Genomic DNA, 144,179 nt, shown 5'->3' with positions numbered 1-144,179 from the left:
ACTTTCCTATCTTCATAAAATTCCATACCCTCAAGAGGAAGAGCACAAATATCTAAAATAGATTTAGGGATGAGGATGAGCGTGATAGCATACATGATACTGTACTCACCCTTACATCCTTAACAAAATCTAGAAAATCTTCTAGATTAATTAAGGTTTACTTCATTCTCTTTCCTTTGTCTTATCAATCAGACCAATCGCTATTAGACCTTGTAGACTAGGTCACAAACCTTAGAACCAAATATTAAACCTCATATCTTAGAATAAAACCTCTACATTGATGTTCTCTCCAACTTCTCTCTTCTCTTCTTATCCTCGCATATCAACTTATTTATCTTCTATTTTACTCTTCGTGCTTCATGCAATTGTTCATTCATTCATATATAAAAAAGGATAATTTCTTTCCTTTATACCAAATCTATAAAATAATTTCCTATGTCAACTACTGCACCTTCTTAATTAATTATAATAGGACCTCACTAAGAACACACTATACTTAGTGATAACATCAATCAGTCAATTTGTAACTTGAATAACTTTCTACACATGTAATATTTTGATGAGTGAGCTTAGCCACATCATCAACAACATGTCTTCTAGATTCATTTAAACTTTCTTCTTAGAATAACAACTCTGCGAAGAGATATATCAAGTTTAGCAGAACATGCTTCTATAACTCTATCTCAAAAAAGTCTTCACCAAAACTTGCATAACTACTTCTAGACTTAATACCATATGCTACCATTTGTATATACTAGACACTTATTAGTATCTCCCTTTAACCTTTCTTAGTGAAAATTCTCAATGATTTCACCATACCAACTTGATCTTTACCACTATTCTTTTATTAGATACCATAGAAAACTGCTATGTTGACATCAATGACAAACATAGTCATGAATGTAACATATCACCATGATAATGATCTAATCATGTTTCTACAATAATCCCCCATAGAATTATCATCTACATTCATGCTTCCAAAAAACTCCCCCTTTGGTATTGATGCCAACATAGATGAAAAACATCTAGTTCCAAGAATACCAATTGTAAAAGATTGTTATCCTTTCTTTTCAAATCCTCTTCATAAATCATTCTCCCCCATAGATATACCTCTATGTGATCTATATTAAACTAATTTTCATGCTATAATTTCTCCCTCATTGACATCAATGTCAAAGGTTTTAGCAACCATCTATATTTGCAACAATTGTCTCTAACTTCCTCAAGTATCCAAAGACACTATTCAAAACAACATCCATCAAGAGTCCTAAATAACTCTGTCCATCATAGGTACTCCCCTATTTAGTCTAGACAAATAATAGTGTTTTGTGTCACTATATTGATGCACTCTTGCATCATCTACTCTAATGTAGTTAGGGGCATAACCCCTAGCTTACCTCTCAAATACTCAAAAGTCTCTTTGGAAAGAGGCTTGGTGAAAATACCTGCAATATTCTCTTTGATGCTACATACTCCAATGTCATTTCCCTTTCTACAAATTTCTCTCTCAACATGTGATATTTTATAGAAATTTACTTAGTCTTAAAATGGAACACTAGATTCTTAGACATATTTATTGTGCTTGTGTTATCACAATTTATGACAACATGTTCACTGAATTCTATCCTTATGTCCTTCAACATCTACTTCATCCAAAAAAATTGATTACAATTATTTACTATTGCAACATATTCTACCTCTATTATACTCTATGAGATACAATCTTTCTTCTTACTTAACTAAGAAACCAATCTTCCTCCAAGAAAGATTGCTCCATCACTGGTACTCTTTTTGTCATCCAAAATGCCTACCCAATCAACATTAATATAAGCATATAAAGTGAAATCATTAAATCTGTCCATTATCTAAACTCTAGTGTTCCCTATAGATATCTAAATATCCTTCTAATTGGTACATAGTGTGCTTCTTTGGGATCGTCTTGAAATATTACAACAATTCCAACTACACTTTCTATGTCTAGCCTTGTGTGAGTCAGATATTGCAATCCTCCAATCATAGAGTTGTACTTATTGTGCTCAATAGTAGATGTCTCATCCTTTGTAGATAACTTGTGTCTAGTTACCATAGGTTTTCCAACTAGTTTACACATTTCCAAAACAAACCTTTTCATTAGATCTTTCAGATACTTAGTCTGAGAAATAATGATTCCTTCTTGCTATGAGTAACCTTTACACATTAATCTTGATTTCTTCCTTACAACTTCACCTTGTTCCTAAATACTCATTTTGTTCCTATCACATTCTTTTTTGTTGGTCTAGGGACTAATTCCCATGTCTCATTCTTCACTATCTAATCCAAATCTTCTTTCATAGCTTGCTTCCAATAGTTATTTTTACATGCCTCATTTACATTCTTTTGTTCTACTTGATATATTAGACATAGTTCTTTATTGATTCTACTTCTTTTCTTCACACCTTTATCTCTGTTGTTGATGATCTGCTCTGGTGGATGATTCTTTGTTAATACTCTTACTAGAAGTAGGATTTGATATCTCAACTCTTAGCTCTATTGTAGTTTTTGAGCTTTGTTCCTGCCTTAGCTCTCCCTCATTCAACAAATTATTGTTAGTCTCAAAGAATACTTCATCATTCATTGGTTTAATAACAACATCCTCATCATTAGAATTCTAGTCAACTATTCTTTCTTGTATCCTAAATTTCTCATCAATTCTTACATTGGCACTTTCAAACAGTCTCAGTTCTCATATTATAAAATCTATAAGATTTCCATTTCAATGAATAACCAAGAAACATACCTTCATCACTTATAGCATCAAATTTACCAACATCATTATCTCTTTTGATATAACATTTGCTACAAAAAAATCTAAAATACTTAATTGTAGGTGAGGGATCAAACCATAGTTCATAAGAGGTCTTGTTTGTTTCTTTTCTAAATTTCACTCTATTCATAGTGTATACTATTGTATTCATAGCTTCTCTTCAAAAAATCTTGGATACATCATTCATTCTCAACTAACATAGCTCTTGATGCTTCTATTACTGGCCTATTTCTTCTTTCTATAATGCCATTTTTTTCTAGGGTTCTATGAGCTAATAACTATCTTTTGATTCCATTAGTTTCAAAAAACATGTTAAACTCATTTGAAGTAAGTTATCCTCCTCCATCTGATCTTAAACATTTGATCTTCATACTTGATTCATTCTCAAGACTATTCTTGAATTTCTTGAAGTTGTCAAATGCCTAAAATTTTTCTTTAAGAAATGCAACCGCCATCATTCGAGAAAAGTCATCAACAATAATCACGAAGTACCTTTCACCATAGAATCCTTTAGTCATTGTAGGACCACTAAGATCTGTGTGTACAATCTCCAACTTTGTTATTGTAGTGAACTTCTTTCTAGGAAAACAATCTTTGTTATACTTTACCAATACACACTCCTTGCAAATTGTGTTACTAGGATTTAAAATCTTAGGAAAATCTCTAACTGCAAACATATTAGTAGTTTTCACAATGCTATCAAAGTTTATATGACAAAATATCTTATGCCATAACCAACTATCATCTACCTTTGCAACCAAACATGTCATTTTAGTGGGATTCAACTGAAATACATTACCTCTAGATCTGGTTCTTGTTCCAATTACCTTCCCATCTTTGTCTTTGATCATGCATGTCTTCTCTATGAATTGTAACTGATATCAAATATACATCGTTAATTTTAGTCTTACCATCGAGAGTTATAGATCCAATATTTTTAACATGGCAAGTTGCTTTGTTTCCAACTCTAACAATGCCTCCATCATAACTTTTGAAGTCAAAAAACTTGTTCATATCACCAAACATATGATGTGAACAACCATTATCAATTATCCAATTAGATTTCTTCTCAATTTGTGATACCAAAGCCATTTTATCTGAACTTTCTTCTTTAATAGCTACAAATCCTATTTCGTCATCACTAGCACTTATTGCTTGTTCATTAGAGTCATCTTCTTCATTTGCATACAAACAATCTCTATCTGTTCTAGGTTTGAACTTTCCTTTATACTTTTTATCTCTTTTAGGAAACTTAGATGCATAATGACACAACTCATTACAAGTCCAACATTTAAATATTTTCTTACCATATTTTTCTCTTCTTACCAGGAGGGCTACTCCTTCTCTTATCCTTTTATCCTCATCAAATTTTGGTTAATAGTTTGTCTTCCTTAATATATTGATTTCTACTTTGACTCTTTAGTTTCCCTATGGCATATGGAAAACACAAAGTCAACAATAGAATGGGTCAATGTAGTAATCTATTCAAAGACCCCTAAATTAAAAGATACAACTCCCTTATAATTGCAAGATATGAAATGACATTGTATATGTGGTTTATGGGGGGTATGCTCTTAACCTAAGAGAAGAAGAGGAAAAAACCAAGTTTCTTAAAACTTTAAACAACTTAGGCAAGAAAAGGAGAAGAGCTCACTAAGTGCACTCTACATAAAATAACAATGCTTCAAGTTGAGAAACATGTAGCAATAACTAAAATTGTAGGAAGAGAGGAAGGGACTATGGAATAGGTAATTCTTAGATTACAAACTTTAGCTGATGCTTTGATAATACCTAGATTATCAATTCTAGAAGCACTCCAATGATCAGTTTCTAACTTCCAAATGTAAAGAAATTACTAAATACATGGATCAACATACATAATAGAAGACATGTTTATTCTGAATAGATTAAAGCACACCATTCATCAAATAAAGGGAATAAAGCAAAGTTCATTCACATTCATTCGATTTTTAGCATTAACACATTCATTTCACCAATTCTTCTTAAACTAAATGAACAACAAAATCTAATATGATCTTAGAGTCTCCCACAATAATCACAACTACAGGGGTTTGCCCAAAGTTATTCTTTTTATCTTATTAACTTCTTGTAATATTACATATATAGGCCTTCTCAAATGGCTAGTTACATTATATGATTTCCTTACAGGGAATCTTTGAACATAAATACTATTAGTAGAACCAACTCTAATCATTTGCTCATTTCATAGATTTAACAAAATGCCAAGAGTGGCTACAAAAAGAAAGAGAAGAGAGAAGAATGAAAGATGTCAAATAAAATTATGTCTTCTTCAGGGTAACTAATTTAGCTTTTTATGCTTTGATAGCATTCATGACATTGTTAAACTCTTCAGCATTTGGAATGATAATATTGTCAGCCCAGACCATCCAATAGTCATGCATGTCTGTTAACTCATCCATTTGGCTAGTTTGGATTTAAACTTCTCTATTTCTCTAATGATGACCACATCTACTACTAAGACCTCTTCAATTTTAGACACTTGGAAATTCATATGGTCAACGACCTCATCAAAAAAAGTTAACAACATTGACCACATTCTCTCAATATTCCCAAGCTTACCATTGGTGGATACAAATGACTCTATGTGCAATATTTTGAAGTTGTAAAAGCATTTTGTCAGTAACTTTTTGCACCAGGTCGCATACATCTCCTAGCTTATTTGTAGACCTCGTAGAGCTTTCTATGAAAAATTATAAAGATTATTTCCAATGAAACAATGGCTTTGTGCTCATCTTGAGGATCCCATGAGTAATTACCACATTAGTCTTCATATCAATTACCACTTATAGAAGTGGTAATTTCTCTCTCATTCGATCAATTTCCTTTTGTATAATCTTCTTATGATCTAAAGTTACTTCTCTTAGCTTGTGTGTATCCAAAACCAAGTTTCCCAAATTCTCCACTAGTAGGTTACCTTGAATCTTCAATTGGTCTATTCATGCCCTTCCAACTTGCGTAAACTTCCTTCCATGTTGCAACTTTATTAGGAAGTTCTTGTTTATTCTACCTTTGGGTCAAATTGATGCAGGGATGTGCTTCCAAGTGTGGACTTGATGCATTCCACCAACTTCTCGTTTGAAGCCTTCAATACTCCTTTCTCTACTCTAAACTCTTCAAGCTTATCTTATATTTTCTTGTTGGTATATTTCCATATGTTTACCACAAAATCATGAATAGGGATACCAAGATCTAGTGTCCTAATTTGGAAATCATCTTTTGAAAGTTCATGAAATCTCCCATCCTTTTGTGGCTCAATGATTTCAATCAGCATGTGACTAGTAGAGAAATTCATAGCAAATGCCATAATTGTCTTTTCTTTCTCCATATTTTTAGATGGCTAAGAAAAGGTGGCTTGTAAAACCAAGTCCTTCAGTGCAGTAGCATTATCATATGTCCTCTTCTTTTTGTCAATAGTCTCCTTGAGCCATGACTCTATAGATAGTATATTGATAGTCGACTGCAAAGTACTGGAGTAGAACAACTTCCTTGGCATTACAAGATTTGTCTTTTCAGGGGAGGTAAATGGGAAAGTCGGTAACTTAGTTACCAAAAGGGCTAAGGTATCCCCTTGCTAGGATACATCTTGCTCCTAGCCATCCATAAGATTAGTGTCACCATCCAAATTGATGACTTGAATGGGGGAGGAAGGCTTAGTCATTGATTTTTCCTACTGCTTCCCTTTATCTTTGTCATCATGCTTTCCAACATTTCCAGTGTCTGCAAGAGAGCCACTTGTGTATGTGGGAGTAATTGCCACATTCTTCTCTAGAGGCTCATCTCCTCCATATCCAATTGATTGAGCATGAAATACAACACTTGAAGTAGTAGCAGTAGTGTTTGTTGTTGTACTGGATTGAGGTACTCTAGATGAAACTCCTCCTATGGAAGCATTACTTCCTATTCTTTTCTTCCATGCTCAAGTCCATTCAACCCATTTATCAGTTCTTTTGATGATAACTCACATTGGGACCTCCATGGTGTCAATAACTAGACTAGCATATGGGGTGGACAAAATCAAGATATTCTTCATGTTTTCATATGACGTGGGATGCATGAAGCCTCTATCATCTAGGTAGAAGCAAGGAGTTGGGTCCCAATTTCGTAGAAGTCCGCAGATTGAGATCATGCTCTTTTAGAAACAGGTACCCGTTTTAAAAAATCAGGCACCCATTTTAGGCTTGGGCACCCGATCCAAAGTTTAAAAAATGGGCACCCATTTTTCAAAAATTGAGTACCTATCTTTTAAAAAATCAAGTACCCATTTTTTTAAAAATCAGGTACCCATTTTAAATTTTCAAAAAATGGGTACCAATTTTTGAAAACATAAAAAAATTGTATTTTTTAGAAATGGGTACCCATTTTTTACTTTTAAAAAATGGGTACCTATTTCTAAAAATTTAAAATTTTGTTATTTGGGGGAGATTTGGTATGCCGATTTGACTTTTTCAAAACGGGTACCCATTTTTTGAATTTAAATAACGAGTACCCATTTCTTACAACATTAAGTGGGATTTTTTTCTCCTACCTCAGATTTTGGTTGGGATGGGCTTGGTGAGACCAAGCCTATGCCTTGACCTCTCGAAATTTGGCTAAGGCATTGAACTAACAAATTTACGGCTAGCCATAATTTTTAGGTTTTCTCGATAGAAATTTTTTATGAAACAAAAACCCATTAGAGCTCTTACTGTCTAGATTTCAGAAATATAAATTTTATAGAACTATAATTTTATTTACTATTTTTGCATTATCTTTTAATGAAAGGTGGTACCTAAATGTAAAATAGTGAAGTTCACTAAATCTTAAATAACCTTTTTATTTTATATTTTTTCTTAAATTAATTTATATGTCATTAATCTACATACAATTAATTTGAAGTTAAAAAAAAAAGAGTTTTTGAAAAAAGTGAGATTTTGATCAAATTATGTGGTCCATACACGAGAGGTTTTAAAATTTACCTTTATAGCCAATTAATAATTAATAAAAAAATTATTCAATTAAAAATTAAGGAAAAATATTGTCATCAATCTTAGGTGTATTAGGTAACTCCCTTTAAAAGGATTTGTGAAAATTCATTTATTTGTGTCAAATTATGGTGTCTATACACGAGCGTGGTATGGTCTTAAAATAGGCATTTTGAAAAAGTGGTTTTTAAAGATCCATACCAAAAAAAAATGTATCACATGGGTACACAAATAAATTACTTATTCAAAAACTAGATTCTGAACACTAAAAATTTTATTTCCGAAGTTCTTTTATATTCAATCTCTAAATGCCTCAAATTTTGACATCAATTGATAAAAAATTTCAAAACTAGGAAAAGCACTTCCACTTTTTGGCCAAAAGTGAGACCCAACTTCTTGCACTGGCCCATCTACAAGGTCAAAAACATCAACCAAATTGTTATATAATTTAATTCATCAATACTTAGCCATGACCAAAAGCTCTCTTGAGTTTGATATTTATTGAGAAACCCAGACCAATAATCTTCAATGTCTAGGACATGCCTATAGGCATATCCTATTTTCAAATGATCCTTTATGAAATCAACTAGATCATACTAAGGCCTAAGCACTTCATAATCTAGCAAGTTGATCTTTCCTTCAAAAAAATTCATCAAATTTTGGGCATTTGATTTAGAGACACAAGAATATCAGCAAACCACTATAGGAAATAAACTTTTGGCAATCTTCTTTACATTATAATAGAGATTGTTTACTTCTAGGATCTGTCGACACAACTCAACTAGAACTACTTTATCTTCTAAATACCTCAATAATTTCTTAGGGATATTTTCATAAGCTCCTATCCATAAATAGGAGAAACTCAAGAATTGTGTGTATGAACATCCAAATTGACTTATTGTCAAAATTGCCTCAGGCAAGAATCTCCTCTCTGAGCATCCTTGCAATTCATGGTATGGCCTCATTGTGAAGGCATAATTAACCATATCATACTCCTTGCAACATCTCTAAAGTTGTAGATGTGGGTAAAACTCATAAACTTTAGTATTCTCATTGTAATCTTGAATGAAAGGGAGGCCAGGCCACCTATTTTAAGTTGCTAGGGCATAAATCAAATAAGAAAACATGTAGAATTTCCATAAGCCTTTGGTTGAATTTAACAATGTTAAGAGTTCATTATAGATTATCTATGCCCAATCTATCTGCATATTTTTTGCAAAAATTCCTTTTACTAGAAAGAAATGATTCTCAAAAAACTCCAATATCTCTTCTTTACCCTTTAGCATGAGTAGACGTGTGAGGATGCCTACAATTTCTTGCTTTAGATTTGTGCCAAAAAAAGTTTTTGGCATCTTTCTCTTCTTTGAGCAAGCAATATAGCATCAGGTCTTCTGCTTGTTCTCCCAGTTGGAAGTCTTATTTTCATTGAACATGGATGCCAAAGTCATGAAATATATGTCACAATAGTGTTCCTTGACTGGGATACCAAATGTAGACTGCATCCAGGTTTTGTTGATAGACAAGAGAGTACACTAGTTAGGAAATAAAATCTGATGTATTTCTAGGTCATAATGTCCTATGCATTCTCCAACATGATTAGGTACATGTACAACCATAGGAAATCTAGTTTCCTTGACCAATCCACTATCTTTGATTTTCTAAGTGATTGGGTGATGAGGTTAAGAATTAAGCCTTCTAAGAAGATCACCCAAATCATAGAATTTGAAGGATGTGTCAGACAAATCTTTTAGTTCAATCTCTAGGTTAATAACTTTATCATAACTAGAAGCTTTGATTCTGATTTGCCAAATTATTACATAGGATGTAATAATTAGGTAAAAAAAATTGAATGTTGGTGCCACATGAATGAAATTAATTTTGGCCAATGTTCACAATAGAAATATTTGCAATTAATTATTTGAATAATGGCTATTTAAACTTAACTTTGGTTTTTCTTTTCCTTTCTTTTGGTCTATTAGTCTGCTATAGTTTTTTGGTTAGTTAGTTTTTTGTCTATCTTTTGAACTAGCCCTTGGGTTGGCTTTTGTACTTTGGTTGGGCTTTAATTGCTTATTATCAGCCTTTTGAATTGTTTTAAATTTTGGGTTTTAGGATCCCTATAAAATCTATTTTTCTTATCAAAAAGTTTCCATTATTTCACATCAAATATAACATTTCTGTGAGCTAGTGATTTCTTTACTAGAGTGATATGACTTTTCTTTAGTGTTTTATCTTTACTAGAAGTTCCCTTTTATTCATCAAAGTCTGGAATGCACAAATATTTAGTAGAACTTATACATGTGGGAGAGAGAGAAAGATACACTTATATTTTTCCACAAGTCACTTTCCCTTTATCTAGGAATACAACATGGGCAATAATCCTTTGATAGAGCATGCACTTCATTCTTCTTCTCCCTGCCAAAAGATTTTAACAATACTTCTCTTTGTATCAGGGTCAGCTTTTATCATTGACATTTTCGAAAGAATTTTTTGGGAGTTTCTGAGGAATATTCATACTTTAGGGCATCCTTGATTTACTCTTTTCACACTCTTAGCGACAATTTCCCCTTTGTTACCTTAAGGTGGAGAATACCCTTTACGACTACATTTCTTGATATGAGATCTAGTAAGCAAAATTTTTCCTTTATTTATTTATGGAGGCCTTGATGCTTTTTTTTTTATCACCTCTCAACCATTTCAAATAATTATACAATCCCTCAGTCATTGGGTTAGACTTTTATCTGAAATTCATGTGGCATCGGAAGCCAAGACTAATGGCCTCATTTCCATGAATTTGTAGTAGATCAAACATAAACTCATAATACTTGATGAATTTAGTATTATCTCTATGAAACTTTAATGAAATTCATATTTTCTTCCATCTATAACCTCACAAGCCTCTACCTTTGATAGAATCACATTTGAGACTTATTAGCAACTTTCATGGCCATGTTCCTTGGATCTACACTTGATGTGGTTTGCTTGAAGGGGAAGAGTTGTTCAAGATCTCTAAAGCAGTGGAAAATCAAATGTTAGGACCAAGGACTTGATAATGAGGTGAAAAAAAACCTACTTCTCATCAAGGAGATGCTAGAGTACAAACCAATAACTCTTGGACCACCTAAATCCTGTGCGTGTTGGATAATCAAGAAAGCCACAATAGACGAAAGTAGATGGCTTGGGAAAGATGAGAATTAGGTTACCTAAGACACACTAGGACATACTTCATGTAGACACATTCTCAATAAAAACCAAATACCTCAATCAAAAGAAAAAGGAACAACTAAAACTTGGCAACAACGTACTACTAGCAAAATCTCCTCTAGCACTTTTGCTCCTTGATAGATTAGGTGAAATGTTTAGAGTACTGAAAGTTGTCTCTATTATGTATAATTTTCTAGACTACTTAAGCTCATTTTCAACTTCTTCAAGTCTCCCAAGCAATGTTTCCTTGGTGAAATCTTTTGTACAAGATATCAACAATTGTATCATTTGAACTACTTTCTTAAATGGTGGCGTTAAGCTCTTCAATATCTTCTAGATCACCTCATCATCTTCCCTAGTTCCTCCTTGAGATCTGATACCTATAGTAATTTTTGATATTCTACCTACATATACTCTTATAGATTCATCTTCCATCATTTTAGCATCTTGAAATGCATAAATCCATCTTTTTAACCTTAATTTCTTAGAATGTTCATCTCCTTCAAAACTATTTTCCAAATCTTTCCAAATCTAATGAGAAGTATTAAGTGATTTTACCTAGTTTTACTCAAATTTAGAAAGTGCAAAGAATAGTGCTTCTCTAGCTCTCATGTTCCACATGAAAAGTTCTCTCTCATCCTTGGTACAAGTTTCCAACACACTTTCAACAATAATTGTCTTTTCTTATTTTGTCAACATCCAATATCCTAGACCCATACACAACAGATGTGTCTTCATCTTTTCCTTCCAACTATCATAATTTTTTCAATCAAACTTCAAACTATCTTTTTTGAATATTTTTTCCATAGATCTCCCAAAGTTGTTAAACTTTGTCTTCAAGGACTTGATGCGCTGATACCAATTTTTAGAAGTAATAGTCCACCAAGATAAGTAAGATGGGGGAGTGAATCAGTTATCCAATTAAAACATTTATCAACCTTAACTAATATTAACCATTCAATCAAAGTAAAAAATAACCATATCAAGATGAAAATACATAATTACACTAGATTTTTTAACTAGGGAAACCCTTGATCAAAGGGAAAACCCAGGCAAGAATGATGCCCACAAAGATATACTGATATATATTTCTTGTTAGAGGATGGACCCTATTAGGAGTCTATAAAAAAATTCAATATAGAAGAGTCCCTATTAGGAGACATTGAATCCCTATTAGGAGTTGTTCCAACCCTATTAAGACCTGTGAAAGGTAAAATGACCCACTATCCAAACAACTTCTCAAGAAAGACCACTAAACTTCACTATCTAAAGAATCTCTCAACTATTCCTTGTAGAATAATTGTTCATACTATACTTTATCCTATTTACCCTATCTTATCAATCAGATCAATCACTATTAGACCTTGTAGACCAAGTTAGAAACCTCAAATCCAAATATTAAACCTCAGATCTCAAAATAAAACATTGACAATGAAGTTCTCTCCAACTTCACTCTACTCAGCTTATCCTCACATATCAAATTGTATCTCTTCTACTCCTCCCTTTATTCTTCATGCAATTATTCACTCATTCATACATAAAAAAGGAAAATTTTCTTCCTTTATATCAAATCCATAAAAGAATTTCCTAAGTTAGCTATTACACCTTTTCAATTAATTATTATAGGACCTCATTAAGAATGTGTTATACTTAGTGATAACATCAATCAGTCACTTTGTAACTTGAATAACTTTTTTCATGTGAAATATTATGACAAGAGAGCTTAGCCATGTCACATCAACATATCTTCTAGATTCCATTAACCTTGCTTCTCAAAAACATGCTTCTGTAAACTCTATCTCAAAAATATCTTCACCCAAACTTGCATAACTACTTCTAGACTTGATACCTTATGCTTCTAAGGATAGCTGCATATACTATACACTTAGTAGTATCTCCCTTTAAGCTCTCTTAGTGAAAATTCTCAATGATCCGACTATACCAACTTGATCTTTACTATTGTTCTTCTATCAAATACCATAGAAAAATGCTATGTTGACATCAATGAAAAAAATAGTCATGAATGTAACATATCATCTTGATAATGATCTAATCAAGTTTCTACAATAATCCCCCATATAATTATAATCAGCATTCATGCTTCTAACATAATGCAATTAAAAATATTATTTGATTCTCCTTTCGTTCATATTTTCTTACAAGTATGGGACATAGCTAATCTCACCATTTGAGGAGAACCACTAGCTTCCACCACATGAAAAGTCTAGGATCCTAATTTGACCACTAAGAAATCAATACAATTCCCATTAGAATCTCTAAGTCCTACCACAACCCACATGGCCTAGGTTACCTTTTGGAGTGCCATCAAAATTGGTTTTCACCCAACTCTCCAAGGAGGTCATCCACAAAACTTCACTTCTCAACTTGAATCTAAAATTTTTCAATTAAAACTATATAGAATAGGATCAATTATATTAAAACCTTGATTCCTAACCTTTCCATCATTCCAAATGGCTATGAAGTTTTATTTAATTGATTTGATAGTCTTTTTAGGAACAATAAAATCCATAGTCTCAATATCTCTTAATTCCCTATAGATTGAAGGTAGTAGGATTCTAGAATATCCTATTATTTTCATTAGCCTCTAGACATACCCATTGGGAAAAATATTCCTTAAGACTCCCAAAGAATATATAAATTAAATTCTAAAGATTAAGAATAACATCCCACACCGCTGGAGAAAATGGACATGAGAGAAACATATCGATAACAATATGGTGATTCTTCTTACAAAGAAACAAATTTTTAACCATTTTAAATCCCCTCTTACATAGATTATCCAAAATCATAAATTTAGTTCTAAATAATAATTAAATATTGTTGTAATTATGATATATTTGTCATTAGTTACAACAGTTATTCAATTCTAAATGCTTATCGAGCTCATCACTCAGTCTACAGTTCATACCGAGCATTCAGTAGTGGTTATCAAGCAAAATAGTTCATACCATGTTGAATAGTGATCACCAAGCAAATGGGAAGTTTAGCAGTGTTTACCAAGTTCTCAGTGTTCACCAATTCATAAGTTGAAATTAGTGTTTACCGAGTGATCAAGGTGAACGAAGGACTTAGTGTTTATCAAGTGATCAAGGTAAACAATGGACTTAATGTTTCCTGAGTAAACAAGGTAAATGAAGGAATCAATGTTTACCAAGTGAAGAAGGTTATCAATGGATTGAGTTTTTACCGAGTGACACAATATTCACCAAGTCACCAATGGTTACCGAGTTCCAAGCAACTTAGAGTGATTAGTATGGATCGTGCCTCTACTCTTACCATGTGCATGATGATGCAGTGTATTATAGTGGATGTCGAGTATTAGAAGGTCACCAAGTCAGTTTGAGGAACCTGAGTTTTCTACTATCTGGCCGACTCAGTAATGTTTTGTTCACTTGTGTTTGGCCAACCTTGCTAGTGTAAATATTGGAATGGTATATATGTAATGTATTATATCATTTGTAAAATATGATAAAATATTATATATCATTGTATGGTGTTGTATTGCAATATTTTGAGAAGAGTGAAAGAAAATTAGCAATAGAACAGAGGAATACAGCAAGGTCAACATAGATGCAAAAAAGTTATATCTATCACATTAGGTGATCAATGCATAAAGGATCTTATTAGCAATCAGTTGTAACCAGATCCACTACTTCACCCTAACAAGTGAATTAGTTTGTAAATCCTTTAACAAGGTAGACTTAACAATCTTTTGTAAATCTCCTAACAGAGTGCATACTTCATTGTATGTTTGTAAATCCTCTAACAAGGTGGATCTAGCAATCCTACTTGCTCCTAATAGGGCAGATCACCAGAAGTGATCATTGTAAGCCTTAATAGGCCAACTTTATACTGCAGTATTGAAGTTTTGTGGGCATCATCCCCACCCCAATTTTACTTTCTAATTGGAAGGTTTCTGGGTCACCAAATCAATGTGTTCATGTGTTATGAATGTTTATCTTTTCATGCATACAGTAGATTAGATGAGTGAATGGTGAATATGTTATTATGTTGAATTGATTTAAAGTTTTAGAGTTACTTATTCACCCCTCCCCTCTTAGTAACCTTGTTAGTCCTAATTCTTTCCAACAATTGGTATCAGAGCATTGTGGTTCTCAGGATCAAGTTTGACAGCTTGAGCAAAGATCAAGGACAATGGAGATATTTAGACTTGACAAATCTATTGAGAATGAAAAGCTAGATCTGAAAATGGCCATGGCTCAACTCAAAGAAGCAAAGGAGCATCTTTCTTAATCTCTAAAATGAAGGAAGGAACTTGCAAGACAAATGAATGATCATCAATATGTTGAAGAAAAGATTGAAGACCTTTTACCATCAAGCAGTTCAAATGAAGCTAATGAGGCAAACAATGCAATCAAAGAACTCTTAGAGAAGAATGGATCTCTGCAAGAAGAAGTAAGAATGCTAAGAAGAGAACAAGAGATTCAGTCAACAAAGTTATGTGAAATTTTGGAACAAAGGAACATGATGCAAGATGAGATAGAAGGAAGGACCAATGAAATTCAAAATCAATCCCTTCAGTATGAGGATCTTACAGATCAACTTCCCAATGCAAATGAAGAAATCAAAATTCTCAAAGCAAAAAATGAAAGAATAAGGAATGATCTAAATGTTGAAAGACAAATCACTGAAAGCTTACAAAGTGACCTAAGATCTGAAAGAAAAATCAAAAAAAGTTTGGAAAATGACTTAAATTTTGAAAAGAAAGTCAATGAAAGGATGATAAAATCTCAAAAAGATGTGGATCAATTGAATTAGCAAAATGAGCAGAATCCTCATAGACAAAAAGGTAAAGTAGGCCTTGGATACAATGAAGAAGGTGAATCTTCCAAACAAGGTGCCCAAAAGAATCAAAGACCTACTTGCAATCACTGTGGCAAGATAGGTCATACATCTAACAGATGTTGGAGCAATGGTAAAGGAAAATTCAATGGTAAATGCTATAATTGCAATCAGCATGGTCACAAAGCCAATGAATGCAAAGAGAAACCAAAGTTTGAAGGAAAATGTCACAAATGCAAGAAACAAGGTCACAAGGCATCTAAGTGCAGATCTAAATCATTCAATCCAGCAGAACAAATTGTCAAAGCATTATTTTGTTCGGACTACAATACTTGGTGTAGATGTCACTATTGTGGAGAATATGGACACATTGGAGTAAACTGTACAATGCATCACCTAAGGAAGAAAGATACCACCATAAGATGTTATACATGTATCGAAATTGGTCATATATCCAAGAATTGCATCAAGACAACAGTGGATTCCTAAATCTACCAAACCAGAAAGTTCAAATGATGACAATGTCACTCAAGAAGTGGGTGACTCCACCATTTCTAATTAGACTCATCAAGGAGGATCAGGGACTGTATCTTCAAGCCATATCCTGAGTAGTTCCAGAATGAAGGAGTGCAAATAACAAATAAATATTTTAGATACAAGACATAGTTCACTGTGATGCATCTACCGAGCAAGGTTGGTCTCAGAATTAATCGAGCTAGGTCAAGAATATGAAAGGTTTTGTTTGTTCACCAAGTTTCAAGGTTTATCGAGTAAGTTGGTGACTATTTGAAAAACCCTAGGTCATCTCAACTAACTTCATACCTAAGCATTAATGGTATATTTTTCATCAAAAAGGTAGAATTTGATCTCATTTTTCACTGTGAATTTAGAATATATAGAGTGAAGAGATTTCCAAGAGCACGCAAGTGAGTTCAAGTGATTTGAAGTGATTTTCCAAGGAAGAATTTGTTTTACGAAATAGTTCACTCATCGAGCGGCAATGGCATCTGCGAGCACCAATAGCAGCAAGGTGAAGAGGGGCTCTAAAATGCTTGTGAAGGGAGTCGAATGGAAAGCACCTAGCTTCAAGCTTGTTCCTGCCATAGCTGAATTGCTCGACCCGCATGGAGCTCAATCGCAGATTCCACCCAAGGTACTACTTATAAATGACATTCGTACTCATTTCAAATGCACTATTCAAGAGATAGGGACACTAGATATGGATAATGCCCTAGCTGAGTTATGCATGGGTGGAACCCTTAAACCTGAGTTCAAACATTTGGAAACCAAAGGTTTAACCCATATCCCGCATTTGCCAAGAAATTTCCAAGTGAAATGGATAAGATACATTTTGAGCCATGTTCATAATGGTTAGCTGTGGTTAGAGCAACCTGATCTGATTACAAAGAAGATGATTCATAGAATCATGGGTTTACCTATGTTGAGAAAATCTAAAACCACTAAAACCCTAAGTCAGGATGAACTTTAGAAGTTAACCCTAGCTAAATGGGATGGCAAAGGACTGAAACTTAACAATGTATCAGATATAGAGCTAAGATTTGGAATTAGCGGTATTGCATACAAGCAGTATAGTTCTAGCAGATTGAATAGTGTGCCCTGTGAGGCTGTGGACTTAGCCTATAAGGTTGTGAAGAAGAACATGGAGTTTGACCTAGCAGATGTGTTGTTGAAACAACTAAATAAGAACATGGATAGTATAAGGACCTCAAAGACCAACCCCTATAAATTTGGTTCTTTGTTAGTTTGTTTATTTTTCTATGTACAAAAGTTTTTCCCTTCTAAAGGTATAGTTGTATGGAGAAAAGATGTTCCAGTTTTGTATCAGATAAATGAGTTTATTGCAAAAATGGGTGTAAATTTTGATAAGGTTATGGATAAATACTTTGAATATTTCAAGGAGAGAATGAACAACAAGTTCAGGATTCCTCCTAAACTTGTTGAAGACAATAAGGAAGATGTATGTTTCATGGTTAACTGTGACAAAGTATATATATAGGCAGTCAAACCCTGCATTGCATGGGTAAAATCACTTCCCTATGAAGTGAACATTGATGGAACTAGAGACATCATTGAGGCACTAGTAAATGAACCAGTGGATCCCAAATTGCTTGCATTCAGAACATTTGATGAGGCAAAGGTAAGAATAGAACTTGAGATCAAGCTTCCCCAGGAAATCTCCAAGGGATAGAGGAAGATAGAAAAATTGAAAATTGACACTTGACCTCTAATGCTTACCAAAGGAAAAGGTGAGGATGAAGAAGAAGAAGAATTTGAAGAAGAGGAGCCAGAAAAGGAGGCAGCGCTTGTGAAGAAGAAAGGTAGGGTAATCATTACCAAACCTCAGGCAGTATTCACAAGGAGAACAAGGAAAGGAAAAAAGGAAAGTGAAGTTGTGTTTAGAAAGCCTCCTCTCACATTTGTAGATAGGCTAAAACAACTTAGGATTGGTGCAGGAATCAACAAATTTAAAGCCTTAAAGTATGAATCCAGGACTCCTGCTGAGCAAAAGGGAATTGAAGATCTGGTAATGGAGAAGTTGGGAACTTGGAAATTCTCCCTAGACCAATTTGTCTCCCAAATTCTTGCAATATTGTTTGATAAAATAAAGGTAAGATGGGAGAACACTGAGCAAACTGTTAGAGACATTTTTGAACAGAAATTGAGAGAACTGGTACCTAGCCTGATAGATGCAAAAATCAAAAAGGCAATGAAGGATCAGGAAGGAATAATGAATATGAGATTCAATACATGTCTCATATTGTTAAAAAATATTGAACCAGTTGTTAAGAATGCAACTGATGTTTGGAATGATACTTATAAACTACATAAGCCAAGTGATGAACCTATAGAAATCAAGGATGATGACAGTAATGATGAAGAGGATGTGGATGGTAATAACTCTATCACCATGGATGTAACTGATGAAGATCTTCAGTAATTAATGAAGGAGAAGGAAGAAGAAGAAAATGAGGAAGAAGCAGTTGAGGAGGAGGATGATCCAGTTAAAATTGCAACAGCTATCATTGCGTCCCTTCCTCACTCTCCACCTAAAATTGTTAAATCTATGGAGATAGGTTCTTCGAGCAAGATTGTGAGCACCATAGAGACATCAATAACTCAAACTCCTCCAGTCACCTCTCAGCTCCAAGTATCTACAATGGAAGTATCAAGTACATCCACTGAGCTGAAGATCACTTCTTCGTCTACCGAGCATCAGGCAATATCTTCAATCACCGAGTCATCCATTGTAGTAGTCACTACATCAGGTGTATCAATTCCTCCTACAGTATGTATAGTAAGCTTTCCAATTTTCACTTCAATTTTGTCATCCCTAGCCACATTGGGTCTAATTTTTGCTCCAGTAAGCTCTTCTACTGCAAATATTCCAATTTGTACATCAGTTTTGGATATGGGAACATCAATTTTTCCCATAGTTAGCACTTCTCTCAGTCTTCATTTAGTTGGTCCTATTCCAATTTTGATAGCCAGTCTAGCCTCATCAACCATTGTCTCTATTTTCAAAGGCAAAGATGTTAGCATAGCAGAAAAACCAAAGATTCCATTAAAATTTCTACTTACAGGCAAGACAGTGGATGAGGATGTAGACTTGGATAATGAAATTGTCATTCCCAAGATAGATCTGGATACTGCTTTAGTTGATGAACTAAGACTACTTAGTTAGCGTATAAATCTAAAGGCAAAGCAGAAACAACTAACGAATGAGAGAGATAGAGAGTTTATTATTATTGAAGGAGCGAAGAATATTATTACTAAGGCTATACGTGTTGATGTTGATACTTCTCAACACATTTTGTTACAATTAGAAGAGGTGGTTAATAAATTCAATGAGGATATCTCTGGTCAAGAAAAGTTGATGGAGAAGGCCAAAAAGAAGTTTGATAATAAGGTGCTTGAGCACATTGCTCAACATATAGCAATAAAATAGGTTGAATTAACCATAGTTTTGGCCAACATTGAAAATTCTTTTAATAATGTAACATCTCTTTTTGCTAAGCTTTATGATGTTACCGAGTATACTAAGGAGATAAGAGAAAAATTGAATAAGATTGATGAGGATTTGAAGGCAAGTGCACAAAAGCTGAAGCTTGACCCTAGTTCAAGCTCATCTCATCACCTCAGGATCAAATTTTTGTCAGAGAAGCTGGCAAAGTTGCTTAGAGAAGAAGGAAGGATTTGGTCTACACTGCTAGATATCCAGAACATGATTCTTCCTATCATGGACACAATGCAGAAACATATTGCATACTCCAAAACATTGATCCATGACAACAATTTCTCTGTTGCAGACCATGTGATTGGACTTTTTGTAGAAGTTCAAGTAGCTCTATCTGTAGACACCTAAAAACCTTTAGAAAATAAAGTATTTTTATTTTCTGAAAAAGTCCTGATGACATCATCATTTATTAATTAATTAATTATTTAATTAATTAATTAATTTTTATGCCATTAAATCCTTTTATCTTAATTAAAAATATTTAATTAAGGAATCCCTCCCAAAAATGTTTAAATCTTATTTAAACATTATTTCCTTATTTATTAATTATTTAATTAATAAATTGACCAAAAATCCTAAAATAAATAAAAAAATTTTTTTTTTTCCCAAAAGTTGGCCAATTTCCTTATGACCAATAACCTCTTCCAAAATCTTCTAATCCTTCTTTAATTTTAATTAAAGGCTAATCCCATCATTTCCTACCCCTAATCCCAACTCAAAATATTTAATTAAGATTAAATATTAATCCTCATGTTTATTAAAAAAGTTTTAATAAATATCTCCTCAACCCAAACCCTTGAAATAAATAAAACTTTATTTATTTCTTAAAAATCTAATTTATCCTCATCCTAAGAAGTTCTAGACTCTTCTAGAAAGTCTTCATCCTCATCCTAGGAAATTCTAGACTATTCTAGAAAGTCTTTATCCTCCTCCAAAATCTAGACTCTTCTAGAAGATGTCTTTAAACCTAATCCTAATCCCATCCTAACCTTGTCACATTCCCTAAACATGGGTTAAGACTTACTAACCCAAGCCAAAGTTAACAAATATCTCCTCCTTCACCCACCCTCATTAAATGCCATCCACTTGCCTATCCCTAAGCTAATCCTAAACCATCCTAATCCATCCTCTAATCATTTGCACAAGCCTAAGCAAGCTTAAAACCTTCCTAATCAAGTCCAAGTCGAATTTGCTCTCATCACCCTCAAAATATCTCAACCATAAAACTTTATGAAGTCCACTAGGCCATAAATGACTCTTACAAGCCCTTTTATTGCTCTTACAAGTCATTATGAGGGTCTTTATGAAGATTTTATCTCTTGAGCCTCCTTTGTTGACTCATCCTTCCCCTTTCCTCCATCCTCTCACCATGTGACATGTGTCACTCCTTGATTGGTTGTAAGGAAGCACAATCCATGTGCTCTCCTCTCATGCAATCTGAGCCTTCTATAAGCTTTTTCCCATCCTTGCATCTTAGCCCTCAATCCCTCAAGCCTCTTGCCTATAAATTGGATCCTTCCCCTTTACAAAATAACACAATCCATGAAGTAAAGTTATAATGCTATTTTGAGAGCCAAATCCATACTAAAGCCATCTATCCACACCAAAAATCCACAATCATCCATTGAAGCCTTTGGAAGCAATATTGAGCATACATCCTATCTATTTAGACAAAGCTACTCAACAAGAGAGCTTCTCATTGAGAGAGCCCATTAATGGCTCATATTTTCAATTGAGAGCTCATCTTAGTCTATCTTGAAGTTTATGAATTTTGTTTAGTTTGTAGAAGCTTTATTTAAATTTGGTTTCTATTAGCATACTAACATTGCTCATATACACTATCCACATGAAAAATCTTGCAATTCTCAAGGTACATTCTGAGTTTATCTCACATTTTGGTGTCTCTATGTAAATACATTATTTTATTCTTTGGCATTATTGTCAAAAAGGGGGAGAAAGAGATACACAGAAAGAGATATTGGTGAGATAAATGTACAAAAGGGACAAAGAGATACTGTGAATAAAAGTCATATAACTCATAATACCTTATGTATATTGTATGGGGGAGTTATATGTAAGGAAGCCATGTATATTCAGCAGAATCATATGTCACTATGTCAGATGTTGTATATAAGTTTTGGCTCATAAGTGTTTTTATCATTAATGCCAAAGGGGGAGATTGTTGGAATTATGATATATTTGTCATTAGTTACAACACTTATTTGATTCTGAATGCTTTCCGAGCTCATCACTCAGTCTACGGTACATACCGAGCGTTCAGTAGTGGTTACCAAGTAGAACAGTTCATACCATGCTGAACAATGGTCACCGAGCAAATGGGAAGTTCAACAGTGTTTACCAAGTTCTCCGTGTTCACCGAGTCATCAATTGCAATCAATGTTTACCGAGTGATCAAGGTAAATGAAGGACTTAGTGTTTATTGAGTGATCAAGGTAAACGAAGGACTTAGTGTTTACCGAGTAAACAAGGTAAATGAAGGAATCAGTGTTTACCAAGTGAAGAAGGTTATCAATGGATTCAATTTTTATCGAGTGACACAATATTCATCAAGTCACCAATAGTTACCAAGTTCCAAGCTACTTAGAGTGATTAGTATGGACCGTGCCTCTACTCTTACCGAGTGCATGATGATGTAGTGTATTGTAGTGGATGTTGAGTATCATAAGGTCACCGAGTCAGTTTGAGGAACTCGAGTTTTCTACTATTTGGCCAACTCAGTAATGTTTTGTTCACTTGTGTTTGGTCAACCTTTCCAGTGTAAATATTGGAATGGTATATATGTAATGTATTATATCATTTGTAAAATATGATAAAATCTTGTATATCATTGTATGGTGTTTTATTGCAATATTTTGAGAAGAGTGAAAGCGAATCAACATCAGAATAGAGGAATACAACAAGGTCAACATAGATGCAGAAAAGGTATATCTATCACATCAAGTGATCAGTGCATAAAGTGATCAGTGCATAAAGGATCTTATCAGCAATCAGTTGTAACCAGATCCACTGCTTCATCCTAATAGGTGAATTAGTTTGTAAATCCTTTAACAAGGTAGAGTTAACAGTCTTTTGTAAATCTCCTAACAGAGTGCATACTTCATTGTATGTTTGTAAATCCTCTAACAAGGTGGATCTAACAATCCTACTTGCTCCTAATAGGGCAGATCACTAGAAGTGATCATTGTAAGCCTTAACAAGCCAACATTATACTGCAGTATTGAAGTTTTGTGGGCATCATCCCCACCCCAGTTTTACTTTCTAATTGGAAGGTTTCTGGGTCACCAAATCAGTGTGTTCATGTGTTATGAATGTTTATCTTTTCATGCATATAGTAGATTAGATGAATGAATGGTGAACATGTTATTATGCTAAATTGATTGAAAGTTTTAGAGATACTGATTCACCCTTCCCCTTTCAGTAACCTTGTTAGTCCTGATTATTTCCAACAATTAAAATGCCTATCTTAGGAATCAATCCTTAGTACAACATGAGACCTAAAAAGGATGATCAAATCTTGAAAGGAAGTTCATGATGACAAAAGAAATAGAGTAACCTCCATTTGGGTTAGGGAATCGAATTGGAGAATTAAACATCTCCATATCAACCCTCCAAATATTTTTAAAACCTTTTTGAGTTTCTAGCATACTAGAATTTATAGAAGGTAGGTTGACCCACTTACCATTGATTTAATAGTCTAAAACATGTCAGTGTAAATATTTTTATAGTTGTTAATTATGTGTTTGTTTTAAGAAATATCCACCAAGGGAATTTCTTTCACTGAATCATCTTCCCAAAATCATATTCTATTGGCATTCTCTAGTTTCCATCTGGCATCAGCCCTAGCAAAAAGTTTAGTATCTAGCACATTAATCTTGTATAGGAACCATTATGCACATTAGGGGAGACCAAGAAAACAACAATAAAATGAGAATTGTACAGGTATTTCTTTTCTAAATGTGACTACATTCCCTTTTCTCACCATACATCCTCCATTTTTTACTTTAGTAGTAATGTTTCATTTGGGACTTTAATAGGTTTGATCCCAACACCTTCCATATTCCTTGGTGTATGGATTTGGTCCCAAGAAATAAGAGGTAATGTCTTTGTCTCCTTAGTTTTGGCCAAACAATATTTTTTTAATTCTTTATAGAAACTGAACAAATTTACTAGGAATTTTTAATAGGCTCCAAGTATAAGTGGATAGATTCTAAAGACAAATTTTATGAAGAATAACTTTTCCATCTTGGATTAGTAGATTTCCTTTCTAACTTGCTTGGTTACCAATACATTTCTCTAGAAATATTTTCTAAAAGGTTTCAAGGGGCTTAATATAAAGTGGAAGGCCAAGAAAAGAAATTGGCAAAGAAGAAATAGAGAAACTTAAAATTACATAGATCTTAGTCTTCCTTTCTTCTAATGTATTGATAAAATATAAGGAATTTTTATCTCAATTCACTAGTTGGCTAGTAACACTACAATAAGAGTTTGGAGAAGCCTTAATATTATGAATCTCCCTACCCAAAGATTCTCCTAACTAAAAATATTTGAAAATCAACTAGGATAAGAATTGACCTAGATATATAGCTATGATAGAAAACAAAATGGGTGAAATTAGGTCACCTTGTCTTGACCCCTATGAATGTTTGAAAAGTTTGGAAGAAGCACCTTTCACAATCATAGTAGTGAAAGTTATAGAAATAAGTTTATTGATCAATAGAGTGGGTATGGATCCAAAACAAAAAGTAGAAAGAACCTTGACATGGGGAGTGTGAGTAAACTTAATCAATAATATTACAATCAATAATACTTAGAGTTGCACATGGAAGCAACATACAAAAAATGTTCGCAAGGTGAGACACTAGATTTTTACTCTTAGTGTAGTTAATTGAAAACACATTTATACAAAAATCTTGGCAATTGGTAGCCACACTAATGTAATAATTAAAAGAAGTTTCTCAACATGCCCACCTATGAGGCCTTTTGGGTTTCAGCCATGTATAATCAAATTACAAGGTTAGAGTCCAAACTCGCATCTTATCCTACTTCTAAAAATCGCATATCATCCTCTTCTTTGTCCTACTCTATACTACCCATGACTATCTCTAACCAAGATTCTTATATAGCCAACTAAGCAATAAGTTGACTAGTCAAGCATTTAATTACACTATAGGTCCAACCTAGGAAGAATAAACCAAAGCTAGCACTGAATGAAACATACGACAATGTGCACCCAAAGGCAGATCCACACATGTCCTAGGATTCAACTCCTAACTTTGTAACACATCATCTTAACATAAGAAACCACACCAAAAGAATCAACACACCTTGCTAGAAGGAAATGCACCAAAACAAAGACCACAAAGAATGGTTCATAACTTAAGAAACAAAAATGATCAAAGAGGTTTCCACTCTGATTGTTTTCTCAAATTATGAACCATAACATAACTTGTATCATAACTTGATGATAGAAATGTACTCTGATTGTAGCAAAGAGATTTCCACTCAACTTTTCTATGAAAGGTAACAATATATGTTTCTTTCCAACCACCTAAATATTATATTGATTCAATCTACCATTATACATATCTTGTCTATCATACTGCCAAGGTCTACCCAAAAGAATATGACAACAATCCATAGGCATAATATTGCACAATAATTTCAAATTTTAAATTTGACAAGGCATTATTCCTTTAGAAGTAATTTATGCTCCTTTTGGATCTAAGAAACATGGTAAGGATTAGGATGTCTCAACCTTTGCAAATGTAATTTGTTAACCAACTCCTTAGATGCCAAATTATCAAAACTCCCACTATCAATGATTACCTTCCAACATTTTCCATCTATCTTACATGTGGTTTTCAATAAACTTCATCTCAGAATAGGTTCTTCATTAGTTTCTTCATTCCACAACACTCTTCTTACCATCAAGTTTTCACCTTTCTTAGTTTTATTATATGTTTCATCAACTTCCTCACAAGAAAAAATATTTCTTATATTACCACTAGGTTTCTTTCAAGAATTAGTGCATTCAAAAGCTATGTGACCTTATTCTCTACATTTGTAACAAGAACCCTTGAACCAAGATCTTTCTTACATTTTTCCATTATTGCTATTCCTAGAGTAACTACTGTAGTTTCCTCTAGAGTAATTACCTCTTTCACGAGTAGGTTCATCCTTCCATCCTTTATCTTGCACTATATTATTAGATTTACTATTCTCTCCATAAGTTTTGCCTCTACTTCATTGAAATCTGCCACCTCTTCCTCTCTATCTCTAATCATGTTTCTTTTTCAATATTTCTTCATCCTTCAAAGGAAGTTGATATGCTTCCTCCATAGTATCCATCTTAACATAGCTAATCTCATCTTGAATTGAAATGCTTAGGCCATTTAGGTGTTTAGCCACCTTTTCCACTTCATCATCCATATGTCCAAATCTAATATCTAATTTGTAGAAATCCTTATTATATTCCTTCACACTCATGTCTTACTACCTTAAATTTTGCATCTTCCTCAAAAAGCTAACCTAGTAATCTATAGGAAGAAACTTCTTCTTCATCTTTCTAAGAATTTTCACCCATGTCTTGATCTTTTCCTTCCCTCTCTTATGTCTATCAGCTTGCAAATAATCTCACCAAAGAGATGCATGACCTTTAAACTTTCTAATTGGCTTAACCTTCTTATTATCAGTATTACCTTCATACTCAAAAAAATTTTCCATTTCTAAGATCTAGTCCAATACTACATTAGTCTCAAGCCTTCCATCATAGTAAGCAACTTAAATAGTAGGTCTAGCATTCACTCTAGAAAAAAATCTTAGAAGCCTTTCTTCATCTTGTTCAACTTTAGGTTCAAGATTAGGGTTAGGTGTTTCCTCTTCCTCATTACTAATATCTTTAAGATGTACTCCTCTTCTCAGCTTTGCCCCCACAACTTCAAGTGTAGTTTTAATTTTCCTCAACATTTCCTCTACCATGAACCATCTTGACAAGAGTACCTACAAGATCATAACCTTCTACAAGTTATAGGTAAGATCTCAAATCTGCCACTCTGCAACCAATCCCATAAGGTTCCCCATGATCTAATCCATAAGAAAGAAAGAACTTTGATACTACATGATGCAAGGAGGGTGAGAAAACTTAAAGAATAAGCTTACAAATAACCTTTCTTAGAGTTACACATGGAAGAAACATATAAAACAATGTTTGTAAGGTGAGATAACAGACTTTTACTTGGGTTTAATTCATAATAAACATATTTGAATACAAAGCTTTGAAATTGGAAGCCACATTGATTCAATAATTACAAGAAGTCAGTCAACATGCTTGGATATGAGGCCTTCTAGGTTTTGGCCATGTACAATGAAATTAAAAAATTAGAATCCAAACTCGCATCTTATCATGGTACTCAACATACATTATCATTCTCTACTCCATCCTACTCTATACTACCCCTAACTATCTCTAACCAAGATTCTTATATAGCTAGCTAAGCCACAAGTTAGCTAGTCAAGCATTTAATTAAATTATAGGTCCAACTTAGGAAGAATAAACCAAATCCAACATTGAAAAATACATAAGATGATGCACACTTGAAGGAAAATCCAAAAGTGTCCTAGGAGTCATTTCCTAACTTTGTAACATGTCACATTAACATTTAGAAACTGCACCAAGAGAATCAACACGCCTCACTAGAAGGAAGCACCCTAAAATAGATACCACAAAGAATGGTTCATAACTTGAGAAATATAAATGATCAAATCTTGTAGTCTTAGGAGGAGGATCAAGGATAGGTCCTCATCAACATATTAACTATGCATAACAAGAAACCAAATCTAGAAATAGGTACTTCAAGAACAACACACTAGTAGAGAGAACAAGATATATTTGTGGTTGATGCAAGATTTCTCAAAGACCCAAGATGCTCCTACATCAAACCTTTAATAGGAAAGTTGAGTCCACTCTATCATATTACTTAGAGAGGTTCAAGTTCATAAGAAACCCATTTTTTAAAAAAACTAACCAATAAATTAATGTTTTCATGCGCTACAATAGTAGAGTCATTTTTTCTTCCAAACAAAAAGACATTCTACTAGAAGGATATCAACCCATGAAAATATATAAAGTGAGTATTTTGGAAATGATCTTGATTAAGGGATTTCATAAACCAATAGGTCTAAAATGATCAAGAGAGTTAACACTAATTATCTTAGGGATTGGCACCAAGAAGGTACAATGAATCTCTTTTAGTAGGCTTTTAGAGCTATAGAACTCCTTAACACTATTTTGAGACATACCTACTAATGATATCCTATATTTTATGGAAAATAGCCATGGGGAAACCATTTGAATGAGGCACCTATTACCCCTCAAAAGAGGTTACTATATTCTAGATTCCCTATGATGAAGACATCACCTCTAGAAGTCTATTCTGACTATCAGTCACAAGCTAAGGAATATAATAAACCAAAATTTCCTGATCTTGAAGATACAATTGAGAGTATGAATATACAAAGCCAAATAAATATCTCACCGTCTCAATAGTGCTAATATCATCTTCATTAACACTTCTAGTGAGAGGTTTGATATAAATGACCATGGTCGTAGCCATGTGCTTAAGAGTAGTAACATAGAAAAATTAATTATTTTTACACCCTTCCTTCAAATAAAAATGGTATCATCATCTTTATTATCACTTCTAGTGAGAGTTTTGGTGTGAATGATCATGTTGAAAGCCATGTGCTTAAGAGTAGTAACATAGAAAAATTAAGTATTTTTACACCCTTCCTTCAAACCAAAATTTATGGACCTCTACTTCTAAAAAATTTCCTCCCTAGAAATGATGTTCTGATATCTCAAAAGGTAACCATCCAATCAGATTTTTTCCTAGCATTATTTCACCTTTGTTTGAATGGTAGCTTTGGTGTTGAAGATATCCCTAAAGGTATCTATGTTCTATTTTCTAACACTCTTCATAACATTGTTGGAGTTTTGGACCACCATAAACATGGTCATAACATACACACTTCTATTCCACAGTGTTTTGAACATACCTTTAAAGTTTTGATGCATAATCTAGATTGTTGCAAATCTAAAAGGAAAGTTTTTCTTTCTAGACTAGAATCAATAGAGAAAATAAAAGGTAAATTGTTAGGACCAACCTTGGAGAAAGAGGAAAGACAAAATAAATACCTCTTTGGTCATGCAAAATTAGAACCTAATCCAGCTTGACTTGAATCATCTCATCTCTAATCCTACTATTAGACCAAGTGTATTTGGTTCCTCTTAGCTCCAAATTCATCAAATCCTCTTGACTAATAAAATCCATCAAATCCTATCTATCATTGTTCTTATTTGTAATTCCTCATGACTTTTTCCTTCATTTATAGAAGAGTGTTGAAGTCCCCTATTGTAAACCAACTAAGGTCTTTGAAAGATTACCTTGATTCTGAAAGACTGATGAAAATTATTTTCTTGAGAGATTTATTGTTAGGAGCATAAATAGTTGAGATGAACCAATAAAAAATATTCCTTATATGATATAATTTAATAGTAATTATGTTACAATTGGAAATAAGAGGAATGTAATAATAGTATTCTGATCCCAAAAACTATAATTCCTCCCAAAGCTCCTTCAACATTACTACCCACCACACCAAAAAAATTAAACACTTTAATCTTCTACACTCTTTCTTTTACCAATTTTATTTTCTAGATCATCATAATATCTTATTTATGGTCCCTCCCAAAATTTGTTATAATTTCATGTTTATGAGGGCTATTATATTATCTTTATTTCTGGGGGTGAAATCCTAGATGGTTGTCTCCTTCCCATTCTCTATGTTTCACATACTTTCCATTTCACAAATCATATTTGCAAATCTTCTTCCTTGTGAGAACTTTGGAGATTTTATTTCAACTTTAAATATTCCCCTTGTAGGCATTCACAAAGATGAGAGGAAAATGCATTTATCCTTTTTCTTTATGTTCTTAGGCTTTGGACAACTCATATCCCTTTTTTTGAATTTATTTTCTTTTAGCATAGTCTTCTAGTTACTCATGGAAAAATTATCCTTTGGAAGGGAAGACTTAACAAAGTTTGTCTCCTCCAGATCCATAGATAAGCTTTAACATTATCTCTATTTTGTCAGGAAGGTTGGTAAGCTGATGGGCATTAAATAACATGCTAGGATAAAGAAACCAAGATTTGGATGCAATCATGGGGTCAATGGAAAAAACTAGACCTGAATCAAGAGGCAAGGCCCTTCAAAACATGTTCATTCCAAAACTCTAAGGGGGGACTTGGGAATCTAACCCACATAGGTATCATATGAATAAAGTGTCATCAAAATTCATCTTGTGTCCACTTTCTTAAAGGCTAGAGAGTTCCTACCAAAAATGTAGGGTCCTCCATACAAAAGAAAATCAATATCCACCTTATTAAAAAAGTTAAATCATAAAAATAATAAAAATTCATCTTGGGTGCCCTTTCGCAAAGGCTAGAGAGTTCCTACCAAACATCCAAAATCTTGCATATAACGAAAAAATCAATATCCACCTTGTAAAAAAAGGTTAAATGATAAAAATCCCCTTGGGAGGGTGTAAATATCCACTTGTCCCTTAAGTTTCCATTTACCCATTTACCCTTAACCATTGAATGGACTACCTCAATATTGGGTCTAAGATGTAGAAAGTTTTCAACCAATGTAATGTGCATAGGAAAAATAGAATGTTAGACTAATGTATCCTAAAAAAAGATTTCAAAAAAAAATCTATCAACTTTGCAAGTAATAGGTAGAAAAGAGGACTTCCCACAAGGTCTAACTCTGAAAAGGGATGACCACTTGAGCTTAGGAGTGCCATACCCACCTAGAATGCTACCTTCATTACGACCACATGATTCAACATTCATGGGATCCCCAATCTCCATAGGGAAAGATTTATTTTATTGTAATGCATTGGAATCATCCTCTTTAGCTTGACCATTAGAGTTGTCTTTCTTTCCCTCCTTTGAGGCACTCCCATTAACAAAGTTATCTATAGTCCGTAGCCTACCAATAGAAGAACTTTTCATTCTCTAATATCATCCTCTTATTTTTGCACCTTTTGCACTTACCTTTTTCTATAATAAAGGATAATCCACTGCTAGCGAATAGGTGATTATACTTTGACATGCATTCCCTATGTATTGAGGCACATCTATGACGTATTCATCCATTATCATTTGATCATATAATCATGTCTTTCTTATTTGTGCTATCTATTGAGATTGTAGATCTTGGAATTACATTTATTGCATTCGGAATATTCTTGAACATTTAAATGGAAACAATCTTGGATTTTCAAGTTATTTATATAAAAACTTAAGGCTACTAAGTCTATATAAAGAATAGATTAAATAACTTAGGGAACATACAACACAATGAATGTGGACAGAGATGATATTGTAAATGATCCAATATAATCATCTATAAGAACATGTTGCAATCCTTGGTACATGTACATCATTAGAGTGAAAATATGAGGTTTGATAGAATTTGAGAGCTAGGATATGTGTAGAAAATAATCTATTTGTGATAATGGAATAAAGGTTGAAATCTATAAGTCAAACATTAAGGGAGCACGGAGTCAATTTTGAATACATATGCAAAATTATTATATGAAGAGATAATGACTAAATTTTTCTAATATATTGATAATTATGTCTAATATTTAATTGTCTCCTCATTATAGAAATGTTTACAATATATATATATATATACATATATATATACATATGTATATATATGTATATATATATATATATGTAGATATATGTATATATATATATATATATACATACATATATATATATATACATATATATACATACATACATATATATATATACATATACATATATATACATACATATGTATATGTATATATATATATATGTATGTATGTATATATATGTATATATATATAGACACACACACACACACACACACACACACACACACAAAATATCCTAAATATCAACATCTTCTCTCTACTATAGAGTAATCGAATTTAGTGATTTATATATATTACATTTTGGGGACTGCATTAACAATGTTAAAATAAATAGATTGGTCATGGACTCTAATGTGTAGTACTATTGAATGTTGGCCAACTAAATTTTAATTTCTTTGCATAACTTAATTAAAATTCTTGAGTAATTATATTTGATAAGTGTATATTTCATTATGCATTATATAATTTTCTTTTATGAATAGTCATTTTCTATTAATAAGTAATATACTAGTTACAATTCACAAAAAGAGGTTGTGGGATACAAGATCACCCGGTGAGAATTCACATGGTCGAAGTCAAAATCAACAACTAATCATTGAAAAAAAATCTTTTAGCAACCCCTCAGGCTGCCAAAGCAATGCCAGCTAAGTGGGGTAGTTCATCACAATCATAAAAACCCTAGTCATCCCTAGGATTGGCAGGTAGGTTGGAAATAGTCCAGCTATTAGCAACATCATCAGGTGCCTGATCACCATTCATTGTACTAGCTCACAGGGGTGAAATAGCCAACTCTAGGAGAAAAGGCCATTTTCCAAAAACCACAAAAGGAGCACTAGGAGGGGAAGCCACTAGACTTGGGGACCAATTGGAGCTACAACGTGGTGGAGAAGCTAAGCGGTGACACCAACCACCATCGCCACCACAAGGATATGTTTTAATTAATAATAGCAAAAAATGAATAGTAATTATTAATTAATAAAAATAAATAAATATTGACTAGTATTCTTTTAATATCTTATTAATTTAGGGCCCATTTGTTTTTTGGCATAGGAATAGAAAATCGAAATAGGAATGGAAATGGGAAATGGGAATGGAAAAGAGCAATCCCATTCTTGTTTGGTTCATCTAGTATTTAATTGAGAATATGTCACTCCCTTGTTTAGATTGGAATTGAATTTTTTTACTCAATTTGGGGTCCCTTGGTCACCAAAGTGTTGACCACTACAATGGTGCCAAAATTGTTTACATGTGAAGAAGATTCGTTCACCCCTGCCACTATTACTTCTGTGCATTTCTCTCCATATAGGTAGACAACCATGTTTCTCATTCCACTTTTTTTTGCAATGTTGGCCAATGCAAATAAAAGAAACACAAAAAAGATCTTGTTGGAAGCCATTGAAACAAGTAGGGAGATCGAGATCATGTGTTTTTTATGAATAATGTGTAGTTATAAATAGGAGATAACGGGTCTAAAGATGTTTTAGAGGGTGGTAAGACCTAACTAGAAGTTAACGCACCTAATAATGACAGTGGTGGGTACTGTTAATGCAGCCCTCAAATATCATAGAGCTTCCATGGGTACTACAATCTCCAAACAAAGAACAAGAAGACCCTCCAAACAAGCAGACACCAAGTACAGAAGGAATGCAAAAGGTCATCAAGCAAACAATAGATGTGATGCTTGCATTCTCAAGTCAGATATTTGCATAAAAAATTGACCAGCATATTACAGTATTGGAATATGTATACACAAGTTAGGGTAAAAGAAAAAACTACTCCAGAAAATTGTGGTTTATTTTCAGGGTTTGTAGGAGACATACCACAATAAACTCTCCTTAGATGTCTAGAGCATAAACACTCATCCACAACCTTGGCGGGAATAGTGAAAATGTTGCATCTAGAGCATAAACCCTCCTCCACAACCTCGGCGGGAATAGTGAAATCGATATGTTGAGGATGAGCACTAAAATGAATAATAGTGGACTCCAAATAATCGTAAAATTTTGAAAAATATTATGTTGAATACGAATGGGCCATTCCAATAACAACTTTTTTTTGGAATGGACATATCCATGTTTTCGGGGTAAATTTGGAATAGAATTCCATATTCCCTAATTTGATTTGGTAGACCAAATAGAGAATATTAAATCAATTCTAATTTTCCTATTCCTATTCTAGCAAACAAATGGGCCCTTAGTATTTTGACCATACCAAATTGGTTTTTGGAATGATAACTTTATTTATAGAATCTTAAAGATATAACTAAAATATTTTGTGTATCATAATAAAAATCAAATTTTAACGTAAATGTCTTGAAATTGAGATAAATGTCTTGAAATGAAAGATTAAGGATTAAGTGAAGAAAAAGGAGAGAATATGATCTTATCTGAAGTCTTGAATGGCATTTGACTTGAAAACCAGATAAAATAAAAACATAATTGTATTTTCTTTGAAGCCGGTTCTGCTCACTAAAACAGAAACGATATCTTATCTAGCGGGTCGTTCAAGTTCCACTATCCTCCGCTCTCATCGGTTCCTCCTCATCGATATTCCACTATTCTTATCGTAACCATAAGTAACATCAAAAGCAAAATGCCATGTCCCAAACTGCATCCTGCGAAGCTACCTTCCAATGTATGAAACGCATCAAAGTTGGAAAACTATTGAAACACAACAAAAGGAGAAAACTGTTTCTACTATATTGCCATGTTTGCTGAAACGAGAAAGCAAAATGGCGTACATGGAGTAAAAAATGTGAGACAATTAAGCATCTGGACATGATTTCCTGAAACTTACTTTCTAACTAACATTCTTCATTTGATTACCACTTCGAGCTAAACAGTAGCCTTGGTTTTATTTAATTAAAGAGAAATATAACATGCGTATTTCATATTAAACTATAGTAGTATATGAATCTGAGTGAAATACAGAACCGTCTCAACATCTGATTTAATTAGCATCTATTATGATAAATATGAAGATGTTTACAAAGTGTTTTCTCAATAAGTGTGTCAAATAATTATTGTATTTTATGAAAATTGCTAATCTGTAAGTATAGTTTTTATTTCATTTTCAGATATCAATTTCTTTCTATATTTCAATTATTTGATATTGTATATCACAAAATATTGAACAATTAATAAATAATATTAATAAATTGAAAAATAGTGGCTCATTTATTTTGAAATTTATAACCTGAATTCAAACTAATAAATCTTTAGTAGTACTTTTATTAAACAAAAATAAGATTTGGAAGAATTCAAAAAAAGCTTTTAGAAATCAAAGACGGTCAATTCAATAGGCAAATGACACTATAGAATAGCTAGAAAAATGCAACCCAAATATAGGGAATCAGATCTTGAATGAGTTCAAAATTTTCAGTAGTTGTTCATATTTCTAGATATCATTACTTAATATTTATAACACTATGATGGGAGTTTTACCTTTATTATTTCTACAAATCATAGATGAATAGCTAGGAATAGGACTTGTACCAATGTCATAGTGCATTGCCAAATGTTCTTTTTGTCTTTGTTTCTCATGCTCCCTCTAGTAGAATTTTGATTACCTTTTGAGAGAGCTCAAATAGGTTGATCTTGTTCAACCAGAGTTGCACGGAAGCTAGTTCTTGCCATAGATTGTAGAAGAAGATCCATGAATCATGCTTGTCTACAAATTTTCTAGGAATAAGTATAGTTGAACTAGAAAGTTGGGTCAAGTCTCTATTTGACATTTCAAGTTTCAACTTCTCCAACTATATTTAAGAGCTTGTTGAAGGCATGGAAGAAGGTCCAAAGAAAGATCCAAAGTATTGGTGCTTTGAAAAATGAGGATCTACATCTCTATATCTGTCCAATTGAGCTTGGAACACAATAGAAAACCCCCTACGTTGCTACAAGGTTTTTCTTTAAAAATATCTAATAAAATAAAGGCGTTAAGATCTTTAATGAAGAAGTCATCTAATAAAATAAAGACATTAAGATCTTTAATGATATTCTTTAGAATGGAATGGTAAATGAAGATGCTTTGAGTGAAACTCGCATACTTATACTACAGTGCTAATGGAATGGAAAAAAAACAAACAAAAAAAGCCTCAATCCATCATTGCTTGCTTACTATTAGCATGATTAATATTAGCGAACACATTATTCTATTCCTTATAGCTTAAAAGGCTATTGACTTCCTGATACTATTCATGATACTATATGTTCCTTTTTAAATTTTAACTGAAGCTCTTTATTTAAGAAGATAACTTAATACCATGGATTTCTATTTCAATTTAATTGAAGCTCTCTATTTTATAAGAATGGAAAGATTCTATGGTGATTTAGTTCCTAAAAGAAAGGAGTTCAATCCAAATGTGTTTGAATTTGCAACTAAATTCATTAGTACAAATCAACTTCTAGGGATTAATTTTGCAACTATGAATAGCTACCCTGACTCATTGTAGCCATCCTTCATACGCTCAATCTAATAGTTTTGCTAACATGGTATTGTTTCTTCAAAATTGACCTAGTGTTTTCCATTTTCAACTATGTTTAGGATGGCTTGTTTAGATGCGAATGTACAACTCTTAGTTTTTTGAGGAAATGAATGAATGTACATAGAAAAGATGCAATCAAAGTGCTCAAAAAACCAATAATGTTTGTTGAATTTGAAAAATCTTATAAAGGCCTAGGGTATAGCATTTCTAAGACTATTTAAGAGAATATTCACAAGGCTGCAAACAATGAATAACAAAAAACATTTACAATGTTGCAAACAATAAAAGGGTTAGTGGAGGTGGGTTATTCTAGCAATTGGTAGTAAAAAGGATGAAACACTTGCAAATGAGTATGAGATAGTCCTATCTTGAAGTCCATCAACAACATTCCTTATTTCTTTTCAATCCCAACCCTTGATCTCTATTTTTTCCATATTGAATTCGACCAATAGTATATTTGGAACACCAAAGTTAGAAAAAGCTATGAGAAGACACTGAAGAACATGATACTCTATCTTTAGAAGACACTTTCAATCTAAATGTAAGGAAAATTTGAAGACATGAAGAGGGAGAAGTCTCTCACTAAGGGAAGTTAGTTAAAAATAAGAAGCCCAAAAAGAATGTCTAAATAAGATTTAGACGTTACCTTTCATGAGGGATCATGAACGTATATTTTATTTAATCAAGAGGACGTATTTTATGGCATATTTCTAACATACTAAAAATTGCAAGGGAATGTTGTTTGAAAAGGTCACCATGTAATGTACAATCAATGTTACCCTTTTGCCTTTACAAGGAGCATAACAAAATGTGGTGGCATATAGGCTAGGCAGACTTGTTGCAATAAGCGCAATCCATAGAGTTGATATGAATAGAAGTATCAAACAATTAGATAGATCCTTGAACTCAAGCTCATATTGAGTTATTAGGATGTTGGAAAGCTACCTTCCATGTTACATGAACTTAATCCTAGAGTTTGCAAAGAGAATTTTGGAATCCATGTTAGACTCAACTTTACAGTTAAAAGGTTATTACAAATGTGTAGTGTGTGAAGTTGGCTGAGATTATGGAAGTAAGAAGGTGAAAAATCACCACCTAACTAGCTGGAACTTATAGGTAAAGGCTAGCTGATCTAGAAGGCTAGAAATGTTGAGGGGGATTGAACCATCTAATGTATTGTTTCTTAGATCAAGCATATATAGAGATAAGAGTTGAGCTAAGGAAGGGGGGCACCCTTAAATACTAAGAAAAGAATTAAGCTTGGAAAAAAAACTCAACTTTGACTATTTAACACTTTTGGTCTAGGAATTAAGCTTAGTATGTGATATTTATGTCATTCCATGGAAGAAGGTATTTTACCTATTAATGCATTGTTGGGTATTTTACCTATTAATGCATTGCTACTCAGGTAGAGCTCTATTGGGTAATGAAGGTTAGTAATGGATGGAATGTTACCCTTGAGTTGATAATTACTTAAATCAATACTTTGGAGGTTTGGAAATGCAGTCAACAACAATGCGGGAATGGGACCATCTAAATTATTATGGGAAAGATCAATATAGACTTAAGGGAAAAACTTCCCACTAAACCTAGTTTATGAAAAATTGAGAGAAGTTATTGAAGCTGAGATTGAGGTATTTTAGATTAAACAAATGGGGGAAGAACATCCCCAACTAAATTAATTAGAGACCCCCCATCAATTGAACATCAAAGGAATTGTGAAGATCAAGGAAAATGGCCTAAAGTGTGTGAGGATCGAATTGATTACATTCCACTCACAATAGTACCACTACTCCCATATTTTGGATGGGACTAGTAGCCAATGTAATTAAAGTAAATGCTTAACTTTTCAAAATTCTTTATTTCCATTTTCATTGCATGCAAAATAGAGAATATATGGTGTACACACTGCTTTATGAATGCATGATCCACTTAAAAAATATTGAACCAAGAACAATTACTCTTAGAATCACCAATTTTAGACCTTGTTGAGTCTTTTGATTAATATTTAAAATTATATTATTATTCACATTAAATAATATAAAGAACCATGAAGCCAGAAAATAAATTAATTTCATTGGGCCACACATGTTGTCTTAAAAAAAGCCTATAATAAGAATACTATCAAGTCACTATACATGCTTCTGCAATCTAGTAAATGATAAAAGATCAATATGTGGAAATTATTAATGTTTTTGATAATCTAAAAAGTTGTGATTACACAAGGGCATCTTTCACAAAACCTAAGAAATTGCATGAACTTGATATATCATTTTCTTCAGAGAAATCATTTCAGCTCATGAAAAAGGAACAACATCAAGAAAATGTTCTACTGTACAATTTTTATGGGCAAAAGCCCTATCATCCAAAAGTGAATAGTCTTGAACATTGCCACTCAGATGGAAAAAAACCAAACATACAATTTTCAAAATCAAAGTCCTATTATCTAAAGCTAAACATGCATGAACATTATCACTCAAATGGAAAAGAAAACGCACAATTTTCATGATAAGAATCCCATTGTATAAAATACATGTCACTAATGATGAAGACCCTAAAAGTACTTGTGAGAAGTTTGTTAGTCCAGTAAATTTGATTTTGTAAATTTAGTTTGATATGAAAGGTAAGGAGCTGTGTCCTATATTACCAATTTACTCCTTAAAACATTGTTGTTTTGCTCTTCCTTACTAAGAAATTTGTCTTCTCATTCCACAAATCATTGTTGGAGTACATTGATTTACTCTAACAATATAAAGCCTCTATACTCAAAACCATGCTTTTTCCACAACTTTCTCCACAATGAATTCTAGTGTAATGAAGCCAGCAACACATATATGCACTTCCATGAAAATGTAATTGATTTCACAATTAAAGTATTCATTAGTTTATGCTTCCAAGCATCTTATTTGGTTCAATCATACCAAACCATAAATTCTACATCTCCTTTGAATGCATGCAAATATGCTCTACACTTGTCAATCAAACTGATCACTAGATGTGATAGAATTACCTAATAATTTGTCAACATTACATATCTTTTTTTTATTCATTCCATCCAATTCTACCAACTACCTATCAAAAGACTACCAATCTCCTACACAAGCCAATAAAAAGTAGATAGTTTTTTATTCAGTTAATTAGCGAGCACCTTTATGCATCCAATCTTTGTAATTCATATTAATTAAATAAAAACTAAGGTTTAATTGGAAAAAATAAAAATTAATCACACTTTAAGGCAGACCCCTTAGTAATAGTTCTCTAGATTTGGTAGGAACTAATGAACATGAGGCCTCTATGTGTGTTTTGAATATCTATTTGACTAAATGCCACAATAACATGCAAACTCACCTACAATTTATCAAAAGAATCTTCCAATTTTTGAAATTTGACTTTGTAGGGTTTTGCTATAAGGGCTAACTAAGTTTACATCGCAACAACATTTTTTAATGCATCTTGACTATATATATAATGAAGAAAAAATAAAATTTCAAAGAAAAAAAAAATTAATAAAAGTCTATATGATATGAATTTCTATTCATTTCTTTTATGTGGTTAAGAGTGTTGGGATAAAAAGCCCAAAAGCCATATGTCTTTTCATTCTCCCTCTTGACTCTTCATATTCATAGAGTTCTATATAATGATTGTGTGAAACTCATTTAATGTAGTAGCTTATTAATACAAGTAATTCCTTGTTGGGGTGTGAACATAAGTAAGTTTTGTTGAAGCACAATAAATACATGTGTTGTGTGTTTCATCTATTTTGTTTCAACTTCTTTTATATTTATTATATCTACAATTAGTATCGAATCCTGGTGAGGTTGAGCAAAGATGGAAGAAGATGAAGTTGATTTTGTTAAATGTAAAAGTAAGAAAGGAACTTTATGTACCCTAGTGGGATGGTTGGAGAAAAGAGGAGAATTCACTTGAAGACTAGATGAAAGATGGAATTATTTCTCTTCGCAATGTTGATGCATCTATGAAATTTATTTAGAACAATAGTTAGCCTCGTAAAATAAGTTTCCAACTTATTTTTCCTATGTTGAAGGTAGAGAAAGATTATGGTTTTATGAACAATTAAGGTTCAAAAGATTTTTCATTAGAGTCCCAAGTCAGAACTGATGTGAAGTTTGTCTCTCAAGTTGAGAAGAATGAAGCTTGCAAACATGTGGCCAAGCATAGGCTACTAGGGGAGGCCCCAAGGAGAGGCCTATATATTGACTGAGAAGGTCAAGAGGTGCAAGTTGTTGCTCATCCTAGAGAAGTGGAGGCAATATCAATTTTATCTTCTAAAGATAGAAGAGCTCAAAGTGAGCCAAGTGAAGGATCTCACAAGCTATTGGTAAGTGATAGGTTTGATTCTCTTTCACATGTAGAAGATGATAAGTTTGACAAGAAAATAGAAAGATGTTCTGTGCTATATGACACATCAAATTGGGATTACAATAATCGAATTTGTAACTTGGTGCAAGGGAAAATGAATAGATGCCCAAGCAAACATGAATTGGGCAGGATTGTTATTGAGACACTCAATTGGCTTGAAGAAGTGATAAAGTTAGGGTCAAGGATGGGAGCAATAAAAGTGGAGAACTATAAGAATGGAACCATGTTGTCCCAACACTACATCATTATGACATGTGCCCTTAAGTCGATGGAGAGCCTACTACCCCTGGAAAGAAATTGACAAAATTGTGGTGTTGTGGATTAGAATTGTTCTCAAAATCAGCCCATTCAAAACCAAAAATGTTCATATGGACCTATGGATTCTGGTTACAATAGTGGTTTCTTGTCTACCACCAAGCTCGCCATATTTGTGAAGTTTCCAATTGAAATAGATCACTGGTTTCAGCATTTGGCACTCACCCTATAGAATGATGAAGTTTCGACTCAACACACTAATGAAATCCCTATTGCAGATCAAGGGTATGGGATTAGTGCTCCCTCCCACCATGTTGATTTAGTCCACTCACAAAAAATTTATGCCATAATAGATGAAGATGCACAAAAATTTTCCATGATGGAAAAGCCTATGGTGAATTTCCCACAACCAAATAGTAGTTGTAATGGAAGTGTTTTTGATTCATTATTTCTACCTATGAATAGTTTAATACAAGATGGTTTAATACCCATGGACTTGGGTGGCTCAAGAGGAAGTCACAAGATGAGGCAATTAATCTACACCTATGTTAATGATTTGGGGAATTCAATTAATCTTAGCAATGAATGGAATTGGAATGATGCATAACAATGATGAAAATTATGTGAGGTTTACGCTGCATTATAGAGAAGATATTTATAATTCTGATGTAACTTGGAGAAGACTCATTTGTAATGTGTTGGAACAATGTTTGGCAACATTGAGGTCTTCTCTAGGCCTTGCTATTTTCTGAGATGTTGAATAGGAAGCAAGGAATGTCATGATGCATGGTTGCACTAGTTGGATTTCATGTAGTGCCTACCACTAGGCTGCATTTTGCTATCATTTTTGAACTCTTATAGAGCTAGTCTCATGTTGATGCTTATCAGCATTGTTTTGAGACTATCAGATATTGTGCTATGGATATAGTTTATTATGTGATGACATCACTTAGACTTTATATTCCATGTATGTATGATGACTATTCAAGTGATTTCAGTTATTAATGATGATTAGACAGATGGTTTATTATCATATGTGTTTTCTTATGGATACTTACCCCATACTTGCATGTGTATGGTGTGTGTGTTTGTTCTTATGTATGGCGTGTCTAATGTGGTTAAGGGAGGGAGTCATAGTCACCTGCTAGTTGGGATCTACATGATGCACCACTTCCTGCCATTGCCTATTTAGCTTAGTATATATTGTGCTTGTACATGCATAGTTTTTATGCAAGATTGCAGGTATCGGGTATTGACTTCCCTGAATTGTTAGGATGAGCGTACCCTATCACATTATCTCAATGATAAGAGAGGGGAGATAAATTCTCAAGTTCAAATCCCAACCCTTTAAGCCATTTGTCCTAATTGAAAATTAGGACAAGTATCTGTGTTGAGTACCCTCCGAATACATTGGGTAACGTAATTTGCGATATTAACCCTTGGTTTGATTTTATATGTATTTTGGCTATGATGGATTTTTTTATTTTATTTTATGAGTTTTTGGAGTATTTTCTATTAATTAAGCCTAATTAAAAGATTTAATTAATGGTTTAATTTAATGGAAAATTAATATGATATTTTAATATTTATTTTATTTAATTAATTGGAAAATTAATTAAATAAAATAATTAAATTTGAACATAAAACTTATAAGTTTAAATTTGGAATGTGACAATATTTATTTTAATAATAATATATTTAGAGTTCATTTTTAAATAAATGACTAAATAATATTATTATTAAAGCTAATAAATATTTTAGAAATTAAGTTTTGAAAATGAAATGTAAAAGTGGAAAGGATATTAAAATTATTTAAAGATTCTAGATTTCATGTGATTAAAATATAAATATATTTACTTTTAAATAAGTAGAATTATTAAAGTTAGTGCATAAGATTTAATAATAAATAAATTAAATTGAAAAGGGTAAAGTAAATATTATATTAATTAATGTGCATTATTTTAATATTTGCTCACATAGGAGTTTGCAAATTCTCGAGAGTTGTCATGTAGACAACATAGGAGTTTGCACTCTAAGTATGCACTAGTTGTCTACACTTAGGAGTTAGCATTTTATTTGAGCACATGGTGTCTACAACCTTATGACTCATCTAGAAGGTCGGAGAAGACTCATGCTTGGTTGTCATGCTTATCTTCTAGTTCCTTCTAGAGACATTCTAGATGCATCTTAGAGGCCTTTAAATAGAGGCTCTCCTAGTGTGTTTGGACAAGCTAAAATGGAAGCTTCAAGCTTACATGCATTTCAGAAGCTCATATGCTTCTACATGCTCATATCTTTCTACATGCTTCTATGCTTCTTCAAGCACTTCTAGTCACGTGAGAATTTCAGTTGGTTTGGATCTTGGAGGAATTGCATATGAGAAGAAGGAAGGGACTTTCTATGGAGTTTCAAGGCATGAAAAATTAGCATCAGTGTCTAGGTGCACTCGTGATAATCACATATTCTATTTGCACTCTTTCTCTTCCTGTCTTCATCATGTCTATTATATGTGTCTGAAACTTCTCTAAGATTGAATTTGTAATTTGAAATTGGAATCTAGATATGTATTTATTTGGTTGCAAAAGAAATCAATAGAGAACTCATTAGAAAACCCTAGCTTCAATTTAAGAAAGAAATTAAATCTGAATCGGGTTTGGGTTCAAATTTATATTGTGAAATTAGATAGACAAGATTTGAAATTAAAATAGAAATTCTAAGTTGAAAATTTGAATGGTTAGATGTAATCTTTCTATCAAATTATATTTTCAGATGCGTACAGACAAACCTATTAGATGGATGAATGGCTAAATTTAGAGAACAATTACCATTTAGGAGAAATTCTTAATTCATCACAAACTGCCTTGTCGCTGCCCCTTGGATAGACCCAAACTCAGTCATTACTAACTTTTTATCGTGATCAAATTTATCCGATCGCTCTAGTCAGAATTGGCACAACTTGGCTCTCTCCAACATATTTCAATTTCAGCCTGATCTAATAGTTCATTAGAGAGATATGGCCCTCATACTGGGACTATTTTATTCAAGGACAGATATTTCTCCATTTTCCATAACCAAGAGTTCTTTATGCTTAAACTTCACAAAAATAATATATCAAAGCATGGAATGAATTAAAAATTTTATTGAAATCTTCCCTTAGTAGAATCTTATTTTTATGCATTAGTTTTATATGATTTATTAACTAATCTAATTTAATTAAGATTAGTTAATAGTAGAAGAAGTATAATTAATCTATTTATCAACCAACATAGGAGGTATTTAGTTGAGATATTAATATTCAAAATTTATTATAATTTTTTATTAGTAAAGTATTAATTTGAACATTGATGGAATGATACATAGTTGACTCTTAATGAACGAAACTATTATCAGCTGATAATCATGTAGTTATTGACATAGCTACTAGTTAATTTAATCATAGAATTGATTAGATTTAATTGATAATAGAGTTTTAATTATTTTATCAAGGAAATATTAGTATTCATTGAAAGAATGACGAATATGGTCATTATAGATTTATTAATAAGATTCTCAATATAGCTTGTTATTAAATATTAACAAGTTATTATTATTGAACTATGAATATGAATATTTGTGTACTAGATTATAGTTGACTTTTAACTTACAAAATTATAGTTAGTTATTAGTCAACTGATATTAATTGGAACGTTGCAATAGATATGTAATTATTAATTAAATTAATTATAATTAATTAGATTTAATTAATAATTAAGTTATGTCATAAAGTTTTAATTGATATGCTAATATCTATTCCTCTAGCAAAGTTGTAAGTATGTATATCAAAGTTGACAAGTTGTACTCTCATGACTTGAATAATGACCTTAGATATTTTAATAGTGAGACATAGTAATATTTAATTGAGAACTAATAGAATGTTAATAGGTCATGGATGGTGTACCTATGTTAATTGATTGATTAAATGGATCATTTTAATAAAGTTATAATCTTCTTATTCGAAGACTAGTAATTGGCTCTCTTATAATGATCCTTGATTTATGTTAAAAGTTGAAGTAACATTAAGAAGAGTCATTCAAATTGTAACATTGATCTTAGCAAAATAAAGTGAATGATTTTATTAAGTGTCAAATGATTTAATATTTATCCTTCAGTTATTCTTAGAATATTATTTTAACGATGGAAAGAATAATGCTATCGGGGAAACAAATGGGTTGACTTGTAGGTCAAATGATTACTCTTAGAATACTTGAAACAAAAACTGGAAACCTCTACACTTAATTCAACTATGTGATTTTAGTAAACCAAAACATGTGTTTGCATTGTGTTTTCTCTATGCTATTTGTTTTGAGTTTTTGGGTTGACTAGTGTTGACCAATCTTAGGTTGTTACCAGAGGCTTGGGGGTTATGTGAATGTGATGGCATGTTGATTTTATTTGGTCTCGATCTTTATAAACCCAACCATGATAATGTGATCGTATGCTGTATGAAATATTTGTATTTACTAATTGTTATTGACTTTCAGTCTTCATGTGTGAAGCTAAGTTATATGTGTCTGAGACACTTGACCTAATCATTTTTGTGTCATCAATTAGTTATCCTTGGATTAATTTATAGTCACCATGATGGGATTGAAATGTTGATTTATTTCTTGATGATGTCATGTTGTGACATGTTTTGACTCAACCATTTTAGAGTCTTCGATCAGTATGATTTTGAGATATTCTTGGTTGCTTGTTGAGAACCAATGGATGTTGTGATTTATTTTGAGATATATTTTGGTTATTAAGAATCAATGGATACTTATGATTATCAGTGATGCCTTCAGTTGCCAATAGAGAGCTATTGTGGTCATGATTTTCTATGGATGTTTTTCAGATGCTCATGGAGATTTGATGATTCTTATCATGGAGATTTGATGATTCTTATTGTGGATATTTGATGCTTTTATCATGGTTATTTGATGATTCTTTTTATGGATTATCTTTTTGTATTTCTTTCCAGTCGCTTGTATAATACTGGGGTGATTTTATGATTCCATGAGCTTAGGATAGGTTATCTACTTGTAGTGCCTGGAAGTGGCTTGCAATGGGGGCCGGGGCCCTAAGTGGCTGCTAGGGTAACTCATTGTAAGTTTAGTTAATAATTGATAACATTTACACACTAAATGGAGATTAAATGAACCTAAAAAGATAATTGTTTTAGTTCTCACCCATGCCTTGAGTGCTTGTACAAACTAGGATGGGAGTACAGAGAAGGCATGGTTGCGACCTTGCAATCCATAGTATGCCTCGTCAGTATGAAAGGATACTAGTGGCTGCATGAGGATCAGTATGGACCCATAGAGTTTAGCTAACTGCCAAAGTAACTTGTACATGATATATGTGATGACACTTTCCTTCTTGCATAGTAGGTTTCCTACATGTCTTTGTGTGCCTCTAGGAATTAGATGTTGATTTATGTGTTTGAACTTTTGAGTTAGTATACTTTTAGGATTCTTGAACTTAGGGAGTATTTATTCTTTTGATTTGATAGCCTATTTGGGACTTGAGATTATCTCCTCAGCACGGTGGGAGTGGATGACTTAGGTTCCACGCGGTCGGGTGGTAGTTTTTTTTTCACTCTTATCATTTGAGATCCGTCCATAGACACCGTGGCTAGAGCATCCTTGGTTGGTATTTATCTTCATTCTATTTTTGGATCATTATGATAGATGATATACCTTATGATGGATGTATTTACTGGTATGTTTCTTACATTGATGATTTGCATATGTTAGATGATTTTATCTTATGCTTTACTTTGCATGTTAGATTACTTTCTGTATATGATGTAGTATGATTTAAGAGTGACATTTCTACTATATTAATATCGATGATCTCTTCAGTGCTTTAGGATGTTACGCATGGTGGGATGGCTAGGATCCACGATGGTCTAATGATGCTATTTACGGTTGGGAGGAACCGTGCACTTAGTTATGTTTTGTGATATATGGTTATCTTTTATGATTGATGTTTATTCTTTCAAGCCTTTCATACCTTGTGACATGTATAGTGGATGATTGAGCAATCTAAAATGTAATTACAAAAAAGGACACTTGTAATATTGTTTAAGAACATTGGATGTAACATTGCTAAGGATGTGATGTTAGATGAATAGTTAATTTAGATGTGATACAACGTTAAGGGATCTTTAAAGAATGTAACTTGTTATGTATGTTATGTTTACTTTCATTTGATTTGTTTCTATTTCTTTTGTTACTATGTAAAAGTTGTGAATGGTTTATCTTTCATGTTTTAAAAAAAAAAAATGGTTTGGCAAACTTAGTGAAGTTCTTTGGATCCCTTGGCGAGGCATTACATTTGGTATCAAAGCTTGAGTTTCAACATTGGAAGCTCTAGGTATATTGGAATGTCGCTAGTTGCTAACTAGTTGAATAAAATGAAAACTTTGAACTATCATGTGTATCTCTTTCAAATTGAAAACTTGAAACTAGGTGAACTAAAATGGAACTTAAACTGTTACTTGCATATTTTTCATACTTCAACACTTAGCTTTCAACATTGAAAATTCTAACCTAAACATGGGCAAAACTGAAAATTGAAACTCATTCTAATTGCAAAACATGTATCTTTCATATATGATTTAAGGCAGTATGCCCTTGAGTATCTTTGCAAGAATTAAGTTTCTCTTGTTTAGAATATGTTAGGGGATCTATTTTTGTAGTTGTTAAAAATTATGAATGTTGGATCGATATGGTTTTCAGTTTATCATTAAACCAGAATCATATTGCTCTAAGTGTGTTGTAGTGTCACTAGTGGAATCATGTTTTCTTATAGGGGAAAGGGTTTAATGGGACCTAAATAGTGAGTATCTTTGTTTTTCATTCTTGTAGGCTTCCAGGAGTAAGCCTAATTCTAGGGGGGTGGATGTAGTGCCTGCCCCTAGGCCGCATTTTGGTATCATTGTCGAACTCTTATAGAGCTAGTCTCATGTTGATGGTTAGCAGCATTGTTTTGAGACTATAAGATATTGTGCTATGGATTCTATTTATTATGTGATGACATCACTTAGACTTTATATTTCATGTATGTATGATGACTATTCAAGTGATTTCAGTTATTAATGATGATTAGATAGATGGTTTATTATCATATGTGTTTTCTTATGGATACTTACCCCATACTTGCATGTGTATGGTGTGCATGTTTTTTCTTATGTATGGTGTGTCTGATGTGGTTAAGGGAAGGAGTCGTAGTCACCTACTAGTCGAGATCTACATGATGCACCACTTCCTGCCATTGCTTGTTTAGCTTAGTATATATTGTGCTTGTACATGCATGGTTTTTATGCAGGATTGTAGGTACTGGGTATCAACTTCTCCGAATTGTCAGGATGAGCGTACCCTATCACATTATCTCAATGATAAGAGAGGGGAGATAAATTCTCAAGTTCAAATCCCAACCCTTTAAGCCATTTGTCCTAATTGAAAATTAGGACAAGTATCTGTGCTGAGTACCCTCCGAATACATTGGATAACGTAATTCACGATATTAACCCTTGGTTTGATTTTGTATGTATTTTGGCTATGATAGATTTTTGTATTAAATTATTTTTTGAGTTTTTGGAGTATTTTCTATTGATTAAGCCTAATTAAAAGATTTAATTAATGGTTTAATTTAATAGAAAATTAATATGATATTTTAATATTTATTTTATTTAATTAATTGAGAAAATAATTAAATAAAATAATTAAATTTGAAGATAAAACTTATAAGTTTAAATTTGGAATGTGACAATATTTATTTTAATAATAATATATTAAGAGTTCATTTTTAAATAAATGACTAAATAATATTATTATTAAACTTAATAAATATTTTAGAAATTAAGTTTTGGAAATGAAATATAAAAGTGGAAAAGATATTAAAATTATTAAAAGATTCTAGATTTCATGTGATTAAAATATAAATATATTTACTTTTAAATAAGTGGAATTATTAAAGTTAGTGCATAAGATTTAATAATAAATAAATTAAATTGAAAAGAATAAAGTAAATATTATATTAATTAATGTGCATTATTTTAATATTTTCTCACATAGGAGTTTGCAAATTCTCGAGAGTTATCATGTAGACAACATAGGAGTTTGCACTCTAAGTATGCACTAGTTTTCTACACTTAGAAGTTAGCATTTTATTTGAGCACATGGTGTCGACAACCTTATGACTCATCTAGAAGGGTTAAGAAGACTCATGCTTGGTTGTCATGCTTATCTTCTAGTTCCTTCTAGAGACATTCTAGATGCATCTTAGAGGCCTTTAAATAGAGGCTCTCCTAGTGTGGTTGGACAAGGTAAAATGGAAGCTTCAAGCTTACATGCATCTGAGAAGCTCATATGCTTCTACATGCTCATATGTTTCTACATGCTTCTATGCTTCTTCAAGAACTTCTAGTCACGTGAGAATTTTGGTTGGCTTGGATCTTGGAGGAATTGCGTATGAGAAGAAGGAAGGGACTTTCTATGGACTTCTGAGGCATAGCAAATTAGCATCAGTGTCTAGGTGCACTCGTGATAATCACATATTCTATTTGCACTCTTTCTTTTCCTATCTTCATCATGTCTGTTATATGTGTCTAAAACTTCTCTATGATTGAATCTGTAATTTGAAATTGGAATCTAGATATTTATTTATTTTGTTGCAAAAGAAATCAATAGAGAACTCATTAGAAAACCCTAGCTTAAATTTAAGAAAGAAATTAGATCTGAATCGGGTTTGGGTTCGAATTTATATTGTGAAATTAAAATAGAAATTTTAAGTTGAAAATTTGAATGGTTAGATGTAATCTTTCTATCAAATTATATTTTCAGATGCGTACAGACAAACCTATTAGATGGATGAATGGGTAAATTTTGAGAACAATTACTTTTTAGGAGAAATTCTTAATTCATCACAAACTACCCTGTTGCTTTCCCTTGGATAGACCCGAACTCAGTCATTCATAACTTTTTATTGTGATCAAATTTATTTGATCGCTCTCGTCAGAATTGGTGCAACTTGACCCTCTCCAACATATTTAAATTTCAGCCCGATCCAACAGTTCATTAGGAAGATATGGCCCTCGTACTGAGACTATTTTATTCAAGGACAGATATTTCTCCGTTTCCCATAACCAAGAGTTATTTATGCTTAAACTTCACAAAAAGAATATATCAAAGCATGGAGTGAATTAAAGATATTATTACAATCTTCCCTTAGTAGAATCTTATTTTTATGCATTATTTTTATATGATTTATTAACTAATCTAATTTAATTAAGATTAGTTAATAGTAGAAGAAATATAATTAATCTATTTATCAACCAACATAGGAGGTATTTAGTTGAGATATTAATATTAAGAATTTATTATAATTTTTTATTAGTAAAGTAATAATTTGAACATTGATGGAATGATACATAGTTGAATCTTAATGAACGAAACTATTATCAGCTAATAATCATATAGTTATTGACATAGCTACTAGTTAATTTAATCGTAGAATTAATTAGATTTAATTGATAATAGAGTTTTAATTATTTTATCAAGGGAATATTACTATTCATTGAAAGGATGACGAATGTGGTTATTATAGATTTATTAATAAGAATTCCAATATAGCTTGTTATTAAATATTAACAAGTTATTATTATTGAACTATGAATATGAATATTTGTGTACTAGATTATAGTTGACTTTTAACTTACAAAATTATAGTTAGTTATTAGTCAACTGATATTAATTGGAACGTTGTCATAAATATGTAATTATTAATTAAATTAATTAGAGTTAATTAAATTTAATTAATAATTAAGTTATGTAATAAGGTTTTAATTGATATCCTAATATCGATTCCTCTAGCAAAGTTGTGATGTATATCAAAGTTGGCAAGTCGTACTCTCATGACTTGAATAATGACATTGGATATTTTAATAGTGAGACTTAGTAAAGTTTAATTGAAAACTAATAGAATGTTAATAGGTCATGGATGGTGTACCTATGTTAATTGATTGATTAAATGGATCATTTTAATAAAGTTATAATCTTCTTATTCAAAGACTAGTAATTGGCTCTTTTATAATGATCCTTGATTTATGTTAAAAGTTGAAGTAACATTAAGAAGAGTCATTCAATTTGTAACATTGATCTTAGCAAAATAAAGTGAATGATTTTATTAAGTGTCAAATGATTTAATATTTATCCTTCAGTTATTCTTAGAATATTATTTTAATGATGGAAAGAATAATGCTATTAGGGAAACAAATGGGTTGACTTGTACGTCAAATGATTACTCTTAGAATACTTGAAACAAAAATTGGAAACCTCTACACTTAATACAACTATGTGATTTTAGTAAACCAAAACATGTGTTTGCATTGTGTTTTCTCTATGCTATCTATTTTGAGTTTTTGGGTTGACTAGTGTTGACCAGTCTTAGGTTGTTACCAAAGGCTTGAGGGTTATGTGAATGTGATGGCATATTGATTTTATTTGGTCTCGATCTTTATAAACCCAACCGTGATAATTTGATCGTATGCTCTATGAAATATTTGTATTTACTGATTGTTATTGACTTTTAGTCTTCATGTGTGAAGCTAAGTTATATGTGTCTGAAACACTTGACCTAATCATTTTTGAGTCATCGATTAGTTATCCTTGGATTACTTTCTAGTCACCATGATGGGACTGAAATGTTGATTTATTTCTTGATGATCTCATGTTATGACATGTTTTGACTCAACTATTTTTAAGTCTTCGATCAATATGATTTTGAGATTTTCTTGGTTGCTTGTTGAGAACCAATGGATGTTGTGATTTATTTTGAGATATATTTTGGTTATTAAGAACCAATGGATACTTATGATTATCAGTGATGCCTTCAGTTGCCAATAGAGAGTTGTTGTTGTCATGATTTTCTATGGATGTTTTTTAGATGCTCGTGGAGATTTGATGATTCTTATTGTGGATATTTGATGCTTTTATCATGGTTATTTGATGATTCTTTTTATGGATTATCTTTTTGTATTTCTTTCCAGTTGCTTGTATAGGATTGGGGTGATTTTATGATTCCATGAGCTTAGAGTAGGTTATCTACTTGTAGTGCCTGGAAGTGGCTTGCAATGGGGGTCGGGGCCCTAAGTGGTTGGCAGGGTAAATCATTGTAAGTTTGGTTAATAAGTGATAACAATAACACACTAAATGGGGATTAAATGAACCTTAAAAGATAATTGTTTTGGTTCTCACCCATGCCTTGAGTGCTTGTACAGACTAGGATGGGAGTAGAGAACGCATGGTTGCGACCTTGCATTCCATAGTATGCCTCGTCAGTATGAGAGGATACTAGTGGCCGCATGAGGATTAGTATGGACCCATGGAGTTTAGCTAACTACCAAGGTAACTTGTACATGATATATGCGATGACACTTTCCTGCTTGCATAGTAAGTGTCCTACATGTCTTTGTGTGCCTCTTGGAATTAGATGTTGATTTATGTGTTTGAACTTTTGAGTTAGTATACTTTTAGGATTCTTGGACTTAGGGAGTATTTATGCTTTTGAGTTGATAGCCTATTTGGGATTGAGATTATCTCCTCAGCATGGTGGGAGTGGACCACTTAGGTTCCACGCGGTCGGGTGGTAATTTTTTTTTTCACTCTTATCATTTGAGATCCGTCCATAGACACCGTGGCTAGAGCATCCTTGGTTGGTATTTATCTTCATTCTATTCTTGGATCATTATGATAGATGATATACCCTATGATGGATGTATTTACTGGTATGTTTCTTACATTGATATGAGATATTCTTGGTTTCTTATTGAGAACCAATGGATATTGTGATTTATTTTGAGATATATTTTAGTTATTGAGAACCAATGGATAGTTATGATTATCAGTGACCCCTTTAGTTGACAATAGAGAGCTATTGTGGTCATGATTTTCTATGGATTTTTTTTAGATGCTCATGGAGATTTGATGATTCTTATCATGGAGATTGTATGATTCTTATTGTGGATATTTGATGTTTTTATCATGGTTATTTGATTATTCTTTTTATGAATTATCTTTTGGTATTTCTTTCTAGTCACTAGTATAGGACTGGGGTGATTTTATGATTCCATGAGCTTAGGGTAGGTTATCTACTTGTAGTGTCAAAAAGTGGCTTGCAATGGGGGCCAGGGCCCTAAGTGGCTGCCAGGGTAACTCATTGTAAGTTTGGTTAATAAGTGATAAAATTTACACACTAAATGGAGATTAAATGAAGCTAAAAAGATAATTGTTTCGGTTCTTGCGCATGCCTCGAGTGCTTGTACAGACTAGGATTGGAGTAGAGAGAATGCATGGTTGCGACCTTGCATTCCATAGTATGTCTCGTCAGTATGAGAGGATACTAGTGGTCACATGAGGATTAGAATGGACCCATGGAGTTTAGCTAATTGCCAAGGTAACTTGTACATGATATATGCGATGATACTTTCTCGCTTGCATAGTAGGTTTCCTACATGTCTTTGTGTGCCTCTGGGATTTAGATGTCGATTTATGTGTTGAAACCTTTGAGTTAGTATACTTTTAGGATTCTTGGACTTAGGGTGTATTTATGCTTTTGATTTGATAGCCTATTTGGGACTGGAGATTATCTCCTCAGCACGGTGGGAGTGGACCACTTAGGTTCCACGCGGTCGGGTGGTAGTTTTTTTTTCACTATTATCATTTGAGATCCGTCTATAGACACCGTGGCTAGAGCATCCTTGGTTGCTATTTATCTTCATTCTGTTGTTGGATCATTATGATAGATGATATACCCTATGATGGATGTATTTACTGGTATGTTTCTTACATTGATGATTTGCATATGTTAGATGATGTTATCTTATGCTTTACTTTGCATGTTAGATTACTTTCTGTAAATGATGTAGTATGATTTAGGAGTGACATTCCTACTATATTAATACCGATGATCTCTTTGATGCTTCGGGATGTTACGCACAGAGGGATGGCTAGGATCCACGATGGTCTAATGATGCTATTTATGGTTGGGAGGAACTGTGCACTTAGTTAGTTATGTTTTGTGATATATGGTTATCTTTTATAATGGATGTTTATTCTTTCAAACCTTTCATACCTTGTGACATGTACAGTGGATGATTGAGCAATCTAAAATGTAATTGTACAAAAAAGGACACTTGTAATATAGTTTAAGAACATTGGATGTAACATTGCTAAGGATGTGATGTTAGATGAATAGTTAATTTAGATGTGATGCAACGTTAAGGGATCTTTAAAGAATGTAACTTGTTATGTATGTTATGTTTACTTTCATTTGATTTGTTGCTATTTCTTTTGTTACTATGTAAAAGTTGTAAATGGTTTATCTTTGATATTTTAAGAAAAAAAATTTGTTTGGCAAACTTAGTGAAATTCTTTGGATCCCTTGGTGGGGCATTACACTTCACAAGGGAGATTGATGGGATATGAAGCCCAACAATCACATCCTTTCATTCTCCCGCTTGACAATTCATATTTGTAGAGTTCTATATAATGGCTGTATGTAGCCCATGTAATATATTGATTAATTAATACAAGTCATTCCCTATTGGAGTGTGGATATGGGAAAATTTTGTCGAACCATGATAAATACGTATGTTGTGTCTTTCATCTTCTTTGATTCAACTTCTTTCCTCATTATTACTTTCCTAAAATATTTTTATACTAATCATCTTAAGCTATTAAAAAATTCATGCACAATAATATTTCTTGCATGAGAAAATTAAAATTAAAATCAATTATATTGTAATGTACATGATAATGAAAAGAAGAAATTAATAAATTTAATTCAGTTACTTTATTAGCCTCATTGTGGCCTTCAACTTGTATTTCGTTGGCACAATATTGTTTTAACATCTTTGGTAAACCATTTCTTGACATCATGGATGATCATGTAATTGAAAATTTTGCACAAACATTACCTACCAACGGTTTAATTACATATTATAGTGAGCTCATTCTTTCTTTGTGCCTTGTAACTTCAACCTTCAATTTTTGTGGCAATTTGTGCTTGAAACTTAAGCTCGACCTACAGAGGAAATTGATACATAATTTAGAGAATTTCTTATATGTTGTGGCTTCATTTTATTACAATTGTTATTGATAGAATTTATAAACTCAACTTTCAATCATGATGGTTTAGTCTGAAAATATCATTCATAATAAACTTGTAAATTATTTTTATTTTATTTTCATCATAACAAACCATCTATAGAGCATTCATGGATAATTAATGTACTTGTTTTTTATTGTTTTGATATAAAATTTTGTAATTTTTTAATTTTGAAATAAAATAAAAGAATTACTTAGTCAAAGCTTCTAGTTTGAATAACAAGTCATAAAGATATCAATGACCTGCCATTTTTTTATATTGTAGAGTTGTCTTGATTTACCTAGTAATATACCACTAAGTTTGATAGAACTCAAACTAAAAAAAAAATTATATTTACACTACAATTTATATAAATTCATTTCCTTTATTTCCTTAGGGTTTTAATAAAATAGAAGGGCTAGTTAGTCAAAGCTTCTAGTTTGAACGACCTATGTGTGAAAATGAAGAAAATCAATGGTCAGTATTAAATTAATCCCTACATGTCAACACAAAACAAAAAAGTAACTAATCGTCTCCAAAACGGCATACGAATTTGAATACATAAGGCCCTGTTTGGTTACGAGAATATCGGGCGCGGAATAGGGTTTTTAGCGCCAAAATCGGGTTATGGAAGAAAACGGTGGCGTTTGGTTCATCAAACGCATAACCCGGTTTCGGGTTTCGTCTGCCAATTTCGCTCAAAAATTGGAAGAAATTTCTTCCAAGAAATAGGTGGAAGTTGAAATGAAAACCAGGTTTTGGGTTTTTATGAATGCGTTTGAATAAATCGTCGGGTCCGCCGAATCCGCCTTAGGTTTTTGGAATAACATATTGGGTTTTTTGGAAGACGACGGTTGTATTTTTTTCGTGCTCTGTTGTGCGAAGGCGAGGGTTTTTGGTTTGCTACGTTTGTTGGGCTTGTGGGTTTTCTGTGGCCGTGGTTTGCGAGGGTTTCTGGTTTGTGGGTTTTCTGTGGCCGTGGTTTCCTGTGGCCGTGGCATGTGGCTGTGGCATTTTCTGCGATTTCTCTTCTCCACTTTGAACAGCGGCGGCGGTAAATGGTTCTCCTCTCACACCCACCTTTGCATACTGGATTTTTTTAAGTTTTTTTGGTTCATTCAAACGTAACTGTTTGTTTCCAATCTGTTTTTAAAATAGTCAATATATGTGGTAACTGTTTGTTTCAAATCTGTTTTTAAAATAGTCAATATGTGCTCACTAATAAATTTGAGTATATTGTTGTGAGAGATCAATACCAGTGAAATGAAAAATTAAACTTTGTAACAGTTTCTGGGTGTTTGTTTTAAATCTGTTTAGCAAAATAGTCAATATGTGCTCACTAATAAATTCCACTATAGTGCTGTGAGAGATCAATACCAGTGAAATGAACAACCAAACTTTGTAACAATTTCTTGCCAGTAATGAGTTCTAGTATGTTGTTGTGAGAGATTATTGAAATACCATTAAATAGAGCCAAGTCATAAACTTGTGCTCACTAATAAATTCCAGTATAGTGCTGTGAGAGATCAATACCAGTGAAATGAATAACTAAACTTTTTAATTGTTTCTTGCTAGTAATGAGTTCTAGTATACTGCTGTGAGAGATGAATGCAATACCATTAAATAGAGTCAAGTCATAAACTATGTATGGATCAACTATGTATAGATCAATGTCAATCATGGCTTTTATCTATACATAATCAATATGTGCTCAATATGTGCTTAATAATGAATTCTAGCGTGTGCTCATGTGATTACCTGTATATATCATAGTGCCAATCAAGCAAAACATGGCAATCATGGCTTTTATCTATACATAGTTGACCTATACATAGTTTATCATGGTTCAAATCTGTTTAGCAAAACAGTCCAATATATGCTGTAACAATTTTTTTAGAATCTGTTTGACAAAATAGTCAATATATGCTCACTAATGACTTTCAGTATAGTGTTGTGAGAGATCAATACCAGTGAAATGAACAACTAAACTTTGTAACAGTTTCTTGCCAGTAATGAGTTCTAGTGTACTGCTGTGAGAGATGAATGCAATACCATTAAATAGAGCCAAATCATAAACTATGTATAGATCAATGGCAATCATCGCTTTTATCTATACATAATCAATATGTGCTCAATATGTGCTCAATAATGAATTCCAGTATGTGATCATGTGATTACCTGTATATATTATAGTGCCAATCATAATAGCAAAACATGGCAATCATGCTTTTATCTATACATAGTTGACCTATACATAGTTTATCATGGTTCAAATCTGTTTAGCAAAATAGTCCAATGAGTTCCAGTATAGTGATGTGAGAGATCAATGCAATACCATTAATCAAAGTGAATCATGCCAATGAAATGAACAACTAAACTATGGATATATCAAGTATGTATTGATCCATGCAAAATCATTCAACATACTTATGAGGTCATAAACTATGTATAGATAAAAGCCATGATTTCAAACTATGTATAGATCAATGCAGAAAGAAACTCTATTCCTATTGCCAACTATGTTACTTTTCATCTTCTAAAAGACGAGCCTCAGTTTTAGCGGACCCGACGATTTATTAAAACACATTCATAAAAGCCCAAATTCAAGTTATAGTTTGTACATGTGTATTTGTACATACATACATGTGTGTGTATGTACGTACACACATACATACTTGTGTGTGTATGTACATGCATGCATACATACATGTGTGTGTCTACGTACATGCATGCATACATGTGTGTGTGTGTGTGTACGTACATACATGCATACATACATACATACATTCATGTGTGTGTGTTTACATACACACATACATACATGTGTGTGTACGTACGTACATGCATACATACATGTGTGTGTGTGTACGTACATACATGCATACGTACATGTGTGTGCACATACATATATACATACATGTGTGTATACATATAGACAAATGGAATCAATATTATGCTTTCATTGGTATAGATAGATTACATGGAGTATAATGACACATTGTAATTTGTTCTTTATGGGCTTATGATCCTTGGTAGTTGGTACTCCTTGTTGTATTTGAATAAATAATTGACTTCTTAATGCAATGAGGCTAGCAAATAATCATGTTGTATCTCGATAGGTGATAGTTGATATTTCATAACTGATAGTGTTTAAATTGTCCACATTTTAGGTCACTAATGGATCCTATGGAGAGTATAGAGGTCCAAGGAAGCATAGTTAGGAAGACCACATACACCCGCATTCTCACAATTCTTTTTGCTTTTGTTGGCATAGCCAAAGTACTGGTAGCCCAAGAAGGTAGTCAAATGGGTAAACGAATAAGAAAAGGAAATTTCTTTTGTAGAGACATTATTCATACGAATGAGGTGGATTGTCATGATCAGATTCGGATGAGTAGGGCAGCCTTCTTTTCTCTAGCTCGTATTCTGAGGCTGAAAGGAAGCTTGAGAGATATGATCCACTTGAAGTTAGAGGAACAACTAGTGATGTTCCTCCACACCCTTGGGCACAATCTAAGGAACCGCAAGATTGCCCATAACTTTGGGCACTCAGGAGAGATAGTCAGTCGGTACTTCCACAAGGTTTTGATGGCTATCTTAGCCCTTCACAGAAATTAATTCATACCACCTAGTCCAGGCACTCCTCCTGAAATTAGTGGGAAGGATCATTTTGAACCATTCTTCAAGGTAAATCACACATTATTACAAGTTTATTGTCTAGAATGTTGTCCTTATCTTATTATTACTTGAGCATACATTTGATCAGTGTATCATATCCCACAGGATTGCATTGGAGCCATCAACGGTACCCATATTCCAGTGCGAGTTGATGTCGACATACAGGGTAAATATCATGATAGAAAAGGGAACCTATTGCAAAATGTTATGGGTGTCTGCTCCTTTGATTGTAAGTTTCAGTATTGCCTTGCTGGTTGGGAAGGCTCTGCTGCAGATAGCCGTGTTCTAGCCTTAGCTCTATCCAGATCAGATCCACTTGTAGTTCCCCCTGGTAAGCCAAATCACATTTTAATATACTCAAGGTTATGCTAAATGGTTCAAGTATTGACAATATACTTTCTTTATATAGGAAAATATTATCTCGTGGATGCTGGATATCCAAATGCACCTGGATTTCTCGCTCCTTATCGGTGTACACGCTACCACTTGAAAGAGTGGTCAAGAGAAAACCCAATAAACTCTGCACATGAGTTGTTCAACCATCGACACTCCTCTCTTAGAAATGTAGTAGAACGTACATTTGGTATTCTGAAGCAGCATTTTCCAATCTTAAGACATGCAACATCTTATGATATCATGACACAATCCTATATTGTTTTAGCATGTTGCATACTTCACAATTTCATTACGATAGAGGATGGCCTTCCATCGGAAGAAGCTATTGAAGAGGAAGATGATCGTGATGGGATAGAGGTGCCACTACTTGAGACATATGGGTTGTCTCAGGAGGATAGAAATGAGTGGGCCCAATTTCGAGAAGATATAGCAAATAGGATGTGGGAAGATTATAGATCTCGAGAATAAATGATTTATTAGAAGGCAATGTGCTTTATATGATTAAATTGATGTATGAATATACAATGATGGTGTTTGATTTCGTTATTTTGATATCAATCTTTGCTACATTCTAATTAAATAAAAAGAACATTAACTTTCAATTTCACACCTACATTATGTACAAAAATTGTTGATCATATCTGCAATACACAATTCAACTTGAAATATAGATTAAATTGATTTAAATGCAAGAAAGCACAATTATTATACATCTTTGCATTGAGAAAGTACAATAACATGCTTCATAATGGGGCTCATGACTATTTACTTGCCATTGATATTACCATTTTGTCTTACTGGTAGTTTTTTTGATGTTGATGTGTTATCATCAATTATTGCTTAAAATGTGTATCATCTTCAGTTAAATTCTTTCAAGTTTATTAAATGTTAGCCTCATTGCATTAGGATGTATTAAAAAATGATATTTAAATTTTATCATCTTCAATTTTAAATGAAATACAGAAAGGAGTACCAAATGATGAAGATCATAAGCCCACTAGTAAGAAGAGAACAACGAATTCGTTGAAAATCCTATTTTTCTGATGTTACTGCTTGTTGCATTCTATTTAAATTTAAAGAGCAATAACTTTCAATTTCAGTCATATGATTACTTTAAATCGTAATACGTTTACCTATTCAATATGTTAGCCTTGTTCCATTATGACGTATTACAAATTGATAGTTAAAGATTTTCTATTTCAAATTTAAATGAAATACAGGAAGGAGTACACAATGGCATATACCAAGCTCATGATGAGCATGGACGGATCTGATCATGTGAAACAGATGTGTTCTCCCATTACTTTGAGTGATATAGATGGATCCCTCGCTGTGAGCAACAAATATTCTTCTTCAAAGAAGAAAATGTGGACAAAATCGATGGAATGCAAGTTTTTAGACTTGCTCCTTGAACAAGTCCATCTCGGACGGAAAGGTGAAGGTGGGTTTAAAAAAGAGGCATGGACTGCGATAGAGAGGACATTCAATTCAACGATGAACTCGAATCTGTCACGATATCATTTTAAGAATAAGCTAAAAACATGGAAAGTAGGATATAAAGTAATGAAGGACTTGAGAAATACAAGTGGGTTAGCTTGGAATGAAGAAACTCAAACTGTGGATGCTAAGGATTCAGTGTGGGATGACCTTTTGAAGGTAGGATCATCTTTGTACTCTTTTCATTGAAGAAATTTTTCCTTCTTATTTTAATAATGAAAAACTTACAACCTAATCCATCTATTAATGCTTATATGTAGAGGAGAGAATTCAAAAATGCAAAAATGTATAAGAGGTCACCTTTCCAATATTTCAATGAGTTGGCTGTAATTGTTGGTAATGACATTGCTGAAGGGTTCGCATCTACAACACCCCTTAATGCTGAAGAAGGGCACCCTATGAACGATGCATTTAATGTGCTTGATGAGGATGATACCAATTGTGGTACACCTCTTGACAGCCAACCAGATATTGATGAAGAGTTATATCATTCCAATCAGTCGAGTGCAAGTGCTAGAGGGACTCCTCCACCATCATCATCAAGGAGGGGAAAGAGGAAGAAGACATCTTTGGCTGCATCATTGGATGTGATATGCAAAACTATGAAGGAACTAAAAGATGGCCTCATTAAGCCTCAGATTGTAAAAGTGGATAAATCTGAAGATGATAATATTTTGACTACTGCATATATTGCTCTCAAAGCTGTCCCTGAACTGAGTCGAGAAATTTTCATGAAAGCACATGATACCTTCGTGCTTCAATGTGAAAGAGCCAAAGGGTTCTTGATGATGGATGAGGTGGAGAGAGTGGAGTGGATTGCAATGACATTTGGTACCATTTAGCTATTTCAGCTACTGACTGGATTGCAATGACTTATGCTGCATGATTACTCTATTCAATGGTTTTGCATTAATCTCTAATAGCACTAAACTAAAACTATATTAATCTCACATCACTATATTGGAACTCATTATTGAGCACATTTTGACTATTTAATTAGTGATCTCTCACAGCACTATACTGGAAGTCATTAGTGAGCATATATTTACTATTTTGTTAAATAGATTCTAAACAAATTGTTACAGCATGTATTGGACTGTTTTGCTAAACAGATTTGAACCATGATAAATTATGTATAGATAAAACCCATGATTGTCATTGATCTTCCATATATCCATACATAGTTTATGTGTTGGCTGTGTTTAATGGTATTGCATTGATTTGTACATAGTTTATGACATCATAAGTATGTTGAATGATTTTGCATGGATCTATACATACTTGATATATCCATAGTTTAGTTGTTCATTTCATTGGCATGATTCACTTTGATTAATGGTATTGCATTGATCTCTCACAGCACTATACTGGAAGTCATTAGTGAGCATATATTTACTATTTTGTTAAACAAATTCTAAACAAACTGTTACAGCATGTATTGGACTGTTTTGCTAAACAGATTTGAACCATGATAAATTATGTATATGTCAACTATGTATAGATAAAAGCCATGATTGTCATTGATCTTCCATGTATCCATACATAGTTTATGAGTTGGCTGCATTTAATGGTATTGCATTGATTTGTACATAGTTTATGACGTCATAAGTATGTTGAGTGATTTTCCATGGATCTATACATACTTGATATATCCATAGTTTAGTTGTTCATTTCATTGGCATGATTCACTTTGATTAATGGTATTGCATTGATCTCTCACAGCACTATACTGGAAGTCATTAGTGAGCATATATTTACTATTTTGTTAAACAAATTCTAAACAAACTGTTACAGCATGTATTGGACTATTTTGCTAAACAGATTTGAACCATGATAAATTATGTATATGTCAACTATGTATAGATAAAAGCCATTATTGTCATTGATCTTCCATGTATCCATACATAGTTTATGAGTTGGCTGCGTTTAATGGTATTGCATTGATTTGTACATAGTTTATGATGTCATAAGTATGTTGAGTGATTTTGCATGGATCTATACATACTTGATATATCCATAGTTTAGTTGTTCATTTTATTGGCATGATTCACTTTGATTAATGGTATTGCATTGATCTCTCACAATACTATACTGGGAGTCATTAGTGAGCATATATTTACTATTTTGTTAAATAGATTCTAAACAAACTGTTACAACATGTATTGGATTTTTTTGCTAAACAGATTTGGACCATGATAAACTATGTATATGTCAACTATGTATAGATAGAAGCCATGATTTCCATTGATCTTCCATGTATCCATACATAGTTTATGAGTTGACTGCATTTAATGGTATTGCATTGATCTGTACATAGTTTATGACATCATAAGTATGTTGAATGATTTTACATGGATCTATACATACTTGATATATCCATAGTTTAGTTGTTCATTTCATTGGCATGATTCACTTTGATTAATGGTATTGCATTGATCTCTCACAACACTATACTGGAAGTCATTAGTGAGCATATATTTACTATTTTGTTAAATAGATTCGAAACAAACTGTTACAGCATATATTGGACTATTTTGCTAAACAGATTTGAACCATGATAAACTATGTATAGGTCAATTATGTATAGATAAAAGCATAATTGCCATGTTTTGCTATTATGATTGGCATTATGATATATACAAGTAATCACGTGAGCACATACTGGAATTCATTATTGAGTACATATTGACTATTTTGCTAAACAGATTTGACACAAACAGCCACACAATGTTACAAAGTTTAATTGTTCATTTCACTGGTATTGATCTCTCATAGCACCATACTAGAATTTATTAGTGAACACATATTGACTATTTTGCTAAATAGATTTGAAACAAATAGTTACCACATCTATTGACTATGCTAAGCAAATAGCAGATAGAAATAGAACCATGATAAACTATGTATAGGTCAGCTATGTATAGATAAAAGCTAGTGATATACTTGTAAATTTCATTATTGAGCACATATTGAGCACATATTAATTATGTCTAGATAACAGCCATGATTGCCATTGATCTATACATAGCTTATGAATTGGCTCTATTTATATGGTATTGCATTCATCTCTCACAGCACTATACTAGAACTCATTACTGGCAAGAAACTGTTACAAATTTTAGTTGTCCATTTCAGTGGTATTGATCTGTCACAGCACTATATTGGAATTCATTAGTGAGCACATATTGACTATTTTGCTAAAAAGATTTGAAACAAACAATATGTATGTACACACATGTATGTATGTACGTACATATGTATGTATTATGTGCATATGTATGTACACACATGTATGTACGCATGTATACATACTTGATCTATGCATTGCATTGATCTCTCACAACACTATACTGGAACTCATTACTGAGCACATTTTTACTATTTTGCTAAGCATGTATGTATGTATATGCGTATGTATGTATGTACACACATGTATGTACGTATGCATGTATGTATGTGCATATGTATGTACACACATGTATGTACATATGTATACAAACTTGATCTATGCATAGTTTAGTCATCCATTTTATTGACATGATTGGCATTGGTCAATACGCAGGATAGTTGTTCATTTCATTGGCATTCGCACGATTGGCCTGTGAAGTCATTCCAGATGGTTAATTGGCTTTGTGTAATGGTATTGCATTGATCTGTCACAACACTATATTGGAAATCATTACTGAGCACTTTTTTTCTATTTTGCTAAGCATGTATGTATGTATGTGTGTATGTATGTGCGTATGTATGTATGTAGGTGCGTATGTATGTACACATGTATGTACATGTGTATGTATGTATGTATGTGCGTATATATGTATGTCTGTGCATATGTATGTTCACGCATGTATGTACGTATGTATACATACTTGATATATGCATAGTTTAGTCATTCATTTCATTGACATGATTGGCATTGGTCAGTACATAGTTTAGTTGTTCATTTCATTGGCATTCACACGATTGGCATGTGAAATAATTCCAGAGGGTTAGTTGGCTTTGTTTAATGGTATTGCATTGATCTCTCACAACACGTAGTTTATGATCTCGTAAACGTTTGGTATAGTTGTTCATTGCATTGTTAATTAGAGTTATATTTGAACCATACATACGTGGAATACACAAGGAGTGGCAAATGATGAATGCTCAATTGTAGAACTTGAAAGCATATAGAAATGTGATTTGCTAGATGATTGTATAGTTCATGATTCTGTCCTATGTTATATCTATAGTCCTAATTTTCTTGCATATGTTTTTATTTTTTTGTCTTTTTGTCCCTATTTGATTTCCTATGTATTTTTTCGTTGACAAGATTATCAAACGTATTGAGGATTTTTGGTAGATGATTGTACAGTCATGATTATGTCCCATGTTATATGTATATTCCTAATTTGCTTGGATATTTTTTAAATTTCTTATTTTTTTTTCCACAGTTTGGTTTCCTATGTACGTGCTTCTTGACAAGATTGTCAACAGTATTGATAAAGTGTCTTTCTCTTGTATTTTTTTATTGCTCTTGATTTGCTAATATTGCAAGACCACACATGCTGATAAAAAATGAGCTATCGGATGATTGTTTACTGTGTTTGTAAACGATCAATATTTCTGATGCCACTCCTTGGTGTATTCCATTAAAAAAAAATCAGGTTTTAATTTTTCAAGCATGTTTAGTTCATATATGCAGGATTGACCATCTAACAACACAAACAGTAATGGGAAGATTGAGCAGCATGAGAGGGTTGCCGTCGAATGTGGGGCATAAGGGCATACATCGTGGATTTCTCAGTGTTTTCGTATGTAACGGTGTGTCGTCGAATGTGGGGCATAAAGGCATACATCGTGTATTTCTTAGTGTTTTCGTGTTTAATGGTGTGTTTTCACACCACCATCAAATCATGGATATTGTTCTATCAAGTTAGCAAGTTTTCATATTGTAGTAATTATGTGAAATTCATTATTAGAATTTCATGATGTTAAAATATGATTTATATGATTAATGATTTTCATGATCTTTTTTTTTTAAATTGCATGTAAAATCTATGTTGCCAAAATTCCACATTTTTTAAGAGCAATTATTAACAAAGCATCATTTTTCTTGTTAAAGTTCTCATCAAATGTTTAATGTATGTGAATGTAAAATGGTATATTTTTTCCTATATAATATTTCACGTAAAATTTAGTTGCATATTTTGTTGAATAATTAACTAACTTAATAAATTTATTAAAAGGGAGAGATACATTGAGGGGCAGAGAGTGCGGGATAAGAAGGGGGGACGGAGGGATAGAGGGAGAGAGTGAGAGAGAGAGAGAGGAGCTTGTGTGTTCCTGCATCTGTAGAAAGGTGTCTGTTGATGTGTGTTTTATGACTCACCAAACAGTAGAACGAAATACTGAAATATCTTATCCTCTCTTGAATATATATCTGTCTATGACCTCATCAAGATCTTCAAATGTCTCCTCCCCAATTGAAAGTATTTTCCAAGTCGAAGATAGCTAGCAAAATACTTTTGGTATTTTCCTCCCTCCACAATATCCTTGTGTGCATAAACTCCATTAAAAATGTTCAGTGTTAGAATCAAGTGAGTAGGCCCTTTCAAGCATGGATGGATAATACTCTCCCCTGGCTCTTTATCTGTTAGGAACTTAATGGTTTCATTCTCTTGTTCACTTCATGAAATGGAATCCTCTTCCACAAAATATGGATCCTTAACCTCCTTATCCTTATCCTATGCACCCTGATAGTTATCATTCTTTAGTGAACTCTCTTTGCAAGTTAACTCAACTAGGTACTTCACTTTTGTCATAGTTTTCACCCAACAGGTAAGGATGCTGCCTTCTGCAATTTTTTCTAAAGGATCTATATCTAGATCATTAGAAAGCTCCTCTTTCAATATTATTCATGTCAATCTTGATTCCAGATCACAAATTATACAATGATTTTGGACTCTGCGGGGACAATTTTTTCCATTAACAGGGTCTCTTCATTTTCTCCAGTCAACAGATAAAATTCCTCATCCTGGGATGGCTCTTTATATGGCGATCTCAAATCCTGAAATCCATGTAACAATTCACTCTTTATGTCAGCAAGGGTTTCCTGCTTTTTATTGGATGTCCATTGCTCCACACTTCTAGCATATTCATCAATATCAAGGGCATTTAACAGATCAGGATATTTTTGACATGCTCAACAACCATTTCTTGTGTTTCCTCATCCATATCATCTATATCATGTCCAGCTTCTTCACAATATATGTCCTTAGCCATTTTCTTGGCAAATTCATATGACTTTGGATGAATTCTAGTATCATCCAATGGATCCATAACATGGTTTTTGGATGCTGCTTGTCCATTCCCTCTAACCCTTAAAAAAACCAATAGCATTTATAAAGACAAGTGGCTTCATAGCCTCTACAGTTGGTTGTTGTAACTATTACCTACTCAACAGCTTCATACTTTTCATCTGGAGTAAGGAAATGTTCCAGTGAATGAAGCTTCAATGATAATATTTCTTTGCCAAGACTATATAATGTTGCAACCATGGCCAATGGATTCTGAAGATACCGACCAAGAGCCACAACACGCCTCACAATCCCTCTCTGTGTCGGCAACTAGTCTTAAGAGATGCGAGAATTCTCATATAGTGTAGGCAATAATTCATCTGCATAAAACAACATTTATTGTGTCCAATCCTTCTGCCAAATCACGTGGATGAACACAAACACAGGGAGGGATAGAGAGAGGACACAAACACACATATTTAGTGGCTAAGTCACAAGGTTCAAGTTTCAATTCGAGTTCGACAATTATGAAGTTCAGATGAACTTGACAATAAATTCAATTCGACGATAAATTTGTCTTACACAATTTTTCAAAAATATATAATATATATGATCACAATTTCCAACAATGGGACAAAAAATAACTTCGTACAAATGATTGCATGTATGATTATTTTTTACTTTTCTTTGCTAATAAATAGAATTAAAATAAAAAATAATAATCATTTTATTTATTATTGACTAACAAAATAAAATTGTGAATATTCAAGAATAAATAATAATAATAATGTAGTCTAATTATAAATAAATTAAATCATAAATATTAATACTTTACTCATTCTAATCCTTGTGTTTCACTAATTAAATAAGATTAAAAAAATTTACATCAAATTCCAATTCCAATTAGAAAATGAACAACCAAACGCAACAAAAAGATATTCCTAGTCATATTCTGTTCCAATTCCAATTTCTAAATTGGCAACCAAACGCAGAATATGGATTTGAAAATTCATCTTCCGTGTCAACCAAACGGTCCAACTATCTTCCTAAAATACATAACCAGGTTTTCGAAAACCTGATTATCAGATAACCTGGTTATGAGGAAAATTCATCTTCCCCAACCAAACGGAGCCTAACTGTGGAAGAAATTATCGGTATGTTATTGCCCCACCCTTAAATGGGTCGTCATGATGCATTGCATACCCTCTCAACCTTTGGCTGCAAGACAATCTTATCGTTAAAAACCCTCTCTACATTTTGAGTTAGTAAAGACACACAAGTCCGAACATGGGAATTTTGGCACGCATGAAAATAAGCACAATATTAATGCTTGTTCTTCTTTCCATTGCAATTGGTTTTCTGGCGCATGTATCGCCTCGATATAACCTCCCAAATCCTTCAAACAAGAATAGCGTCCTTACAAATTTGAGTCAGTCGGCTGCTTCCACCTGCGCCAGCTCTCCGTGCCCTCCCCCACCTCCAGCACCACACAAAAAACTCGTTTCATCAAATGATAATGCAGTTCTAAAAATGGAGAAATTAACTGTTTCTAGCTTATCCTATGGCGATTCTCCATGCCCTCCACCACCACCAACATTGCTATACAAACAAGTTGCCTTGTCAGACAATAATAATAATAATGTGCTCACAAAAATGGAGCATTCAGCTGATTCTAGTCAACTCCTCTCCTATGGCTCCTCTCCATGCCCTCCGCCACCACCACCTCGATCACAACTACTCAAAAAAGTCGGTGCTGCTTTAGATATTCAGCGTAACGACATCTACTGAAACCCGTTTTTCTTTCCTCGTGTATTCTTGTCCCTAAACCAGTTGTTTTCTATGATTCTGTCCTACAATAAAACATTGACTACAATGCATCCGTGCCTAACAAAGCAACCACCTGTCGGTTGGTTATATCCTCTCTAGATAAATCTTATCCATAGATAGTAGTCGCACAACACAAAGACAACTATTTGTTTTCTGCAATCCCTTGCTTTTATCATTTCATAGTCCTTCACATTCATTTTCATTATTGTTGCATTGGTTTGAGTAAATCATTTTAACAATTTAAATGTTGGACTCATCGATATTGTATAGAACTAATGGACACGTGACAAGCGCCATATAAAAGATTGCAAGTTAATAAAGAGCTACAATTAATGTGTTGAAGTCAAAAATGTAAGTGAGCTAATGGGGCTTTAAAGTAATTTTTTTAATATTGCATGGGACGACGTAAAAGGAGAATGATATATAGTCTTCTCGAGAAGTTATATGAATAAATACCATTTATCAAGATCATTTTTTTAATGATTGACATTTTAATTAAGAAATAATTAATAGAATATTATAATAAATGGAAAATAACTTTATTAGATGGTAATGCATATTAATGTTTAATAATAATATGTTGTAAGAAAGAGGGTTATCATTTAAATTCATATCTTTAACATAATTTTCAATTATCTATATGTTTGTATAACATAGAACTGGATGTTTAATTCATGCATTACTAAATTGTAAATGAATATAATGATAAGTGAAAAAATATTGATTCTTTTATGTTGCAAGCTTAGGTATATCTTTTGGATGAATTAGAAATAAATAAGATTGTGTTCTAAAATTTACTTTGTATGTAAGGCTAGTTATTAGTCCTCGCAGTCATTAGTGGAAAACAAAAAGCATTCTCCTAATAGTATGGTCATTTCATTATTAGGTATTAAAATGAATTTTAAATTTTAAAATTCTTTTTTTCTTATTGGCACAACTAGTTTTTCCCGATTGTCTTTTTATTTTCCTATTCAAAAAATTTGAGAGGCAAAAAGGGTTTGAGGAGTAGCAATGTCAAGGGACATGTTGTTCCCCTATGCATGAGTGTAACTAAGCAATAGTTGTATAGGGTAGATGGCATCAAAGTTTAGGGAAGTGATATAGTTATATATATTTTGTTTCATTTCAATATTCCTTTGTTGTTTGTAAGTGGGGTTTGGATAAATATTTGGCATCACTACAATTTACCACCATAGGAAGCTAAATCACTTGCCATTGATAACAATGAAGTAGATTTACTACCATATTCTCCAACTTTAGGAAGCTACATTGCTTATGGTTGATACTAAAAGTATGCATATTTTGGTAGAGGTATAATCCCCTCTTTTTAAATTAGTTTTAAAATGTCTGATAGATTGCCTTAAGTCTTATAACTATCATTATTTATATTGTTATCTTACAAATCAATTTTTTTTTTCCATCTTTGACCTCTATATTTTCATTATGCAAAATCAATTTCTCTCCTCAAAGCCATTTATATTTGCATTTTGAGAATTGATATTTTCTAGTTTGTTGTATTTGAAAGCTCCACTCAGTTCTAAAACTAGCAACATTTTTTAGCTTTATTGGTTGTGGACTCTGCTTTTTGAAAAAAATGGGACCTCTGATCTAGTTATTTTTTGCTGGAATCTTGTTGAAAACTCCTATGAACTTTCTATTCATACTTATTGTGTGTACATTAAACCTTCCTACAGCCACATCATGTTGGGTATTCTATATAAACAAAATTATACAAATTAAAATTATGTATGAGCTAGCAGTTTAATCTTGAATGTAATTGATCCAAAGCTATGATAAAGGCATTTTGACTTCCATTATTCTACCCTTACTTTTTAAATTTATGGCATTGATAGATTTAGATATATTTTGATTTAGAGATAGCATTTTATCTATATTCTACACAAAGAGAGTAAATTGGTCACATTTCTCCACTTCTTCTATTATTTATTAATTGAGAAATTAATAATTTCTTTCAAGGCATATGTTTCCACAAATAGCCACCTGAAAGGATGGACTAGCCATCAATTATATATTATAAAAAATTATCATGACAATTGTTTTCATAACATACAAACTCTTTTCTTTAGGAGTTTCTTTGCATTCTAAGTTAGGATGTCAATATGGAAGTTAATATTGAAGGAGTCCATAAATGCAACCATCAAAAACATGGTCACAATTATCGTCTTTACTAATATATTCTAAGACAATATTTTGTTTGGCTTTCTTGACATAGGGAGAAACATCATATTCTTATAAGTAATAAGTATGTAGGATAAAACTCTCTCTCTCTCTCTCTCTCTCTCTCTCTCTCTCTCTCTCACACACACACACACACACACACACACACACACACACACACACACACACACACACACACACACACACACACAATTGAAAGTATAATATGAGCTTGTTGATATTATAAATTAATGGGATTAGACTTCATAGAATGTTTCTTGATTCAATTGTGTTACTATTCTTTGCATCAACATTTCAAATCACACTCAGTGATCCATCATCAAGATGAAAAAAGATAGAGAACATGTGGATAGATATTTGACTTAAAGTTATCTCATTTTCATTGAGCCCATTATCACATTAAAATCATCATATCAACATGATATTTCTATAGTCCATCAATAAAATGCATTTTCTAGGATTTTATTGTGCTAACTATTTTTTGCATCACAAATAATAGTATTCTTCATACTTTTACAACTTTCCTTATGTGTTGTAATAAATATATAGAAATAAATAAATAAATCACCTAATTAATCATCCCAACTAGTTCAACATACTTATTGTACACTAGCTTGTGATTGTCAGGTTATCTTACTTGTCATTTTCTTAAAAATGACATGATTTAAATAAATAAAAGTATACAATATAAATAAATATAAATTAAAAGTTTGAAAATATAAAAAATGTTTAATAAAAATTAATATTAAAAATCGAGGACATGTTTGAAGCTTTCTAATTAACACATGTATTTAGTAATGGTAGTAGGTTTAAATATTATTTTTATTTTTATCAGATAAAAGAGTTTTAGAATAGTATGGATGGTAGAAATTGGTTAAGCTATGAATGATGAATAACTTAAAATGTGCATACAAGAGCCAGAGAAAAATAAAATAATGTAATGCATAAAAAGAAATTAACAAGTGTAATATAAATAGTATTTAATTTTACATTAGAAGAATATATAGATAGCTCAAGAAAGAATATTTTTCATGTGTAGTTTTTATATGTTATCTTCATTAAAAATGACACATGGTAAGAAAATCTACTATCAAGATTAAGTGTTATAAAGTAGTATTTCTGAAAAAAAAAAAAAAGTATAATAAGACCCTTTAAGTGTCACTTAAAAGTGGTTACAAATAATATACTAGGTCTTAGAAACTATGCATGATAATGTTTCCAATTATAACAAAAAGTCTAGAAAAATTAGGGCAAGGAACAAAATCCCATGGTTAAAGGCTTCATTCCAAAAGAGATAAAATAATGCAAAGATACAAAAGTGTACTTGACAATATGAAGATCTTTAAGAACACCTAATATTTGAATTCCACTTAAGTTTTGATAAATATAAGGTTCAATCTTAAAATATAATTAAGTTTAGTTCATGTTCAATAAATGAAACAAAGGATAGCACATAAGACTCTGAATATTACATGGTAATATTTTGGTTGGATAAATGCTCTTTACTATGCTAGAATATTCCTTTATATTAGTATTATTATTAGTGTCCAATGTGGACATATATATTTTTTAATGTTACAAAAACTAAAATACTTGTTGTTGTATTATAGTTAATGAAATTAGAATAAATATGTAATATATAGATAGTTAGAAAAGACTAAAAGTTAAACTAATTCAAATATTTAAACTCTAAAAAAAATTATTTATGTTATAAAGATACTAATTAATATGTCATTATTTATTATTATAGTTAATATAATTAGAATGAATATGTAATAGATATACTTCGAATACACTATTAAATCTATAAAACTTCAACTAACTATATTAACCAAGTTCTAACCCAAAAAAATTGAAATGTTGTAAAAGTACTAATTAATTTATCATTGCATATTCTTGGGAGGGATGGATACCCCCTCCACCTCCCCTCCCACTAAGGATAGCTGATACTATGAACTATCATACTACTATTATGTTGGAATGTGGTGTTGTTCCTGACGACTGTGCTTCTTTGGACCACAAACCCCTAGGCAGTCCCACAATAAGGGTGGCCCCAAAGTCAAACTGGTTGGGGGATATTGTTAGATCCAAGAATCCTATAGATTATGGTACAAAACCCATGTTCTCCTCAGGACCCACTAGATCTTTGATTTCTTTGCCTAATTCTATGGTGGATTTAATTTCCTTAGGGTTTCCCCTATGCCTTGCTAAAAAGTTTGTCTCTTTCTAACCTATAATAGATATAATCAAAAAATGGTGCTTGAAAAAGTGGAAACTAATAGATTCTATATCAACCTCTACAATGGTTAGGGCCCTCTTCTTGTTTAGTTTCATGACTGAAAAGGACTAGGATTCAATCATGGTTGGATCTTGGAACTTTGGTAAGCACCGCTTGATGTTGGTGAACTAGAAACTGGCTTTTAACCTAGAGAGTGAATTTTATAGATCCTCCCTAGTTTGGATAAGCTTTCCTGGGCTCCTATTGGAACTATGGAATGAGTGTAGTTTCAGATGGATTGGCAGCTCCTTTGGGAAGTTCATAAAAATGGACTAGATGACTAGTTCAAAGACTAAACTAGGTTTCCCTAGGATCTTTGTGAATGTGGTAATGAATAAACTCCTACCAACCATGGTGGACCTAAAGTGTAAATGGGGAACTTGGTCACAACCATTGGTTTATGAGAATGCTACTCTTTTCTACTAAAAATGTAATAGCTTTAGCCACCATTTTGTGGAGTGCTTCAAAAGTGAGAAACTCAAGAAGAAGGTCTCATGCCCAAGTGTGGAGGTGGTTGAAAGTTCAAAAATAGCTGAAACGTTTGTTGTACCCAAAACCCAAGAAAACACAAAATTGATAGGTTCCACCAAAACTTGTGTGGGGGATCCTTAGTGAGATGAAATCCCTTGCATTGATGAGAGTACCAAAACCCCACCTATGAAAGCGAAGGATGTAGTGCAAGGTGAGGGAATGACTGATTTGATGGATGTTGTTTCTCATGAAGAGGGGGAGATTGTTGACATGTAGATCCTAGAAAAGCCACATTTGGGTGATGGTTTGCTAAACAAATAAATGGTTGTTGAGAGGGTTGTGAGCTACTACAACCCACCCCTCGACTTGGAGGTCATAAATGAAATCCTTGTGGTTTCCCTTCTAGGTATTATTGAAGTCTTTTACCCTGCTTATGAGGGCTTGAGCCTTGATTTCCTTAGAAATGAAATTGAATGGATGGTCCCAAAGAGAAATATCATAGGAGGGATAGGGAAGATGTTGGATCAATAGTAAGGATTAGGAGACCTTTGATCGAGAACATCCATCAAAAGAAACAGAAAAGGATATTGCACAGGGGAAATAAAAAACATAGAAGGAAACCCAAAACTATAAAAGATGAAGATCATATCATAGAATGTGAGAGGCCTAAATAACTCTAGGGAGCAATATGAAATCAAATAGAAGATCATTGAACTTAATGTTAATATGATTCTTTTGCAGGAAGTGAAAATGACTAAGCAAGTCTTTTTAAGAGTGGTTAATTATATTTGGCTAGGTGCTAAATATACCCATAGTGATGCTAATAGTGCTTCTGGTGGCATTGTAATGATGTGGAATCTTGACAAAGTTTTGGGTGTAGATATCTCCATCAGCACCCATTTTTTTGCCACAAATTTCACCACGCAAACTAGTAGCTAGACTATTTTTTATTTCTATGCCCCAAACAATCGTAATGGTAGGCTTGTTGTCTAGAATGAGGCTACCACTATGGCTTATTCCATGAGACAAGGAAATATTTTTGTATGGGCAACTTTAACACCTCATTGTACACTTTACAAAAATTGGAGGGATTGGAGGATTGCTTGAGAAGAAATGATATGATAGATATTGATCTCTAGGGTTCTTCCTTCACTTGGTCGAATAATAGACTAGGGCAAAAATTGATTCAAGTTAGGATTGCCAAGGCTCCAATTTCTTCTAGATAGGACATTATCCAACACACCTTGCTAAAGGTGTATCTAAGGACTATTTTGGATCATTCCATGTTGCTTCTCTCCTAGACACAAATTTCAACTAAATGAAGGTCTTTTAGGTATGAGATCACATGACACTAGTATAATGAATTTACATACTATATTGCATAGTGGCGGAAGGATCTAGTGGAAGGCAAAACCATGTTTGTTATTTCTAGAAAACTTGATAGAATCTGAAAGGAGGTGGGAGAATGGAGAAAATCCTAATTTGAGAATTTATCCAAAGAAAAGAAGGTTACTGAAAAGAAGTTGGAAGCTCTCCAAAATCAACTTACACAAAGAAATGCATAGATTTAGTAGCAATAGGAGGAGAGGAAGTGTAGAGACAAATGGAAAACCCTTTTGAATAGGGAGGAAAACTTCTACAAACATAGCTCTAGGGTCGAATAGTTGAAGGAGCGAGATAAAAACATTGTATTCTTTCATAGATAAGCCTCAAGTCTCTATCAACATGTTGATGGATGATAATGACCATGAGATCACTAAAATCAAACAATAAGAATACAAGGTTAATTCCTATTTATAGGAAATGTATAACACTATGGCTGCCTAGGTTTTAATAGCAACTTACAAAGTAATATCCTGAGCTCATTTCAATTGGTGATTAATGATCATATGAATGAGAAAATGGTGTGCAAGTTCAAAGAAGAGGAAGTCAAAAGGGTTGTTTTTAGTATGGATCAGTATAAAGCCCCCAATCCTAATGGGTTTCCTCCTACTTTCTTCTAAGAATTCTAGCATATTGTTAAGTATGATGTTATACATGCTCCTCATGAATTTTTTAGGATGGGAAAGCTTCTAAAGAAACTTAATCAAACTTTCATTGTTCTCATCCCTAAGACTAAAGACCCTCAAAGGCTGGAAGACTTCAAACCCATCAACCTTTGTGTAATGAACCCTTTTTGGGGGATCCATCATTTATTTACGACTTTCCTTTTATTTACATTCTTTGGCCATATTTTCCAATTGCTTATAGAAATGGGTGATTTTTTTCTCATGATTTATCTTGATAGATATGCGAATATAATTGATATCGCTTATAGTGATGAGGGATGTTTCTGCTTTTTCTTTGTAAACTTACAACCATGGTGTTCTTCCTGATTTTGAACTTGATATATATCTAGCCAATTTATGCCAATGACAATTTGCTCAAATTATTAAACCATTAAGGATGTAAAGGGGAATAAGAAATAATTGATGATTGAAAGAATGAATTTGATATCCATTATATATCTTGCCATATCAAAGAGGTTGCATCTCTTGAATGTCTAAGGGACATATCCTTTCATAATATATTATATTAATTTAATAGTTATATTATATAATTATATATGTTTAAGCTTAGTTATAAAAATTAATATAATAAGATATATTATATTAATAGTTATATTAAAATTAATATATCAACTATATTTGTATTATATTGTATTAATATAGTATTACTATATTAAAATATAGATCATAATGATAAAATCATTATTTTTGTATTAGATTATTATTTAATTTGTATTTTCATATTACCATTACAATATGATATAATATGATATTATTACATGATTATAATATTATATTACTTGTAAAATACTATTATTTTAATATTAATATTAATATATAATCCTTATTTATTATTTAAGTTATATGTTAAAGTGGGGACATTACAATCCTCCCCTCTCGAATTTGCTTGCCCTCAAGTAAAATCTTTAATACACAAGCTTTGTTATAGATACACACATATTTGCATACGAAAGACCTAGAAGGTTTATAAAACATACATCTTTAATGAATAAAAACATGAAGCAGACAAGATGTAGACAGATGAAGGCATGAAGAAAACACGATGAAGACACATCATACATAACCTTGATTAGATCTTAAAATTAACAATGCGCAATGACTATACTTCTTCATTAGGCTTATGAATCCTACAACCACAAAATAAGCATCAGTATAACCACAATCCATACTAAGCCCAAGAGCGGAACTTTGGCCCCCTTGGCCCCGGTGGCAGGTGTTAGGCATCCACACGAGGTGGTCTACTTAGTGGATTGCTTTTTTGGCTAGAAAGGTTCTTGTGAAAAGGAGCCATTACTATCTTTCCCTTAACTAGCACTACAATAGGGTGTCCTAACTGCTCTCTCTTGATTACAGACTCCATAGGAAAGTTGGTAGGGTGCCCTTACTATCTTCCCCTTAACTAGTACTACAATAGGGTGTTCTCCCCTAATTGTAGACTCCATAGGAAAGTGCTAGGGTTCCCTTACTATCTTCCCCTTAACTAGTACTGCAATAGGGTATCATAGTAGCTATTTCCTGATTGTAGACTCCATAGGAAGGATAGATGCCCTTATAGTCTTTCCCTTAACTAGTACTATGTAATAAGGTGTCTTAACAGACCTCCCTTAATTGCAGACTCCATAGGAAAGTTAAATATGGCCTTTTCCTTAACTAGTACTACAATAAGGTGTGTTAATAGACCTTCATTAATTGCAAACTCCATAGGAAAGTTAAATATGGCCTTTCCCTTAACTAGTGCTACAATAAGGTGTCTTAACAGACCTTTCTTAATTACAGACTCCATAAGAAAGTTAAATATGGCCTTTCCCTTAACTAGTACTATAATAAGGTGTCTTAACAGACCTCCCTTAATTGTAGACTCCATAAGAAAGTTAAATACAGTAGGGTTTCTATATAGTCTTTCCCTTAACTAGTACTATAATAAGGTGTCCTATAGACCTTCCTTGATTGTAGACTCCATAGGAAAGCTACTTGAAATCCCTAAATCATTTCTCAAATAATCAATTTTACACCTTTATGATTACATTAATTAAGGAAACTTACAATTTCATATTTTACTATGGTTGAACTCCGTCGAAGCTTCCTCTGAATCTTAATCTCTCTCTTGTACGAATAAGCCCTACATGATGTTTTTACAAAGAAGAATGCTTAAGTCCATATTTGAATGCTTGTATGAATATTACTATTTACAGTTGTCACTCTTGTCCAACTTAACCAGACTACTGAACTCCTTATGTTCAAAAGATCACAAAATAACTTGGAATCCAATTCACATTAGAAGTTCTTCGCTTAATCCTCAGTAAATGCCATGCAAAGCAGCTAGAAATGGTAAGAATTTTATCTATATTTCCCATGTGGCCTCCAACTATAGCTTTGGATGTTGTCTATTATCTTTGATGTTTTGTGCCTGCAATTTATGTATAATCTCTCTATGATGTGACAATTTCTTGGTGGAACATTTTTAGTTGTTGGTGATAATGGAGACAGTTACCTTGTCATACTCATTCAACATTGTTTGTATGTTAGTCTATATCAATGCCACATATATGTTATTGATGTAGGTGTCTTCAAATCCTTACTCTTAAAATGTTGTAAATCATAGTCAAAATTCTTTTAAATACTTCTTTACAGTATCATTGTTTGTTCTATGTTGGAACCATTCCAATCACGTTGACTCCATATGATATAACTAATATTTTCCCTTTTTAATTTGATTGCACTTGTTACTGAATCGCTTTTGATAACTTTTTTATTTACATCACCATTCGTTCAATGTATCATTACCGTCTGTCGTATGAACACTGACTAGATGTTAGAATCTGATAAGATTAATTACCCAAAAAACTAGTGCAAAGAGTAAATATCTAAACTATGAATGCAAATGAGACAAAATCAAAATAGCATCATAGAGTTAGTCTCCAAGAGAGTAATGCAAATGCTGGAAGAAAAATAGCATTAAGAGGGTACAAAAATAAGAGATCCAAATACAAGCCAGGTAGCATGCTTATATAGGCTAGGAAGAGGGAGGAGGTGGCAACACCAACCAATGAGGAGCAACCATCTATCGGACTAAAGATAGCAAAGTATCTTCCCAAGATAGCTAATGGATGCTCACATGTAGGAAGGTGACACCTCATAACCATTCACCTAATAAGACATGCTTTATAAATCTAAGCGAGATTATTAAAAGTGTAGGAAAAACCTAAAAAAATAGGAAAAATAAAATACTACACTAACACCCCCCCATAAGCGAAGCTTAGGTGGATGCTAACCTAGCAAAGCTATGAAAGTAGAAAAATGGGTCCTGGCAACAAGGCCTGATCAGGTACCTAATACAAGAAAAAGAACTAGATGAAGGAAACTAAGCCTCCAATCTAGGAAATGTCCCAAAGAGAGGAACAAAAAAGAGCATGAAGCATTTTTGAAGCATGAAGCTGCAAACACTGTCAGAAGAAACTGCTGGAACCCTCATTGAAATAGTGCATGACCAGGTAGAGAAGACAAAGTCTGAAGATCTGATCAATCGAAGAGGTGACCTCCAAAGGTAGGAATGAATGAGTTTCTATATAGTAGATAAACCATCTCACCGAAATGCATAGGTGCCTAGCAACTGCATCCGCCTAGTACATAGGAACAAAAACTGAAGACGTAGATCACTCAACCAAACCAAGGAAGCAAAAGAGTCAACAGGTGAACCCCCCCCCCCCCCCCCCCCCCCCATAATGTTGAATGGGGAGAGGGGTGACAGGAACACTAAAATGCAATGCCAAAAACATCTGCAAGAAGAAGAATCAGGAACACCAATAGTGCAATAGAAGTACAAGCACAAGATAAAGGGTGGTGTAACTGACACACTACATGGGCTAATGTCGTGGAAGAAAAATTCACTTGACAAAGATGGATGAGCACAAAATGGCAAAACATCATGACCCCCCATTGCACTTTATAACTGAGTGTGAGTACAAACAAACACAAGGTGTACAAGATCTTAGATATGCAAAAGCAGGCACTTTATCTCAATGCGTTTACAAAAAAAATAATGCAACAGAAGAGAAGCATACAATGCTCAGAAGTCAAAAAGAAGAGTGAGCCAAAAGAACAGAAGAAGAGATTCCAGGATCTGTAGAATCCAAGTAATTCGCCAGAGTGCAAAAGTGAAAAACTTGAAGGAGAAAGAACCTGGAGCAAAATCTGGATAAAAGACCTCTACAACTGAATAACTCACAGAACCATCTTTCCAACGATATCTGGCGAGCCTAGAAAAGAGTCTGAATCAGCGAGATATGGCTCTCGGAAGATAAAATAGAACATCTGGCTTTGACTGCCAAAATAGGCAACCAGACTGTAGCAAAAATCAAAAAACTTGTACATCATCTCCGTCTTAGAACCAGCTTTCCAACGCATTTTTCGGATCGAAAAAATACGTCTGTATGCTCAAGTTACGAAAGAAAAACCGACAGGGCCTCCTCATGAAGAGCATATGTTAAAAGTGAAACTTGCACACAATAATCAAGGAAAAAATAGCACCACTGCGATCTACTCAAAATATCATGCACTTTCAAAAAAAGAATCGCCTCGATACGAGGTTGTATGAGAAAGTTATGATCATCCGAAGTTTCAAAAACGAGAACTGTGCGCAATCACGGCTGAGAATTTGCAATTTCTGAAGAATTCATGTATGAAAATCAAAAAACAACTCCACTAATGGATAGAGCACTAAAAAAATAGCTAAGTTCATAACAAGAATCATCAAAATCGGAGTCCATATGAGCAAGAATGAGACATTTGAAAAATGCGTTCAAATCTGCGACTGGCAACGGAGAGGAGTATGGTTGTAGCTTTGCATGCTCGATTCTGCAAAATATACAGCTTGCATGCAAAATCTAAAAGATACCCAGATGGTTTTTCAAGGCTGCGAACAAAATCTAGAAAGTGTTTTTCTTGCTGATGTACAGAAGATGTTTCTGTAGTGTAAGTCAAATGCCTTTAACAGTAAAAAATGGCTCCAAAAATTAAAAAATGACCCCAGCAACCAGAATATGACATGAAAATGCTAGATCAGCTTCCTAAGTCCATCAATGGCATGCTGGAACCTACAATACTGATTGAAAACTCCAAATATGCAAGTTGGTTGTCAGATTTGAGATTGAAACCACAGAGAAAAATCGTTTTTGTCAAAACTTTTCTGATTCTCAGGATCATCCAAAGATGCAAGAGAAGAGCATACTTCATTTTTCAAAAAACTACAATAAAGTTTATTCCCCCCCCTCAAATCTCTCAAATAAGGAAACTAAAATCTACTCTTGCACATAGAAAAACTCTGATACCATGTTAGAATCTGATAAGATTAATAACTCAGAAAACTAGTGCAAAGAGTAAATATCTAAACTATGAATGCAAATGATACAAAATCAAAATAGCATCATAGAGTTAGTCTCCAAGAGAGTAATGCAAATGTTGGAAGCAAAATAGCATTAAGAGGGTACAAAAACAAGAGATCCAAATACAAGTCAGGTAGCATGCTTATATAGGCTAGGAAGAGGGAGGAGGTGGCAACACTAACCAATGAGGAGCAACCATCTATTGGACTAAAGATAGCAAAGTATCTTCTCAAGATAGCTAATGGATGCTCACATGTAGGAAGGTGACACCTCACAACCATTCACCTAATAAGACATGCTTTATTAACCTAAGCGAGATTATTAAAAGTGTAGGAAAAACCTAGCAAAATAGGAAAAATAAAAAACTACACTAACACTAGAAACCCACGATTCAATGCATCATTTACTCTGATTGTTGGTGCCATTTTTGGAGATTTTTATGTCCTTATTGTTGCTATAGCATATTGCTTTGTTGGTAGGTACATCTTTATTCGGTGACTCTTCTAGTATTTTCTACATTAATTACTTTCTTTGGGTATGTATTCAGACCACTGTGCATGTTTCTTATCTTATTTATTTGGCCGTTGATGCTTCTTGCTATTGTGTTGTCTTAAATCAAAGCTCTGTATTATCTCTAATCCATACTTATCTCTAGCCTTTACAGATTTCATGACACCATGTATTTTGATTCATATAGATACTATGTTTATGTTTTGTCTGTTGCAGAATCTAGCTGATTAGTAAAAAGATATGGGATGTTGTCATGAATTTTTTTAGGCTCATTATTCTCCATCTTCTTTAAATTTTTTTTGTCTTTATCATCCTTCTCTGGTTGAGTTCTGCTAGGTATCCTCCAAAGCATTACCTCTTTTCAACTGATACTGGCATTCTTTGTAGTACTTATCCTGAAAAAATATATACTTGCTCTTTACTTAGACCTCTGGCCATACCCAACAATCATAAATTTCCAAGGGATATAGTCTGGCCACTATTTTGAATACTAAACAAATACTTTGGTGCTCCATATAGTGTTACAGCTGCAATATTCCCACGTACTAGAGTCAAATCAATAGACATGTTCTCAATATTAAAAGTATTGAAAACTACATTGATATTATTTTGCACCAAGTTCTTTCCTCTAAATATTTGTAGTGTCTATTAGTTGGATCTTTATTATATGGCCTAGATGATGATCAAAGTATGGACTTGCTACAATTATACTCCACTGATGTTCCACCGATTTTCCAGTGTCCAAAGCACCAGCAGAAATATATGATTCAACCTTTTCTGAAAGATAGATGTCGTTGAATTATGATAACTGAATCTTGAAGTTCCATTGGTTATATGTTTCTCTGTTTACTTTTCAGATTCAAACCACTTCATTCTCTTTTACTGATTGTTTCTGAAAAGACAGGTTGTTGTGTTTTGTTATCACACATATCCCCTTGATGCCACTAATATGCAATCAAATTCTCATTCATGGGATGCTTTCCATAGCTTTAAACACGACTGTGTAAATCTAGAATCCGTAATCTTCAAGCATATGCTCATGGCAACCAATCCTCCATCCTTTATTATTAGCGGCTGTACAAAAGGATTTGGCTCAATTCTTATTAATTCATATTTGATCTTCATTATGCAATTCTAATGATTTTATCTAAAGAATATGATATGGGAGCAATTTTTTGTGCACGTTATTATTTATTTGTCACTAGTGATAATTGACTTGGGACCATATATATTTCCTCCTATCATTGTGTTGATATCCCTTTTTGATCTGCACCTGATCCACTTGCCACTAAAACTTCTCTATTTAGTGGTTGTTGTTTCTTTTATTTATAACATATTTGTTGCTTAATGATTCATATGGTTGGACTATCAACCATACGTGTCTACCTCTCTAGATGGTTCCTTCGATGATAGTTCTTGGTCATTCTTTTGTTGAGACAAATGTTAATGTGCAGAGTCGATCTGTGGAGTCCTCTTTCTGATGACCGAGTGTAATATGATATTTTGTTTTATTTGGTTATACCAAATCAACACTTTAGATTGAGTTCATAAGATTCTCTATGCTATCTAGATGATAAATGTAATTGTCATTTCAAATTTTTAGTGTGTATTTTCTGTAATTTCTATCATTTCTGTGTAATATCCAGATTTGATTATTTGGGCGTGATTCTGTTTTCCATACTCCAACGCTTCCAAGTTGGCACATGTAGTTTGAATGCTGATGAATGTAATATGATTTGGCTTAAATCTTGATCGCTACATTTGCTCAAATAATTGAAAGGCTTCCCTTTTAATTTCACAGGTTCGCAGGAAATTCTGCTCTAATACCAATTATAATGAACCCTTTTTGGGGGGTCCATCATTTATTTACAACTTTTCTTTTATTTACATTCTTTGGCCATATTTTCCAATTGCTTATAGAAATGGGTGGTTTGCTGCTCCTAATTTATCTTGATAGATATGCAAATATAATTGATATCGCTTATAGTGATGAGGGATGTTTCTGCTTTGTCTTTGTAAACTTACAACCATGGTGTTCTTCCTGATTTTGAACTTGATATATATCCAACCAGTTTATGCCAATGATAATTTGTTCAAATTGTTAAACCATTAAGGATATAAAGGGGAATAAGAAATAATTGATGATTGAAAGAACGAATTTGATATCCATTATATATCTTGCCATATCAAAGAGGTTGCATCTCTTGAATGTCTAAGGGACATATCCTTTCATAATATATTATATTAATTTAATAGTTATATTATATAATTATATATTTTTAAGCTTAGTTATAACAATTAATATAATAAGATATATTATATTAATAGTTATATGGGTCAGTGCAAGAACTTGGGTATCACTTTTGGTCAAAAAGTGGAAATGTTTTTCCTATTTTTGAAATATTTTGTCAATTGTTGCCAAAATTTGAGCCATTTAGAGATTAAATATATAAAAAACTTCAGAAATAAAAATTGTAGTGCTTGGAATCTTCTTTTTGAATATGTAATTTATTTGTATACCCATATGATGGATTATTTTTTTGAAATGGATCTTCAAAAACCACTTTTTCAAAATGCCTATTTGAGGACCATACCATGCTCGTGTATGGACACCATAATTTGACACAAATGAATGAATTTTTGTGAATCCTTTTAAATACAGTTATCTGACACACCAAAGACTGATGAGAATATTTTTCTTGAATTTTTTAATGAATATTTTTTTTTATTAATTTTTAATTAGCTATAAAGAAAAAATTTAAACTTCTCGTGTACGGACACCATAATTTGATCAAAATTTCACTTTTTTCAATTTTTTTATTTAAAACTTCAATAGAACTGAATGTAGATTGATGACATATAAATTAATTTAAGAAAAATTATAAAATAAAAAAGTTATTAAAGTTTTAGTGAGTGTTTTTATTTTACATTTAGGTACCACCTTTGATTAAAAAATAATACAAAAATAGTAAAAAAAATCATAACACTATAAATTTTTTATTTTTGGAATTAGAACAATGAGAGCTCTAATGGGTTTTTGTTTTGTAAAAAAATTTGATCGGCAAGATCCTCTAAAAATTATGGCAAGGCATGAATTTGTCAGTTCAATGCCTTAGCCAAATCTTGAGAGGCCAAGACATAGGCTTGGTCTCACCAAGCCTGTCCCAAACCAAAATCCGAGGCAAGAAAAAAAATCCCGCCTCATGTTGTAAGAAACAGGCACTCGTTATTTGAATTTGAAAAAATGAGTACCCATTTTGAAAAGCTAAAAGCGGCATGTAAAATCTACCGAAAACTTAAAAAATTGAATTTTTAAGAAACAGGTACCCATTTTTTAAAAATAAAAAATGGGTACCCGTTTCTTAAAAATTCAAATTTTTAATTTTTTGAAAAATGGGTATCTATTTTTTGAAAAGAAAAAATGGGTACCTGATTTTAAAAAATAACATGTGCTCATTTTTTAAATTTAGGGTCGGGCACCCAAGCCAAAAACAGGTGCTCGTTTTTAAAAATTAGGTACCCATTTCTAAGAGGTCACAATTCCACAGATTTGACTTCCACAAAATTGTGACCCAACTTTGTGCATTCACCCATATTACAATTAATATATCAACTATATTTGTATTATATTGTATTAATATAGTATTACTATATTAAAATATATCATAATGATAATATCATTATTTTTGTATTAGATTATTATTTAATTTTTATTTTCATATTACCATTATAATATGATATAATATGATATTATTACATGATTATAATATTATATTACTTGTAAAACATTATTATTTTAATGTTAATATTAATATATAGTCCTTATTATTATTTAAGTTATATGTTAAAGTGGGGACATTGCACTTTGTAAAAAAGTTTATAAGGTTCTTTCTAAGGTCATGATGAATCGCATCAAGCCCCTCCTAGAAAAATTCATTAGCCCATATTAGAATGGCTTTGTTCTTGGGAGGAAGATTCTTAATGCGGTTATAACCACCCATGAGGTAATACGCACTATGGAAAGGTCTAAGAACCAAGGTATGGCACTTAAACTAGATATTTTCAAAGCCTATGATAAGGTCAAGCATGATTTTCTCTTTGCTATTCTGGCCAAACTCATCTTTAATGAGAAGGTTAATAGTATTATGAAAAAATTGGTTACCTCTATTAATTTCTTGGTGCTCATTAATGGATACCCTAGAAATTTATTCTCTTCTTGCCAATGTCTTCCTCAAGGTGACCCCCTATCTCCCTAACTTTTTATTATTGTAGTGAAAGTTGTAAGCAGAAATTTAATTTTTTTGACTAACTCTTATAGAATTAAGGGCATTGAACCTGCCTCTCAGTGCCCTCCACAAATCATCCAACATTATGTGGATGATACTTTCTTATTTAGCATCTCCTCCATCCATGAACCCAGAGAATTGAAAGACACCCTAAATTAGTATGCACTTATCTCTGGCCAATGCATAAATTATTAGAAAAGAAAAGTTTTTTTCTTTAACAGTATTGCCAATTTGAGAGAAAAGATGATAGGTATTCTTGGTTGTCAGGAGGCATCCCTCATAGATACTTATCTTCGTCTATGAATTACAATAAAGGAAGTCCATAACCAATATTTGAATGGTCTAGTTGAATGCTTCCAAAAAAACATGGAAGGTTGGAAAGGAAAAATCTTGAGTAATGCCAGGAAACTCTAGCTTCTCTCCACCTTCCTATAGGGCATCTTAGTGTATTTCCTGTACATTTTCAAAATCTCAGGTAGATTAAAAGATATTATTCATAAAATCCAGTAGAATTTCTTATGGTTTGACACTGAAGATAAGTCTACAACGAATTTTGTTAGCTGAGAGAAAATATATTAACTAAAATCTCTTGGAGGTCTTAATATCAGAGGAATAAGACACTTGAATAAGGCCCTATTAACCAAAATTGGCTAGAAATTGGTGAACTCCTAAGGTAGTTGGTGTAACATTATAAAGGCTAAATATCTTAGAAGATTGTCTCCCCACCAATTCCCTTGGGCACATGCTATACCCCAAGGCTCCAAGATCTAGAACAATGTGGTTAACACTTGAACGATCCTAAAATGGGTGTCACTAGATTATGGGGAATGGTAATTTTATTGAATTCTAGGAAGATCAATTAAGTCATGATAACCCCCTCGTGCATACTAAGTTCTTACCTCTATATTAGATTTGTACTAGATTGCATGACCCTTAGACTTGAAACTTTATCACTACTAATAGATAATGTATTACTTTCTAGAACCTTTGGCGAATAGAGTTGCAGCTTGCTTAGGAGCTATAGGACCTTCTCCATACATATAGGATTTCCCTCACACCGATTAAGGACTCCTTACTATGGAAACTCACACCCTCATGGGATTTCACAGTAAATTTTTCTTATCTCTATTGTATTGGGGGGGGGAGTGGCCCAAGCTAATTAGAGAAAACCCTGGCAATGTTGGATCCTACCAAAGATATTTGGTGGATGTCTTTGCATGGGTCGATCCTCACTATTGATAACTTCTAGTGTAGAGGATGTCAACTTGCTAACCACTACATTTTATATCTCCAAGATGCAAAATATATTCCACACCTACTTATCCACTACCACTTTTCCATGGATGTTTGGAGGGAATTCCTTTCCTTATGTAAGGTCAAGTGGTGTTCACTGGGATGGTTTGGTTTCTCACCCATACCTCATAAACTTATGGTTGATTGTCCCACCATATATTACTTGGAAAATTTAGAAGGAGAGAAGAAATAGCATTTTTAGGGAACAAGCCACTTCCAGTTTGGGGGTTGCCTAGTAGATTATTAGGCTCCTAAAAGAATGTAGCAGAATCTAGAATTGGAAGCCCCCCTACCCCCAAACCCCTCAAGTGGACTAGATATGAAATGGGCATCTGCTTGCAATATTGACTCAATTGTGGCACAATTTGATAGTTCAAAAGTCTTGGCTAGAAAGAAGATAATGTGGCACCTACCCCCCTCCCCCTCCCCAAGTCTTGGTTCCAACTAAATTTTGATGGTTTGACCATGATGGGAAACAAATAGTGGGTGGTGTCATTCATAACAATATGGGAAATTATATGGTGGTCACCTAAACTAGAAACTACATAGAAGGTTGTAATAATGAAGTTGAAGCATTGACACTCCTATAAGGGTTGAGAACTACAAGAGCTTGGGGAATCAATAAGATTTCCATTTAGGGAAACTCTATGCTAATCATTAAGGCTACCAAGGGTGAAGGTTGGTGCAACTAGTCAATTAAAGTCATAATAGATTAAATACAAAGGTTGATGGAAGATTACCATGAGATTCACGTGGCTCACTTAAATTAGGAAGGGAATAGGGTGGCAGATGAGTTGGCAGATGAATAGGAGGATGTTAGATTGCTACCATCATCAATGAAAGTTGCAATAGAAAGAGAGCATACCTTCAATAATGCCATATGTATAATCAAAATAGGTGGAAGGCCACTTTTCCCTATTGGCATGAGGACAAGGTGCTCCATAAAGGGATTGTTTGGAAAGATTGTATAATGATATGCATTATTGTTTCAACTTTTGTGAGTGTTGATTACTACCAAAAAAGCATGCAGAGGGTGGATTTACCAAGATATAGAGAATGGTCTACGAATGATCAAAATGAAAAGTTGTTGAATTCTCGCACAAACTACAACTAGTGATAGCCATTTTTGGATGGAAATAGATCGCACACACATGCTATGGAGTGGGATTTTTTTTCAAAAAAACCTTGCAGAATTATGATGGATATGCACTCCCTTTTCATTTTAATAATTGAGGATTTTCATTTTATATTCAGTAACTGCTAAACCTACAACAAGGGTATGTCATTGGAAGAATTGGTGGTTGAAATAAGAGATAGCATGGGCACTAGTGATCATATTGAATCAGTGGGTATGGAGGAATGTATCCATAGGAGTGAGGTGGTGATGGTTTACTTATAGCAGGGAAGCCTTTTACCATATATGGAGGGCATGGTGAAGCACAAGGTCAATGTCTCGATCCAGTTCTTCCAAACTTGGAAGGATAGAAAGGTGACTGTCAATGGAATGCGATTTGAAATCAATGCAATTATCTAGTATATTACCCTAGAGGATTGCTTTCAGGTACTCTAGTATTACCACTTCCCTATTCTGAATAATTTCAAGAATCTAAACCACCTTTCCTTCCAATTTCTATTATTTCACTTGCTGGAAGATTGTATTTATAATCCTAGGAGGGAAAATAAGGAGGGAAAAATTTTCTACCTTATCCATTAGGGGCTTATCAACAAACTATATGTCTAGCATCTAGCCAAAAACTTGCTACTCTTGGTTAACCCTCTAGCCTCTATCACCCCCAAAGTCTTCTTGGACCCTATCCCTAGCCCTGACCACAAGAAATTCAAGAAAATCCCTAGCCCCAAGGTCAAAATTTACCTTGATCTTAAAATTAGCCTCATAGAGTTAGATTCAAATACTAGGAAGGGTATGTAGAGTGCTATGAGAACTAGTAAATATCTCTAGTTGGGAAAATTTGTGTCTCAGCCAAGCATGATTCCACCTCTAATTCTTCTGAAAGTGATGTCAAATCTATGAGAAAGAAGAGACTGCCTCAGGATAGCAAGCTTGGCCCCAACCGTCTTATCCCTTTCCATATCTCAGACACACTTGAGGCTACCTCAGCAAGAAGTGGGGGGGAAGATATCACATCCCCAAGGAAAGAAACCACCAAAGATGTTGGGAATAAAGTCAAGCATAGCCACAATATGGTGCATAGCCATAATAAGGAAAGACTAGAATGGCTTGAGTGGCCTATGAGAGACTTGGCATACAATCAAGTTGGTATTTGCCAAAGACTCAAAACTTTGGTTGAGTTTTCCACCAAGGTCATGCATTACATATCAACAACCCTCTACTTTCATAGGTGAATAAAGAGGAGAAGGACTTGGGAAAAGCTATTGAGTCAACTTGACCATCTATGGGTTTTTGGTGAAGGACTATCTAAAATCCATCTTGGACAAGTTGATTAAGGTGGAGGGGGTGGATGCAGATAAGGACGTTCCTAAGAAAATAAAGGAGGACAAACATGGGCAAGAAAAGTGCAACTAGCCCTAGATTTGGTGTTTATTTTTATTGTTTTTATTCTCATACCTATGAACTTGGTACTGCACAGGATTTTACATTTTATGCTTATGTCGATTAATGGGACTAATAGCAGTGATTTGTTTAGGTTTTGTTCATCTATTTTACAATTTTTTTTGCATATTAGTTTAAGGACTGATAGTACTATTAATTATGCTATGCGTATATCTTTTTTTTTGAAGTTTAAAGTTGGCATAGGTTAGATTACTAGGAAGTAACCTATGACTGATTTTTCAGCCTTTTTGTACTTTTGGGTCAGCCCCTATCTTTTTGGTTGCTATCTAATTTTTCAAAAACTAAATTAAAAAAAAATGTAAACAATTGGTTAAAAAAATTACTTTTCTCAATTCTATATGTAATTAAAACATTTTAAAAATTAACTACTATTTATAGATTTAATACTCAAATTTGAATTAAATTAAAGAAAATTTAGAATCCTTTCATAAAGTGTGATTCTCTAAAAATTAAGAGTTCAATTTCTATTATACCTTCCAGTAAAAGAAAAATTAAGTTAATTATATTTGTATATTTTTTCATAGCATACAATTCAATAAAATTGAGCAAAGGTTGACATGAGTGGAGATAACTAAGTTTAATTGAAAAATCTCTATTATGTTAGTGTTCTTCTTTGCCTCAATTATTTTCACTAACATTAATTATTTCAAGTGACTAAACTAATTGTTTTACCTTTTCATTTAAATAAATTAAAACCTTCAAATAAGAATGCCAATCAGTTAATAAAAAACAAAAGATATTCAATTAAGGTAAGAAGCTTTCAATAATAAGTACAAGCTAAAGAATCCTTTAAATTTGAATAAATTTATATTTTAGTGTAGGTAGATTAACCATCTCACTACTAATCCATGAATATAATTACAAATTTATCTTTTGTTTAAGTGCTTTCCTTTATGTCATTATTATCTTCAGCTTGAATATTAGGATGAGGTAAGAATCTTATCAAAATACTAGTGCATTCTTCATTTATTTGTTTTTTTCTCAGAATGTTGTGCTACTAAATAAGTTTTTATGAGCTCAATTTTGAGCTTTTTTCGAGTAAATTAAGTGAAAATGTAGAAAATGAGGTAAAAAGTTAATTAAAATGTGTATATGTCTATATTTATAAATAATTTCCGGAAATTTTTCCAACCTACTTTGAAATAGGGTTCCTATAAGACCAAATGAATTGCACCAATCACAATTGATAGAAATCATTTTTACTAGTATATTTAATCAACTAAAAATATATAAAATTTAGAAATATTGAAATGAGATTGAAATACTTAATCATAATTGGTTGATGGGTGCAAAATTAATCAACTAATTGATACATAAGGGTTGCTAGAAATGATCATGTTGGAACATTCCAGAGGGTTTTGGATTGAATCTTTCCATTCAAGTGTAGACTGTGTTTTAAAATATGTCACTTAGTTTCTCAATGTGGATTGCAAAGGGTTAAAAATAAGAAGTTTTCCTCTTGGTGGAAGGGTTCTTCTATTGAAACTACACTATTTATAAGAAAAAATAAGATTCTGCAAAGGTTAATGGTGTTTTTCCTAATCCTATTTCTGATGTTAGTCTATTATTATCACCTTAAATGCTGTTATTTCTCTTGTTGGTCATCATGTTGTTGGTTCCTCTATTGGAACTCATCTTGCTTCTAATTAGGATGGTCTTTTGAACATTGTTTGTTCTTATAGTTTTGGGACTTTCAAAGCTTGTTATGTTCAGTCTTCACTTTCTAGTCCTACCTAGAATGCACTTGTTGGCCCTTTTTTTGGTTCTATTACAATTTTTTGTTTTACTATTAGTTCAACTAAAGTATCTATTGGTGTTATTGGTTCTTTTCTAGCTATCTCTTCTACTTTCACAATTGATTCTAGGATTGCTAGTTCTATCAGTAAATCTATGGCTACTACTATTGGCCCTATTACATCTTATGTTGTTGTTGGTACTACTATTGGAGCTATTTTTGCTGATGGTCCACTTGTAGTTGGTTCTTCTTCTATTATCTTTGGGTCTCAAGACTTGGTTTCCTGATATTGGAAGAAGAAGGCATCTTTGGTGGAGGAGGGGTCAACCCCTACAATTCGAAAACATCATAAAAAGAACCTTTACAATTTGACATGACATCATGTTCATAGAAAATGGGAGGTAAAGGAAAATCCTAATCTTTTATGTGTTTCATTCAGATTGTGGGAAGAATGAGCTTCATATGTTGTACCTTCTTTGTTGCTAGTTTCTTTTTGTTTGATATATGGGGTGTCAGACTCCCTCCAAAACCTGTTGTTTGTTGGGGATGTGTTCTATTTATATCCCCCTTCTTTGTTTTTGTCCTATCTTGTCTGTATCCTATTTCTTTTGGTAAACCTTATTGAATATCTTTGATGAGGGTTTCATATCCCTTTTTCTAGAACCTTTTTTGATCAAGGTTTCAGGATCCCTTAGAAAAAAAAATTCTTAATAAAAAATAAGAATAATTTTTAAATAATACAATAAAATTATCATAAGAAGAGACCGAAAGCATCAAAGTTCTTAGCTATAGCTAGAGAGGTACGAAGAAAAATAGATGTATACAAATATAAATATAAAGAAAGAATGAGAGGAGATATATAGAGAGAGTTAGAAGAAATGGAAACAAAATGTAAAATGTAAATAACACTGATTCTTGTAAATCGGTCAAAATATCAAAGTATGATCGATGCATTCAAATATTAGATTTACATATCACATTTTGAATTTTATTCATATGGGTAAAATAATTCTCAACTCAGTTTCTTGGATTTAAGGAACATATTGGTTATAAAACAACCATAAAAAACATATCGATTCTCATATAACCAATGATCATTACAAAATGCTCTTAAGGAATGAACATACAAACATATGCAATCAATTTTAAGAACATGAGTCGATCAATGTAATAATGATGATAACATCTCATAGTAGTATGGAAATATATATATATATATATATATATATAGACATATACATACATGCATACATACATACATACATACATACATACATACATACATACATATATATATATATATATATATATATATATATATATATATATATATGTATGTATGTATGTATGTATGTATGTATGTATATGTATGTATGTATGTATGTATGCATGTATGTATATGTCTATATATATATATATATATATATATATATATGTATATGTATATGTATATGTATATGTATATGTATATATATATACATATATAAATATATATATATATATATGTATATATGTATATGTATATGTATATGTATATGTATATGTATATGTATATGTATATATATATATATATATACATATACATATACATATACATATATACATATATATATATATATGTATATATGTATATATATATATATATGTATATATATATATATATATGTATATATGTATATGTATATGTATATGTGTATGTATGTATGTATGTATGTATGTATGTATGGACCATCAAATAATCCAATATGATATGTCTATCCCTAAGTCAAGCCTAGGCTACCCATGCATACAAAATACATATATCAAAGATCTGACATAAAAAACACTTTGTTTAGTGATGTAGCCCAAACCCTTCAAAATAATAAGTCAAAAAATTACACAATATAGAAGTTTAGAATGCAAAATTCTTCATTAAAATTTTCTAACTCTACTTTGCCTCAAAATAACTACTTATTACAATTTTTATAGTTACCATAGTTGGTCAATTTTTGGGAAAAAATAGATTTTTCCATTTGTGGTAATTTTCAAAATCCCTCCTACAAATCCTTATTTTTCCAAGAAAAGCCCCCAACTAAGGCAAGATGAATTGCCAACTACTCTATGAAATCAAGAATATGATTTCATATTTATTACAAAAATAACTTTGTAAAAAATTGGAAAAAGAACAAAACCCAATTTTGGAGGGCATGCTGATATTTCAGGCTCTCGAAAAATCTTGAAATTTCTATATATCGAGCTAAGCTCTATTGAAAATCCAAATAACTCCTCCTCGCGTAATTGCCTAAAAATTTTCAGCCAAAACTGAGATATGAGTTAAAAGTTATGACTCCTAGAAGTTGATGCATCATTCTCCCCTTCTTAAAATAAACACAGCTCCTGCAAGTGGTTGTCTATGAATTGTTGCAAATTTATCAGATCTAACTGCATTACTACCAACTCAGATAGACATGTAGTCTCTATTTTAGGCAACCCGTCCCACTGTATTATGTATCTATTATGTTGGCCATGCCTTGTGGAGGTAGTCTGCTTATCAAGAATTTTGGTAATCTTTTCCTTCTTCTTATGGGGAAGGCGGTGTTGCCAATCCACTCTCTAGATGTCATCTACACTTGGACCATCTCCATGGAATGTGTATAAATCATAAATACTAAAAATAGGGGAGATATCAAGATTTACCTGGTAAGCTAACCTCATAAGCATTATCATTAATCTTTTTGATGATTTTTCAAGGCCCAATCTTTTTATACTTCAATTTATCACATGTGCCTGTAGGAAATCATTCACGCCTCAAGTAAACCATCATCAAGTCAATAGCAATAAATATTTATTGTCTCTAAGTAGCATTTGGAGCAATCTTGTAACTCACTTTACTTACTTATAACTTTTGTTTGACTTCTTGTTGGAGCTAGTGAAGGCATTGAACAAAGGGAACTCCGTCATCACTAATTTTGTCTCCTAATGGAAGTGACACAAGATCTAGAACACCTTGAGGGTTTCAACCATAGACAATTTGAAATGGAGATTTTCTAGTGGATCTATTTACAAAACTGTTTTAGGCAAATTAGGTATGGGGCAATGCTGAGTCCCACTATTTAGGTTTCTCAACCACAATGTAGCGTAATGGATTTCCTAAAATTTGATTAACTACCTTTTTTTTCCATCAATTTTAAGATGATAGGCATACTAAAGAGTAAATTTGTTCCTAATTTCCTCTAGAGAGTCCTCCAAAACTAACTCAAGAACTTAGTGTCTCTATAAAATGTAATGGTCTTTGGAAGGCCATGTAAATGAACAACTTCTGAGAAGAATAGTTGTGCTACTCTAGTTGCATCAGTAGTCTTTTTACAAGCAATAAAGTGGACTATTTTTGAAAATCATTCAACAACCAAAAAATAGAATCATTACATTGCTGAGTGTGTGCAAGACCTAATACAAAATTCATACTCAAATCAGTCCATGGTTTGGTGGGTATTGGTAAAGGCATGCATAATCTTGTATTTTGTGAATGTCCTTTACCCGCTTGACAAATTTTGCACCTTGCCACATATTTAGTGATGTCCCTCTTTATCTTGGGCCAATAATACTTATCTTCAACCAAGTTTATTGTTTTGTCCTTTCCAAAGTGTCCAGTTAGTCCACCACTATGAAATTCCTTGATAATGTTTACACACATGGATCCATTTGATATACACAATTGTTTACGGGCTTAAAGAGGTGACCATCTTGGAAAAAATAGTCACCTTTCACATGATCCAACTTACTAGAAGATGAAGCCTTTAGTTGTTCTACAATATCCCAAAAATCATCATTAGTTTCATACAAGGCCTTAATAGCAACAAAATCAGTGAACTTAGTTTCTATTGTGGTTAACAGTCTAGAACACTTGCTCAAGACATCAACAACCTGATTTTTTTCCAGACTTATGTTTTAGGACAAAGATATATCCCTATAAGAAAGATACCTAGTTGGCATGTTGACTACTGCTTTTCTGTATTGAGATATTTTAGAGCAATGTGATTAGTAAATAACACAATCTCATGTTAGACCATATAAGGCCTCCAATTTCTTAATGCTTCAATAACTACATAAAACTCTAGATCATAGGTAGAATAATTCTTTCTTACTTCATTCAATTTCTTGCTAAAGAAGGACATGGGCTTACCTACTTGGCTAAGAATAGTGCATATCCTATAATGTAAACTGTCAAACCCTACTTCGAAAACTTTGTCAAAATTTGGAAGTGTCAATATAGGAGCTTTGGTTACCTTTTCCTTCAAGAATTTAAAACTCTCTTCAGCATCTTTTGTCCATGTGAACTCCCTTCCTTTAGTATAGTCTTTTATGGGTGCTATAATACTACTAAAAATTTAGATAAATTTTGGTAGAAAGTTTCCAACCCATGTAAACTTTGTACTCTTTTTATACTAGAAGGACTGGGCCATTCCATAATTGCTTTTATCTTTTTTGGATACATTTGAATACAAACTTGAGAAATGACAAAGTCTAGAAAGGTCAAACTCATTTATATGAACCTACACTTCTTCAAGTTTACAAAGAGCTTCTCCTTCCCTTAGATACTCTAGATGATCCTCAGGTGTTGTAAGTGTTCTTCTTTGCTTCTACTATAGATTAGAATATGAGAAAAGTAAATTACAACAAACTTACCAATGTAAGGTCGCAACATTGTATTCATCAACAACATAAATGTGCTAGGTGCATTTGAAAGTCCAAAAGGCATAACCATCCATTCATACAAACCATCCCTTGTCTTAAATGTCATCTTCCATTCATCTCCCTCTTAAATGCAGATCTAGTGGTATCCACTTTGGAGTTCAATCTTGCTAAAGTACTTAGGCCCCACTAATTCATCCATCATGTCTTCTACCCAAGGAATAGGAAACCAATAATTATTTGTAATCTTATTGATTTCTCTGCTATCAGTGCACATCCTCTACATGCAATCCTTCTTTGTAGTCAACAATGCAAGTACTACACATGGACTCATGCTTTCCTTCACCAGACCTTTTTGTATTAGTTTTGTCACTTGTTTATTTAACTATGAAAGTTGTGTTCCATTCAACCAATAGATTGCTTGATTAGGTAGAATTTCTCTAGGAATAAAATCAATATGATTATGAATATCTCTTTTGGCTAGGAGACCATCAAGTAGTTCATTAGGAAAAACATTAGGAAACTTCTCCAACACCGTCATTGCCTTGGATGACACAATTTTTTTTTTCTTCTCCTCTTTTTAGTACAAGTGCATAACAACAACATGTTACTTTCATTTTGCAGACAACATGGTTTCATTCTTCTTTTCATCCTTAAGAGCCAATGGGATCACTTTAGAGCCATCCTTCCAAAATGTGTAAGTATTTTTCTCCCCATCATGTATGACCTTCCTATCATACTACCATGGCCTTCCCAACAACATATGGAAAGTTTCCATAGGGATAACATCACACCATATTTTGAATCCTTATAAAAAATTTCTATGTTAAATCTGACTAAACATATTTTATCAATTGTTACTTTATTTACTTTCTTAAACCATGCACTACAATAAGGATGAGGATGCTTCTCACATTGTAAATTTTATTTCTCTATGATTTCTCTAGATACCATATTCTCATGACTACTCCCATCAATAATAACTTGACATACCTTTCCACCAAAAGTGCATCTAATTCTGAAAATGTTGACCTCTAGAGCCACGAATCATCAAAGATCTTTGCATGACCTTCATCTTTTCTTGGAATGATAATTGATCTCCTCATCATGAAGGTTTCTCCCATGTCTAGTGAAACTTCTTCTTCCTCCTCTTCTGGCTGAACCAAGTTCACTTGAGGCTGTCTTCCTTGATTTATTTCAGGCATACTATAATTTGAGCATTCAAATGCTCTATGTCCTTATTCTCCACATCTAAGATAGGTAAATGGCCTCTTTTGGTTTTCCCATCCTCTTGTGCTACCATAACCTCATCCTTGTTGAAATCCCCTTCCTCTTTCATGTTTTGTAGGATCTTGTCTGGAATCTATATTTCTTTCAAATCCTTGGGAGGATTTTCCTCAACCGTAATTAGAACCTACTCAAAATGGTGTTGAGGGAACCCTTCTTCCTCCTCTATTCCTTTGATTGTACTGTCGATGCCATTTTTCTTTAGCCTTTAGGGCTAGTTGTTAGGCCTCTTCCATATTGCTAATATGATGCATGCTCAACTCATCTTGGATAGAAAATTTTAGGCCATTTGTGTACCTAGAAGCATATGCTCTATTCTCATGGTTAACATATAGAACTTAGTTATGTACTCTTCTATAGGGAACAAATTTTGCTTCAAATTCTAGAACTTATGAAAGAGGGTTTGTGAATAATCCAAGGATAAGAACTTTTCTTGAACCTTTTTCTCCATCTTGCTCCACATTTTGATCTTTTCCTTTTATTTTCTAGTTCATTCCTTCTAGAGGTGATTGCACCATATCATTGCATGTCCTTTAATTTTTTGCATGCAAATTTCATCTTCTTTTCCTCCACCATAGGCTTCCATTTAAAAAAATTCCCCATCTCATTTAGCTAGTCTATCAATTCTTCTGGCTTAAAATTACCAGCATAATTTGAAACTTCAATCTTCATGCCGTCACTTTTACCTTCTAAATCCTAAAGCACTCTATCTTCATAGCTTAACTCTTCCAAGTGTCCTTCTTAATTTTGATTAGCACCTCTTCCATTTCCTTCTTCATCTGATTCATTCTCTCCTTGTATTATTGATATTCCTTGATTATTTATTTGCTCATTCAGTCGTTCAATCTACCTCTACATATCCAACATAAATCTTCACATTGGAGTGACACCTCCTCTTCCTCTTCCTCTTCCTCTTCCTCTTCCTCTTCCTCTCCCAACCATCTTCCTACTCTAATACCAAATGATGTAGCCCAAACCCTTCAAAACAATAACTCAGAAAATTACACAACACAGAAGTTCAGAATGTCATTTTCTTCATTAAACTTTTCCAACTCTACTCTCCCCCCATGATGAAAGAAAATAACTACTTATTACAATTTTGAAAATTACCATAGTTGGCATATTTTCAAGACAAATAGATTTTTCCATTTTTTGTAATTTTCAAAACCCATCCTACAAATCTTGATTTCTTCCAAGAAAAGCCCCCAACTAAGGCAAGATGATTTGTCAACTAATCTATGGAATCAAGAATATGATTTTGGATTTATGATTACAGGTTTATTAGAAACTATTTAATTGTATGTATATACCAATATATGTAAGGAAACTCAGGTGTGGAAACAACTTCCTACACTAATCTCATAAGGAAAGTATGATGCAAATCCTATTAAAAATCTTCTACACTTACAGATTCAATATCATGTAAAAAACAATATTGTAGTCAAACATGCATACAGAAAATAGATAGAGAAAGGAACACGTAACACAAGGATTTTTTGGTAGGGAAAAACCTTTTGGTAAAACAACCCCACCCCTTCAGAACCTACACAATGTATTATCTTCAACATGAGGTTACAATACACTTGCAATGCAAGTTCAACATCAACAACAGAAGACTCCAGTAGCTACTCGCAGTACCAAAATTACAACTTTTTCACATCACATCTCTTCACAACCCTAAAAATTCTTATAACATGCGCTTCATTTTAGGGCTACTCCCAAAGGTAAACCATATTAGGGTTTTACCATTCTTCAAGAAAATAGGAACCCTGAACCCCACTATTGAGGTAGAGTGTACAGTACTCAAATATCTTAGTTGCCACATGTCTTCACCTGTCATTGAATATTCCTAACATAGCTCTTACGTTTCATAGGAATCCATCATAACTGTTTTAGTCATGATCTCCTTACACACAATTCAAGATGTCGACACATTAACATTATTTGCAAGAAATACATTTTACAAAACAAATAATAAGAATAGGAATTATACAAGGTTGAGAAACCTTATTCCTAACATTCTCCCACTTGTCAAACACCTTGCAAGAGCAACAGGAACTAACCGCTATAGGCCGAAAGGACCATAGACTCCGAACACCATCTGAACTTCTCAGTGCCCACTAGTTTCGTTAATGCATCTGCAACATTCTTCACACTATCTACCTTTTCCAAATTTACCTTTCCATCTTCCACCATATCTCTCACAAAGTGATACTACACATCAATGTGCTTCGTTCTGGCATGGAAAGTTGGATTCTTTGCAAGGCAAATAACACTCTGACTGCCACACCAAATAGTAATCTATTCTACATCAACACCAACATCATAACACAATCTCTTAAGCCAAATGGCTTCCTTACAAGCATGAGTAGCAGCCATGTACTCAGCTTCTATAGTGGACAAAGCAACCACAGGTTGTCACTTACTCATCCAACTGATGGCACCACCAAACATAGTGAACACATAAGCACTGGTGGATCTCTTGTGGTCAATATCACCTGCCCAATCTAAATCCACAAACCCATGAATACAAACTAAATGCAGAGATCCAGAAGAGTTACCATGATAACATATGGAGTAATTTGATGTACCCCTCAAATATCTAAATACTCGCTTAATTGAATCCCAATGTATCCATCCAGGATTAGCCATAAATCAACTCAGGACTCCCACTGCTTGGGCAATGTTTGGTCTAGTACAGGCCATAGCATACATAAGAATGCCAACTGCACTAGCATAAGGTACTCTACTCATGTCCTCCACCTCACTAGGAGATTTTGGACAATCATCTACAGATAACTTTGTTCCCATGGGAATAGGAACACATAGTGGTCTACAATCTGCCATGCTAAACCTGTCCAACACAGACTTCACATACTTACTTTGACTCAACCAAAGTTTTTTGTTAGACTTGTCTCTACTAATTTCCATACCCAATATGTACCTAGCTGCCCCAAGATCTTTCATCTCAAACTATGCTGACAACTGGGATTTAAAATTAGAAATCATACCCTTACCCTTCCCAAACAGCAACATATCATCAACATATAATGCAACAATAAGAAGGCAATCATTTTCAATTCTGAAATAAACACAATGATCTGATTTCGATCTTACAAATCCAATTAACAACACAAAGGCATCAAACTTAAGGTACCACATCCTAGGAGATTGCTTCAAACCATATAGAGATTTCTTTAATCTACAAACTAGGGATTCTTTACCTTTAACAATGTAGTGCTCAGGCTGTGACATATAAATCTCTTCCTCCAAATCACCATGAAGGAAAGTTGTCTTCACATCCATCTATTCTATCTCTAAATCATATGATGCAGCAAGAGATAACATAAATCTAATGGATGTCAACTTTGCAACAGGAGAGAATATTTCACCATAATCTATTCCCTCTACCTGTGAATACCCCTTTGCAACCAATCTAGCGTTGTACCTTTCAACACTGCCATCTGCACATAATTTCTTCTTGAACACCCATTTACAGGCAATGGATTTTCTCCCTTTAGGCAAAGGCACAAGGTCCCATGTTTTTTTTTTCTCTAATGAAGCCATCTCATCATCCATAGCCTCAATCCAGGAACTTGCATCTTCCATGCCCAAAGCCTCTTTCAAAGATCTAGGCTCATCAGTGTTAGTAATCAAAGCAAAAGCACAACTAGAATCTAACATAGAATAACCAAACCTTTATGGTTGCTTTCTTTCTCTCGTAGATCTCCTCAAGGGCTGAGGTTGAGGTTGTTCTTCCTCTTCTTTTGAACTATCAGAGCTGCAAGAGCTCTCCTCATCATTAGACCCAACATGGTCTCTCCGTTCAATCTTCTCAGGGGTAGGAGGCAACTGAACAACATCTTTTTACTTTTCTTTTTCATCTAGTTTTAGCACAATAGGAGAAAATGTTAGCTCTTTAAAAATAACATTTCTACTATACAACACCTTACTAGTCACAGGATCCCAAAGCTTGTATCCTTTCACACCAGCACTGTACCCAATGAAAATACATTTAACAACTTTGTTTTCCAACTTAGATCTTTTCTCCATTAGAACATGTGCATAAGCTTCACAACCAAAAACATGAATATGTCTAATTGAAGGCTTCTTACCAGATCACACCTCCATGGGTGTCTTACCAACAAGGGCTGATGTAGGAGATCTGTTAACCAGATAGCAAGTGGTGGCCACAGCTTCGGCCCAAAACCTTTGTTCTAAACCAGCTCCACTAAGCATACTCCTATCCTTCTCCATCAATGTCCTGTTCAAATGGTGGAGATGAAGTGATAGCTACTCTCTTCTTTGAAATAGAAGAACTATTACACTAAGAAATGTGTGCATCAAGCTAAAACAAAGTACCTCTCCTAGTACCCTTAGCAAGCACCATAGCTCCTCTCATCATCTTACATCCATCTTTAGAAAAAACAACTTGCACACCTACATCATTCAGCATACTTACAGATAATAGGTTGCGTGCCAAACCTAGAATGTGCATAACTCCATTGATTCCCTTTACTCATCCATCAGGAAATTTGATAGTGACCCTTCTGCGTCCAACTATTGTTAGGTGAGAATCATCACCCAAGTATACCTTTCCACCATCGAACTCTTCATATCTTGAGAACCAATTTTGATGAGAGGTCATGTGAAAAGATGCACCTGATCCAACCAACCACACATCATCAGATGCATGGGCTACTAAAGCTACGATGAATGCATCGCCATCTTCTTGAGATTTTTCAGAACTAGAATCTGAGGCTTTCTTCTTCTTCTTAGGCTCTTTATAGTCTTTATGGAAGTGCCTAGTCTTATCACAGTTCCAACATTTTGCCTTGGACTTATTGGAAGTCTTTGACTTCCCACGGGATTTGGATCTACCCTTATTGTCAGACTTATTGTCATTTTTCTTCCCTCTTTCCGTGGATCTCCCACGAACAGCAAGGGCTTCCTTTTCCGAAACAGAAGCCTTTCTTCGCATCTCCTCTGATAGCAGTGAAGACACCACATCATCCATTTTGAAGGTGACTAATGTGCTTCTGAGAGCCATCACAAGATGGTCCCATGAATCCGGTAAAGAACACAAAAGTGTGTAGCAATGATCCTCCTCCTCTAACTTGACACCAGCTGATGTCAACTATGCAGCCAGGAGATTAAATGCATTTAAATGATCCGTTAAGGATCCACCTTCCTCCATTCATAGAGAATACAACTTCTTCCTCAAGAACAACTTGTTCACCAAATATTTGGCCTAATACATGGCCCCAAGTCTCTCCCACAAACTATATGTGGTTTTCTCATCTAGAACATTCAGAAGGACTGCATCAGTTAAACAGAGTCTTATGAGACCCTTAGCTTTATGATCTTTGATATCCCAATCTTCTTGAGCTATAGTTGCTGGTCTTGTAGTGCTTGTAGTCACTTCCCATAGGTCACGATCTTCCAACATGTCTTCCATCTTGAGTTTCCACAACTCAAAATTAGTGCCATTAAATTTCTCCACCTCCATTCTTCCATATGATGAACTCACCATCTCAATATGCAAATAAGATTCAGGATGCTCTACACAAGACTCCCATTCAACTTGAGATTAGCTCAAAAAACCCTACCCAACAACTAGGATCAAAAGTTGATCAAGCTCTGATACCACTTGTAAGGAAACTCAGGTGTGGAAACAGCTTCCTACACTAATCTCATAAGGAAAGTATGATGCAAATCCTATTAAAAATCTTCTACACTTACAGATTCAATATCATGTAAACAACAATATTGCAGCCAAACATGCATACAGAAAATAGATAGAGAAAGGAACACATAACACAAGAATTTTCCAGTGGGGAAAAACCTTTCAGTAAAACAACCCCACCCCTTCAGAACCTGTACAATGTATTATCTTCAACACGAGGTTACAATACACTTGCAATGCAAGTTCAACATCAACAATAGAAGGCTCCAGTAGCTACTCGCAGTACCAACAATACACCTTCTTCGCATCGCATCTCTTGGCAAACCTAAAAATGCTTATAACATGTGCTTCATTTGAGGGCTACTCCCACAGGTAAACCGTATTATGGTTTTACCATTCTCACAGAAAATAGGAACCCCGAACCCCACTATTGAGGTAGAGTGTATAGTACTCAAATATCTTAGTTGCCACATGTCTTCACCTGTCATTGAATCTTCCTAACATAGCTCTTACGTGTCATAGGAATCCGTCATGACCATTTTAGTCATGATCTCCTTACACACAATTCAAGATGTTGACACATCAACATTATTTGCAAGAAATACATTTTACAAAACAAATAATAAGAATAGGAATCATACAAGGTTGAGACACCTTATTCCTAACAATATATGCATATAATAATTATATAAATATATTAATTGTATGCATCTTGTGATTTTTAATGCACTATGGATTTAGATATAGCTCTTGGTGTTTTTGTATTTTCACAATGAAGATATTGATGAAGATAGACTTATCATTTCTTAGGTTTTGTGATAATAGTATCTATATTAAAAATTAAATAGTACAATCTAATTGGTACATGATTTTAACACCTTTGAGGACTAAAGGACTATGAGAAACCTTATAATCTATCTTATTGTTACACCTTAATTTAAAGGCATGTATGTAGTTATAAATAGATCTATTGATAATTTACGTCAAAGACTCATTTACATTGTATATGGGTATGTGCAGGATCATGGTGTGCCAAAAAGTGGCAATGTGAAAAAAATAGAGTTTGAAGACATCTAAAAGCGCTTCAAAATTCGCTCTGACTTTTTTCACCTATCCAGGTACCAAACCTAGAAAGTAAGGCCCAAGCCTTATTGGATATCCGATTTGAGATTGGATATTAGGTCTCATATCGGATATCAGATCTCATATCGGATATCTGATATCGGCGACATAAAAATTGGAGGAAAAGGCGCAAAAATTAGAGGGAAAAACAAATTTGTAAGTGATATAACTAATTTGAGTTATGAAATATGTAAAGATATAATATATAATCTATAAATATATAACATAATAACATAACTATTATATATAAAATAATATATAATCTATATATTATATAATAATATAATATTATATTATATATATGTATATATATAATGTAATGTAAAGATATAATATATAATCTATTAATATATAATAATATATTATGTTATTATTATTATTATCACATATAAATTATAATCTATAAAATATTATTATTATTATTATCATATGTAATTATAACATATAATATATTATGTTATTATTATTATAATCTATAAATTATATATATATATATGATTGTTATACTATATTATTATTATTTTTACTATATTATTTCTAGTGGAGTCATTTATATGGGTCAAAAGGGCTCACAGGATGACCTATGACCCCTTTCGACACATTCCATGACGACATATGTCCCTAATGATCCTACAACCCCTAGGGACATATTAGAATAGTTTATATGGGTCAAAGGGGGTCATAGGATGACCTATGAACACTTTCGACATATTACAAGATGATGTTTGGCCCTAGGGGTCCTAGGACTCTTAGGGACATATTAGAATCATTCATATGGGTCGAAGGGGGTCATAACGTGACCAATGACAAATGTTGACACATTTCACGATGACATATGTCCTTAGGGGTCCTAAGACCCCTAGGGACATATTACAAAAATTCATATGGGTCGAAGGGGATCATAGGGTAACATATGACCCCCTTCAACACATTCCATGACGACATATGTCCTTAAGGGTCCTAAGACCCCCAGGGACATATTAGAATCTTTCATATGGTTTGAAGGGGGTCATAGGGTGAACTATTACTTCCTTCGACACATTACATGATGAAACCTAGGGGTCTTAGGACACCTAGGCACATATTAGAATGCTTCATATGGGTCAAAAGGGGTCATAGGTTGACCTATGACCCATTTTGACCCATTAGATCATGATGTATGCCTCTAAGGGTCCTAGGACCCCTAGAGACATATTAAAATCATTATTATGAGTCAAAGGGGCTCATAGGGTGACCTATGAACCCCTTCGACCTATTAGATAACGACATATATATTAGAATCGTTCTTATGGGTCAAAGGGGGTCATAGGTTGACTTATGACCCTCTTCGACACATTACATGATGACATATGTCCCTAGGGGTCCTAGGACACCTAGGGACATATTAGAATGCTTCATATGGGTCAAGCGGTGTCATAGGTTGACCTATGACACCCTTCGACCCATTAAATGATGACATATATAGCTAGGGGTCCTAGGACCCCTAGGGAAATATTACAATTGTTCTTATGGGTCAAAGGGGGTCATAGGTTGACCTATAATGCCCTCTGACCATTACATGATGACATATGTCCCTAGAGGTCCTAGGAACCCTAGGGACATATTAGAATGTTTCATATGCGTCATTAAATGATAAAATATATCTTTAGGGGTCCTACGAGCCCTAGGGACATATTAAAATCTTCGACCCATTACATGATGACATATGTCCCCAGGGGTCCTAGGATCCCTAGGGACATATTAAAATCATTCATATGGGTTAAAGGGGATCATAGATAGAGTTATGACCGCGTTCGACCCATTACATCATGACATATGTCCCCAGGGGTCCTATGATCCCTTGAAACATATTAGAATCATTCATATGGGTCAAAGGGGTTCATAGGTTTACCAATGACTCCCTTTGAACCATTAAATAACAACATATGTCCCTACCGGTCCTAGGAACCCTAGGGACATTAGAACTGTTCTTATGGATCAACGGGGGTCATAGGTTGGCCTATGAACCCTTTCAACCAATTAAATGATAACATTTGTCCCTAGGAGTGCTAGGACCCCTAAGGACATATTAGAATTGTTCTTATGGGTCAAAGGGGGTCATAGGATGACCTATAACCCCCTTCAACCTATTACATAATGACATATGTCCCTAGGGGTCCTAAGACCCCTAGGGACATATTAGAATCCTTCTAATTGGTCAAAGGGGATCATAGGGTGACCTATGAACCCCTTCGACCCATTACCTAACGACATATGTCCATAGGGGTCCTAGCACCCCTAGGGACATATTAGAATGCTTCGTATGGGTCAAAGTGGGTCATAATTTGACATATGACCCCCTTCAACCCAACAAATGATGACATATCTCCCTAAGAGTCCTAAGATCCCTAGGGACATATTAGAATCATTTTTATGGCTCAAAGGGCGTCACAAGTTAACCTCTGACCCCCTTCGACATATTACATTACGACGTATGTCTCTAGGGGTCCTAGGACCCCTAGCAACATATTAGATTTGTTCATATGGATTAAATGGGGTCATAGGTTGACCTATGACCCCCTTTGACCCATTAAATGATGACATATGTCCCTAGGGGTCCTAGGAGCCCCAGGGACATATTAGAATCATTCTTATGAGTCAAAGGGGGTCATAGGTTGACCTATGACCCCCTTTGACCAATTGCATGATGACAAATTTCCCTAGGGGTCCTAGGACCACTAGAAAAATCTTAGAATTGTTCATGACCCATTACATGATAACATATGTCACTAGGGGTCCTTGGACCCCTAGGGACATATTAGAATCTTTCATATGGGTCTTAGGGGGTCATAGGTTGACCTATGACCCCCTTCAACCCATTATATGATGACATATGTCCCTAGGAGTCCTAGGACCTGTAGGGACATATTAGAATTGTTAATATGGATCCTTCGACCCATTAAATGATGACATATTTTTTTAGGGGTCTTACGACCCGTAGGGACATATTAGAATCGTTTGTATGGGTCAAAGGGAGTCATAGGTTGACGTATGACCACCTTCGACACATTACATGATAACATATGTCCATAAGGGTCCTCGGACCCTTAGGGACATATTAGAATGCTTCATATGGGTCAAATAGGGTCATATAATGACCTACGACCCCCTTTTGCCCATTAAATGACAAGATATGTCCCTAGGGGTCCTAGGACCCCTAGGGACATATTAGAATTGTTCTTATGGGTAAAAGGGGGTCATAGGGTGACCTATTACCCCCTTCTAACCATTACATCACAATATATGTCCTTAGGGATCCTAGGACCCCTAGGGACATATTAGAATGCTTCATATGGGTCAAAGGAGGTCATAGGTTGACTTATGACCCCCTTCGACCCATTAAATGATGACATAAGGACATATTAAAATTGTTCTTATGGGTCAAAGGGGGTTATAGGTTGACTTATGACCCGCTTCGACCAATTACATGACGACATATGTCCCTTCGGGTCCTAGGACCCCCAGGAAGATATTAGAATCGTTCTTATGGGTCAAAGGGGGTCATAGGGTGACCTATAACCCCCATCAATGCATTAAATGACCACATATGTCCCTAGGGGTCCTAGGACACCTAGAGACATATTAGAATGCTTCATATGGATCAAAGGGTGTCATAGATTGACCTATGACCCCCTTTGATCCATTAAATAATGACATATATCCCTAAGGGTCCTAGGACCCCTAGGGACAAATTAGAATCATTCCTATAGGTCAAATTAGGACCTATTACATGATGACATATGTCCTTAGGACCCCTCGGGACATATCGAAATCATTCTTATGGGTGAAAGGGTGTTATAGGGTGATGTATGACCCCATTAAATGATGGCATATGTCCCTAGGTGTCCTAAGACTCCTAGGGACATTATGGGTCAAAGGGGATCATAGGTTGACCTATGACCCTCTTCGACCCATTAAATATTGACATATATCCCTAAGGGTCCTAGGACCCCTAGGGACATATTAGAATCATTCTTATGGGTCAAATGGGGTCATAGGTTGACCTATGATCCCCTTTGACCCATTACATGACGACATATGTCCCTAGGGGTCCTAAGACCCCAAGGGACATATTAGAATCCTTTTAATAAGTCAAAAGGTGTCATAGGGTGACCTATGACCCCCTTCGACTCATTACATAATGACATATGTCCATAGGGGTCCTAGGACCCCTAGGGACATATTAGAATGCTTCATATGCGTCAAAGGGGGTCATAGGTTGATCTATGACCTCGTTCAACCTATTAAATGATGACATATATTCCTAAGGGTCCTGGGAACCCTAGGGACATATTAGAATCATTCTTATGGCTCAAAGGGGGTCATATGTTAACCTATGACACCCTTCGACATATTATATGATCAAATATGTCCCTAGGGGTCCTAGGACCCTTAGGAACATATTAGATTCATTCATATGGGTCAAAGGGGGTCATAGGTTGACCTATGACCCCCTTTGACCCATTACATGACAAAAAATGTCCCTAGGGGTCCTAGTACTCATAGGGACATATTAGAATCATAATTGTTGGTCAAAGGAGGTCATAGGTTGACTTATGACGAACTGTGACATGTTACATGATGACATATGTCCCTAGGGGTCGTAGGACACTTAGGGACATATTAGAATGCTTCATATGGGTCAAAAGGTGTCATAGGTTGACCTATGACCCACTTCAACCCATTAAATGATGACATATATAGCTAGGGGTCCTATGACCCCTAGGGACGTATTACAATCGTTGTTGTGGGTCAAAGGGGGTCATAGGTTGACCTATAACCCCCTCTGACCCATTACATGATGACATATGTCCCTAGGGGTCCTAAGAACCCTAGGGACATATTAGAATGCTTCATGTGGGTCAAAAGGGGTCATAGGTTGATCTATAACCTCCTTTGTCCCATTAAATGATGACATATCTCCCTAAGGGTCCTATGACCCCTAGGGACATATTAGAATCATTCTTATGGCTCAAAGGGGTCCATATGTTAACCTATGACAGCCTTCGACATATTACATGATGACATATGTCCCTAGGGGTCCTAGGTCCTCTAGGAACATATTAGATTCATTCATATGGGTCAAAGGGGGTTATAGGTTGACCTATGACCCCCTTCAACCCATTACATGACGACATATGTCCCTAGGGGTCCTAGGACCCCTAGGGACATATTAGAATCATTCTTATGGGTCAAAAGAGGTCATAGGTTGACTTATCACCCATTTCGACACATTACATGATGACATGTCTCTAGGGGTCCTAGGACACCCACAAAAATATTAGAATGCTTCATATGGGTCAAAGGGTGTCATAGGTTGACCTATGACCCCGTTCGACCCATTAAATGATGACATATATAGCTATCAGTCCTAAGACCTCTAGGGACATATTACAATCGTTCTTATGGGTCAAAGGGGGTCATAGTTTGACCTATAACCCCATCTGACCCATTACATGATGACATATGTCCCTAGGGGTCCTAAGACCCCTAGGGACATATTAGAATGTTTAATATTGGTCAAAGGTGGTCATAAGTTGACCTATGACCCCCTTCAACCCATTAAAAGATAACATATATCCCTAAGGTTCGTAGGATCCTTAGGGACATATTAAAATCTTTGACCCATTAGATGACGACATATGTCCCTAGGGGTTCTAGAATCCCTCAGGACATATTAGAATAATTCATATGGGATAAAAGGGGTCATAGGTTGACCTATGACCCTGTTCTACCCATTATATGATGACATATTTCCTAGGGGTCCTAAGATCCCTAAGGACATATGAGAATGGTATATAATGGTCAAAGGGGTCCCTAGGGGTCCTAGGTACTTATTAGAATCATTTTTATGGGTCAAAGTGGGTCATAGTTTGATCTATGACCCCCTTGGACACATTAAATGACGACATATGTCCCTAGGGGTCCTAGAACCCCTAGGGACATATTAGAATAGTTCTTATGGGTCAAAGGGGCTAATAGGGTGACCTATGACCCCCTTCGACCCATTACATGATGACATATGTCCTAGCGATATATTAGAATTGTTCTTATGGGTGTAAGGGGGTCATAGGTTGACTTATGACCCACTTTGACACATTACATGATGACATATGTCTCTAAGAGTCCTAAGACCCTTAGGTACATATTAGAATTCTTTATATGGGTGAAAGGTTGTCATAGGTTGACCTATGACCTCCTTTAACCCATTAAATGATGACATATGTACATAGCGGTCCTAGGACCCCTAGGGACATAATAGAATATTTCTTATGAGTCAAAGGGGGTCATAGGTTGTCCTATGACCCCCTTTGACCCTTTAAATGATGACATATGTCCCTAGCGGTCCTAGGACCCCTAAAGACATATTAGAATCATTCTTATGGGTTCAAGGGGGTCATAGGTTGAACTATGACCCCTATGACCCCCTTCGACAGATTATATGATGACATATGTCCCTAGGTGTCCTAGGACCCCTAGGGACATATTAGAATTGTTCATATGGATAAAATGGGGTCATAGTTTGACCTATGACCCCCTTCGACCCATTACATAACGACATATGTCCCTAGGGGTCCTAGGATCCCTAGGGACATATTAGAATCGTTCATATGGGTCAAAGTAGCTCATAGTTTGATTTATTACCCTTTCGAGCCATAAGAATGATTGTAATATCTATCTAGGGGTCTTAGGACCCCTAAGAACATATGTCATCATTTAATAGGTCAAAGAAGGATCATAAGTACCCCTATGGGCCCTTTTCACCCATAAGAATGATTCTAATATGTCCCTAGGGTTCTTAGGACCCCTTAGGGACATATGTCATCATGTAATGGGTTGAAGGGGGTCATAGGTCAACTTATGACCCCCTTAGACCAATAAGAATGATTCTTATATGTCCCTAGGGGTCTTAGGAACCCTAGGGACATATGTCGTCATGTAATTGGTCGAAGGGGGTGATAGGTCAACCTATGATGCCCTTTGACCCATATGAATGATTCTAATATGTCCCTTGGGGTCCTAGGACCCCTAGCTATATATGTCATCATTTAAGGGGTCGAACAAGATCATAGGTCAACCTATGACACTGTTTGACCCATATGGAGCATTCTAATATGTCCTTAGGTGTCCTAGGACCCCTAGGGACATATGTCATCATGTAATGTGTCGAAGAGGGTCATAAGTCATCCTATGACCCCCTGGACCCATAAGAATGATTCTAATATGTCCCTAGGGGTCGTAGGACCCCTAGGGACATATGTCATCATCTAATTGGTTGAAGGGGGTCATAGATCAACCTATGACCCCCTTTGACCATAAGAACGATTGTAATATGTTCCTAGGGGTCTTAGGATCCCTACGAACATATGTCATCATTTATTAGGTCAAAGGGGACCATAGGTCAACCTATGACCCCATTTGACCTATAAGAATGATTGCATATGTCCTTAGGTGTCCTAAGACCCCTAGGTACATATGTCATAATTTAATGGGTCGAAGAGCATCATAGGTAAACCTATGACACCCTTTGATCCATATGATGCATTCTTATATATTTCAAGGGGTCTTAGGACCCCTAGGGACATATGTCATCATGTAATGTGTCGAAGTGGGTCAATTGTCAACCTATGACCCCCTGTGACCTATAAGAATGATTTTAATATGTTCCTAGAGTTTTGAGGACCCACGGGGACATATGCCATCATGTAATATGTCGATGCAGGTCATAGGTCAACCTATGACCACCTTTGACCCATAAGAATCATTCTAATATGTCCCTAGGGGTCCTAGGACCTCTAGGGACATATTAGAATGATTCTTATGGGTCAAAGGTAGGGACATATGTCAATATGTAATGGGTTGAAGGGGATCATAACTCAACCTATGACCCCTTTCGACTCATATGAATGATTCTAATATGGCCCTAGGCATGTTAAGACCCCTAGGGACATATGTCGTCATGTAATGGGTCGAAGGGGGTCATAAGTCAACCTATGATGCCCTTTGACCCATATGAATGATTCTGATATGTCTCTACGGGTCCTAGGACCCCTAGGGACATATGTTATCATTTAATGGGTCGAAGGGGGTCATATGTCAACCTTTGACCCCCTTTGACCCATAAGAACGATTCTAATATGTCTCTAGGGGTCCTAGGACCCCTTTGGACATATGTTGTCACGTAATGTGTCGAAGGGGGTCATAGGTCAACCTATCACCCTCTTTGACCCATAAGAAGCATTCTAAAATGTCCCTAAGGGGTCGTATGACTCCTAGGTACATATATCATCATGTAATGGGTCAAAGGGGGTCATAGGTTGACCTATAAGAACTATTCTAATGTCCCTAGGTTTTCGAGGACCCTTAGGGACATATGTTATCATGTAATGGGTTGAAGCGGGTCATAAGTCAACTTATGACCACCTTTGACCGATAAGAATAATTTTAATATTTCATCATGTAATACGTTGAAGGGGTTCATAGGTTAACCTATGACCCCCTTTGTCCCATAAGAATGATTCTCATATGTTCCTAGGGGTCCTACGACCCCTAGGGACAAATGTTGTCATTTAATGTGTCGAAGGGGATCATAGGTCAACCTATGACCCCCTTCGACCCATATGAATGATTCTAATATGTCCCTATGGGTCCTAGGACCCATAGGGATATATGTCCTCATGTAATGTGTTGAAGGGGGTTGTAGATCAACCTATGACACCCTTTGACCCATAAGAACGATTCTCACATGTCCTTAGGGGGCCTAGGGACATATGTCGTCATGTAATGGGTCAAATGGGGTCATAGGGTCCTAAGAACCCTAGGGACATATGTCATCATTTAATGGGTTGAAAGGGAGTCATAGGTGAACCTATGACCTCTTGTGACCCAAATGAACAATTTTAATATGTCCCTAAGGTTCCTAGGAGCCCTTGTGACATATGTCATCATTTAATAGATCGAATGGGGTCATAGGTCAACCTATGACTCCCTTTTACCCATATGAACAATTCTAATATGTCCCTAGGTGTCCTATAACGCGCAGGGACATATGTCATCACGTAATAGTTCAAAGGGGTTCATAGGTTGACCTATGACCCCATTTGACCCATAAGAATGATTCTAATATGTCCCTAGGGGTCCTAGGACCACTAGGGACATATGTCGTCATGTAATGTGTTAAAGGGTTTCATAGGTCACCCTATTACCCCTTTTGACCCATAAGAATGATTCTAATATGTCCCTAGGGGTCTTAGGACCCCTAGGGACATATGTCATCATGTAAAAAGTTAGAGTGGGTCATAGGTCAACCTATAACTCCCTTTGACCCATAAGAACAATTCTAATATGTCCCTAGGGTTCCTAGGACCACTTTGGACATATGTCATTATGTAATTTGTCGAAAGGGGTCATAGGTTAACCTATGACCCCCTTTGATCCATAAGAAGCATTCTAATATGTCCCTCAAGGTCCTAGGACTCCCAGGGACATATGTCATCATGTAATGGGTGAAAGGGGGTCATAGGTCAACCTATGACCCCCTTTGACCCATATGAACAATTCTAATATGTCCCTAAGTGTCCTATGACCCGTAGGGACATATGTCATTATGTAATGGGTCAAAGGGGGTCATAGGTTGACCTATGACCTTGTTTGACCCATAAGAATGATTCTAATATGTACCTAGGGGTCCTAGGACCCCTAGGGACATATGTTGTCATGTAATGGGTTGAAGGGTATCATAGGTCACCCTATGACCACCTTTGACCCATTAGGACCCCTAGGGACATATGTCGTCATGTAATGGGTTGAAGGGTATCATAGGTCACCCTATGACCACCTTTGCCCCATAAGAACGATTCTAATTTTTCTCTAAGGGTTCTAGGACCTCTAGGGACATATGTCATCATGTAATTCATTGAAGGGGGTCATAGGTCAACCTATGATCCCCTTTGACCTATTACAATGATTTTCATATGTCCCTAGGGGTCGTAGGGACATATGTCATCATGTAATAGTTCAAGGGCGTCATTGGTCAACCTATGACCCCCTTTGACCCATATGAACAATTCTAATATGTCCCTAGCGGTCCTAGGACCCCTAGGGACATATGTCACCATTTAATGGGTCGAAGGGGATCATAGATCAACCTATGACCCACTTTGACCCATATGAACGATTCTAATATGTCCTTAGGGGACCTAGGACCCCTAGCGACATATGTCGTCATGTAATGTGTCAAAGGAGGTCATAGGTCAACCTATGACCTCGTTTGACCCATAATAATGATTCTCATATGTCCTTAGGGGACCTCAGGACATATGTCATCATGTAATAGGTCAAAGGGGGTCATAGGTCAACCTATGACCCCCTTTGACCCATATGAACAATTCTAATATGTCCTTAGGCGTCCTAGGATCCCTAGGGACATATATCGTCATTTAATGTGTCGATGGCCTATGACCCCCTTTGATCCATATGAACAATTCTAATATGTCCCTAGGGGTTCTAGGACCCCTAGGGACATATGTCATCATTTAATGGGTCGAAGGGGTTCGTAGGTCAACCTATGATCTCCTTTGATCCATATGAACAATTCAAATATGTCCCTAGGGGTCCTAGGACCCCTAGAGACATATGTCATTGTTTAATCGGCTGAAGGGGGTCCTAGTTCACCCTATGACCCCCTTTGACCCATATGAACGATTCTAATATGTCCCTAGGGGTCCTAGGACCCCTAGGGACAAATGTCTTCATGTAATGGGTCGGAAGATGTCATAGGTCAACCTATGACCCCCTTTGACCCATATGAACAATTCTAATATGTCCCTAGGGGTCCCAAGACCCCTAGAGACATATGTCATCATGTAATGTGTCGAAGGGGGTCATAGGTCAACCTATGACCCTCTCCGACCTAGAAGAATGATTCTGATATGTCCCTAAGGGTCCTAGGACCTCTAGGGACATATGTCATTATGTAATGTGTCGAAGGGGATCATAAGTCAACCTATGATCCCCTTCGACCGATATGAATGATTCTGATATGTCCCTAGGGATGCTAGGACCCCTAGGGAAATATGTCATCATGTAATGGGTCAAAGGGGGTCATAGGTCAACCTATGACACCCTTTGACCCATATGGACAATTCTAATATGTCCCTAGGGGTCCTAAGACACTTAGGAACATATGTCATCATTTAATGGGTCAAAGAGGGTCATAGATCAACCTATGACCCCGTTTGACCCATAAGAATGATTCTAATATGTCCCTATGGGTCCTAGACCCTTAGGAACATATGTCATCATTTAATGGGTTGAATGACCTATGACCCCCTTTGACTCATATATATTAATAATATACATATATATTAATAACATATATATATATATTATATATATATAGTTATTATATTTAGTAAAAATAATAATATAAATTATATTTATATATTATAATGAGAATAACATAATATATTATTATATATTAATATATTATATGTTATATCTTTACATTACGTTATATATATATATATATATACATATATATATTATAATACATATTTACATAGTAATATAACAAAAATAATTTGTAAATCATGAGCTATAAAATATTATGTTATAATATATAATATATATTACATTATTATATATATTAATAACATATATATATATATATATATAAGGTTATTATATTTAATAAAAATATTACATTATTATATATATATAAATAACATACTTATATATATATATATATATATATATATATTACATTATTATATTTAGTAAAAATAATAATAATATAAATTATATTTATAGATTATAATGAGAATAACATAATATATTATATGTTATATCTTTACATTACCTTATTCTATATATATAATATATTATAATACATATTTACATAGTAATATAACAAAAATAATTTATAAATCATAAGCTATAAGTCTTAAATCCGGTTTCCCCTCCAAAATGGGTTGGAATTTCAAATTTCTCACCAAAATTCATCTAGCCATATCGGATATCCGATTTGAAATTTAATATATGATTTCAAATCCGATATCCGATTAGGCTTGATATTTACCAAGCCTACCCGATCAACCCAAAAGACGTGTTTGAAGAGGGATTTAGTGATACTCAAACTTCGGGTAGTCGTCTGACAATGTTATTTTGATTGAAATGGAATGAAACGAAAAGGGTTTTTTAATATCACTCTCAAGATTCCATCAATATAATTTCTATCAAATTCTGAGATCAATAAGTATATATTAGTTAATTATCAATGAAAATTATTGTAAAGTGCTGATTGACATACTTATTGAAAAATAGCTAGCATTTTCAAACGGTATAACATTTTTTAAATCTAAAAGTTGTGTCACATTCTATTCTTCGCCTAGTATTAACAAAAGAAAAAAAGAACAAAAAAAAAAAAAAGTTGGTAAAATTTTCTATTAGTTAAGGTGGTCAGACATGGGACTTTCTTTTTTTTCGAAAAAGTTTTGGTAGAAAATTCATATTTAATTATTTATTTGGAATAAAAACACAAAAAAATATGCGTCACATCCGGGCATGAGTCTACTTTTTATATCTATAATTATATTAAAAAAATATTATAATTTGATTTTGATTAAGGTGGTCAGACATACACCTACTTTTTATTTTTGCCCTGAAATTTTTGTAGTACTGCATTAAAATTCAAACTTTTGACCAATCAATTATTTTTTTCTCCTAATAAGGCCTAGTAGTTTAGAAACTACATTCAATTTCCTATAGATTATTTTCTTACAAATTTTTGATATAAAGTCCATAAGCACTTTAAAATTATGTATCAAGTTGATATAAGCCTGATTTTCTGATTTTTCATTGCCACTTAAGGCCATAGTTTGGTACACCATGATCCTGCACATACCCATATGTACTATGTTATTCTACTTGAAAATTGAATAGGTGAAGAAAAATAACATGATTTTTCATTTTTTTATAAAGGTGGGATTATACCATATATGAAATGTTAGTTCTATGGTTTTCATGCTAGAAGGATGTGATGGTTAAGGTGTATGGGTACAATCTCAATATTAAAGAGCATTTAGTGAATGTGATTATGCATTCCGTGAAAGTAAAGAGGCTTTTTAAGGACCAAGAATCCTCTAGAGTTAAGTTCTATTTTTATTCAATCATTTAACTTTGGGGTGACTAATCATTGGTGACTAGTTATTTTGTCACTTATTTAGTAGTTTTTATTTAGCTAAAAGGAAATATATTCACTTATTTAGTCAATTTTATTTGGTAAATCTTGTGATTTTACCCAATGAGAAAATTAGTCACTTGTTTAGTCTCCTATAGTTGTAAATTACAAATAAATATTAAAACGTAATCAATTTTAGTCACATGACTAAACATTTTAGTGCTGTGTGTTGGAAATGATTGAAAAAGATCATGAGGGAGATTGTTGGAAATGACTGAAGAGATTATACATAAAAAGCAATGGAACTGGTAAAGAATGTTCTTAATCAATTTTTTGTCATTGATGTCAAACTTGCTACTTGTAGGAATGGCAATTGCTTTAGTGATCCAAATACTATCAATTGGTTGATTGACAAGGAGGAAGCAATCAATAAGATGTAACTAGAGTACCTAGAGAAAGGTTGAAGTTATGATATTGTAATGAAATACAAGGATCAACTAAGCCATTGATGAAAAAGTGTATTGATGACATACTCTAAGACATAGAGAATGGGCACATTGAAACATATCAAAGATGTAAGGTTTTAGCTAAGTCATTTGTAAAGTCTAACTAAGTTCATAAAAGAAAGAGAGCTAAGTAAGCAAGTAAGTGTCGAACAGATTCTTAGATGAAGCTGAGCAGAAAACAAGTGCAGAGTAAATATCAAGTGCTGAGTAGAAAACAAGTGCCGAGTAAATATCAAGTACCAAACAGAAAACAAGTGCCGAGTAAATATCAAGTGCTGAACAGAAAACAAGTGTCAAGTAAATATCAAGTGCCGAGCAGAAAATAAGTGCCGAGTAAACATCAAGTGTCGAGCATGAAATAGGTGCCGAGTAAAGATATAGATGCCGAGTAGGATACAAGTGCCTAGTAACACAGAACAAGCTGAGTATCAATAAACCAATAATGCTGAGTCATTGCATTATTTTAAAATCGAAGATTCACTAGATCTGAGCTGACAAGGCTGTTACCTAGAAGTTTGTAAACTAGATAGAAGATATGATCGATGAGCTGGTGGCACAGAAAACCATGTAAAAAGGTTTTTAGCAAAAACAACTGGATACTAGACAAGGTTTCTAGATGCAGAAAAAAAATGGGGTAGATACATTGTATCCTACCTAATCCATTCAAACCCTAAAATTGAAGAGGGAGAATTGAGTAGGAAAGATATTTCAGATTTCTATTTAAGAAGTCATAAGGTCACGAAGCAGAAGTGTGGTGGTGAAAAAGTATGAAATCATGAGCTGCTAAAGAAAAGTGCTAAGGAGTAAGAGAACAAAGAATACTCTGCTTCATTGAATGACCACATATATGATTGCATTGGTTTGATGAGTAAAGAAGACTCAAGGAAACAAAGTTTGAGAGGAAGACAAGCTAATAGAACTAAAGTGATTAAAAGCCAAGCAAAGGATTGAATTGAAGTGGGATCTATAATCTGCAAGTTATGTTGTAAGTTGAATCAGATCAAAGCTATTGTTGTTACTTTCTAGAAATTGTAACGGTTAAGATAAAACCTATGGACTTAGGTTGGTTTAATAGCCATGATGTAAATCCTTTAACAGGGTGACATTCCAAGTGAATGTTCCAAAGTCCTTTAACTAGGCCCATTCCTAACACTTTGGTGAAATCTTCTAACAAGGTCACATTTAACAATGTGTTGTACCCTTTAACAGGGCAGACCATCAGAAGTGGTTAAAATCAATTGCGTAGTTATTTTGTGGGTATCATCCCCACCCCAGTTTTACCTTCTTATTCCTGGAGGGTTTCTGGGTTATCAAATTCTTAGTGTTATGGTGTGATGCATGTTTACTTTTCTTAGTTGTTTCAATATTTAAATTGTATGCATGATAAGTTCAATTATGCACCACTAAGGATTTGTAGAGAAAATAGAAAAAGTTTTATTATGAAATTTGGACCTTGAATAACTGATACACACTCCCTCCCCCCCTCAGTTATTCTAAAGAATTATAACAATTGGTATCAGAGCCTCGGTTGTTGATTTAGTTTAAAAGACCAGAAGCAGAAAAGATCAAAAGAGAGAAGCTCCCAAGCTCAACAAAGACAACTTTGTTGCTTGGCAAAGCTTGATGAAGCTACATCTTAGATCCATAGGAGATTATGCCCAAAACTCAATTGATATTGAACATGCTGATCTAACTGGTGCTCCTACTACAGAAGATTTAAAAAAAAAATAGGAACACAATCAAACAATGCTAGAAATTGCTTCTACACTCAACTATGTTGAATTTGATGATATCAAAGGATGTGACACTACATTCAAAAAGTGGAAAGCCATGTCTGACATTTATGGAGGAGATCAAAATTTTCAAAGAGGAAACAGAGAAAGTCTCAGAGGAAAGTTTGATGATATGAAAATGGAAGAAGGTGAGAATGTTGTTCAGTATGCTGCTAGAATAAAGGAAGTGGTAAGTGCAATAAGATGCTTGAATGGTCAATTAGATGATGATATTGTTAATAGTAAGTTTTTAAGAACCTTGCTCCCTATCTATGCTATTAGAGTATCAGCTAAACAAGAGCTAAGATGTGTGTCCGGAAAGAATCTAAGTTGTGAAGGCATAGTAGGTAGACTCACTTGATTTGAGTTATCTAACTTTGATAACTACAGACCTGAGAATGTTGAATCTACTTTCAAAGCCAAGCTATCATTAAAAGATGCTGATCAGGTGAAATCAAAGAAAGAAAGAAGAAAGATGAAATATGTATCCAGTGACAGTAGCACTGATGAGGAAGATGTGGAACAAATGGAAGCACTACTAGCTAGAAGATTTCACAAAGGCAAAGGAAGATTCAAAGGTAAGATGCCTATCATTTTTTTTAATTGCAATGAAGTAGGACATATTGCTGCAAGGTGTACACAGAAAAAAGAATACAAGGAAGGCAACAAGTACAAAAATAGAAGAGAAGATGATAAGAGAGATTACAAAGACAAAGGCAAGAAGTGCTATATTGCTGAAGAGGATTCTAATGATAATGATGATGAAGTTATTTATGTGGCCATGAAGGACCAATCTGATGAAGAAGAGCCAACAACACTAGTAACATGCATGAACAATAATGATAAATGGATCATAGATAGCGGATGCTCACATCACATGATAGGAGACAAAAGTAAGTTTGTTAACTTTACTCAGTATGATGGAAATTGTAATAGATTTGGTAATGATGCTCCATGTCAAGTCAAAGAAAAAGGTACCATTAAGCTTACAGAACAAATTTCATGTGATAATGCATATTATGTTGAAGGACTAAACTATAATTTGCTAAGTGTCTCACAGTTAGGCAATGTAGGTTACAAAGTAGAATCTGGAATTTAAAATAGCAAAAATCTATGATACTGATGATAGACTGATAGGAAGAGGAGATCAAACAAGAAGTAATATATTTTATCTTGATCTAGAAAATACCTCTTGTCTCGTTGCAAAATTTGATGATTTGTGGGTATGGCATAGAAGGCTATGTCATGTCAACTTTGATAATTTGGTCAATATTAGTAAAATGAAGAAAGTCAAAGGTTTACCTAAACTGAAGAAACCTGACAATATCATGTGCAAACAATGTCAGCTAGGAAAGATGACCAAGTCAAGTTTTAAAAGTAAAAACTATACATCTAAAGAAGTACTTGAGTTAGTCCATACTGACTTATGTGGTCCAATGGAAGTACAAAGCTACAAAAAAGACAAATATATAAGGGTAAGTGCACAAAGTTGTGGTGCCAAAAGGGGGGTATAAGTGGACACCTTTTTCCTAAAATCAGCAAATTCTGAACTTCAACAAGAATTTGAAGATAGTTACGCTCAAAATTTTAAGATATGACAAAAACAAAAGTCGTAGTCCTTTGAATCTAGTTTCTAAACTACTAATTTTTTTCAAAATGGTTTAGTTTTAGGTCCTCAAAAAAGGGGGCCACAGAAAGTGGTACTGTTTATTCCAAAAAAACATAACATAGTACAAAGTGTGGCCCCCCTAAAATTTTAACTTTTTTTTTGAAATTCTTTAATCGCTCTGGTCAAAAGTTACCTAACACTATGTAGTTTATCCCAGATTTTTTAGGTAATTTTATAATGTGTATTTTTTTTTTAATGAATTTTTAAATTAGACCCATCCCAAAAATGTGAAATATCTGTGTGCTCCCCCTAGAAATGATTGAAAACTAATCTAAAATCAAAACTTCTTTTTTTCAAAGTGTGTAGAATGGAGTCTAGTTTCTAAAAAACTAAGTTTTTGCAAAATTCGATGAATGAGCTAAAATCTATAGCCCAATTAGTACATGGTGGTTTTTGACAAAAAATGAACATACATTCAAAAGAAATTATAGATGAAAGACTTAAAATAGTTCAAATTAAAAATAAATTATATGGTTAGATAGCTAACACAGAGACCTATAATGTTATGTAACCTGATCTTATCGATAGCCAACCACGAAGAATCTTGAAGGGGAGCACACAAGAAAAATCAATCATTTTTTGTATGTTTGCTGGAAAACGCGTCTCAGACTTGTTTATAAACTCCAAACCTTTGCGTTGGATCTCCAAGGCAAAACCAAGCCTTAGGCTTGGTTTTAATGCAAAGCTTTGAATAGCGCGTGCACCCTATAGCGCGCACACCCTATTAAAATGCTATTGAATTCGAGGTAGTGTGCACGCACTATTGAGACCTAAATTGCAAATCAAAACCAAGAGAGAGCTGGGGGGGTGGGGCAAGGGAATGGCTATTTGTGTGTGTGAGAGAGATAGAGAGAAAGTAGGGGATGGGAGAGGGGAGAGAGGAAGTGAGAAAGAGTAGGGGTGGCAGAGAAAGTATATGATAGGAGATAGAGGAAATGTGAGAGAGTAGGGGTGGCAAAGAGAGTACGGGATGGGAGAGAGAGGAAGTGTGAGAGAGAGTACAAGTTGGGAGAGAGAGATTGAGAGTAGGGGATGGGGGAGAGAGAGAGTAGGTGGTGGGAGACGGAGTGGGAAAGGAAGAGCGAGAGAGAGGAGGATGGGAGTGCATGTGTGTGAAAGAGAGAGAGTAGGGAATGGGAGAGGGGGAAGATAGAGTAGCTTGAGAGAGAGTAGGGGATAGAAGAGAGAGTAGGGGATGGAAGAGAGAGTAGGCGATGGGAGAGGGAGTGGGAGAGGGAGAGCGAGAGGGGGGATGGAAATGTGTGTAAGAGAGAAAGAGAGAGTGTGTGAAAATGTGAGAGAGGGTAGGGGGTAGCAGAGAGAGAGTAGAGAGGGAGAGAGAGTGAGAGAGAGAGAGAGAGAGAGAGTGAGAGAGAGTGAGAGTAGGCAGTGGGAGAGGGAGAGCAAGTGAGAGAAAAAGTAGAGGATGGGAGAGGAGAGAGGGGGGATGGGTGTGTGTGAAAGAGAGAGAGTAGGGAATGAGAGAGGGGAGAGAGAGATAGAGAGAGTAGGGGATGGGATAGAAAGAGAGTAGGCAATGGCAGAGGGAGTGGGAGAGGGAGAGAGAGGGTGGATGGAGGAGAAAGAGATTAGGCAATGGTAGAGGGAGTGGGAGAGGGAGAGAGAGGGGGGATGGAAGTGTGTGTAAGAGAGAAAGTAGGGGATGGGAGAGAGTGTGAGAGAGAGTAGGGGTGGCAAAGAGAGAGAGTGAGAGTAGGGGATGGGAGAGAGAGGGAGAGAGAGAGAGAGAGATAGTAGGCGATGGGAGAGGGAGTGGGAGGGAGAGGGAGAGGGGGAATGGAAGTGTGTAAGAGAGATAGAGTTGGGGATGGGAGAGAGTAGGCAATGGGAGAGGGAGTGAGAGAGAGAGGGGGGGGGGGAATGGGAATGTGTGTAAGAGAGATAGAGTAGGGGATGGGAGAGAGTGTGAGAGTTTGAGAGAGATTAGGGGGCGGTAGAGAGAGCTTGTACAGGATGGGGATGAGAGAGAGAGAGTGTGAGAGAGAGTAGGGGATGGAAGAGAGAGAGTGAGATTAGGGGATGGGAGAGAGAAAGTAAAGAGGGAAAGAGAGTACTTGAGAGAGAGAGAGATAGTAGGTGGTGCAAGAGGGAGTGGGAGAGGGAGAGAGAGGGGGGATGGGAGTGTATGTGAGAAATCTAGAGAGTAGGGGATGGGAGAGGATAGAGAGATCTATGAAAGAGAGAGAGTAGGGGATGGGAGAGGGGAGAGAGAGAGTAGGGGATGGGGGAGAGGGAGTGGGAGAGGGAGAGAGAGAGGGGGGGAATGGGAATGTGTGTAAGAGAGACAGAGTAGGGGATGGGAGAGAGTGTGAGAGTGTGAGAGAGAGTAGGTGGTGGCAGAGAGAGCTCGTATGGGATGGGAGAGAGAGAGTGAGATTAGGGGATGGGAGTGTGTGAGAGAGTAGGGGATGAGAGAGAGAGAGAGTGAGAGTAAGGGATGGGATGGGAGAGAGAGAGAGAGTAGAGAGGGAGAGAGAACTTGAGAGAGAGAGATCTAGTAGGCGGTAGGAGAGGGAAAGGGAGAGAGATAGGGGGGATGGGAGTGTGCGTGATAGATGTAGAGAGTAGGGGATGGGAGAGAAGAGAGTGGGGGGATAAGAGTGTTTATGTCTGTGAAAGAGAGAGAGTAGGGAATGGGAGAGAGTGTGAGAGTGTGAGAGAGAGTAGGGGGTGGCAGAGAGAGAGTACGAGATGGGAGAGACAGAGTGAAAGGATGGGAGAGATAGAGTGAAAGGATGGGAGAGAGTGAGAGAGAGAGTAGGGGGTGGCAGAGGGAGAGAGAGAGTATGGGATGGGAGAGACAGAGTGAAAGAATGGGAGAGAGTGTGAGAGAGAGTAGGGGATGGGAGAGAGTGTGAGAGAGAGTTGGGAATGGGAGAGAGAGAGTAAGAGTAGGGGATGGGAGAGAGAGAGTAGAGAGGGAGAGAGAGAACTTGAGAGAGAGAAATAGTAGGTGACCTGGGAGAGGGAGTGGGAGAGGAGGAGAGAGAGGGATGGGAGTGCCTATGACAAATCTAGAGAGTAGGGGATGGGAGAGAAGAGAGAGGGGGGATGGGAGTGTGAGTGTGTGTGTGTGTGTCTGTGAAAGAGAGAGAGTAGGGGATAGGAGAGAGTGTGAGAGTGTGAGAGAGAGTAGAGGTTGGAAAAGAGAGAGTACGAGATGGGAGAGACAGAGTGAAAGGATGGGAGAGAGTGTGAGAGAGAGTAGGGGATGGGAGAGAGTGTGAGAGAGAGTTGGGAATGGGAGAGAAAGAGAGTAAGAGTAGGGGATGGGAGAGAGAGAGTAGAGAGGGAGAGAGAGAACTTGAGAGAGAGAAATATTAGGTGACCTGGGAGAGGGAGTGGGAGAGGAGGAGAGAGAGGGATGGGAGTGCCTGTGAAAAATCTAGAGAGTAGGGGATGGGAGAGAAGAGAGAGGGGGGATGGGAGTGTGAGTGTGTGTGTGTGTGTGTCTGTGAAAGAGAGAGAGTAGGGGATAGGAGAGAGTGTGAGAGTGTGAGAGAGAGTAGGGGGTAGCAAAGAGAGAGTACGAGATGGGAGAGACAGAGTGAAAGGATGGGAAAGAGTGTGAGAGAGAGTAGGAGGTGACAGAGAGAGAGAGAGAGAGTACGAGATGAGAGAGATAGAGTGAAAGGATGAGAGAGAGTGTCAGAGAGAGTAGGGGATGGGAGAGAGTGTGAGAGAGAGTTGGGGATTGGAGAGAGAGAGAGAGTAAGAGTAGGGGGTGGGAGAGACAGAGAGAGTAGAGAGGGAGAGAGAGAACTTGAGAGAGAGAGAGAGATAGTAGGTGGTGGGAGAGGGAGTGGGAGAGGAGGAGAGAGAGGGATGGGAGTGCGTGTGAGTGATCTAGAGAGTAAGGGATGGGAGAGGGGAGAGAGAGAGGGGGATGGGAGTGTGTATCTGCAAAAGAGAGAGTTTAGGGGATGGGAGAGGGGAGAGAGAGTAGCGGATGGGAGTGTGTGTAAGAGAGAGTAGGGGATGGGAGAGAGTGTGAGAGAGAGTAGGAGGTGGCAGAGAGAGAGAGAGAGAGTAAGAAGTGGGAGAGGGAGGATGGGAGTGTGTGTGAGAGATCTAAAGAGTAAAGGATGGGAGAGGGGAGAGAGAGTAGGAATAGAGAGAGAGTAGGGAGAGAGAGAGAGTAGGGAGGGTGGAGAGTGATGTGTTCTAATATAGTGCCTACGCGCTATAGTGCGTACATGCTATAGTGTGTACGCACTATGTGAAACACCTAAAAATGGTCAAAAAGCAACTTTGGGGCCCATTTCATTCATTCTTTGCTTTAGTTATGTTCTACACTCTGTTATCCCAACAGAAATCGCGGGTTTCAACACAGCAAACATTCTTTCAAAGTGGCAAACACTATTTCAAGCTAACAAACACTATTTCAAGGTGGAAAACACTTTTGGAAGCTAACAAACACCAAATTCAATCATTGGATACATGATTTGAAGACTTTTTGAATATTCCTTGTATAGAAAAGGCTAGTGCAATCTATTTTAAATATTGTTTGTCGATATATAGATACAAATTTGATTATAATTTGACATGTTGTTTAATATATAGTGAATTCATTGAAATTTGTATGTTTCAATGAAATGTTATTTCGAAATGGTTAGAAATTTGTCAAGTCATTTTATATATATATTGTGTATTCATTCAAATAATTATAATTTTTATATGTATTTGAATAATTTTTAATTTACACATTTTAAGTAATTCAAATGTTTGAATAATTTGACATGTAGAAATCATCATCATGCCAAGGAAGAAACCAAAAAATCAAACAAATGAAGATAGGGAGAGAGATTTGGCAATTAAAAGAGATAAAATGAAATTACTACATGAGAAAAGATAATTGCAAAGCAATAATGAAGAATTGACTTTCGAAGAGGATCAAGAACCACCGGTACCAAGAAACAAAGAGGAAGAATTGGAAAGACAAAGAGAACGAATGAGACTGTTACGCTCAAGAAGACAATTGAATTGTGAAGCTACACCATCTTCTAATGTTGGAGTCATATCGTCTGCTACACCATCTCCCAATGTTGAAGTCATATCGTCCTCTCATGTTGAACAGACACCGATTTGTAGATACGACGATATACACACTCCATCATGTCATGCTGAAGGCACAACATCAACACATCAAGTAGGTGATATTCCATCTTTTGCATCTTATTGCCAAGGCACATCATCTTCAGTTCAAGGTACGCAATACACTCAACCTTATGTTGATGTTCAAAATGTTGAGAGAATTGAAGAGATTATAACACCTTCTAGAATTCATTTTAGAAGACCAAAATATTTGATTGATATTGATAGTAACATTTTGAAATCAATGCCTGACAAGATTAGCAAGCGTACTTGTCAAAGAAAAGTTAATCGTATGTGGAGATTATTTTTTGATGAATTAAATATTACAGGTCAATGCCAATTATTTGTTGAAATGATGAGGAATTTAAAATTTAGGCCTATCATGAAGATTCTTGGGCTAAGAACGATGGATGATTCAAATGAAAAAAACATTGTAAAGAATCTAATGAATGCTTATGAAAAAGTGGGTTCTAAATCACGCAACAAAGATAGTAATATCGCAAGATGAGTACTTACATCGACAATAGTAAGTAGCCAAATGAAGAAAGCTCGACTCATGAGAAAGACAAGAAAAACATTAAAAATTGGTAGAGGTACTCTAAGGAGATCCATGCTAAGGCGTGAGAGATTGGAAGATCCAACAAAAAATGAGTTATGGACATTTAGCGGTAGACTACCGCGAAAGGATAAAAAAATTAGTGAAGCCTTGAAATCATTGATCGAAGATTTTTGGAAAAATAACACACGTGTTTCCCCTAATCAAAGAGATGTTGTAAGAAGGAGGATTGGTAGCCAAAATCGCAAGCCACATGCAAAACATTTTTTGGACACAACTCAGACACAATTTTTTGCAAAATTTATTGGTATGTATCCTCAAATTCGAATAAGTCAAAGATTTTTTAAGATTTTTTGAGATAGTCCAATATTTGGTCTATATCTCTTTCAAACATTTAGATTATCCTCTCTTTCTTTCCTCTTCTATTCCTTTAGTGCAACCTTCTCCGCAACTCATTTTCCCCTCTCTATAGCATATAAGATCTCATTTCTTGCAATCTTTTCCTCTCTCCCATCTTTCCTATCCCTGATCTTCTCCTTCATGTAAAGTGCATTAGCCTCAAATAACTTCTTAGTATCTCTTGTTCCTTAAAATTTTGTATCCTTTTCTTTGGTAGCTATAGGAATCTACTGGGTAAACCACTATGTTGTTTTCTGTCTAGTGGCATGTAACGTATAAAATCATCATCTCCATCATACTCATTTTGGGCTTGGGTATCAAAAAATTGTTAACTATTTATTTCATCATGGTTGCCACCATTTTCAAAGCATTAGATGACGTCCTTGGGGTCAACATGTGGTGGGGATGGAATTAAAAGGGAAACATTTTCATCCCCACAAGTATTTGGTTACCCAAGGTTTGTGACAACCTCCTACAACCAATCTGGTTGTGAATCTTGCATTAGCAAGATTAATCTAATATCAATGTTTGTTGTATTCTCAAGGTTTTATCTCCTATAATAGTCCACTGGCTAGTTCAAGTTTTCTGGTTGGGTATATTTAGGTGCAATTGTACCTAGTCCCTTCATATTTTGTCCATAACTCCTCAACAAAGTGTTAATTGGTTCATCTAATAAGCCATTGATTTTTAGGAAGGATTCAATAGTGATTTCCTCCCCCTCGCTTTAAAACTCATCAATATTTGCATCATCGATAGTAGTTGTTTCTTGCAACTCATCTCTTACACTTTCTCAATTTTGCCTCTTCTAGGCTTGTTCCAACTAGCCCTTGCCAGGCCTAAACTATTGGGTGATTAAAATACCCTTTTACTCACTCTAAAATATACTCCAAAACCAACTACACTTGTTTTGTAAAATATCACTCAAAACTGGCTATTTCAGTTTGCCAACTAGGCCTAGTTTGAGGCCATTTACAAAGCAACTCACAATCCCTTGACTTTTGGAACTCCCATGACCCAAAAAAGTCTTAAGAAATGACTCAAATGCAATGATTCTTTTATTTTTTTGGTCTCATGATCAACTTTACAATGGTTTTTACAAAACCCTCCTTTCTAGCCCCTTTACCCTAGGGCTTTCTAGAACTCTTACTTTGCAACGTCTCTAGAACCCCAAAATTGTTCAACCACCTTCACTTTGGTTATATTAGATGACTTCAAACATAAAATGCAACTCTTGTTTGGAGAAAACACTAAATCCACCTCGGGAGCAATCACATACCCCTTTTTATGCACTCAAATTTTAGGGAAAACTATGCAAATACTTCTTAAATGGTTTCAACACTCAACTTTTCAGATGGAAATGGTTATTATAGACTAAAACCAACAAGAAAAATCCCAAACTCGAGGTTTCTCAACACTCAACAATCAAATTTCAAAACTATTACCAGCACTTACTACTAGGACAATTTCTAGTTTTAATGGTCAAACTCCCAAACCATACAAAGGACCCCTCACTATTTTTGCATTTTTAAACACTCTTTTTGGAGACCTACAATAACCTCTCTCACTTTTTGGAGATCACACTCTGTTTTCATTTTACGACACCATCTCGGGTGATGCTGAAACTTGCAATGTCGGCTAGTACAAAGTTGCCAACTGCCAAATCTCTCTCACCTTTTCTCGTGGGATCAAACTGTCTACTCCGTTAGCTCTATGTGGTCGGGTAAACCCTATCCCCAACCTCATCCTATCCCATTTAGTGCTCAAACATTCTCAGGCATGCCAATCCAGAATGTCCCCAAGGGTCACTAAATGCCATAGGGCTGCGATCTTAGACGGGGCATATCTCGGAGCTCGTGCAAGGTATGGATGTGATTCTAGTTCCTAAAGGACTGTGTTGCGAAGACCTACAATAACCACTCTCACTTTTTGGTGATCGTATTCCATTTTTTTTTTACAACGCCATCTTGGGTGATGCTGAAACTTGCAGTGTGGGCCAGTTCAAAGTTGCCAGCTACCAAATCTCTCTCACCTTTCGTCGTGGGATCAAACTGTTTGCTCCGTTAGCTTCGGGTGGCCGGGTAAACCTATCCCCAACCTCGTCCTATCCCCTTCAGTGCTCGAACGTTCTCAGGCACGCCAATCCGAAATGTCCCCAAGGGTCACTAAATACCATAGGGCTGCGATCTTTGACGGGGCATATCTCAGAGCTTGCATGAGGTATGGATGCGATTCTAGTTCCTATAGGACTGTGTTGCGAAGACCTGCAATAACCTCTCTCACTTTTTGGAGATCACACTTCATTTTTTTTTTACAATGCCATCTCGGGTGATGCTGAAACTTGCAGTGTGGGCTAGTACAAAGTTGCCAACTGCCAAATCTCTCTCACCTTTCGTCGTGGGATCGAACTGTCTGCTCCGTTAGCTTCGGGTGGCTGGGTAAACCCTATCCCCAACCTCATCCTATCCCCTTCAGTGCTCGAACGTTCTCAGGCACGCCAATCCGAAATGTCCCCAAGGGTCACTAAATGCCATAGGGTTGCGATCTTTGACGGGGCATATCTCCGAGCTTGTGCGAGGTATGGATGCGATTCTAGTTCCTACAGGACTGTGTTGAGGAGAACTACAATAACCTCTCTCGCTTTTTGGAGATCACATTCTATTTTCATTTTACAACGCCATCTCGGGTGATGCTGAAACTTGCAGTGTGGGCCAGTTCAAAGTTGCCAACTGCCAAATCTCTCTCACCTTTCATCGTGGGATCGAACTGTCTACTCCGTTAGCTCCGGGTGGTAGGGTAAACCCTATCCCCAACTTCATCCTATCCCCTTTAGTGCTTGAACATTCTTAGGCATGCCAATCCGGAATGTCCCTAAGGGTCACTAAATGCCATAGGGCTGCAATCTTTGACGGGGCATTCTCAAAGCTTGTGCGAGGTATGGATGCAATTCTAGTTCCTACAGGACCGTGTTGCAGAGACCTACAATAACCTCTCTTTCTTTTTGAAGATCACATTCTATTTTCATTTTACAACGCCATCTCGGGTGATGCTGAAGCTTGTAGTGTAGGCCACTTCAAAGTTGCCAACTGCCAAATCTCTCTCACCTTTCGTCTTGGGATCAAACTGTCTACTTCGTTAGCTCCGGGTGGCCAGGTAAAACCTATCCCCAACCTTTTCTTGTCCCCTTTAGTGCTTGAATGTTCTCAGGAACTCCAATCCGAAATGTCCCCAAGGGTCACTAAATGCCATAGGGCTGCAATCTTTGACGGGGCATATCTTGAAGCTTGTGCAAGGTATGGATGCGATTCTAGTTCCTATAGGACCATGTTGTGGAGACCTACAATAACCTCTCTCTCTTTTTGGAGATCACATTCTGTTTTCATTTTACAACACCATCTCGGGTGATGCTGAAACTTGTAGTGTGGGCCAGTTCAAAGTTGCCAACTGCCAAATCTCTCTCACCTTTCGTCATGGGATCGAACTGTCTACTCCGTTAGCTCCGAGTGGCTGGGTAAACCCTATCACCAACCTCATCCTATCCCCTTTAGTGCTCGAACATTCTCAGGCATGCCAATCCAAAATGTCCCCAAGGGTCACTAAATGCCCTAGGGCTATGATCTTTGACGAGACATATCTCGGAGCTCATGTGAGGAATGGATGTGATTCTAGTTTCTACAGGACCGTGTTGCGGAGACCTACAATAACCTCTCTCACTTTTTGGAGATCACATTCTGTTTTCATTTTACAACACCATCTCGGGTGATGCTGAAACTTGTAGTGTTGGCCAGTACAAAGTTGCCAACTGCCAAATCTCTCTCATCTTTCGTCGTGGGATCAAACTGTCTACTCCATTAGCTCTGGGTGGCTGGGTAAAACCTATCCCCAACCTTGTCTTGTCCCCTTCAATGCTTGAATGTTCTCAGGCATGCTGAACCAGAATGTCCCTAAGGGTCACTAAATGCCACAGGGCTGCGATCTTTGACGGGGCATATCTCGGAGCTCGTGCTAGATATGGATGAGATTCCAATTCTTACAGGACTGTGTTGTAGAGACATACAATAACCTCTCTCACTTTTTGGAGATCACATTCCATTTTCATTCTACAATGCCATCTCGGGTGATGCTAAAACTTGTGGTGTTGGCCAGTACAAAGTTGCCAACTGCCAAATCTCTCTCATCTTTCATCGTGGGATCAAACTATCTGCTCCATTAGCTCCGAGTGGCCGAGTAAACCTTATCCCCAACCTCTTCCTATCCCCTTCAGTGCTTGAACATTCTCAGGCACGCTGAACCAGAATGTCCCTAAGGGTCACTAAATGCCACAGGGCTGTGATCTTTGACGGGGCATATCTCGGAGCTTGTGCGAGGTATGGATGCGATTTTAATTCCTACAGGACCGTGTTGAGGAGACCTAAAATAACCTCTCTCACTTTTAGGAGATCACACTTCATTTTTTTTTTACAATGCCATCTCGGGTGATGCTGAAACTTGCAGTGTGGGCCAGTACAAAGTTGCCAACTGCCAAATCTCTCTCACCTTTCGTCGTGGGATCGAACTGTCTGCTCCGTTAGCTCTGGGTGGTCGGGTAAACCCTATCCCCAACCTTTTCCTATCCCCTTCAGTGCTCGAACGTTCTCAGGCACGCCAATCCGAAATGTCCCCAAGGGTCACTAAATGCCATAGGGTTGCGATCTTTGATGGGGCATATCTCGGAGCTTGTACGAGGTATGGATGCGATTCTAGTTCCTACAATACCATGTTGCAGAGATGTACAATAACTTCTCTCACTTTTTGGAGATCACATTCTGTTTTCATTTTACAACGCCATCTTGGGTGATGCTGAAACTTGTAGTATGGGCCAGTTCAAAGTTGCCAACTGCCAAATCTCTCTCACCTTTCATTGTGGGATCGAACTATCTGCTCTGTTAGCTCCGGGTGGCCAGGTAAACCCTATCCCCAACCTCATCCTATCCCCTTCAGTGCTCGAACGTTCTCAGGCATGCCAATCCGAAATGTCCCCAAGGGTCACTAAATGCCATAGGGCTGTGATCTTTGATGGGGCATATCTCAGAGGTCGTACGAGGTATAGATGGGATTCTAGTTCCTGTAGGACTCTGTTGTAGAGACCTACAATAACCTCTCTCACTTTTTGGAGATCACATTCCATTTTCATTCTACAATGCCATCTCGGGTGATGCTGAAACTTGTAGTGTTGGCTAGTACAAAGTTGCCAACTGCCAAATCTCTCTCATCTTTCGTCATGGGATCAAACTGTCTGCTCCATTAGCTTTGGGTGGCCGGGTAAACCCTATCCCCAACCTCTTCCTATCCCCTTCAGTGCTCAAACATTCTCAGGCACGCTGAACCAGAATGTCCCTAAGGGTCACTAAATGCCACAGGGTTGCGATCTTTGACGGGGCATATCTATGGGCTGTCAATACTTCGACTATACTTTAAGTCAACGATTATCAATATGTGAAAAAATGGAACTCGTTGTATTTTGAAGTACTGAGAAGATGGCCTTGCCCTTCCCCAGGAGTTTCAGAAATGGGAGACATTAGGTAAGAGAGTGAAAATGTTACTATCACTTAAACGCACATGACGCAATTGGAAATGCAAATTTTGATGGTAATCATTTTGTGATAAGGGAGAGACTAGGGATGATCATTGTTACTATCTCTTTAGTAGTGGAATTTTGTTTTCTCTTGAACTTGGTGGTGGGGGATCAGTGGTAAGACTCCTTGGATATTCCTTCTTATGATGTTAGTGACAAGTTTTGCTCTTTGAAAACACTTGTACAATCTTTTTTAAATTATTAGATAAAAATAGAGAATTGTAAGTATTAAACATGATTAGCCTTTAGTTCCTAGAAGATCTTTATTTCCCCATCAATGCATTTAGAAAGTTAAGTTTGAAGAAGATCATAAATAGAAAAAATTAGAGAAGTGATTTAAACATTTATATTGATTGGAAACATGTGAGTCTTGAGTTTCCTCTACCTTTTAAAGAACGTTCCTTAGCTAGCAGACCTAATTCCACATTCCATAAGATTTTCATTGCGCTAAAGATTTAGGAAACCAACTGCTCTAAGATAAAGCTTCCCGATCAATAATAATCTAACCTATTGAGGTACATAATACTTCTCAATTAAACTTGTGTTAATTCAATATTAATTTTGTAATAAACTACAATTTCAGTATCTGTGTATAGGGGGTGACTGAGAAAACTATTTGAGGTCCAATTTGAAAATATATTTGTAAGGATCTCGACCAAGGTTCACAACTTTGATGATTAATACATTCATTCAGGCCAGAACCTCACTACAAAAAAATAATATATAAAAAAGTTAGTGAATAATGTCATGTCTAGACCCAAATCAACCAATGAAAGTCAAATTAGCATAATGTGGAACAAAAATATATGCATTGAGTGGGTTGTCATAAAAAAGCTTCATAATAAAATTCATGTCTAGAATTAAAAGACCTTAAAGAACATTTATGCTTGTAACAAAAATGGCCATTCAAAACTAAATATGATTAAAATATGTGAAATAGCATTACAAGAACTTGTAATGCTCTTGTGAGCATTGTGTTAATTCTTGTAAGAATCCCTAAGATGCTTGTTATACTCAAATTTTTTTTGAAATTGAATTAATTTTTATCCTGTCGGTTAATTGGCTTAGGGTGATATATGCTTCTTGGATGGAATAATGAGTTCATGATTAACTCTATATTAAGATTCATAGCATCTTCTAGTTATTTGCAAAGTAAATTTATAAATTACTTGCTAATGTCATATGGCTTGCTTGAGAAAGATGTTTGTGTTCTTATTGATGGGTACTAATGACTATCCACATTTAGTTCTTTAATATCCTATTTGACAAGCTTTCCATAGACATTTCTTTGCCATACTAAGTATTTTTGAAAACATATTTGAGTAGGACTATAGTAGATACTACTAGAAATAGCTTCTTTGCAGTTTTTGAGAAATACTAATAAAGCAAAAAAGAACATCTACTAGTTGGTAGACATAATGGCAACTCTCTAGCAATTGAATTTAATTTCATACATGCACATATCTAATTTAATGTCATGCACGAACATATCTAATTTAACATCATACATGAACAAACATATAATATAAAATGATAACCAATAATGTCATATACATTAACAAACACATAATATATTATGATAACCAATAATGTCATATATGAACAAACATATCATATATTAACCAATAATGTCATACATGAAATATGTCATACATCAAATATAGAATGTCATATGTACATCAAATGTGTATCGAATATGTCTCTCAGATGCTTATATATATACATGGGGAAGGAAACAAGTCTCTATATATATGTATCAAATATCTCAACTACATCTTTTCCTTCCCACGAGGGGAAGGAAACAAGTCTCTCAACGTCCTCTGCCGTCATGTGGAGGGAGACAATGGAGATGATGGGGCCTTCTTGACACGCTCACTTGATCTCTTGTTGAGGCTCTTCTCCAGGTCCAACCAATACAAAGAAAATAGATATGAATCAATATTTATTATACGTTGAAATCAAATATATGTACTCATAAAATCAATTATTTTCTTACCGCCAACAAATAGTCATTCTGTAAGTCCACCTCAAATGCTCGTGGACGATTAGGCGTGACAAGACCCTACAACAATTCAATAAATATAATCACTTATAAATAACATTAGAAATTTTGAGATTAACTATTATAAAAAACAACTAAAATGAAGAAAATTCTTTCATACCTTCGTCAGTGGCTGTGAGCTAGCCACAGCTGCGGCCACTCCACTATCAACAGACTGTCGCAGATGAGGAGGTGTGTCCGACATCATGAGCTACATGTCATACAATACACGTTATATCTAACATGAAACATGGAATAAATATAATCAAATGAATTAAATTAACATGAAATAATTGTACCTGTGTGAAGCTCGTATGATGTCTCTGCTCTGCATCTGTGGTAAAGGTTGAGGGTCCTATGGAGAACTGATGCACATGCATAGTTTTTTTGGTCAATCCTTAATATGATTACGTAATAAATATATGTATTAATTAAAATGATTAAATTGATACATACCTCAGGACTCGTCAAAGGGACAAAAAATGGGCCTGGAGGATCACTGCTAGGCCCAGGAACACTTTGACCCTAAATTTTGAACAATGTCAATAAATCCTAATTAATTAATCATTCACTATACGTATGAAATGTGATCAAATTAGTAATTTACCTATGTGTCAATGCCAAATGTCTCATTCAGGAACTGATCGGTGACAAGCCCATCATGTGCACCATCTCTGACATGAGTGCCAAATGTGTATAGGGATCCACATGAAGTGCACATGTGACCATGACGTATAGAAGGCTCCCCCTCAACTAATGGGCTTGTGGAATGGATGAGGGTCTGTGTCAAAGCATTAATGGTCACTAGAGTGCTGGCCTCTACATGTTCCTTCACAACTGAAGGAATAATCACATGCTCACGTTGTGGATGGACCATGGGTGCCCTAACTACATTAGGGTCACGACGTGCTCTGGGCCTCTCAAATGATGACCTCCCACCTCTACCCTGGGAGTCTAACATATCAAAATAATTGGGGATCTCCCTAAGGAAAAACTCACCATATAATTTCTTAAAAAAATACATGGGGACCTCGTGATTGTTGCAAGGAGGGGCATCAAAAACCATCCACCATCTATCCCAAAAATTATTTCTAATAGCATCATGTATGCACCAATGGATGGGGAATCATTTAGTACCCTCTCTAACAGTATTTTGCTCACCGGGTTTTCTAAATAATGCACATATACTACTTTTTTGGTATTTCCTTTCTTTTAACATCTTCATATGACAATTTATTTGCATAAAATCTTTTTTGTTCATCCCTCTTAGCCCGCCAAATATCTAACTGACCACTAACTGAGGCTATCTGAGTGTTAATGGATTCAAGGGATGATGCCAATTGAGCCCTCATTGGATTGGTTTGTCCAAATTCTTTCAACCGAGCAATGATTCCTTCTAAATCAGTTTTGCCTCTCTCTATTTCATTTCTTAGATTTTCTTGTGTGCCTGGTGGAGGTCTTGCAATTGGTTCGGGTTGTGGAATTTGTTCTTCTTGAGGAGGGTTTTGGTTTTGCGGTTCTTGAGGGTTTTGATGTTCTTGTGGATTTTCTAGTTGATTATGAACATTTCCTGATAAAAAATCAATTGAAATTCAAATAAATAAACAAATCTAAATGAAATTTGTAAAAACCCTACAAAAGAATATAAAAAACTTACAAAACAATATGAAAAATATATCAAACAATGAAAAGTTAGGTTTATATCACTTACGGCGTCGTCATGGGTGCGCTTGTGGTCTTGGATTTCATCGACGAGGAGGCATTTTGGCAAATGGTGGTGCAAATGTTGAGTCTTCAACTCGCGTACGTGCTGCTCGCTGTAGGAGTAAAAGAAAATGGTAGAAAAAATGATGGGCTATGGGTTTGTAGCCCATCATACATACTTTTTATTCTTTTAAAAGTGTGTACACGCTATAGCACGTACGCACTGTTTAAAATAGGAAAAAAAAATTTGTTGTCACCTTTTTGGCACCACAACTCGGTGCATATGCCCATAATGTTGTTTGTTGATGATTATTCCTAGATGATGACTGCTATTTTTTAAAGAAAAAATTTGATGCTTTTCAAATGTTTAAGTGGTATGTTTCTAGAGTTGAAAAGGAAAAAGAAAAAAGTTTGAAATGCCTGAGATCAGACAGAGGTGGTGAATTTACATCAAATGAATTTGACATATTCCACAATGAAAAAGGAATCAAGAGACAAACATCAACCCCAAGAACTCCTCCACAAAATGGAATTGCTGAAAGAAGAAATAGATCTGTGATTGACTGTGCCAAAATATTAATGATGAAAAAGACTGTCGCTCTAAAATATTGGAGAGAAGCTGTAAGTGTGGCTATTCATACACTGAACTGAGTACAAGTCAAGAAAGGTACAAATGCAACACCTTTTGAATTATGGTATGGTCATTCACCCAATGTAAAGCATTTCAAAGTATTTGGCTGCAAATGTTTTATCCTTAAAGATGCTAGAAATGGAAAATTTGATGCAAAAAGTGATGAAGGCATATTCCTTGGTTACTCCACTAGAAGTAAAGCATACAAGTGTTTAAATACTAACACTGACAAAATTGTGGAAAGTGCAAATGCAAACTTTGATGAGCATGCAGATGTCCAAGTTGAAAAACTAAAGAAAATGGATGATTACAGAACCTTCGTGTATTCTTATGAAGGAATGCCCATTGACAAAGATACCATCAATCAAACTAGGATTCAACAACAAGTTTTAGTTTTAGCCAACTCACAACCAGTGAATGCCGAGTTGCATTCAGAAGCCAAGTTGTAGAATGAAGAAAATGTTCATTCTGACTCTGAAGTTAGTACACATGATAGAGATGTAGAGCTACCTGAAAATGAAGTGCATAGTGATCCTGAATCTAAAAGATCAAATATGGAAACAAGGACAGAACCAAGATTGTCCAAATATGTGAAGAGGCATCACCCTACTGAACAGATAATTGGTGACAAAGATGCAAGACCAATGACAAGGAATAGACTAAGAAATGAATCATGTCTACTAAGAAAAATTGAACCTAAGACAGTGTATGATGCATTACAAGATGGTGACTGGTATAAAGCTATGGAAGAAGAAATTGATCAAATTAAGAAGAAGAAAACTTGGAATTTAGTTCCCAGACTAGTGGACAAAAATGTGATTGGTACCAAATGGGTATTTAGAAACAAGCTAGATGAGAATGGAGAAATTACCAAAAACAAAACCAGACTAGTATGTAAAGGTTATGCTCAAGAAGAAGGATTAGACTATGGGGAAACATTTTCCCGTGTTGCAAGAATGAAAGGAGTAAGAACTTTACTTGCATATGTTGCATATAAAGGTTTTAAAGTCTATCAGATGGATGTAAAGTCTTCTTTTCTGAATGGTGTATTGGAAGAGGAAGTCTACATTGAACAACTAGATGGTTTTGTTGATCAAAACAACAAAGATATGGTTTGTAAACTACATAAAGCACTCTATGGTCTGAAACAAGCACCTAGAGCATGGTATGAGAGACTTCACAAGTATCTAGTGCAAATTGGATTTGAAAGAACTGATGACAATAACAACATGTATATCAAATCAGAAGAAGGTAAGGACATTATTGTATCTAAAATCTTTGTAGATGACATAGTGTTTGGAGGAAAGGAAGTGCTTTGCGAAAGTTTTGCTAACAAAATGAAACATGAATTTGAAATGTCTATGTTTGGAGAAATCAAATTCTTTGTTGGATTGCAAGTACATCAACTAAAACATGGTATATCTATGACACAATCAAAGTACATCAAAGAGATACTTAAAAAATTTGGATTAGAAGATTCTAAACCTGTTAGCACACCAATGGCAATATGAAATAAGCTATCCAAAAATGATGTATCAGCTGAAGTTAATCAAAAAATGTACAGATCCATGACTGGAAAATTACAATATGTTGTACATAGCAGACTAGACATAGCATTAGCAGTTGGAATAGTGGCTAGATTCTCTACTAATCCCAAAAAAAATCATCTCATAGCAGTAAAAAGAATAATGAGGTATCTCAAAGGAACTGATAACTTTGGTCTATATTGTAAAAAGAATGAAAAGTTTGAGCTCAATGCATACAGAGATGCAGATTGGGGAGGTAACATTGATGACAGAAAAAGCACAAGTGGAGAAGCACTATTTTTAGAAAAAAGATTAGTTACTTTGACGAACAAGAAGCAAACATGCACATCTCAGTCCACTGTAGAATCAGAATACATGACAACAGTAGTCAATTGCACTAACATTGTGTGGCTCACACACTTATTGAAAGGAATGAAAGAAGAGGTAACCAAACCTGTGATACTGTATTGTGATAACACAAGTGCTATAAACATATCCAACAATCCAGTAATACATGCAAAAACCAAACATATTGCAATCAAGTATCACTATGTCAGAGAATTGGTAGAAGACAAACAAGTGAAGATGGAGTATATTCACACAAAGGAACAAACTACAGATATCTTCACCAAACCATTGCCCAAGGATGCCAATGAATATCTTAAAGGCAAGCTAGGGGTAATACCCCTAACTCAAGCAGTATGAAAATAACAAGGAAGCTGCCCTACATCAATAGGAATAAATCATTGAAATACCAAAAGAATGATGCAGAGGATGACAGTAGGTGCAGAAACTCCAAATCAGTCACAAGCATGGTGACAAAGGGAGAAAATATTAGATGCAAAGCCTATATTTCACATGTTAAAGATGCTACATCTTTGGCATTTATGTCAAAGAGGGAGATATGAAGAAACTGATCAAAATAAACAAAGTAAGAGAGAGATACTCATGAGGAGATATATATGAAAGATGGAGACTTATGAGAGACTAAAAAGTAAAGATATATGATTAGTAGTAAAACTACAACAAAAGAGGGAGAAACAAAAAGTGGTAGAAAAATGTATGTAATTTTGATGGTAACTAAGTTGATCAAATGATCAGTTTGGTTTTCCATCAATGCCAAAGAGGGAGATTGTTGGAAATGATTGAAAAAGATCATGAGGGAGATTGTTGGAAATGACTGAAGGGATTATACATAAAAAGTAATGGAACTGATAAAGAATGGTCTCAATCATTGTTTTGTCATTGATGTCAAACTTGCTACTTGCAGAAATGGCAATTGCTTTAGTGATCCAAATACTATCAATTGGTTGATTGACAAGGAGGAGGCAATCAATAAGATGTAACTAGAGTACTTAGAGAAAGGTTGAAGTTATGATGTTGTAATGAAATACAAGGATCAACTAAGCCATTGATGAAAAAGTGTATTGATGACATACTCTAAGACATAGAGAATGGGCACACTGAAACATATCAAAGATGTAAGGTTTTAGCTAAGTCATTTGTAAAGTCTAACTAAGTTCATTAAATAAAGAGAGCTGCGCAAACAAGTCAGTGCCGAACAGATTCTTAGTTGAAGTTGAGCAGAAAACAAGTGCTAAGTAAGTATCAATTGTCGAGCAGAAAATAAGTGCCAAGTAAATATCAAGTGCCAAATAGAAAACAAATGTCGAGTAAATATCAAGTGCCGAGAAGAAAATAAGTGCCAAGTAAACATCAAGTGCCGAGCATGAAATAGGTGCCAAGTAAAGATATAGATGCTGAGCAGGATACAAGTGTCGAGTAACACAGAACAAGCTAAGTATCAATAAACCGATAATGCTGAGTTGCTGCATTATTTTGAAATCCAAGATTTGCTAGATCTGAGCCGACAAGGTTGTTACCTAGAAGTTTGTAAACTAGATATAAGATAAGAGCGATGAGCTGGTGGCACAAAACACCATGTAAAAATGTTTTAAGTGAAAACAACTGTATGCTAGACAAGGTTTCTAGATGAAGAAGAAAAATGGGGTAGATACATTGTATCCTACCTAATCCATTGAAACCCTAAAATTGGAGAGGGAGAATTGAGCAGGAAAGATATTTTAGATTTCTATTTAAGAAGTCATAAGGTCACAAAGCAGAAGTGTGGTGGTGAAAATGTATGAAATCATGAGTTGTTGAAGAAAAGTGCTAAGGAGTAACAGAACAAAGAATACTCTATTTCGTTGGATGACCATAGATATGATTACATTGGCTTGATGAGTAAAGAAGACTCAAGGAAACAAAGCTTGAGAGGAAGACAAGCTAACAAAACTAAAGTGATTAAAAGCCAAGCAAAGGACTGAACTGAAGTGTGATCTATAATCTACAAGTTATGTTGTAAGTTGAATCAGATCAAAGCTATTGTTGTTACTTTCTAGCAATTGTAACAGTTAAGATAAAACCTATGGACTTAGGTTGGTTTAATAGCCATGTTGTAAATCCTTTAATAGGATGACATTCCAAGTGAATTTTCCAAAGTCCTTTAACCAGGCCCATTCCTAACAGTTTGGTGAAATCCTCTAACAAGGTCACATTTAACAATGTGTTGTAGCCTTTAACAGCGTAGGCTTTTCAGAGGGCAGACCATCAAAAGTGGTTAAAATCAATTGCGCAGTTATTTTGTGTGTATCATCCCCACCCTAGTTTTACCTTCTTATTCCTGGAGGGTTTCTGGGTTATCAAATTCTTAGTGTTATGGTGTGATGCATGTTTACTTTTCTTAGTTGTTTCAATATTTAAATTGCATGCATGATAAGTTCAATTATGAACCATTAAGGATTTGTAGAGAAAACATAAAAAGTTTTATTATGGCATCTGGACCTTGAATAACTGATTCACCCCACCCCCCTTAGTTATTCTAAAGAATTATAACAGTGTGACTAATTATTTTAGTGATGTAGTCACATATTTGCCAAAATATACTAGTGAATTGTTGAGTTTTGTGAATGTTAATTCCTCTCCAAAGTCTAATCTCATTCTTATGATGAATCACTCTACTAAGACCCTCTACAAGTATAATAAATAAGAAAGGAGATAGTGCATCTCTTTGTGTCATCCACTAAGAAGATGAGAAAAATAGTAAGGAGAATCATTTACAAGTACTAAAATTTTGGCCCCTAAAATGCATGACAAAACCCATCTAATCCATTTCCTATGAAAATATTTATATAAGTTTTGTAAGAAAAGACTAGTTGAATACGTTGTCAGCCTTCAACATCAACTAGTTTCAAAATCATAACAGGAGACTTGGATGTTGAAATAGAGTATAGCACCTCATGAGCCACCAAAGCCCCTTCCATCAACTCCCTACCTCTAACAAACATATGATAAATGGTGTTGCAAAATGAAATTGATCTAAAATCTCCAAAGGATTTGGATTGGGAGCATTTAGGAATCAATGATACGAAGATAGTGATAAATTGCTTTAAGATATGGCTATGAATCCTTGATTCCTCAGCTGCTTTCCAAATATCTTACCCCATAAGCACCCAACAATTCTTAAAAATTAAAAAAATGAGGTAACAACATTTGGGCCTATACACTTGACAAAACCCATTGTAAATAATATAGTCTTTAGTTATTCCAAAGAGAAGGACTCCAACAACATTTTGTTGTGTTATTCTGAGACAAGAGAGGGGAGACAATTGAGAACCTTAGAATAATCTTGGGGAAGATCTGAATTAGTGAGAAATTTCCTTAAAAAATTAACTACATCCAATTGAATCTGATTTTTCTACTCCAACCAATTACCTTTATTTGTCTTTGATCTAGAAGATTGGGTTTTAATGTCTTTTATCTTTTATAGAACCATTAAAGAAACTCATTTTTCTATTGCCCTCAACATGTTAGAGTTCTCTAGATCTCTACCTCAAATATATCTCTTCATTTGTAAGCACTATCTCTAATTTCTCTTCAAGCACCTTCTAAGATTCATGGATGTCTTCTGTCAAACCTTGTGAAATAAATTTTTCACTACTTTGATGCAATAATAGTTTGATGCTTCTTTTAGATTCAAATTTTTTTCCAAAGTGAACCTCATCCCAATATTTCATTTTCACTTTCATGTAGACCAATCTATTAACTAGTTGGAACATTTTAGAGCTATAGGGGTTGTCTACCCAGCACTATTGTAGTAGCACCAAGAAGTTCTTTCCAAATATCAATCTTTCATCAATTTTGAAATAGGATTTAGGTCTAGAACCATTTGGTGTCAAATGAATCACCAAATAAGTAACAAAGTAACTAGATCCAATGAATGGTAGGATGATGGAGAGATGACATCCATATTCTATCACCCAGTGCAAGCTAGGGATTAATTTATATAACATTATTCCAATATGATACTTATTAATTTTTTTTTTTTTTTATCAAATTGTTTTCATGTTACATAATACATATATTTATATTTAAATTAGTGTATGAAAAGTATGTAAATAGATATGAAATAAAATTAATTATCACTATTTAAGTTTGATATAATCTATAAATTCTTTAATCTAATTAATTTGATGGCCTCGTTAGCATTAATAAAAATATATTTACAATCTACATTTCAATTAGTTGGCCATCAAATTTTCAAGAGTTCTATAAATATAATATGATCCACTACATTGACATTAATATGGGAATAGTGGATTTTTTTAATTATGATATAAATAGTATAAATAATATGAGAAGGTCAAAACGAAACCAAAACAAATTTGAAAATAAGAAAAATCAACCTTTGAAGACAAAAATAAACTTGAAATCAACAACATAAGTCTTTTTTAAACATTGAATATTTTCTTGTATAATAATATTTTTAAAAATGCTAATATTTTTATAGAACATGTCTCTTAATTTATGGAATATTCTATATTTCTATTTTTTAGTAAAAATTACTAAAAAGGTAATAAAGGAAATTGAGTTAAAAAATACAATGCAACTAATGTAGAAATTGAACTAATCAATATCGACATTTAATTCTTACTATCAAATAGTGTAAAAATTTGTGTACATGGAAACAAGTAAAAAAATGAAAATAGTAACTATTTATTTTTTTAAAAAAAAGTGTTAGATCATCCACATTTATTTAATTAATTGCAACACATATGTTAAAATATTATCTCATGCATAATTGATCACATGCTTGCACATTCCTTAAATTAACTTATTTGAGTCCAATTTGGGTTAGTTCAATCTAGTTGCTCGCT

Source organism: Cupressus sempervirens, chromosome 9, assembly GCF_028749045.1.
Source record: "Cupressus sempervirens isolate cs-2001-9-10 chromosome 9, ASM2874904v1, whole genome shotgun sequence".
NCBI lineage: Eukaryota > Viridiplantae > Streptophyta > Pinopsida > Cupressales > Cupressaceae > Cupressus > Cupressus sempervirens.
This window is presented reverse-complemented; position numbering follows the sequence as displayed.